The sequence below is a fragment of the Numenius arquata genome, chromosome 8 (assembly GCF_964106895.1).
Source record: "Numenius arquata chromosome 8, bNumArq3.hap1.1, whole genome shotgun sequence".
Classification (NCBI taxonomy): Eukaryota; Metazoa; Chordata; class Aves; order Charadriiformes; family Scolopacidae; genus Numenius; species Numenius arquata.
Genome location: NC_133583.1, coordinates 3,916,533 through 4,060,711, shown reverse-complemented (window position 1 = coordinate 4,060,711; position 144,179 = coordinate 3,916,533). Strand labels below are relative to the sequence as shown.

Below are 144,179 nucleotides of genomic sequence, written 5' to 3'. Positions count from 1 at the left end.
TCCCTGGAGGGTCTTTATTACAGGAGGAGACTAATTCATTAAATATCTGTGTTTCTCCATCCAGCATCACTGTCAAGTGCAACATTTAGCCTTTTCAGCCATCCACTGTGTGCTTATCAATACATTGACCTATGGCTTTGCATGGGAGCTGGGGGGGTGAGATTGTGCCCGTCGCGCTTGGCCACCCTGGATCAGTCTTCACTAGCAGCTGGTACCTGGAAAAAGTGCTGTGGACATGCCCATTCCTGTTACGTCCTTTCCTTTTGCAGTGGCTAGAGGTACTGAGCAGGTCACCCATCCGTTGGTCACGGGGCTGTGGGAGGGTGTCCACTGTGCTGGTCCTTGCAGAGTGACTCAGAAGCATCACAAAAGGTGAACTAAAGCATGAAAAAGTCAACGGAGTTGTTGGATTGTGGGAGGAAAAAAGCACCTTCAGATAGCAAGGATATTGAGCTGTTTATTTGCATGATATATAAGGCTTAATTTTATACTGGTTATTGTATAAAAAGATCTTGCCCAAAAGCCTTTTATTCTTTTTTAATTCTTTTTTTCCCCCTCTTTCTTTTTTTTTTTTTTTTCTCTTTCCTTTTTTTCCCTTCCTGCAAACACCCTGATTTTCACTTTGCTGATTAGGCCATTTTGTGCATTTTTGACTGTTCTCTCCAGCACATCTCTCCTGTGTCCAACCCCCTTTTCCTCTCTCTGTCTCCGGGTACTCCCCATTGCGAATGTGAGCGCTACAGATCAAGAGGACAATCAGCTGGAGAACAATATGACAGCAGGTGGGTATTATTCTCTCCCCTCAGCTGTGACTCAAATATGTGTCAGTCACCAAACAAAAACCTGTTTTTAGAGGCGAAAATAGATTGGTACACGGGTAAATCTGCAACAATAGATTTTATTTCTTTTTTTTTTTTTTTTCCCTCCACAAATCTGCATTTTTTTCTAATGCTGCTTTTATGGATCTGACTTCTAGCAGCTGTAACTTTCTGTTCCTCGTGAATGTACATAGATTTTTTTCAACTAGATCAAGCATTATTGTTGCAGTAATTACTGTGATGGAGCAGTTCAATACTGTACTGGGTTATGCATGCTGTTAATATTATGCCTTTCTAGTTGGGCTGTACTTGTGCAGGGTTTTTATGGGGTAAGGAGTATAAGCAGAAGATAGAAGAAGGGGATTCTGTCAGACAGGATTAGACTGAAAAAGGTTTAAAAGGTTTGCCAGGAAAGCAAGCTTGACTTCAAGCCTTATGAGAAGAGGCTGAGGGAGCTGGGGTTGTTCAGCCTGGAGAAAAGGAGGCTGAGGTGAGACCTTGCTCTCTACAACTCCCTGAAAGGAGGGTGTAGAGAGGCGGGGGTCGGTCTCTTCTCCCAAGTCACAGGCAACAGGACTAGAGGAAATGGCCTCAAGTTGCACCAGGGGAGGTTCGGATTGGATATTAGGAAAAATTTTGACACTGAAAGGGTTATCAAGCATTGGAATGGGCTGCCCAGGGAAGTGGTTGAGGCACCATCCCTGGAGGTGTTCAAAAGAGGGGTTGACATAGCGCTTTGTGACATGGTTTAGTGATGTTTTTTTTTTTTCAGAGTTAAGTTGATGGTTGGACTAGATGGTCTTAAAGGTCCCTTCCAACCTAGACAATTCTATGATTCTATGATTCTAAGCCATCAGTCTATCAGACGTGAGGACCTGGGTGAACCGGGTCAACGTAATCCCACGTACAGCCTCGCTCTTGATGTCTTAACATTGTCGTAATATTATCATAACAAAGACTGAACTCTCTCCTCTGGAGCTGTTGCTGGTCAGAAGATGCACACTGTTGTCAGGGTGCATTTTGGGTTTGATGTTGGATGAGAGAGGAGGCAATAGCATCCCACCGTCCTGCTGCGTTGCCCGGCGCTGCTGTGTCCATCAACATCGCTCCCCTTTACCTGCGCTTTGTAACTTGGCTTCTTTCCGTTTCCATGCCTTGTTTGTCCATGCGAATGGTACTGTTTCTCCGACATTCTGGTCTTTTCTTTCTGCCCATATCTGTGCAACCTGCGCTTCCCCTTATGTCTGGATGACAGTGACCCCTTCTCAGGAACACCTTCTGTGTCAACCTCCCTGTTCTGCTCAATGGAGCTGTCAAGGTGCTTTTCACTCCAGCTGATCTTATGTCCTCACCTCTACTTACTGCATTTTCCACTCCAACACACTCAGACTCCTTATTCTCCCTTTCATTTCTCTTCAAAACTCTTCTCTTTCCTATTTTAATCATAGAATTTATCCCGTCTCCTGCCTCTCCTTTCTTCCCCGTCAGTGCTTCTGCTTTTTTCCCATAGAAGGCTTTATACTTTGCACAGAAATGCTCCCCTTGCCCTTGGAATTAATATTTTGATTTCCTTCCTTCTCTCTAGTCCATGCCCTGGTGAATGTTTGTTGATTTTACCTTATCTAATGAGCATTTGATGTACTTAAATAATCACTGGAGCATGGTTTGGGACCCCATGCCTCCCCTTTCCTGGATGAGTGCTCTGAAAAGGGGCCAGACAATGATGATGAAAAAAATAATATAAAAATTCACTCTGAATGGCTCAACAAATCTTCAGTTATCCTGTACAAAGTGGAATAGCTTCAGCACAGCCTGCAGGCTGGCGGCTGGGGCTGTCTTTTGGGAAACGGAAGGTATTTTGAGTCCAGCCGCAGAGAAGAGAGCAGGGAGCCCAAATTGCTGAGCTATTAGATGAAGGCAGCTCCGCTGTCCTGTCTCGCCTCCGCTGTAACACACCGCTCATCCCTCTCCCTCTTCTCATGTTTTAAAGAAAGGTCTTTGCTCTGCAATACGAGGAGTCGGTTCAGACCTGCGTCTCCTGAATGAAGCAGTTGGCTCCGTGCGCTCCACATCCAACCTCTAAACTCCTTTCCCTGCTCAACATTTCCTCCTGGCTAAGCAGGTGGCTCCTGCGGGTCACGTTTTTGGGGTCCAAGCTGTTCCTGTACAGGGCTATGTATTCTCTTGGGTGAGTGGCTCAGAGCTGTGAAACCCTGGGGAGAACCCAGGTGGCCAAATGTGTTGTTGTGCAGTTCCTCTCCTGGGACAGCCAGGTCCTGGGTCCAGTCTGGATCCAGTTCATGTTCTGGACTAGGGGGAGGCTTAATACTCACTGGAACCTCATGGCTGTGGATCACAGAATCATAGATGGTGATGTTTCTTGCATAACAGTGATGTTAGTCAGGTTAATTGGCTGGATGGGTCTTAGCTTCTGGCTCTTGACCCTAAGGAGGCAGCACAGGGCTTGTTCGGTGTCATCTGCTCGGTAATGGCAATGCTGCCTCTCACCCAGCCTCGTGTCAGTCACTGTGTGATCTTTGCCTGGCGTCCCTCTCCCCTCCCGAGACCAAACCCTGTTAGTACTTTAAGTCTGCAGGGGGGTAAGGAAGATTTCAGCTGCAGGGTCTGGGTGTTAAGGCAGAGGCACTTGTGACTGGAGCCACACACAGTGTTTTGAAAATCCACCTTCCACTGTCCTCTATCTTCTGCTCTTATCTCTGCCTGACGTTTTCCCTTTCCTCCATTGTGATCCTCAGTCTAAAATAATTGAAAAGCAATATAAACCGTCTTATTTGTCTTAGTCCAAGAGTACCAGCTTATTCTACCCTTAAATTCTTTGAGGACTTGAGGTATGTTTTTTGCAATACTTTTTTTTTCGGGGGGGTAAGCAGTATAAAGTTTTCTAATGTATATAAAACTTCTGATTGCTTTCTGCACTCTCCAAACAGACGATCATGCAACCTTCCAATCTTTCCCTTCTTTATGGGATATCATCTTGTGCCTCTTCTATTTTAAGGATTTTTTTTTTTTTTTTTTTTTTTTAAAGCAAGTGCTCTTTCTCTGCTCTACTTTCATCTTGCCAAAAGCTCGCTGCGTCTTCTGTGTGCCCCAGGCTCAGGACTCGGCATGCCTTGTTTTTCTGCGATACCTCTTTTGGATCAAAGTAACTTTGTCTTTAAAAATGGAATAGGTACTGAAGTTGTTTTATTTTTATTAAGAGAATTAAAAAATAGAAATCCCAGCAATAATCTAGATGGAACGTTGCAGCTGAGTTACGCTGAATGTCAAGATTTTGAATTTTTGTCCCATTTCAGGTAGAAAGAATCCAAAATGGTAAATTCTCATGGAATGAGGAAAGCTTTTGGATATTTGTTTCTAAAAACCACTTTACTAATTACTTGTGTGTTTTACTTTGCTTGATCTTTTGTTTATATCAGCAATATGTTAACAAAAACCTGTGTCATTTTTTGTTTGTTCTTGAACCTTGTCTTTAGTTTTAGCAAGATACTTGAAATCATATATATATAGGCATATTTGATGCTCCGTAGCTTTATAATATTTTCCAAAGTAAATTGCCTTCTTACTAAAAATGGAACAATTTGGGGTATCATACCTCAATGTTTGTTTGATTTGTGGTTTGTTTCATCATTTGCCCCTGGCTTATATTGCACGAAAATACAAAACTCCAGGCTGATGGGGGATGAAGCTGGAGCACCGGTTACTGTCCCCACCTCTCCCTCCAGGTCTGGAAACCTCAGCAAGCCCCCAAAACCTAAAATAAACAGTAATCCCAAATAGGTACCACTCAAAAACAGCAAGGAAAATACCCCCAAACTACCCAAAAAAAGTCTTCTTGACCTTCAGCCTTCTTTTCTCCATCCAAGCCTGTGGAGAGCAGATAAATCTCACACGATTTCTAGATTTTGAGTTTGATGAAGAAGGAGCCATGAGAGCCCATGTCCTCACCATCTCCTGAAAGTGTCTGTACACTTCCAATTTCTTATAGATCGCTATTTTTTTTTCTTTTGGCTTTTTATTTAGAGATGGATAAGCAGATCTTTGCCCCATAAAGAAAATGTAAAAAAGAGAAGCTGAAAACGAGCCCGGGAGCTATGAAGTAGAATAGCAAAATGGTGAGGTTTGTTAAGCACAAATAAAAGTACTTAGGAGTGCAGGAAGAAGACAACTATGTAAAATCAATCATTCAATCAACCAAACTACCATGTGCTTTAAAGGCATTCATTCAGTCACTTAATAAAACCATAAAATTAACAACTCAAATAATAAGTAAGGCAGCTCGAACAAGTGAGTTTTCGGCAGGAACATGGGTTGCTAAAATAAGTTCAGCACAACAACGTGTGGCAGCCACGAACAACCCAGGCTAAGAGAAGCGTTGCCTCTGACCCTTGAGTTGCTGGGAACGGGCAGTTATACTGGTCTGCATGGAGCCTCACAGACCATGGATATACACGTTTTGTGGGCTCAGTAGGGGGAGCATCTGTGGGAATGGAGTGAACTGTAAGGAAGGGCCCAAGGGAAGGGCTAGAGGTCCCTGGGTACACGAAAAGCAAAGCCCAGAGGTGCAGAGCAACCTGGTCTAGTGGAAGATGTCCTTGCCCATGGCAGGGGGGTTGGAACTGGATGATCTTTAAGGTCCCTTCCAACCTGAACCATTCTATGACTCTATGTCTTTGCACGGTTCATCCATTGCGTGGTGCAGGAGTGGTCTCAGTCCCGTGTGGAAGTGGCATGCGGGGCCAGGATGGGAGAGCACTCAGTATGTTACGGGAAAAGCAATAGGCATGTAGGATCGGCCCCATCAGCAGGCTTCTCTGTGCCATGCCAGTTTAAAAAGAACTCAAAAGGGGGCTCAAATTCAAGAGAACAAAAGGTATTTTGGCTACTCTGCTTGGCATAAGCGGCTGCAAGGGGAGATGAAAAGCCTGGAGGTTCAACAGAAAGAGGTTGCAGAGATCTAAAGCAAGAGTTTACAAAAGAGAAGAGGGAAGAAGGGATGGCTTTCAGCAGAAAGTCAGTGGACTTGGTCAAAGTGGGGATACTGGTGGAAGCAAAAAGACAAGAGGTGGTGATAACCTTTGGAGACTTTCCTTCAGTGCGGGGGGGAGCCTGTGAAATCAGCCATACAGTCGCGCTGCCGACTTCCATAATGTAAGCTTGAGCCATGCAATACCTTGCGTTTTCTTAACGCCCATGTTCTCTGACTCATGCGATTGGGTGAGGAACTCGGTATTATTTTTAAGCATGTTTCTAACTCTCACAATAGGCAAAAAACCTGAACGAGGTAGTCTAAAGCCAGAAGGCAAATTTAGAGAAACTGAAAAGCATTTAGCTAAAATCCTCATAATTTGGGGGCTTTATTCATGGGGTTTTTTAATACTTTTCTCAAGTTTTTAATTTTACCACTTGGTCTTTCTGCAGCCATCCCGTTTTACCCAGGCAACATCCATTTGACTGTAATTATAGTCATGTTGTTCAGTTTTCATACACCCCCTCAGACATTCTTTTGGCAAGGGGAATTTTAAATATAAAGCGAGAGTTAATCAGCAGCCAGATTGAAGTATTGCAGAAAGATACCAAAACTGCTTGATATTCCTAAGAACTCTGGTGGCTGCTTTATGTGCGTTTTATACCACGCTGTGCTTGATGACCTTGTAATGATGAAGTCTGAAGGGAAACAGAGACTGAATCATCACTTCTGAGACTGATGGTTTCAGCGGAGGCTGATGCTCTGAGCACGGTCACGGAAAAATAGCTGTTGTTCAAAGGTCAGTATGTGGGTTTGGCACGGGGCCCAGATACCTCAGAACATCTGCAGGGCTGCTGTGATTGCTGCGGATCAGCGGGACACGGGAAGAGGTGGAGATCTGGAGCCAGATGTGATCCTGAGCGGTCCTGAGAGCTCTGCTATTCTCACCTGCCGCTCTGAGGACATCCCAGGAGGGACATTAACACGAAACCGGTGGTCATTAGCTGATCGGAGTCGAGATTACTGTGGAAACTGAAATCGGAGGCAGGGGTGTGTGTGTTGTGTTACAGTAGGAAGTTGAGGAACTGGGTCCCAAATCCCTGTTGAGGTTCAGGCACCCAACCCCAGGAGATCCCAGGTGGATCCCAGATTACAGGTGGATCCCAGCTCCTCTGCGAGAGCCAAGCGTAAGCCCTGGATGCTCTGCCTGCAATTTTCTCATGAGTACATGGCATTTAGCATTACCCCTGTGGCAGGGTGATGAGATGCTGAGATACCAAACGGGGCTTGGTCTCATAAACCAGCCCTTGATCCTGGCATCTTTGGGAGCTTTATGTTGCCGAGTGCTACAACCCCCGACATCAAGAGAAATGGCTGCTTTATCCTGGACCGCAGACGGCAGCCTCGACCTTTCCTGGCATCTAACATGTTCCTGGCATTTTTCACATCTCTCCCTTGAGCTGCCAAAATTGCCTGGTGACATGATGCCGCCTCCAAGCTCTCTGCCACGCAGATGAGTTGCCAGCTTCCCAGGTGCCTGCCTGAAGGCTGTACTGTCCTCCCTGGTGCCAACTCCTCCATCGCCTACCCCTGAAGTCCAAAACCCCCCCATTGCTTCCTAAAGCCCCGTGCAGGGAAAACTGTACATGCTGAGCCCCCTGTCTCTGAGCCCAGACCCAACACGGGCAGGGGGATGAAGTGCCGGTGCGGCAGGACGGACCTGGCAGCATCCCAGGGAGAAAGCGAGGGCAGGGAATCGGGAGGAGGGTCCCCACAGCTGCCAGCGACGTGCCTGGAGGGAGACCAGCTGCTCCGATGGGCAACCGCCTGCCAGCACCTCCAGGGAAGGAGTCCAAGTCCCGGACAGCCACCGGGAAAGGCCAAGATGCATCAGCCTGAAGGCTTGTCTGTGGCGAGGCTGGATCCTCTCTGGCCTTGAAATTAAACAGCCTGTTTTTCCTGTTTTTTGAAAGATAGCTGAGGTATTTTGGATACTTGCTTGTATGCTTAGCTTTTAGCTGCTCTGGATACTGTGGCTTAATTACTCTGGATTCCGCTGTTAAATAATGAGAGCTGTCTTGTTTACCAGCAAATTTTTTGTTTGTTGCTCCAGGGTGATTTGTTTTATATTAAACTAAATACCCAGGGCAAGTAGCATCCAAATGCCAGCAAAGGATTGGCTTTATTTTATTTGCCGCAGGGCAGTATTTAGATGTTTCCAGAATGGACATGAACTAACTTGGTTACTTGTCTTTTGGTTTAAAATCCCTCTTTCCCAAAACAACAGCTTTCTTTTTATTTTATTTTATTTTATTTTATTTTATTTTATTTTATTTTATTTTATTTTATTATTTTTTTTTAATGTTTCCTCTTTAATTCTGTGTTGGCTGAACTGTACTTGGGAGTTACTTCCAAGCTGAAGCTTCACTTAAAAACTTTGCCCCTGCACTACTTGGATACCATGCGATGAGATTTGCTTTCCGCTTGGGACATGTGTTGTTGGATCTTCTATCAATTCATCCAGTTGACTTGTTTCTTTGTGTTTTGGGTCACTATTGCAGGCACAGCTGCTCAGAAACGCTTTGATGAGATTTGTAGGGAAAAGAGGAAGGTAAAGGGAGGGCCAGGAGTCAAATCACAAGATTCAAAATTGTTTTTTATGAAGGTTGTGGGTGGAGAGCAGACTCCTTGCACCTTGCAGCCCTTGCGGGCTGGTGTCCCTCTGCGCCATTGGGGTGGTCTTGCTTTGTGTAACTGATTATGGGGAATGGATGATTTGGGTGCATAGGGAGATAACTATATGGCAGAGTAATCGTGAATCGGTGCCCTTTCAGGGGGAGCAGTTTCATGGAGCCCTGTGTGTGCCTCCTCTTTGGGCTGGAGACATCTCTCTGCTGGGAATTGGGCTCCTTCAGCCTCCTCCCATCCTCATGCAGAATTAGAGCAGTCATTAAAATATGAATATTTTTTGAAGAACACAATTTTTTGTTGCCCAGCCAGCTCTAACTATAGCTCTCTGTTTACAAAAACTGTACAAATACATTTTGTCAAGAATGCCTTTTATTTTAGATGAAGAGAAAAAACAAAACAAGAAAAGGAGTCGTCTCCAGAAAGGCTCGTGTCCCTCATTTATACAGGTCTGTGCAGAAAACAATGTGAGAATAATGTGGCCACCCTTTTCTGCTAGGGTCAGAAGCTGGGCTTTTATACCAGGTGCAATAAGTGAATCAAAGACATAATATTGACATAGTGGAATAAGAACAAAGACATTGCAATACCATGTAAGACCTCCCTTCCCTCGCAGTGGCCGGCACCAGCTGCCTTTGACAAAAACACAGAGGAATCTATAGAGGATTTTTTTTTTCTCCTCCCACATGGAAATTTTTGTCACCTATTTTTTTTTTTGAATCCTCTGAAATATCTATTTAGATGCCCGGGAAGGGGGAAGAACGCATGTCCTACTCTGGTAAGGCTTGGCAGGGAGTTGAGAGTTTTATAAGCAATGTGGTTACTCAGTTATTTGTACCCTGTTATTACCAGGCTCCTTTGGTTTATTTAATGTATAATATTGTCTCCTTCCCCATCCAGCTGTGGAGCTGCTGGTGGGGCTTTGCTGGGAGGACCTGCCTTCTCCGGGCTGCTGCCATATGGCAAGAGCATCACCAGTCTCTCTGCCTTTTGCCAAGCCCGGTATTAGGCACCAGTGACGATTCTTCCTTGGGCTCTTGAAAGAATTTTCCCACTCTTGGGTGTAGCTTTCTGGTTTCTGGATCCCGCTGAGGTAGTTGTTAGAGCTCCCGAACAAAGTCCCGGAGAGTTACTGTGGTTCCGCCGAGCCGGGAGAACTGATTGCCTGTGTCCTCTGCCCGTGACAAATACAGGCTCGTACCCCAGTGAAATACATTTATGCTAACACATTTTTCTTCATTTGCATTGGGCTAAAAGTGGTGGTACAGGCAGCTTAGTGAAATGTAGTTGCTTGTTAATCCATGGCAGCTTAATCATGTGTCTAGGCGCTAGCTGTACTGGTTGGGTAATTTACCATGGCAGATATTTGTTGCATTTATGGTTTTCAGACAACTGATGCTGTTTAGCTGGAAGACAAACATCTCAAAACCACACAATGATTTAGGAGCTGTGGGCAAAATGTACGGGAGTTGGCTATCTAAACTCCTTTAAAGATCTTGCTGCACATTCCTATTTCTAAAATGTGCCAGTGGGCCAGTTTTTATAGATATTTAAATACTGACAGATGCACTCTGAATAAAAATCCTGCTAGGTGACTGTCTGCATCCTTAGACTTCTGAATAATTTTATGTATCTAGCATTTAAAAGCTTAATGTTCCAGACCTATTTGTTTGAAACCATTTAATGAGTCCACATTCCTTTTAGAACCTTAAGATCTTAGTTCATACAGGTATTTCTCAAAAAAAGGTTAAACATCATAATCATCAAGAAAAGACCCTAAAATTGTATTTATTTGAATGGGCTTTTTGAAACCAGTTCCCCTTTCTGTAGCAGGGAAATTTTTAAAAGTACAGCTCCATACAGTGATACTGAGCTATAAAGAACGTTTCTGCCAACTGTGCGGCAAAACGAACAAGGTCTGTTTGTTCTCTAGAGGTTGCGAGCCTGGGCAGAGATGCACGAGGTTGGGTGCTCTCTTAGGGCTCTCCAGTGCCAGTGGATCCATCGCTGGAAAGTTGCCATGGACAGAACTGGGATGAGGGTGATGCTCCCCATGGGATGCTGGTGGCGGAGGAGCACCCTGGCACTGCCCAGAGCTGCCGAAATTGCCAAAGCTGGACCTGCTCGTGCAAAAAGTGTTCTTTGAGTTTGGTGCCAAGAGGAGGATTGGCCCCAGAGAGGGGGAAAAAAAGCGAAAGTTGAAGAAAACCAAGTGTTTTGGGCTGGATGGTTTTACACATCTTTTCTGATCCGTGGGGTTGGGAAAGGGCTGTCATTGACTGGCTACTATAAACTGCTGCACAGTCGTGTCTGTGAATTGCAATAGATTGTCACTAACACTAAGTAGAGAGAAATGTGACTTTTTTACTGTTGTTTATTTTTTGATCAACCCTGTGTTAAGCGTGTGCATACATCTGTCATCAGAGACCCTCTTCCTTTTGCACTTAATGACATTTCTGCTGCCACCCCAAAGATTGACTGCACAGGGCTGGCATTTTTCCAGCGTCAGTTTTTCTTCTTGTCAGCTTTTCTCTTTTTTTCTTTCTTCTCTCTCTCTCTTTTTTTTTTTTTTTTTTTTATTTTTTTATTTTTGCCTCTTTGGTGACAGTATTTCTCTGTTTAGCTTCTTTCCATGCTTGACTCTTCCACACCGAAAACCCCGTGCAGGGACTTTGCCGCGCATGCTAAGGAGAGATAGCAAAGCATGCTTGAACGCGGCTTTAAATGCTCAAACACATGGGAGACATTAGCTAGCAAAGGAAACGTTTTCCTGTAAAGTAATCTACAGTTCAGTGAATTTATGGAAATAAATTTGACTGCAAGTGAGGCTGGAAAGGTATAAAAGCTAACGGGGGGGGGGGTTGCCAGAGGAAAACTGCATAAAATGGCTACTGTGGGGAAGGAAGAGGGTGGATGGGATGGGGTGGGGGAAACGCACCCCTGTGCCCCTCTATAGTAGGGTCTATTAGATGTATCTTTAGCACCATTTTGCTTTTTGCCCATCCTCTGGGCTAGGTCATGCAAAGCTCTTCTGCTCACTGGACTGGGAGCTGTGGGAGGCGAGAGCTGGCGGGTGATTTATGTCTTGGCCAGCGAAGCCGGGTCCGTACCAGCGCTTCCCATTGGAGACGTGCTGGTAGAGAGTCAGGGGGGATGCACAAGCGAGCTCAGGTAACGACGGACACGAGGGCACGTGGCATGGATTTTGTGCTTTATTTCCTTATGGATTCATACATCAGTGCCATTTATTCATACGTCAGTGTCCAGGCAATTCTTTTCTTCTTTTATAACAGCTACAGCAACCTTTGCTGTTGGGCTGGTGGCCCATGAGGCTCAGATCTCCATGACTTCTGATGCCTGTGCCAGTAGGCTGAAGGGTGCTTGTGCGTCCTGCTGCCTGAGCTCTCACACACCATTCATGGTGTCCTCACACACACAGACACACACTCACTCTTGGGTGTACTCCCTCCTTCTTCAGGCTTGACCTTTGTTTTCCCACAGCAGAGTCTCAGGGTCAGATTTTGTAAAATAATGAATGTAATTGAAAGGTACAGCAGCAAGAACATCCCGGGCTAGGTGCCTCCAAAGAGGGTGACTCCAAACAAAGAAACCCCTGGGCAATGATGCCCTTGTGATCCACATGCTTACCCCTCACACTCTCTTCACGTGCTGTCCATGCGTCGTTTAGTCCAATGGTGATTTTTGGTCTGGGGTCTTCTAACATCCTACTGGATTCTTTTTCTGTGTCTGGGCAGCCCGGCTCTTATCGTGTTGATTTGCAGTTTCAGCCGAGGGTTGGAGCCTCTGTATCTTCTGGTTTGCATTCCTTGTGCACCTGCCCATGTTGGCAGAACATGGAGAACCAAAGGGTCCCGGACTTGGGAGAAACACTACCAAAACTTCAGTGTGATATCAAACACTTTCCCATCCCAAAAGACTAAACACAGCACTGTACCCAGCTGCTAGGAAAATTACTAAAAAGAATAACTTTCTCACAGCCAAAAGCCTTCAGCAAATCTAGCTCCTCGTGCTAAGTAAAGCGAGGCAGAGTGTCTCCTTCCCGCTGTGTTGTTTGTATGGCAAGCCTGGGACTTGGACAAGATCCGGACAGAGGATCTGGCTCCTGTGTAGATCCTGCATGTTGGGAAGCTTTTAGGGTCTGGTGAGTCCACAGGGCTGGAGCGCGTGTATCTGGCTTTTCTGCAGCCCGAGCCATGTCCTGGCACAGGGCATGAGGTTTGCAGCCTGCACGTCGTCAGCTGGAACGGAAACCTGATGTCCTCAGCAGGTGGAGACCACCGACCGCGAGGACAGCAGCTAGAAATGATAACAAGGCCTCTAGGGGAAGCGGAAAACGGGAGCACCTTTCAGGTTTTAAAGATGAAAGGTCTGAATAGCGCTTGTACCCGAGTTTTTCTACCTGCTTCAGACAAGGCGGCGAGCAGGCTGACAGCGTGAGCTCAGAAGGCACCGTGAGCTGTCAGCATGTTAATTCACTCAGCCAAAAAAAAAAAAAAAAAAAACCACCAAAAAGAAAAAAAAAACCCCAAAGAAAAAAGTCTGACTTGGACATTTACTTCAGACCTTTCTGACTTTGCTTTATTCCGCAGGGCAGCCTGTCCAGAGCCGAACGGATCCGGCACCCCCTGTGCTGGTTGAGGCTCAGCGTGAGCAGCTGCAGAACTCCTGCCTTGACAGAGTTTGTGTTTTCCCGTGATCAGATTTGGCCCCGTTTTCCCCCGGCACGGTGCCGTATGATAGCTGCAGGCGGGGGACACGCTGTTTAGATGACACTGAATTGTTTTCTAGGAAAGGCGCTGTGATAAGTGCTAGCAGCTTTATTGGATGAAATTAAATGTATATCATCCTAAATGATGACGGTTTGTAGATCTTTACTTTGACACATTATGGAATTTATGGGGTGTAAAACAATTTCAGAATCGGCAGCGCAGAGATCAGGAAACGCTGTTGTAGGTTTGGAAATGCGGAGCGTTGTGCCGGGAGAGGTGCTGCCGGCGCCTTCCCCAGCTGCGAGGCAAAGCGGAATTGTTGTGGCAAACGGTGACAGCCCCGGTGCCCTGCCAGCTCGCCCCTGGAGCAGCTTGGGCAGCGCCTGTGAATTAGCCAGTGAATGATTCAGCTTTTAATTGGGTGCAAGTGCTTAATAGCCCTATACGGTTATGTAAATAGCATGTAAACAGAAACAAACTCCAATAATGGGAGGTAGCAGCAGCTTCTATGATTAGATCGCGTTTACATCCAGACCACTAATTGCCTGAGCACTTCGTTGGTGAGTTCACGCATTTGCACATCCGATGGGTTTCGGTATTTGCAGCTGTGGTGGTTGATGGCAGCTGTGTCTGCTCCCAGGTCCTTCTTCCCCATCAAGTTCTCCTTACAAAGCCGGTGTTGGAGTTAGCGTTCCTCCATCAGACATACATGGATCTATTCTGGACCCAAATGCTGGAAAAGTGAAGTTTGCAGCCCTGGAGAGAGTCTGATTGTCTCCTTCATGCTGCTGCTCCTCATCTGGAGGACAGGGAGGGGGCTGCCCACACCTGGGAACCGAGGGGTCCTGAGGCAAGGTGTTGCTGGGGGTCTGAGGCTGGGACAGGAACATACCCTGTGTCAGGGTCAAATCCTCTCTAGTTTTAACTCCCATTCAGCAACCTCTTGCCTTTTCAGATTCCTTCTTGGCCTTGTCCCTGAAATTTAGGGGAGAAAAACAATTATAAACTGATGGAGATGGGTGGAGTTTGGCCTTCGGGGGATGAGGTCTTTGCTGCAGGTGCTCCTGACGGTGGGAGTTTCTCTCTTGCACTTGGTTTGGTTCAGTTGATAAAGCAATGATTCCCTCCAGTGCTGCATGGGTGATCCTTTTAAAACCACGGGAGCTTTCCATTATCAAAAATTGCAATAAAATATTTGAAGTGTGGCAATTTATGGATAAAGAGGAGTGTTTAATCCAGACAACGAGAACTGGCAGCGATATATTGAAATATTGGGCTGGTATTTTCCTGCAGATGAGGCTCTAGATAAGAACAAGGATAAATTGATTTTCCTTAGTCTGTAGCAGTAAAACCTCTCTTCTTTGGAAGACTTTCTTACACTCTCAGAAACTTGGAGATAAAAGAAGGCTTGCAAAATAACTCGGTGGAGTTATTTTGAACCCCAGACCCCAGCAGATGGGAGTGGGTCCTGGTGGGGCGAGGAGGAAGGGGGAAACCAGTGGAGTGTATGCGGTAGAATGGAAAAGATTAAAAAAACTACTGATTTGGGAATGTCCGTGGAGTTTTGATGTGGGCATTTTGGCATTAATAGAGAATTCAAAGACAGTTGCTGGCGGAAAGAAACTTAAAATAGCCCAAACTGGTAAAATTAGCAACAGTAGAGGAAGCAGCAGAGATTTTTAAAGCAGACACTTGGGAAGCAAGGACAATAAAACTCAGTAAACAAAATGCAAAGCTGTTTGGGAGGTGCTTAGGCTCTCGAGGTGTTTCCACTGTGGAAATGCTCATTCTACATCTGTTTTCGCATTTAAAATGGCTCAGGGCAAGATTCAGAGGAGGATTTGAGCGTTGCAGCTTAGTTGAGTGCAGCAGAATTTAAGCCTTTGTAGAAAGCACATCCTCACTTTGAGCCTGTAATTGCCAGCTGTATGTGGGTCAGTTTTCTTTAGGTTTATTACATTTAATCGTAATTAAATGAATTAACAGATCTCATGCTTTCCATGGCTGTGCTATGGACCACCTTCAGTCGTCTTCTCCCAGTAGAAGAGAATCTGGGAACACGGAACTACTGCATTTATTGTTCAGCTTTACCTCACCGACAGCAGGTGTAAGCGACAGCCAGCCCGGCTGGAGCTTCTCCTGAGTGAAATCTCAGCTCGGAGTTGTCTTTTCTCAGAATGCTCCATTACTGCCAGGTTTTACCTTGGAGAAGAAGCTGAAGAGCAGCTTCTTTCAACTTTTGGCAATAAACATGTTCCCACGTGCAGATTTTTCAGTGAGAATAAATTATTCTAGTAAAAAAATTCTACAAGAAATCAAGTTGGTGTTAAATGTGGATGAATTATTATTATTTTATATTTTTTTACCCCTGTTTATGCTACGTATGGAGGAGGCTACCACCTGAATGTGCAAATTAAAATGTTTTACATGTATATTTTTCATGGTAGGCTTTAGTTGTTGTTTCCTTTTCTAGAATGAATGCTTTCACCTCTTCTCCACCCCACTATCTGCATTTGTATTTGATTTCCCAGGGCCAGCTGCACAAGCCGTCTCTGTCCATTTTCTCTGCCCATCCAATTACCTTTGTGCAGAAAATAGCTTTTTTCTGAAGTCTTTAAAATAAATTAGTCTGATACTTTGGTCAGGTTTTGTTTTTTAAAGCTGTCAGCTTTAGGATTTATAAAGAAACCCAGAGCTTATTCTTTTCCAACAAATTGTCCCGGTGACAAACTAGCAGTTACAACCCATAATGAATTATTCTCCAAGAAATCATGGACATAGTCTCCTTGCTTGGTGGTAAATACAGAGTTTAATGGCTCAATTGTTTAAAATTATTTGCATGGATCCACAACCATATGTATAATGCAGTTGGATCAGGGGAGGTCTAACAAGGATTGCCACACATTTCTATAGGCACCTGCAGCATGAGCTGACTGGTTGGTTCATCCTCTCTTTGCCTTCACCCATCCTCACTTTAACATGTTTTCTTCTTATTGTTGCCACATTCCAGAACATTAGCTCTAAATCCACCACTTTCTCTGAATTCCTGCTGCTGCCTGGAGCCCCTTTTGAGGCTCCTTAAGCCTCACCCTGCACTTCTCCAGACACCAACGTGTTTAAAAAGAACTTTTATGAGCGTGTTGAAGGAGCCCTTGAGCATGTGGTGAAGAGGTTAAACTCGGCGTGCTCACCTTTGGTGCGAGCTGCCTTTCTGCAAGGTCACGGCCGTGGTTCTCACTGTGGCCTCCAGCCAGCACATCATGCCTCGGAGTGTTTCCTTAAGAGCATTCTTCACCTACAGGTACAAAAGTCTAAATGTATTAATTTTGAAGGCTTCACTGTCAAGAGTAAGTGACCCCACTTCACTCTCTGAGTGTCTGGCTGTAGGACCAGCTGAAGTCAAAGGGGTTTGATCCCTACGTTGAGAGTGGCTTAACCAGTCTGGGTTACAGATAGGTCCAGTGAACTTCACAGCAATTCTGCTGCGGGAAATGGTATATTACCTACACTGAAAAATCCATAGTTGCTCACATTTACAATTTAATTACTTGTTATTATGTTAAGAATTAGTTAAGTTGCTTGAGAATAATGTACTTAAATTGCATTACAAGCATGGTTTTGGCACTGATTCTGAGGTCTTTATTTATGTAGCTGAGTATTTTTTCTTGAATTTAATCAACTCTTTGCCTGAGCATGAACATGGGTTTTGCAGAATCAAACCCTATATTTTTGTTGTAGGCTTCGGAACTGTGACATTGCTGTATGTGTTGCATGACAGCTGTCATTTTTATATTAATAGCATAATGTATTGTGAGCTTTGATATAAACACCGTAATTGATGTGGTTTTGACAAAAGCATTCAGTGCTAGAGGGGTTAGCGCTGCGTCTGAGCAGCAATTCTCTAACATTCCCATTTATTTCTCCCACACTCGTGTTTACCTTGTTTACCCACATCCTGAAATGTCAAGAGCAGCACAGCTCGACGCAGGCCGCTGTGCCTAACGAGACGAGAGTTAGCTAGTATGGCTAAAAGTATATTCTTGGGCGGAGGGGAGGTCGATGCTTGATGCCACTGTTTTTCTCCTGAATCAAGTGGTTTCCACCGTGATTTTTCTGACGCTGCGGTGTCAAAGGATATTTCAACATGCCTTCGAATAAGGCGTTGGGGGCTTGTGTCTTGGCTTGGACTCTGGAGTGACTTAGTGTGGCAGAGCTGTGGAGCTGCAGTGTCCCAGTGAATTGTTGGTGTTGTAGTGGAACGTCAGGAGGGTGAGATCTGGGTGGGACACAACACATCCATCCCCTTTTAAGTGCTGTGGAGAGTGGATGCGTGGGGAAAGCGGGGTCAGGAAGGAGAACATTGCATTTGCTGTAGTTACAGCTCACGTCTGATGTGGATGTAGGCTCAGGGTTGCTCCCCAACTCCTCACTTGCCATGACCATTAAACACAGGCCCACCTCTCTAGAGCCTCCATGTCCCAGGGACGGGATGCAAGCCAGCCTGATGGGCAATGAGGACAGAATGGCAACCTTGAGATGATTCAGGAAGCTGCTTCAGATAACCCCCTAGCAGAGAGTTGCCACTTCGCAGTTGAGACAATGGTCTAACTGCTTGAGGGATGCGATGGCCAGCAGCAGCAGCCAGCGGCATTCCTGGCACAGCCCAGGAAGGCAGCCGAGGCGAAGTGCTTCTACAGTTCATCTGAATTCTTCATACGAAGTGGCAGTTCAGAAGCAATTAGCGTCCCTGCCAGAGCTTGGCTGCAGCGGTGAGGAGGGCACCAGGGAGGTGACAGGTCTGCTCTCCGTCCGTGCCCGCCAAGCGGTCACCAGGCTCCCGGGGAGGAACCGTGGCCCTCTGCCACCGTCCCCAGCTAACCAGAGCCCAATTACAGAGTGCTCCTGCCGTGCTCCATCCCAGCATCGTTGCATGGGCAGATATCAGGGATGTCCCCCTCTCCCTCGCTGGGAGTGGGAAAGTGGCCAAGAGGAGCAGAGAAATATGTAGAGATTTGACAGTACATGGCTTCCCCAATGCACCGGGCAGCGTAACCGCGCTCAGTTCTCCTCATCGTGTGTGTAGCTTCTGGCACTGCCTCCAAAGAAGTGTGTTTCCAAACAGGGGCTCACGGTCAGCGGTACCATCTGTTGAAAAGGGTATTAGCTCCATTTGCAGGCCCTCGTGCCTAATTTGCACATGCAAAATAGGGAGCCAGTCGCACATATGCTACCTGAGGCTCTGCCTTTAACTTTCTGCAAGCGAAGCCACAAACGGCCACAAGACTTGATGGTTCTCCAAATGATGCGCTCCGCGTTCGTACCGTCTCACTGGTGGGACTGGGGAGCGCCGGTGGTTGGAAGGGAGTGTTGCTGGTTCATCCAGCCTGGCGTTACGCAGCATCGCTCCCACACCTGACCCCAAACGGGGGGCTCTTGTTGAAAGCAACGTCAATCAAAATCGCTAGTTTCTGCGGTGTTGTGACACCTGCAGATCTATTTGGAAATCATCTACTGACATGCAAGTATAGGTTCCTAACTCAGAGGGGAGCAAAAGAAGGAACAGAAAATTGCCTTTGTGCCGGATTTAATATTTACATCTCAGGCGTTGCCAAATAGGTTTGTTATTTATAGCACTAGCAGCAGTAATATTCATCAGTTGCCATGGACATACTAAGCTCACCAAATACAACAGTGAACCACAATCTGCACGGGAGTCATTTTAAAATGCTTTCACACTGAGCGAATGGTTTGTATTAAATTTAAGAATAAAATGCTAGGTTTCTCTAGTGCCATTTCTGGGATTTCGGATATAAAAATGGAAATACTTTATTGGAAATTTAATGGGAAGAGGAGTGCTGTATACAAGAACCCTACAGAACTTATTGTCACGAGGCAGCGTTCAGGATTACAATTTGCTGTGCTTAAAAAGCGGAATATATAATGAGAACATCTAGAATTCCATCAATAAGGATATATTTTTGAAGAGCTGAAAAAATAGATGGAAAATAAAATTTTGTAAGTTAACTCTTAATGGAAGCATTTTTGGGGGCCAGTTCCTGCCTTCTGCCTTGTTGGCACCTTTATTTGAAGCGGTCGGTCAGTGTGTCTGATGTGGGAGAGCAATCACGCATGCAGACCGCTGCTCTGATAAAATCCTCCTGTCCCGCATTTGGGGAATAAAACCTCATTCCTGAAATGCCAGACCTCCAAAATATTGCTAGAGATGCAAATTTTCCTTTGTCAGGATAATTTGGGGAAAGAGAAGGCAGAGCAATTATCCAAGACTTTACAGACAGAGCCTGTGAGAAGGGTTAAATCTGGGCAGGGAGATCTCAGTCGATATTTACTGGTTATCCACTGAACCTGGCCTTCCCCTTCCCTGGCCCAAAGAACAAATCCAGCAGTAAAAGAACAGCTGAAAGCTGTCAGGTTTTAATACCTATAGATAAGGTCATTCCTTAGGGGAGACTTGCTCAAATGCATAATAATATAAGCAGGAACTGTAAAAGACACTGAGATATATTAGAAGATAAAATCAAGCAGACTGAAGTTCAAACACAGGAAAATCTAAGCTTTATATGGCAAAAGGTAAAATATTTCTGCAGATAAGTGGAGGCTCTCCAGTGAGGGCCAGTTAGAAAGACCCAGGAGGGTGGTTAAATCTTTGGGGATGAGAGTTTGAAGACTTACATGATATCGATAATGGAAGAGGCGGGTTGTGAGAGGGGGCCCATCGGAGGCAAAAAATCACCCTTAGGAGCAGGTCTGAAGCCAAACATCTCCTGCTCCAGGGGTCGTAGGGTCTGAGAGGGCAGGAAGGACTGAATCATCGCTTTGGCCAAGTGGAGGAGCTGCAGGTAACTGGGGAGCTCCCCAAGAGCAACCCTAAAAAAACCCCAGAAGCTTCCTATTGAAGTGGAGACTCAGTCGTGGTGTGGCACAGGCGCTGAAGGACAAGGCTGTCTCTGGCGCTCTGGGATTTTTTTCCAATGTATTTTGCAGTATTTCGTTGCTAAAATTGAGAAAGTTTGAACTGGATTGAGGATACAAATGCCTATTTTGAAGGGATTCTTCTACTGAGCCTTTTCAGATTAATGTTGTTACTTTGTTGTTGTTGCTTTTTATCTTTGAGGTTTTTTTAATGCAGGATGATACTGCAAATCCCCTCGGTGGGACTGTGTTTTGGTGTGAGCCCTGTCTGAAAGCTACGGATGAGAACAGCACATGGTTTGATAACGTGTCGATACATCAATCCCCGGTGGGAATTAGTGGGTTCTTAGTGTCTTAGTGGGTTAGTGTCTTAGTGTCTTAGTGGGTTCATCCTCTCTCCTGGCGCGGATGGGATCACGTCAACACCCACCTGGGTGTTTGTTGCAAGGCTGCGTTCTTGAAGGTACTGAACAGCCTTTTGCATTTCATCTGGTATTTGTGCAGGGGCTGAGAAAGGCCAGCCCATGGTGGTGGGAAGAGGGCTCAGCATTGCTGGCTGGGCTGGGAGCGTTTGCTTTCAGGGGGCAGGATTGCATGGGGGTGGTGGGTGGGATGCCAGCCATTTGTGGTCAGGCCATAAGAACCATTTTTGGGGAGGAATCTGCTGATTTCGGAGAGAGCCGAAGGCTGCCAGGACCTCTCAGCACTGGGATCGGAGCGGGTTGTGCTTTGGGAACGCAGTAAAAGAGGAATTCAAGGATTGGTCTTGCCAACGAAATACCTCTACTTAGTCTAATATTGTAAAATTTTAATGGTTCTATGGTTCAAGACAGAAAAGTGATTATTGAGCTGGACTTGGTGAAAACGAGCTTCTTAAATGTAATATTGCAAGCGCAACTGCAGAGTGGGGAGTGTTACAGCCTGTTAATAAAACTGTGGGTACTGGCCAAGAGATGGACTGGCATTTGCAGGTTGCAGGTTGCTCGTGTTCTTCTCCGAGCTCTTTCCTGCTGCCAGAACCACCCAGGAGCCCCTCTTTCCATAGTAGTTTTCTCTTTTCTTCTTCTTTACCTGAATGGAGGCTTGACAGCTCTCAAACAGGCTGAGATATACTGCAGATATTTTATAGTTTTAGCATGTATTGTTGTGCACGATGTGTAATTGTATTTACTTGTCGGCAATAAAGAGGTTGCAGGAAGGAAAAAACCCCACATTACTGCTGTATTCTCTTCCTTTTCATACAGGGCAGTGTGGGAGAGATTACTTTCCCGAGATAAAATTGCCACATATGAAATCCCACACTGAGCGCTTCTGTGCATTTTTCTTACATGGAAAACAAATACGAACAACACTGTGAGCAAAACTCACTTTTGCTTTTGTTCACTTTGCTTTTCCTTTGTGGGTTTTTCATTTACAAACTTTTGCCAGGCAAAAGGGACGTATGAAGTGAAAACGGAGGGAGAACTATTAAAAATAATTACTTGCATGCCCTTAAAACCTATTATGGCTTCAGTCCTTGAAAATACTGTTCCTCGTAATCGAAGTGTAGGGCAATGTGGCGAAAGAAACTCTCGGGATTATTTCTAATCATCAGAGCTATGGCGTTAGCAAAACAGGGAGGTAACACAGTGCAAATGATCCCTACTGCATCCGCTGCATCTCGTGAAAACATCCTACTGCACTTCGGGGTGTCTTTGTGCGGCTGAGGACTCCAGCAGGACAAGTTCCCCACCTTGAACTGGTCTGTAGCCTTTCTTTCCCAATACGAGTACACTTTATCTAGACAGAGCACACTTTTGACTCTGTTTTTAGAGCTCACCTAATTTCAACTATCCTGCACTATTTAGCTTAGCTTTCTGAAGGCAAGGGAACCCCAGCTATGTGGAATTGAGTAAAAATTGGTCCTGTATAAGCAGGGATGCTCTGACTCTAAAAAAAAAATGATTTATTGAAAGCTCTCTGAAAGTAGTGGAGTCGTCAGTGAGATCCGTGTGCGTGCTGCTATTTTAACCGTGTTTCGTATTCAGAAAGCTTAGCTCCAGCTATTGCAGAGAAGTTGGGGAATTATCATTTGCAGATAAATCTTGTATCTAAATTGTACTTCTTGGTTGCTAATTTTACTAATTAAAATATCTATCACCCATGCATGGCCTCGGACTGATGTAGAATAGGAAGATGACTGTCTTTAATTTAATGAGGAGTTGTTCATGAACTGCAGATTCTTATTGGAATGGCTGTGCCGTAATTTATCGCTGTGTTTAGGGACGGAACATTCCAGTGCTGGAGAGATGTGAAATGTGTGCTGAGGGCATTCGGGCAACAACGCAAATTCTTACAGAAGCATGCGGTGATGCCATCGCTGAGCCATAAGGTGCTGTTCTAGATTGGAGGAACCTCTTTTGATAGGACAAGGGGTGATGGCTTTACACAAAAAGAGGAGAGATTCAGACTAGATCTAAGGAAGGAATTTTTGACACTGAGGGTGGTGAGACACTGGACCAGGTTGCCCAGAGAGGTGGTGGATGCCCCGTCCTTGGAAACATTCCAGGTCAGGTTGGACGGGGCTCTGGGCAACCTGATCTGGTTGAAGATGTCCCTGCCCATGGCAGGGGGGTTGGACTTAGATGGACTTTAAAGTTCCCTTCCAACCCAAACCATTCTGTGATTCCAATTCATACGTTTGCTTTGGAGCTTCAGACAGTGAGACCATGAAACGTACAAAGCAGTGTTTGCCTACAGCACGGCACTTTAAGTATCATGTTTTTTCATGGAACATCTCATCGTATTTCTGTTTGCGTCTCTCCTCGGGGAGGAGGGGGCGGAGGAGAGGGGCTGTCAGGAGCTGAGCAGCAGAAGAGGTTGCAGACATCCTTGGGAGTCCTCCTGTAGGATATGTGGCGTTGTGGGAAGCACGATGCTGCTTTCCCCGTGCAGGAGTGGGGCAGAGGTGTAAGGTGTCATTCACCTTGGGAGCAGGACATTGTTGGGATGGTGGGGATGAGGCCACCCCATCTCCCGGTGGGGATTTCCACCTGGGGTGCCTGCCTTCATGCCCTCACTGGTATTAGGCACCAGGAAATCTGTTTTCTGCTCTGCCTCTGGTTTTGAATGGGAAACAGCATTCCCTGTTCACTAATGTGCATCATCAGTCTTTCAAAGATGCTTGATTTCTGTTTGATTCTTAATTATTATAATAGTTAAGGCACTTAACATGCTTTAGTGATTTACTTCACTTAATTGGATGTAGTGATTAGAATATCTTTTATATTACCCTCACTGCAGTTTTAATTTAAGATTATAATCTCATGGTTCTTTTCAGCTCCTCTAGCTTTCATTTAGGTACTGCTTTTTCTTTTCTGATTTCATTTTGTTTATTCGTTTTTCCTGCTGATTCAGTAAACAGGCTGGTAGGATAATTTCTCAGGAAACCTGAATGCGGTTATAAATTCTTTCATTCAGTGCAGACACTAATGAATTAAAAAAATATATATATAAAAATGATGCATGAGACCATCCTCAGCCTCTGGAGTTGTCTGTTGCTTTCTGCAGTCATTTATTAGAATTATTTAAAAAAAAAAAAGAAAGAAATTATTCTCTTGAGGGGGTGTCCCGGTTTGAACATATGGAACATATGGAATAAGGAGATGGAAAATGATAGTGTGATGTCCTCTTTGTGTGTGTCATGTCCTGCCTTAGTAGATGGGTGATGTACAGATTAAGATTTTAGTATTATGACCCAGTGTGTGAGATTCTGGTGTTATTTCCCAGTGTAGGAATTGCTCTGGTGAAGGGAATTGAATCCTGAGGCTGGAGGTTCACTCCCCACTGCCCTGTGCTGGGGGCACCAACACAGGTACTGGGGAAGGAGGATGGAGAGGAGAAGGTGCTGGGAGCTGGGCTGAAAAACCAAATTCTGTGTAATTTGAGAAAGGAGCAAGCACTTCTCCGGAGGGACACTGGTGCGTTCTCCAAATTAGTTTGAAATGTAGAGTAGCATGTTCTCTTTTCCTCTTGGTGATGCACAACATCACACAGATAATCCGCCTGGTTTCTCACCATAGAAATGTATAGTATCTGTATTTTGTCTCCTTTATAATGCCAAATCCTAAATGTCCTCCATCACTATCAGTGCTCCTTTCAAAGAGAAGGGGCCCACACAGCCACGGGCAGCCACGTGACGCTCAGAGGATTTACAGGTCCAGCGGGAGAGAAGCGGTTGCTTTGTAAGAAATTCCCATTTGCGATTAGGCTAAGAAAGCCCAGAGATCCATTTTACAGGCTTTTCTGTGCTAGGAGGCTTGGCCACCCGAAGTACATGGGAGTAGTAAAGCGCTTTATCTGCTTTTTCTTCTCTTTGCCCGCACAGATACTGCTATTGCAGCACCGGCAATGTGGTTGGTTTGAATTCTGAAAAAGAACTACCGTTACAAAAAAAATAAAAAAATAAAATAGTTCCTTATCATTAAAATGTAAGAATGATCCTGTTCAAGCAGAATAAAAGGTTAGGTCCCCAGTGCAGTGCTCCTGATCCTGCCCAAAAGTGATGGCTCGGAGAAGGGAAACGGGGCTCCTTGCCCCCTGTGCCCCTCCATGTCCTGTGCCGGCGGTGCCCAGGGCTGGAAACCAGCTCCAAACAAAGGGATTCTTCCTTTTTCTGTCCAAGACAACTAATTAGGTGAAAGCCATGGGTACATGCAGGGCTTCAGAAGTGGTCTTTGATGAATTAGTTATTCAGCCTGCCTCATTGCACTGGTGTCACCTTCCCAGACTGTGTGAATGCACCTTCCCACCCAGATCCCGGTGCCTTTAGTCACTGTGAATTGAGCTTTATTCCAGGAAACCTCCCAGTGAAATCAATTAGGTTTTGTGCAGAGCAAGGCACTGCTGAACACGACTATAGGTACCAGAGCCTGGCCCTGGGTGACCACGGCATCAGCTGTGACCGTACCGGAGCATCACAGCGCGCGGTGAGGATAACGGAGGCTGTCGCTGCATTAATGTGAAATATTAAAGGGGCTCCAGTGTTTGGAACTGCCAAGTATCGAGCCTATAATACATGTCTTAAAGCAGTCAAACTGTTGTTACAAGTGCAAAAATATTAACAACTCATTGGTTACTTAAACAGAATCATTTAGGGCTCATCTGGCTAATGAGGAAGAAAAACCCGAACTGAACACTTCTTTTCAGTTTTACAGAGACGTATGAGATCAGCTGTTCATAGGAAGCTACTGTGTACATACCTCGTTAGCTCCCTTGTGTAAAATTCCTTATCTGCGTTTTGTTAGTCCTTCATTAATTAAAGCTACAGAATTCAGTATTTTTTTTAGCTGTTCTCTCAGCATGAAATTTGGCTAATTCTTCTGCTATTGGAAACAAAGCTCAAAGATTGAAGTTTATTCTTATTGTGTTCTTTCAGTTATTTATTTCATATTGCTGTCATGCATGGATGAATGTATATGATGCTCTGATGACCTTTAGAAATTATTCTGATTAAATGCTGTTCTACTTCATTATGACATTTCTGTACTTGTACTACCAGATTTGATGTGTACAGCTTAATAACACAACCAGACATGAATGCTAATAACTTTACAATTCATTGCATTGCTATTTTTTAATGTAGATGAATTTTAAAACAAGTTTCTCTTGCTGCGGGCTTACATGAATCATATAAATTAGAAGGTAACAAAGGAACGTATTAGCATTTGTTAGCCTGGATGCACAAATTTTGTAGTAACCATTTTAATATGTACTACAACTTTTCCAGCCTCAAGTTTAATATGTACTACAACTTTTCACCCTTGATTTTTCAACCAACATCATAATTGAATTGGTTTTCTTCTCGCCTAAGGATAATGATTTTACACTGATGGAATCGTTATTAGATTCTAAGGATTATACTGATGTTGCCTGTTTTACATAGCACTAAAAAAAATAAAATTAAAGTTATTCAACTGTAAAATACTTTTACACAAAGGCTACTGTAAGTCTGAGATAGATGAACTAATTATGATGTTTAGAGTTGGTGTTAATATCCAGCATCCATAACAGGAGCAAACTTCTTGACATAGCTCTGTGGAGTGGAAAACCCAGCCCCGTTGCGTGTCCTTGAAGCCTGGCAGGTGGTGACTTGCTGTGGTGGAGCTGATGCTGTGAAAGCATGTGTTCAGCGAGGCAGGAGATGGCTCCCTACAGATCTTCACAGAAATTACTCTGAAACCTCCTAATCTATGGATGCATCTTCTGGTAGTGGGACAAGAAACAGAGGAAAGGTGGAAGGGGGGAAAAAAGAAAGCGTTGCCTTGGGGTTCAAGTGCCTTTACTGGCAGGGATCCGGGTATCGTTTCAGTTTGTGGTTGGAAGGTCTGCCCGGGCTACACCACACCTTCCTGAGTGTTAAAACAGTATTTTAAGTGGTCCAGAAAAGGTGAGAACCAGCTCATCTGCATCTGCCATTTTCTGTCTGCACATCCAAGCACTGCTTTTTGGATGTATGGAGGGAAAAGACAGTCCAGGTTAAGCAGAAATGATAAATTTCTGCTATCCTGAAAAACATCAACATTTCATGGGTAATTACACTTCAGGCTGCAAAAATAGCTGCTGAATTAATTGATTTTACACTTCCTTCCTATGTGCTGAGTGGGTATTGGTCAGAGTGGACGTGTCAAAATAACATCTTCAAAAGTCTCAGTGATAAAAGACATTTACCTATATCAATTGAGTAATCAACCATTAGAATACAATATAAATATCTGAAACCTTTAATGAGACAAAAGAGCAAGAAAAGCTTTATTATTGCCTTTAAACATATTAAACATTTTTGCAGTTTTTACTTGTCAGATATAGAAATGTCTGGAACTGAAATTAAGCAAGTAGACACTCTCTGACTTCCTTAAAGCTGGAAGTTAATGTAAATTAAAAAATATGTTAAAATCATATTTCTTTAAGCATCCATTTTAAATCATAGGTGAGAGACCAGTCAGCATAACTCCAATGGACTGCTCTTCCGCATGATTTTGAAAAGCCTTCATGCTTCATTACTGTGGATGGATGTCACTTCTAAGGTCAGGAAACACGATTGCTTTCCCACACTTACTCTTCAGTCAGTTTTATTCACTACAGGAAACAAGAGTGAGGAGCAGCACCGATTTTAAGCTTGCACTTACTCAACTAATTGTATACAGTGATCAATATGTGAAATCAAATGCGATGTCCATGGTGCATTAAGACATTATCAAACTATTGTGCTTCTTGGCTACTTTAATACGCCTCGAGGTAGAGCACACCAGTTATACGTGGTTGAATAGTTTCTTTAAGCTGAGATGTAAACATATCTTTAAAAAAAAAGCCCACCTAAAGCTGAGCTGCATTGAATTCATCTCGAATACATGTTAAATTTTCTTGACACCATTACCCTTTTCCTTTGGAAACTTCAGAGTGTTCTTGGCTAATAATAAAAATAGGGGGAAAAAAAACCTGTAAAAAGAAACCAAGAAAACGCAGTGGCCCATCTACTTTCAACCTTTTTGCTCTTTGTCCTGGGTATTCACAGCAAAGGAGACAAAATCCCATCAAGCTTTCTTTTCAGCATTGCACAGTGGTTTACACTATTTCCTATGCTTGAGTTTTTGCCTGCAACAACAAAACAAAGTAATTAAGGTGGTTCTAGCAAAGCTAAATCAAGATGATGGCAGGAGACAAGATCTCTGGATTCCAACCCAGGCTCTGCGACTGATTTATCGAACAACCTGTGCTAAATTGTTTAACCTATTTGCTGCTGGTCCCCTGCCTTTAAAGTGAAGATGTTAAGCCTTACCTCCCCGCAGCATCAGTCACAGCCCTTGTTGACCTGTATTTGTGGGGTGCTTTTGAAATGCGACGCTCCGTAACGTTGCGATGGAGTGTGGCTGTGCTGAGACATGAGAGAACGCAGCGGGGAATCGCTCCTGCCTGGGCTTTGCAGATGTTGCTGACGAGTTCTCTTCTTGCCCCATCATGAGACTTGGACTCCCCATCGGTTCATGCCAGAGTCGTATGACGTGGTGTGAGCTGCCGTGTTCCTCAGCAAGGAGACAGCCCCAGGTGGGCACCTTCTCTCAACTCGGCTGAAGGTGACATGCTTGAGCAACTCAAGGAAAACATGTCCTTGTGCCATGGGCAGAAACATCCCTAGCAAATCCTGGGGCTATTTCCAGCCACTTGACGGTGTTGATATGGACCTGGCTCATCCTCTACGAGGACAGGGTGACACCGTGGTGCGGAGTCACTGCTGAGGTGCCAGTGAGCTTCAGCAGGGGGTGAATTCACCCACTTTCTTTTAGTTCAAGGTCTAAGTCTGTGTCTGTGTGGATTCTGGGTGCAGAGCAGGAGAGCGTGCACGGGCCCCTAGCCCTGGTGTCTCTGCTGCTTGTATCACTTTCATGACTGGCATCAGCTTTGGGTTTTTGCTCCCCAAAGCTTGAGTTCTTCTAAAAATTGACCGCATTTCTGTAGATCTCAAGAGGAAGAGTGAAATCTGTTGTTGTTGCAGTAAAACCTCATTATAGACTTGGTGTTACATTTCATAAGGGATCGGTTTGTGAAGCATCTGTTATTGCTCTGTCAGAGAAGGTGGAGAGCAGAACTGCAGAGAAGCTTTACGTTGAGTTTGGGGGATCAGGGATAATTGGCAAGTTGCTGAGGACTTGCCATGTGCTGTAATTAAAGGGCTGCTGTCAAAGGCCAAGCAGGTATAAAAATGTACCTTTCTCAGCTGCTGTCCCCTCTGGTGAGTTCATCTTAATTTTCAACGTTTGGTGGAGAATTGAATTTTGAGATGGAAAAGGGAATGTCTTGTTTTAGAGAGCCCTCGGTATCTCTTAGGGCTCTTCTGCCGGGTATCCAGTCTGTACAGGCATGGGAGGAAAGGAGCGGGGTCCTTGATGTATGGCTCAATCTCCCAAATTATCATCAGGCCTCTCTGGGAGATGTGGTGATAACAGGAGAGGGCGGGCTGGGTAAGAGACTGTACCCCTGATTGTTCGACATCAACAGCCGAGTGTGCTGTACCACTGGGGTCACCTATAGCCATGGCTGGAATTTCCACTGGGACACAAGCTCAGCTGGGTGGGGATTATCGAGGTAAAAATAGAGGTTTCCAGGATGGATTTTCTGGGCAGATGTCAGAAGGCTTCTAGGAAAGAAGCACTTGAATTTCTTCTGCTTTGATAGCTATGAAGCCTCAGAAATTTAAAGAAACTTGGACCACAAGCTTGGAGATGACCTTGTCCTCAGCACAAGTTATCCCGGTGGGCAGAAGTATCAAGTATGTCTAATGGGCAGATGTGCTTTTAAGGACACATGTCAACATTTGGCAGACTCAATCCCTAAAAGTGTTTCTTGGTTGCTGTGACTGTAGTTTAGATGTGCGTTGGCTTTGAAGGAGCTGGCTGGGATCCCGTGAGCAGGGCTGAGCTCGGTGGAGTTGCAAAGTCCCTCTGAGCAGCTGAGAGGAACGGTAGTGTTTTAGCCATTTCTCCATCCTACAGCTGTTCGCTTGGGCAGAGAGAGTGCTATCGCCAGCCAGAACTAATTTAAAACTGCGTACAGCTGGGACAGATGCCTCTCGGGGGAGTGACTACGAGATCTGCCCTGTAGCTCTCTACCCACCAGCTCACACCATGCCTTGGGTGCGTTCTGGTGGACTTGGTGGTCTCTCTCTTCCTAAAGAACAGGAATAGGGATCAGCAATTACAAAAAGACAGTTAGGAGAAAACGTTTCTTTTTCCGTTATTTTTTTTCCAAACGTCATTTCATTTGGTGCAAGTGTTAATATTGACAAGTGTATTTTATAATTTGCAAATGCACATTAGGCTGAGATGGTGCATTGGTTTTTAATGTTTAATGCACATAGTTTAGATGGGATGCATTAATCATATTCCTATTGCCTTTGTTATGTTAATGGCAGAAATAAGCTCTTGGTTTGGTTTTTTTTTATTCAAAAAAAAAGAAAATGAGTTAGACTTTTTTTAAGATGCATTATATATCAGCAGCTAATGAAGAGGAAATAATGATGACTCTGCACTGTAATATGTATTAGAACACTAATTAGACTATAGCAGAACTGCTTACAGATGTCTTTTAAACACCTGCTTGGTAATTTTCAGCCCCATGCGTTACTCCATTTAACAATGTGTGCATGAGGAGAAGACAGAATTAAGGATGAAATATAAAAGGCAGTGCACATCAGCCTCCGCTTTTGTCTTTCCTTCGTCCAGCTTTACATGTGTTCAAGAAAAGGTTAATGCTGATGGTCACTGAATGGCCCTTTTCGTGGGTTGGGCTTTCTGTAGCCCATTGTGGGTAAAGGGAGAGGAGACAGGTTGTTTTCTAACTTCTCTGTGACCATGCCAAGGCTTTATGGTTTCAGGGCAAGAATTCCTGATTCAGGCTGTTGTCTTGCATGTATGTTAGTCCGGAATGTTGTGTATTGTATCTCCAGCATTTGCTTATCATTGGTTTAGTTTTGAGTGTGTGTTTTTGAGACCATTCAAAGCTGTGCACCTAGAAATAATGTTGGCCTTCATTTTTAAAGCTATGTTTTGAAGTCTTCTTTTACTGTAATAGGAAACGACAAATATTTCTACTCTGTATCTTATTTGGTTTTACATTTTTGTCCATTATGTAAATAATTGAATTTATAAACGTGAACAACAAATGTGGAGCCCTCAACCTAATAGCCTACAATGAGAATAATAAAAAGTACTCATTATAAAAGTAGTTCCCATAGTTCCCTGATGGGCCAAGGCTTCACTTGTGGGCTTTGCACTGAACTTGCACTTGAAAGAACCAGATATTGTCAATAACGTGTTCGTAAGAACACCAGTCCTAAGATAGCAAGTGCCTGCTTTGCGTTTTCATGCACAGAACATTTCTAAGCTGCTCCTGTATTACAGTACTCTGCAGTGAAAACTGTTGGCGTAAGAACATTTATAGTTATGCACGTTTTATACCATCTAATTTTAAACTTCAGGTACCCCGTAGGGGAGCCAGCTCAGGGATGTAGCCACAGTTTCCTTACCTGTTTTGCCCATGAAGCCCACTCCCGGGAAATGTTTGCGTGGGATAATTTTGTTTTTTCAGGCTGGAGCATGTTGGCTAAGCTTTGGGTGATCCCTGCCTTTCAAATATCAGGACAGCACATTTGCTGTTATTTTCAACCTAAGACTTAGCGGGTCCTTTGTTAAAGGCTGTCAAATTTTGGTGTTTTCATTCCAAATGATAAATGGTGATTTAAACTGATGAGACAAAATTGCCATAGAAAATCAAGGATATGCAAATATTTTAGCTGTCTCAGACTAATGTATAAGAGCAGTGGTTCAGTTTGTGATTTTTTTGTTAAGCTTCTGTAATAGATTAATGACTCCTGGTGAAGTTTTTTTTTTGCTGGTTGTACAGTGTCGAGCCTCATTGACAGTGACTCCTCAGTATTCCCCAAATACTGAGTCTCTGCGGTGCTTCAGCTTCTTTTTTCTCATTTCTCTTTCCAAAGGCAATCTTCGCTGGCTGTGCCGTTAACGTGTTGTAAGATATGGAGCTGTTTGTGCCTGAAAGCCTGAGCAGACCCCAAATGAGCATGCTAAAGGTGAGCAACTCTGATTCAAAGCTTTTTAATATTTTTTATCTTGACCATGAAAATTTTCAACTGATGCTCTAAGTCCTGAGGTAGTTACATGTTTAAATGCAGTACGACCACATCTCTCATAAAAGAACACATTTAAACGTAACACGCAATATTTCCATTTTATAGGTGTGTCAGAGAGAATTTTTCCTCTATTTCGAAATTTTTGGTACTCTCTGCAATCTTATATAACCCCATTTCAGGTGGCCATTGTAAGCTACAGATGTTTCCATCCTCTACGTAATATCACTTTTGCCTTAACACACAGGGATGCTGCTGCTCTGTACCCTACATGAAGCACTAAAGCTTGGGGAACTTAAGCAACATGCACAGAGAAGATAGAGTTGAAATGGAGAAGAGTTCTTAGGAAATTCAGAGGTTTGCATTGGTAGCATTTGAGTCCCAGAATAGTAACAGATTTATGACCTGCCCAAGGACCAGGCGAGAGATTAGAGGTGAATGCAAAGGGGGGCAAAGTAGCATAAGATGCTGTAAGCCAGCACGATGGCTGGGTGTGGATTTGTTGAAGGGAGAGAGGGAAAAGGAGAACCTCTTGGAATCTTTCAAGGTGCTTTGGGGCTGGGAGGGCTCCCTGGTGCCGGGTGACAGAGCAAACCTCCGAGACTCCGCAGTGTCAAATATTGTCATGAACGGATGCCCCAGGGACTGTGATAGTGGAAGAAGGTGCCTTTGGGTAGGAGGTTTACAGGCAGAAAGTAACAGAAAACTTGCTCCAAGTGTAAGACAAGGGACTTAGCTAGATACAGCAAGAAGCTAAAAATAACCCCAAAACCCCAAGCAATTTTGTCACGTTCATCATCAGGATAAGTACTGGTCTCAGCACACCAGGTGCCTCGGCACCGTCAGCGCTTGTGGAGGCAGCAGAGCAAAGCCTAAGTGCGTTCATGCAGGGGAAACAGGAGGCCAGAACCTGAGTCTTCCCAAGCCCCAGGTGGATGTTTTGCCTTGCTAAGCAAGTCTGCTCGCTTGGTGACACCAGCTGTATCTACCCACTGCCCCTGCCTAATGCTGGCGGTCCCCGTGAGAGAACCTGCTGTCAGACCTGAACTCAGCCTTCAGAGAAGCGCTGAACAAGTACATTGAGGGTTTCCAAGTGAGCATGCTCATCTTGAAAATAGTATTCTTCTGAGTTTAGGCTCTTTCCTTCAGATATGTGAGAATCTGCCTCTCAGTACCACAAGAGGAAAAAGAGGGGAAGGAGAGCATCTCGAAACAGGTCTTTTTAAGTCCCACTATGTGCAGTTGTGCTGGGAAGTCTCAGGGGTTTCTCCCTTCCTTGTGGCTTCAGAGTTTGTTCTCCACCTCCAGAGGAGGTGGGACCATGTGCTGCCTCACCAGCCTGGATGAGATAAATGACCAGCCCATAATAACCCTCTGGAGGGTATATACTCCTTTCTGGGGTTGAATCAGTCTCTCCCGGATCCTTCCCTACTGATTCCCAGTGCATTTCAGGTGAATCCAAAGATCTTAGCTTAGAGATGAGCTTCTGCTCATCTACATCAGCGGTATGTGTAGGCATAAGCCACATCAGTCTAATCACAAACCCAAACAAATCAACAATCATTTGAGTCCTTTATATATTGGCAGGCAAAAGCAAGCCCTTGCCTCTTACTTAGTCTGCATACATATAATTTTTCTGCAGCCTTCGTCAGCACCAGGAATTCAATAGCTGAGACCAACGTTTCTGTCAATAAATCCAGTGTGTAGGTCTGCCCCTTTCCTGACTATTCAAATACGCGGCCACATCAGTGTTTCTCATTTGGAGGACAATGACAAGGGTCATAATTTTATTTTTTATCTCCTGCTTCACCTGCTCCTGAATGCTGAAGAAGGGGAGGAAACGGCATGGTGGTGTATGCCGTATCAACGCCCAGCGCGGTGGGTGTTGATGACAACCTTGCAGTGCTCAACCATCCATCAGGGCGTCATGGGAGGATGAGGAGGAGCGAGAAGCACAGCCGAGCATCCCTGCCCTGCCGGTGACGGTGAGGTGGCGGAGGTGGCACTGCCTGTGGTGGTGGGCATGGAGGCAGGCGGTGGGCGTTAGCCCTGCTTGCACCTCCAGCCGCACGGCGTAAAGCCGGAGGGCAGAATTGCCATGTCAGGTAGGAAAGCTTCAGCCTGGTCAAAAAATAAGTTTGATTTCTGAAGATGAGAAAGGTTAAAATAGAGTTTAAATGTCTTCAACTTCCCTCAGGGCTCTGTTTTGTGAAAAGGACAGTGGGTTTTGTTCGGTTGCTTTCCGCTCGCGCTGCATTTACATGCCTGGAATGATTCAGCTGTCATAGCCCTGACAAGTGCTAAAAAGCTCTTGTTAAGGTCACCGATATCAGACAAGAGTCTCTCGTACAACATCCCGGTGTATCGGGGCCACCGTCGCTGGGAACGGGGGCCGATGTCAGACACTGTTTGCTACAGAGGGGAGTGTGACCCCCCGCGTCCCAGCCCGGCTCAGCCTGCGCTTGGCTCCCCGCTCTTCCGAGGGAGAACGCAGAGAGCTCTGAACACGCCCGACCTTTAAACTCAGGCTGGAGCTAAAAGATCTGCCGCGAACTGAAAATCGGGGGTCGCTTTCATGTGTCTTGAGCGTTGGGGGAATGGATGTAGCTTAACATGCAAATGCGGGGCTTCCTGCAGAACGGCGCTGCTTTTCAAGATCTCTCATTTCACGCTGTTACCACTCCATGCCCTGCTGTTTCCATGAAAAGAGCCTCTCGGAGGAAAAGTTTCCCACAGACAGAAATCCAACTGATGTGGAAAAAACCCCCAAAAATCCAAAAAAAAAACCCCTAACAATGTATAGTTTAGTTTCTAAAATGTGTGGTATCCATCCACAACCTGGCAATCAGCATCTTCTCTGCTGCTGGTGTTTAGAAGACAGCCAGCTGCTCCCTCAGTCTTCTGTGTACATACTTTAGATGTTGGTCCTCATCTATTTAAGTGAGTAGATCCCAAAGTCGGGAGCCAGCAGTCCTGCCCTGCCATAGCTGTGTGGAGGAAGACTTTCCCTCTGTGAACGGCGATGCTCCAGCACCTTTTGGCATTTCATTTGTGCATCTGTTTTCTCCGTGTACGAATTGCCGTGCTCACATAACTTAGGTTTTCTGCACATGTAGAGCAATAGATGTCCAAACACACTTTTTTCCTTATCCCTAATGAAAAATGCCTGTAAAGCCCGTGTACAGCAGCTCGTCTGGCAGAGCCCTTCCCTGGGGGTTCCAGGTGTGCCATGCCACCAGCAGAGTCCACTTACTGGCACTTCAAATACCTTCCTTGACCCACCTGGATGTCATCATCTTCTGTCTTTAAAGCAATGTATAATGCATTAGTGATGAGTTCAATACAGAAAGTGTTTGACATCTCTCTAATACCTTACTTTTTTATTCTCATCTAATTTCAAGTGTTTCCCATTCTGTGTCACTACCATATAATTCAACATTTTAAGCGTATTGTCTGCTTATATTTTTAAGCTTTTCTGGTTATTTTGACAACAAGAGCCATCATAAATTATGTAAGCAATTTCTCTCTTTACAAGCTGGTCCCAGCCCTGCGCTGCCCCGATAAGAGCAGCGAGACAGAAGCTGCTTTAGTAACGGCAGGACTCGTGTGACTGCACTTCAGCTGCACTGTGACCAGAGAATAGAGCACACGGCGCCTTGGAAATGAATCGAAACTGCATAGAATAGGGGAAAAAAACTACCCAAATCCAAGACTGGTTGTGGTCTGAGATTCCTCTGAGATTTGGGGAGGGTGATTTGTGGGAATTTAGCCTTGAAGCTGTGGCTGTGACCGTGCCATGGGCTGTGTGTATTGGAGCCTCGTTAGGATGTCAATCTTGGTCTAGAAATGGTGGTACCTTCATCTCTAAAAGCATCCTGGACGTGGAGCTGGGAGTTCAGGCAGCTGCGGAGAGTGGTGGGTGTAAGAGAGGGCTCTAATCCATGAGGCTTCAAGAAAATCAGAGATACTTGGTTAAAACCCCTTGGGCAAGGGAGGGACCTGAACCTGTCCCACACTTTCGAGTAGGAAAGTGGCCGCAAGCAGCGGTGTTTTGGTTCTTACTTGAACTCAAAGAAGAGCAAGAGTCCTTGTTTTCCTTGAATAAAATCCCTACCTGGGCTTTTATTAGACTCCACCATGATGTTTGTACTCAGAGGTCAGGGTCCTGACCCCTCAGTCACCTTTTCCAAATAAACAATCATTATGGACTAATTGATAATCTTGAGGCCTGGCAGCAGTTATCTGAGACAGATGGCCTCTGCTGGGAAACCTCTGCCTCTGATAGCTCCAAAACATGACATAAGTCTCATCTTTTCAAGAAAGCCTTTGCCAGATGGGCCTAATTTAAAACATGGCCTTTCTCATTTCTTCCTAGAGGATATCTAATTAACCGCAGAATGGATAGCTCTGCTCCTCAGAGGGCAGGCAGAAATGGGTGTTTGATATTGAAACATGTATGGGTTTGGTTCCAGCGCATCAGTGAGGAGAGACGATGAACTCATTAGAATAAATATCAATAAGCGTATTGAACTTCCCATTATTCCGAATTCACTAGAACTGGCCAAAAAGAGGTAAGTTCTTGAAAAATATGTTGGGAAAAATCTCTCTTTTATCTCATTTTTATTATTGCTCTGCAATGACCAATCCTAGGTCAATTTGTATTATTTCTCATCAGTCCTATTAGTAGACTGCTGCCAAAACCTGTGGATGCAGCTGGGGAGCTCAGAGAGCAGCTCAGAAGAGGAGGTTGAAATAAAGCTCTCCTCTTGCTTTCTGAGGGCTGCCTTCATCAATCTGATTGTTTCTGGCAGTTGCTTCCCAATCAATAGTCAGCTTTGTCATTTGATGTTTGAACCTTTGGCTTATTTAGCCGGGCTCCTCGCTCGCGGTCCTTGGTTTGCTGCTCGGAGGAGGCGTCAGCCCCAGCTCGCGGTGGGATTCTTTATTCTCTTTTCCTCTTGTGCGTGAAAATGGCTCCCAGAGACTCTTCTCCTTCAGGCAGGAAACCCCAAAAGCTCTGGATCTTTTCAATTAGAGGCATTACAAACTCTGCTGATTGCCGGTCTTGTCTCTCTTCTCTTACATGAGCTATAAAATATCTCTTCTCCTCCCCTCCCCAATTGAATTAAAAATGGCCTATTTTTATTCGCTTCTTACAAGCGTGTCTGCATGGTAGAAATGAGGAGTTCTAGCTTATCTTGTGTTATGTAAATATTTCTGTGCTTCTAGAATAAAGTTTTTCTCTGCCTTTGATCCAGCTTTCTTGTAGTTAGTTTAACCTTCAGAAAGAGTCAAAGAGATTCATGGAGATTGCCAATGGCATTATTCCTGAGGAAAATTGGAGAGAGAAAAGAAAACGCAGAATTACTGATATAAACAACTCATTTAGAAATGGATAGCTAACGAAAGGAAAAGGTTGTCTCTGTGTATTTTTAAGCACATTTTTTGCTTAAAATAGCTGGGACCAAATGTAAAAATAGCATTTGCCGTGTTTGCATGGTGTTAGATGATGAAAGTGGTGCTTCTCCAGCAGCCGGGGAGGTGGCTGTGGGCAGGAGTCCAGATCCCATGCCCTGGGCTGCAGTGGTGGGACAGGGTATGACCAGATGGGGGATGGCTGCAGGTCTGGGTCTGTGGCTTTCCCCCAGACCACTCCACCAAACGGTGGGGCCCGTCACCAGTGTCCCATACGGTCCCTTTCAGCTGTGGTTGTTGAACAGTGTCAACGGGGAAAAGGAACAGTTTGAGTCTGGTTAGAGATGATTTTCTCAACAAACGGATGCTCCTGGACGATTACTTTTCTTAAAATGTTAATTATGCTTCTTTAGGAGTTGCTGAGAGGCAATGCAGCTCAGGTGGGGAGGAGGCAGCCAGAGACCCGGGAGAAGTCACAGTCTCCAGTGTATTTTGCTCATTAACCTCCTAAGTGGAGGAAGCAGTTTGAGATGCTGCTGATGCATTTCGGCTGCAGGCACAGAAATAGATCCTGAACTTCATATACTTTAATGCCAATGGTCAGGGGGCAAAGTGGTTGCCCCATATAGACCCCATATAGGGACGTGGTTCAGTGGTGGACTTGGCAGTGCTCAGTTAACAGTCGGACTTGATGATCTTAAAGGTCTTTCCCAACCTGAATGATCCGATGTTAAAACCCAGCCCAAATCTGAAACCAGGTAATCAAAGTTCTTTAGCGATGATGGTCAACCTTGGGAATATGAATGAGTGAAAAATACTCTAAAATTGTGCTTGGGTTGATAGATAAAGATTAATATTCATTGTAAATGGAAGAGAAGAGACACTTTGCATAGTTCATAAACAAGAAGGATTCCTGGAGAAAATTAAGAAGATTTTACTGGAATTATTTTTATCCTTCAATACCTTTGTGGCTGGAGTTGTAGCTGATTGCTTTGGGCTGTGCTGACAGGGACAGTGAACGGTCTCTCCAAAAGAAAATTTGAGAACAAGTTCAAATTCCCACAAGAAGAAGTTGACTCTAGTCTTCACCTATTTCATAGACATTTATAATTAGGGCCACTACTAATGGGAGGAAAAGAAGCAAGCAGTCTGTAGTTAAAAAATGTTTAATTAACAGTTAAAAATGATTATACAGAAGATATAATAGTAAAGACTTTGTTATTTGGCAGTGTTTTGGGCAGAAAGAACGATAGCAGAAGGTCTGGCTGAACTCATGCGTCTGTGCCAACGACCGGGACTGTCAGCCTGGTTTCCTGGCTGGAGAAAATGGATACGTGGCATTTATGTAGGTTTTGTATAGGTGTTTGCATGGATGTTTATCAGGTCAGCTGCCAGTGCCTGGTTGAAAAAAGAGGGCATATATTTTAATAAGTAAACAGGTGACAACGTTAACAAAGTCGTGGGTGTGAAGGCAAGAAGGAACCACCACAAACCACCACTTTGAGTGTCTGCCTGTTGCCTTCTGGTGGCTCTTTGGGAAACCACGGTCAGAAGCGAAACTTGGCTGAGCTTTGCTCTGCCTCGGTCCTCTCCTCGTTTAGACGGGCAGATCGATCAGTCACAGCTTGCTGAAATCGGGGTAAGGGTTTCATTACCCTGGGATCAGGCCCTCAGCACTGGATACTCCGGTTGCTTGAAAATAGGTAATTAATGGTGCTTTATTTTTTGTGTTTCCAAGGCAACACAATACCCCATGATGTTGTTTTCCAGTACGAGCAGAAGCTTTTGTCTGCGGCAGAAGAGTTCCCTTCTCTCTCACGTGAAGCTGCTGTGAAGGTACCAAAGCCGTTTTTTCTGTTGTTATAGTCGATTTACATCCTATATCCAAAAAGTAATGACGGATCAGATGCGGCTGATGAAATGATCTGTTCTCGCTGCAGAAGAACTCATTCAATCAGCTGAGAGCTCTGCTGTTCAAATAGATAATTAGTGTTGTGACAAGTGTAACTTTAAATGCCTCAGTTTGGTGGCAATGTTAGGAAGTGTGACAAAAATTAAAGTATTTGTCTGCTTTAACCTCCTTGGATTGCTAATGAGAGAAATTCTTGTTAAGCACGTCCTTTTCGATAGGCTCCTTTTACAGGTCCTCAGTTGGGAAAATGATTTATTATTTGTATTATAAAGGGCATGAAAGAGAGGGCTTTCCCTTATTTTCTCTGCCTCGTTTCTTTTTATGCCTTTAGTGGATGGAACAGGTCGTTGCTTGTGTTCCGGCATAAAACGGAAAGATCCCCTAAAATGAAATCGCCGGGGTGAGCAATCCCGATGAACGCCTTTCCTGCCTGTCGATATTCCTTCTGAATTAATGGGCGCGGGGGGCTGGTTTGGGTGCTCAAACCTCAGGGGAGCGTTCGCAGCACCTTCCCTGGAGGTGACAAAAAAAAAAAATCAATGCACGCTTCTATTTAGGGCTGCTGAGCAAGGAGTTCAGAGCGCCTAAAAATAAGTCCCTACGTGTGCTTTGAAGTACCCGCCTCACGTGCTGCAATCCTGTGGCAGAGTGGGGAGACCACCAGGGCCCCCCCCCGAGTCCCGGAGAGGGAGGACGCTGTGTTAAGGGCTTGGGGAGAGCTTTCATTCAAAGGAAACATTTTAATGTTTGCAATTTTTTTTCAACGGCCAGCTGGTTTGGTGGCTGGTTTTAGGTCCCACCTTTGACTGAGGGCATTCAAATCCTCCCCTCGTGCTGCCGGGGGATTCCAGCCCTTCATCCTCAGCAATGGAGGGGGGGGGAAGCGTGTCCCTTCTCCTCTGGCAGCCGGGCCATTCTGCACCCTGGGGGGTGCGGGATTCGGGAGGCTGGAGAAGCTGAGCCAGCAGCAAGGAGCTGGACTCTCTCTGGGATGTCCCCCTGTCCTAGGGGTTGCTTTGAGTTTGAATTATCATGGGCTGGATTAATGAATGAACATCTTGAAGTTGCATCTTTTCCGCTGGCTCCTAACGGGATGCTTTTGATTCTTCCCTTTCCAGCATTTCCCGATGCCTTGATGTTCTCCCACCCTAGGGGATTAATCGCCAAGATGGAACGAAGAGCACAGCACAGAAAGCAGGCATGGTCCAGACCTCACGGGACTAATTATGCTCTTAAAGGGTAAGAAAATAATCTTAGGTACATTGGGAAGAAAGTATCTTAGTAATGCTACACAGGGTTACTGGTACGTCTCCTGTATTTGTGCATTTAATAAAAAAAAAAGGATACTTTCAAAGATACTTCTTGACCTCAGAAAAATCAGCAAGGAGCTCAAGAAAAGGAATCTAATACCAAATGAGTTTATCAAGTTTTCTTGACCCTTAGAGATGGGGAAAAAACAAAGGAAAGATGCACATGAAGGTCTTGTGAAATTCTAATACTGAAACACTCTCATGCACAAACTGTAAAGTCTCAAAACAGAGAGAGTTCAAAACCAAAGCAAATGAAGAGCATGGTCTGAATTACAATAGGAGCCACGGCAGACACTGCAACGTGGCAGTTAAAGCTGATGAAGAGGCCCCATGGCAGGGAAGGAGAGTGTTTCGTAGAGATATCAAACTCCTGGGAAGGGGAAGTTTTTGATGCACCTAACGAGAGGCAGGACAAGAGGGAGAGGACTGGCAATACTGTCAGCAAAACACGAAAATAGACTCAAAACTGGTGACAGGCGAGAGTTATTAGAGACTCCCAACTGTCTATTTGTGGAAAGTGAACTTACGCACAGATATACATGTGTACTGGGAGGATTTCTCTTGGGGATAGACAGGGGATGTTCCAGCCTTTGGGAGAGACGCCAAGTCCGCTGGCATCCCCTCGTCCTGCAGCCAGCGCTTTGATGGAGCGACTGGTCCCACCGACGCTAACGAGGTGCCCACATCCTGACCTGACCTGGGAAAAGGCTTCCAAGCCACAGGTGAGCCATGAAAAGCTCCTGTAGGCGCGGGGTGGGGCAGCCTCCGCTGGCTGAGCCTGTGAAATAGGTGTTGAGCTTGGAAAAAGACAAATTAGACAAAAGTCCTTTTTTTTCCAGGCTGTGCATCCCGCTTCCCGGCGAGACCCGAGCTGTTCACGCACCGGGGAGGCAGCCAGGAACCGGGAAAAATCTCTGCAGAAAAGCTCTTTCCAAAGAGGGTAAGACTGAGCTGGAGACAGAGTTAAGTGGTGTCCCATGTGCCCCCATCATGTTGCAGCCTGCACTAGGGACACACCGGATTTAAAGAAAAAAGTGCCTCTTTTTATCAAGCAGGGTTAATAAAACAACAATAACTTACATTCAGTTATATCTCTGCTAAACATATCCTTTTTTATTGCTTTTCAGGAGTTCAAAACATTAGCATAAAACAATCGAGGAGGTTGTTTTTCCTAAGAGAGCGGGTGCCTGTTTACAAACTCGTTTTATTTTCACGATATTCCATTGTTATTTATTTCAGACAGAAAGCTGTCAGATTAATGCACTCCCTCATGCAGGACAGCTTGCTTTATTGCCTGTTATTAAGACATAACATATATAACCCGACAGGCACTGCCCACGTCTGCATTCCACCACTGAAAGGCAAATTAAGTAGAAAATGGAGATCTCCAATATTTCTTAGGGCTAAAGTGATATTAGTTTTTAACTCATTTTGTATTCATAGAGGATCCTGCACGTTCGTGATGCATCCGACAGAGTAAACTGTCCAAAGAAAAAGGCTTTTTAAAAATTCTTACGCCAGCTGCCTCTGAGAAATTCAGAATTTAGAAGTACAGGCGTTATCAAGTCCCACGTTACACAGGTAAGACTCTTAAGAAACCCTTTACAAAACAACCCTTGGGGGATTAGTGGGGCAGGGTGGGAAACTTTAAACCCTTTAAACCTAAAATAACCCAACAAATGGCCTTCACCCCCCGCCCCCCCAGACGTCCAAATCCCAAACCCCAGCACTCCCATCGCCCCCAGTACCGGCTTCCAGCAAAAGCCGTCACAGCTTCCAGGGGAGGCACATGCTATTACAAACATTTTAATTTTTAAAACTGTATCAAATTCCTTTTTCTTTGGTGTGTATCCAGCTGGTGGCAGGACTGGCTTGTATCCTGGGGCTCCCCCTGCCCCACGCTCCCCCCCCCCACTCCGGCCTCTGCCCAGCTCTTTGGGGCTTTGCTCTTCGCCTTCGGTGGGACCCAGCAGCTTGGACGGACACAGCTACGGCTTTGGGTAAGGTCTTGAAAAGAATACGCTTTACAATGGTGTTTTCCTAAAAACGACGACTCGAGCCTGTTGTTCTGTCTTACTGCATTTCAAATAATAGCAACTGTAAGTGATAAAGTGCTGGCTATTTTTGGTGCACGTAAGAGCTGAAGTGGAATGGCAGAAGTACCTTCCCCAGCACTTGCCGTTCCAGTCATACAAGCCATTTTTTTTTGTCATACATACAATTTTTTATTGTCATTGATTTTTTTCTTTTTTCTTCCCCCCCCCCCTCCCCAGGAGTGAATTTGCTGAACTTGGTTAGTGACAGAAGCTGCGCTGGAAACGCTGGCAGGAGATGATGGGCTGGCGCAGGGACTGGTCGCGTTATCCCTTACTGGATCTTCACCTTTTCCTCCTCTGCTTTCCCAGTAACAGCTTATTTTTTTCCAGCCTCTCCCTGGGTAACCAAGTCCGTTTATTACTGAAATAAACATTGACTGAATTAACGTGAGATGAGGAACGAACCGCAGTCAATGTAAAGGAAGAGGAATCTGAACGCTGGGGGAATACAGAGCAAGGCAGGTGTCCACCTACAACCAGCTGAAAGGGAAAACCCCATTTACTCAAGAAAAATTACTTCAGTTTTGCCTCTTGGGTGTACACTTGTGAATAGGTTGGGATTACTGTTAACCCCTACTGCAGCAGCTGGATCAGCTCCCTATTAACGCAGGTAGAAGCCACGCTTTAAAAGCTTAAAATATATAGTTCTGTTTTGCTCGCGTTCCCAGTGAGGAGGTTTTATTGCTACAAAATCTCTGGGTTTATGGGAAGCCGCGGTACGTAAGGAAAAGGCAGTTTGCAGGGAGAACAGGCCATGCAATTTAATGCTAAATAGTGATACCGTAAACCAATTACTATAAAGAACTAACTCTTCTTCAATATAATTACTTTTTTTTTTTTTTTTTTTTTCATTTCAGAGCCCAGTTGGATGGAGGGAAAACCAAGCCAGGGAAAGGGAAGGGGCTTTTTGTCCATGGTGCTTCAAACCTGGAGCTCCAAAGCTGGAACAGAACCTGCTCCACCTGTGTCTGCCAGACTGGGACCTATTTACATCCTCACTCCTCTTCCTCACCCATTTCTCTCAGTTTCTGGGTATGTATGTCAGGATTTTAGTCTCAGGGCAGCAAAGCTTCTGCGAGGGAAACAGCTCCCTTCCTGCCATGAAGCAGAAACACTACGAAGAACGTAGACGAGGATTTTTAGATGCAGTAAATCCCCGTGTGCGCAAATATATAACACAGACAAGCAATACTACTTTGAAATATTCTAGTATCCCTCAATGTAATAAATATTTTATTAGAGTAATAGAAAAAAATGCATACAGATAACCATAGGATACACACACAACTGGAAGTTTTAAGGATAAATTTCAAACTTTTCAATATGAAACAAGGTACTCGGTACATATCTCATGGAGATATATAACTAGAAATTAAACAATACAACGTAATCGCGTGAAAATGGCAATACAGGAACATGGACTAGAATTTTGTGAAACAAGAATAGAAATATTCACCCTTTGTTGCATGAAACATAACTATATATTTACTAGTAACACCTGGTTTTCCATCTCCCCCCCTCCCCCCCCGCCATTTGCAAGTGTCTGAGAACACCACTGGTTAGCCACATTGAAAAGCAACTAGCCATTTATAACTATATATGTACAGTATATACAGATCTTGCTTACTTCAACAGTTAGCACATACTTTCATCTGGATGTGATACTAATAAGGTAATTTGCTATTTGAATGCATATCAAGGTATTTTTTTCTACAGTGCTACCATAATTTCATGAATCCTGGTTCTCTCCCTTTATATTTCTGTGTTGTAGTAATACTGTGAGATTAAAAAAAAAAAAACCTCTTTAGAAGGATATGTTTTATATCACATGAACACTTGCTCTGCCGTGTATGTGGGCAGCTCTCTAAAAGGTGTCTAAAAGGCTGATTTTGACTTAAGTCCCAACTGCAGAAGTCAAATGTACCAGATTTAATGTATCTTTAATATATTGCTATGAAGGAAAGCATAGATTTCTCTATAATAGCAAGCCTGAAGTGGTTTTGTGTAATTTGTTTATTATAACCTATAGTATTGCCATAAACTTACCAGGATCATATGACAGTAACGGGGTACATTAAGTTTTGAATTGGTTAAAGAGCAGCAGGAAGGAGAATTATGAATGTAACAGTGAATTAAGGATGAGTTTACAGAGCAGCGCGGCAGATAAAAGAGCAAGATAATTTGGGGCTGCATAACTGGAAGCACCACATCACAAGGTAGGGAGGTGGTAGGAGTCCCCTTTCATAAGGCCATGGTGCAACTGCATTTCTATAATGCTTCCCACTGGGCACTTTTGCTAGTGAAACACTGACAGGAGCTCAGAGAAGGGCAATAAAAATGATCCCGAAGGTGGGAGAACTCAATTATGAACAAAGAACCTGGTTAAGAAATGTAAGAACAGGGGATATTAGGAAATTAACTTCTAAATCTATTGATGGAGAGGAAGGGCAGGTGTTTGAAAAGGAACATAAACGTACGCTGCAATGAAACAGAGAGCTTTCTTTGAAACGCGTCTGGGAAATAATTTCCTAAGAGTGGAAGCCTCTTGGACACCCCAATGTGGACAATGCAAAACTAACATCCATACCGTGACTTCTCTCTACCTTCCAGCTTTGATTTCTTGCTAGATTTATAATAACTTCTATAAAGAGCAGTAAGAAAACGGATGCAAACCTACCAGATGATGACACTGTCTTAAGAGCGGCCGCTTGGTCGATGCATTATCATCCGGCTGAAATGCCATGTCTCTGATTTCATCTTCCTTATGTAGAATGTTATCGGAACAGCGCAGGACATACCCCAAAGAATTCAGTGTCACTGCAAAAACGGAGTTTCTCACTGAGCTAAGCTCTTCCTCGTAACTCCCATCCCGGTACCATTGCTCTCCCCCTCTTACATTGTATCTGAAGTATAGAATATGTAAACTCCTTTGGTTCAAGTATTAAGGCATTTTAGATTCCTTTCTAAAGGATTTGCTAAACTTTATATGATATTTTTACTTCAACCTACTGTGAAATATAAAGAATTTAAAAACACGTCAGGATAGAAGAAAAACATGCATTAACCACTGCAGGTTTTGTTTTTTTTTTTTTTTTTTAAAAAAAAGCACTTTTCTGTAGTAACCAATTCTTTTTTTCTTTCCCCCAGCAAATGCAAATGTATCATCACAACACTGAATTAAGAGTCAAGGAAAGTATTGTCGGTAAGAAGCTGGATACGCTGAAGATGTTCAAGACTGATGGACCAGAACCTCTTGCATCCATACCTGTGACAAATGAAAAAGGTCAGGATTAAACGAAAGCGTGAGTCAAATTATTACTCTTCCTAGATGCTAAGCAAAAATTACTGTAAATTCTTATTTCTGACAAGCAATTAAAATTTCCCGAACTACACTAAGTATTTTACAACTACAGAAATGTATTGCAAAATGCTGACACTGCAGGAGTGGTCTTTGGTAAAATAATAAATAAAAAAGGAGATAATAATAAAAAAAAAGGAGAATAAGGTAATAATAAAAAAAAAAGGAGAAAAGTAAAAAAATATAACGTTTTTAATACCAATATACATGGTAATTTACCAGTTCAATAGAATGAAGTTTGTCATGCATAAGGGCATGAAGACTGTTAATAGCTTTTCTTTTTATTACACTATTGCCCTACAACATAGAAGCATTACTTCTTTTTTTTGCTTCCCCATCAATAAGGACTCAGTCCCTGCAAAGACAAGCTGTGACAACTGCTGGGCGTCAACTGCAAACTCAGTAATGATTCGTTAAGGCAGAGACGTGTCTCTTTATGCCGTGGAGGTTCTGATATTGGTTGGGGATCCTGTATAAACACACGAGAAATTAATAAGGATTCAGCTTCAACCTACTGGCCAGTCTGGGAATCAGGATCTGGTCACTGCTGGTGCCATCTCCGCCATCAGTCGTTGCTTTTACTTCTATAATGTAATCGTCGTTGAACTGGAGCCAGAGTTCAGCCGTGGTCTTGTCCGTGTTCAGCACGTTCACGTCGGGCTGGCTGCTGGTCCTGTACAAAACCTGCCACACAAGCAAAGCCCGTCACCTCTTCCCCCGGGACCTGCCCTGCAATTTTTGTGTTCCCTAGAAACCAGGTTTTTCAGGCTTTAAAAAGACGTGATGAGAGAAAAGATCTGATTTTTTTGGTTAACGTTGTAGGGCAGAATTACATTTAAAGGAAGAAGGTAACATCAATCAAGCTCTTTTATTCCAGCTTTAATCTAAAATGGCACAATGTATAATGATAACAAATGAGTAATATATTCTATTGAGTATGTCAATAATGTATTGTTCTACAAATTATCCCACCATTTAGAATGGGTCATTATCTACATCAACTGCTTCTTACGCCAGTATGTAGTTTAGGAAGGAGAGAACTAATCAGAATTACAGACTACGTTGGAAGATGTTCTGCAAGTGCGGAGTGATAATTGTGTCATGAAACCCCACTGCGTTGGGTGGTGTCCTGTGTTTTAAAGAACGGGAGCTGAAGGTCACAGCTCCCTGCACGACATGGTCAGGCAAGAGGAGGGATTTAAGAGCAACATCAGCCTCTCTTCTGCCCGAGGGGTCCCTAGTGCCAGTGGCTGGTCTAGGAAACAGCAGAGTTTAAAAAAATACATGGATCCAGTGAAGAACCAGGCAGAGTTTCACAAACGGACAAGCGGGTAAGTTTGGGAGCTTCTCAGTGCAAAATCCGCAATCCCAACTCTTCCAAAATAACGGCAATAATGATGAAATGGAAAAAAACCCACAAGGCCACTGGAATTAGAGCCATGCTGCCACCCTGGGACACGTTCCCTAACGCCGTGCCATGTTACAGAAAGCTCCCGGGGGGACGCAGGCGCGTGGCTCACGTCCACGGCCGCGCTGCCATTTTCATGTCATTTGTTGGCTCTTTCCTTCCTGGCAAACCAGCTTTTGTTAGCCATACTGCCCTTGCCTTCTGGGATGAAAACAACCCCCTAAGTGCTTTGCTTTGGTAAAATTAACCAGCTTTATCAAAATTCAGCTTATCCTTGTTCACTTAGCAATGGTTGTTATCCACAGGGGAACCCGAAATCGTTGTGGGAGACGAGTACGCAGCTTGGAACTCTTCATGGTATGTTTTTAGGTCAAATTCCGTCTATGGAACTAGGTGGCTTATCTAAGCTGTAAACATGTATTTCTTGCCAATACAACTCAGAACAACTGCACAGTCAGATCTTCAGCATAAATCTTTTATGCAGGAATATACCGTGTGGGATCCAGCTGTACGCTGCTCATCAAGAACATCCTCGGCTATGCTCTTAAACATACTTCCAATATATGACATTTAAATACCTGTACATTTGTGTGCTGATCAGCTTTAGAGTAGCTGTAGCAATGTAGTTTCTATCCAGACAATGAGCATGTCCCACAGTAGGCAAGAAGAAAAAGGTTTAAGAACATCAGTTTGATATATGCGGTACTAATAAGTAGACCTGGCCAGCAATGGAAGCTTATTCCCATCAGCTCAGTCTTGGATTATTTGGTTTCTTTCAAAATGCTACATATTTGGCTGTTACACATTTACAGTAGGTGTTATATATGCGATGTTATATGTATTTTATAACATCCAAGTGTTATACATTTGGACAAGTGGGATCCCAAGAGCTGGCAGCGTCTGCAGCTCCCGGCTTTGCATGAAGAGGAGAAGGCTTTTAGTGAACCGTTAATGTAAGAGGACCACGGTTTGTGAGACACGGTTAGAATATGACTTAAATCTATAAAAATGAGACACAGCTGAAATGGTTTAGATGTTTTGTGCGTCCTTCCTGCCTTGCAAATAGACAAGAAAATGCCAACTGTGGATTGCTTTCAGGTATGTCACTGGTCTGCTCTCCCTTACCTTATACCCAGTCACCTCGGACTCGTTCTCCATGGCTCTTACTTCCTCCCAGCTGAGGATTACTCTGGAGTCGGTGACATTCCAAATAACGTTTCCTGGCGGTTGACTGGGTGCTTGAAATACATAATCAAAGCATGACTTTAATGTAATTGGCATTAGTGATTTATTCTACAGTAGGAAATAATAGTTCAGGTAATTGACTGTCATTACGTGTTGGATGCAAAAGCAGCTCAAAGGCAGCCTCGCCGTTTGTACACTTTATGGTTCAGAGACTAAATTGGAAAAACAGAAGGAAGGAGAAATGGAATGGCACATAAATGTTATTTCTGAAGTTGCATTATCTGTTGATGGTCCTTCATTAAATACAGCCAAATAAAAGCATACGTCTTAGGACACGGGTGATCAATTAAAATGAACTCTAATGAAACCAGTGATGGTAACAATTCCTAGTTTTAGTATATTGCCAAGAATAAGCAAATACTTCACAATAGGTTATTTATTAGACAAATTTAGTCTCTGAATATTCAAATTACACGCTATGCTGATTTACTTTTACATGTTTGTAATGTAAAAATATTTGACAGGATTTTTTTTGTTTTTCTTTTATCTCGAGGTGTGATTTTGAACCACAGTTTTTACCATTTCTGTATCTGCAGTGGAAACAATGGTGGGATTTGGCCAAGGAAATCTACTGGGGTTTTTTTGTTCATTAACAATCTGAGACTGTAATTTTCCAAAGGAGCTGTATGCTTTTGGCTGTAGACTTTAATATATCTCGAAACTGCCAAGCTTTCAGGGAAGGCGAAGGTAAGTACAAACCTCTTAAGATGCCTCAAGTTGGTTTCCCAGAAAATGGGTCATGCAGTGACACAATCAACGATTAAAATCTTTTCTAAATGTGTTAAGGAAAACAATTTACTGTTGCTGTCACCTAGTGGAGGCAACTGCTGCTTAGGTGGACTGCGCTACGCTTTGATGCTGAAGGTTCCAGTCTAAAACGCTGACAGTGGTTTTAAACACTCTTATCCATATGCTTATGGTGGGGTTTTTTCTATTTTTTTCCCCCTCTTTTATTTTTAAACTCTTTCACACAGGTAGCTCCCTACCTTCTTTCCACGAGCAGTCAGATCAAAACCCACCTGAATTATACTTCTTAACACAAACTAGAGGCAAAAATGTAAGAGTGAGACTTAAAAGAATTACTCTAAAGTCAAACAACCACTCACAGATACGTTTTTGCAGTATTTACCGTGTTCTGTATTCTAAATAGGAGCTAAACTCATGCACTAATAGCCACTTTTTGTAAATGTAAGAGATTGTTTTACTCCCGAGAATTAAGTATTACAGCGTATCTATGAACAGTTTTCACACTGAGATATTAAAGCTGAATTTCAAAAGAAATGAGTCATTCCTTTAAATCCACAACAAAGTATTAATATGACATCTGAAAAAAAACGAAGAGTAATTATATATAAAAACCAGTAAGGCTCTATCTACCGCTTGACTTATGGAAGTGATTCAGAGGCTCCGATTCACTTCAGAGACCAGAATCTCCAATAATCCGCAGTGCTCAGAACTGCAGAACTTGATCTGTAGGAGGTCAGACCCTGAACCACCACGTCACGGAAGCACCCGTCCAGTGCCAAGCGTGCAAATCAGCTACACGGATTTCTCTGAGACTCCTCAGCTACAGTAATATTTCTCTGATTTAGAATCGGTGGGCAGAACATATTGTTGTATTGTAAGACCTTCTAAATATGAAAGAATTGTGAAATCTTGCCTTATAAACGTAGTCAAGTCTTCCCCAGTTATTTGCCATTTTATACAGCAGTATTTTAGAAAATAAAGCTACACTTGTTATTTTGGGCTGGGAACATGAGTATTTATTTCAAATATAAAAGTAGAGATACTTTTAACGTCAAAGACAATCAATCTTGAAACCTACTGCCAATTGAAGTTAAGCTTTTGTATTTCTTGATATGGTTAAGAGTTAGGTCCATGTGGTGAATGTAAATGCAACGCACACGGACATCCTTTGCAGTGAAAAACACATCAATCAATCACAAATATTCAAGTTAAGGTAGAAATTGGGATTGACTGATCAAAATTCATGCATTTGAATGAAGTATCAGTTTCTACTGCAGCGGCACAGAGAATTATTTGTCTTAGTTAATTCAACCAGTAGTTAGCAGAACCCTTCAGACTGACATGACATTGCACTGCACTGGTTTTGCTCTCTTTAGTCACCAGTGAGATACATGGACATAATGCAACTTATTTTTCTTTTTAATAATTTCAAATAGCAGCGATGTTGACTAAGGGCCTGATGCAGATCCTGTTCCAGGGCTTGTCCAGTTCTCATTCATACATCCCAAAGGCACGCGGTCACTAAAAAAAGGATTGAAAAATCCCTGAGCTGACCGGGCCGGCATAACCTCTAGTGAGCAGCCAGGAGCTCCAAAGATGATTAATTAGAAAGAACTTTTTGTCACGTTAGATACAGGCTACAGACAGTGAGTTACTGCAGATCAGCCAAGTCACGGTAACTATGCATATCATGTATTTAAACTCGAGCAAATATGCTAATCTGAGTTGGTTCAGTCCTCAGTGACAGAGAGGGACACTCGTTTCTGCCTATAATATTTTCTGATAAACTAGCTTATTTCATAATATTGATGACGCGACGACTTTTGGTGGAAGGATGTTAATGACTATTGCAGGGAATTTGACCTTTCAAACAGATTTAATTGGACATTCTTGTGAGTCTGACAGAAATACTTCAAGACTGATGACCCTGATTCCGAGTTGTATTACATTGCAGGAGCAAACTAAAAATATTTCCATTTGCAGAAAAATTAGTGCAGCCTTTGACAATCTGTTCTCCAGCTTAATTTCTCCTTTTAATAGTAAAGTGGCCTCTTGTGTAATTTGTTCAAGGGGAAACAATGGACGTGAAGGATTGTTTTGCATGAATTGTATGAGGATCATTGCATTTCAAAAGCCATGCCCTAGAGAACTTATAAATATGTTATAAACCCCTGAAAAATTCAACAAGTTGCCATGTTTTTCCTTCCAAATAACAGAAATTTTTCTTTTAACATTCTCCCAGTCACTAGAAGAATAATAAAGGTTCTATTCTATGGAGAAATTATAGATCTTACTTCAGCTCTGCTGGCAGAGTTGAGTTTTACTTACTCATCCCACTAAAGTAGCAGAGGGTGGAAAAATGGAAGATCTACACTCCATTTGATTATGTAACTCCTCGAGTCTGCATGAAAATTTAGGTCATTTATACGTATTGTGTTTCCCAGTAACGTGCCTATGTTTCATTTTCCCCGCAAGCGCTACCGCACCGTTATGTCTCTCCCCACTTTAAATTCGAGATACTTACGTGTCTTTTTTGTGGTAGCGTTTACTGTGGCGCTGAAGGGACCGGCTCCCGCGCTGTTGTAAGCACGGACAGCTGTGTAATAGGCCAAGTTGCTCTTCAAACCTGTTATTCTTATTGATGTCTCATTCCCTGCAGCTTTTACTCTGTTTGAAGAGTCCTCTTTCCCACCGTTATTCCAGTACCTAACCTAGTAGATATAAAACAAAACCATTTAAAATCTTGCATGGAATGCACCGTTCGTCCACAGTGCTGCTTTTGACTCCTTTAAATGCATTTTTTTTTCTCAGCTGAGAAAGGCAGAAATACATTTAAGTTTCAAAAAATATGATTACTATGTAAAAAAAAATTCTTATCCTTCTGCCTTTCATGCCTGCTCCTGTTTTTAATGTGACTGTAGGAAAAAGGGAACTGAAATATTAGATCTTGCTTGAATTAAAAAATGACAAGACGAAAATCATTACTTCATCTAAAAAGTAAACAAGTTAAACTCAGAAAATCGTATCTTACAAAATAGCTTCTGTGGAAGTAAATGTAATTCTGAAAAATATGTCCATTTGAAAATACTGTTAGACAGACACATGACTATCAGCACAGGACGCAAAACACAATTTCATTGTGTTCTTCATTTTCAAAGATACTTAGCAGAAAGTATCCTTCTTTTTGGTGTAGGAGCGGCAGAGAGAAAGCAAGACGTGCAGTAATCTTTTGTAAATTAGGCATTTCTAGAGTCTAACACTGTAGCTGTTTGCTTTGATTTTCAAATCTTTTTATGAAAAAATCCAGTTTAACAGAATCCTGATTTCTGAACAGCTGGAAAATTTCTGGGGAGAAGGTCTGGGCTGGAGAGATTACTTGTGTCTTCAAGCCCTGAGTCCTGCAGCCCATCAGCAGAGGGTCCTGCAGAACATCCTCCCCACAGCCTGGCCTCCATTCGCAGAACACTCCACAGGGGCCCAGACCTAGTGCCAAAAGCCACAGCCATCAACTGTCCCCGGAAAAGAGCGGCGATGACAACATTCCCCATGCTCTAGGGTCCTGCAGATGTTAAAGCCGTGTTGGTTTAAAGGCTCAGTTGTGCTGCGCCCATCAGCCTGCACGACCCTTTACAATACCAAGACGGGGAGTGTATTTTAAATGCATTTACCTCGTAACCCAGTAACCTTCCACTACTCATCTTCCAGGGGATGGCTGTCCAGGAGACCTCGATGACGGAGGATGACAGACTCGTCGCAGACACCCCAGAGGGTGCAATGCTTGGCTCTGTATTTGGAAATCAATAAATTAGAGAGCAGCAGCATTGGTGACTGTGGAAATAAACATGTCCATATTCAAAGTGATCTCATTTCTATTAACTGTGGCTACGTTCTCTGATGAAACAGCTCATGTTTAATACCTGGAGTAATTCAATCATTCTGGAGATAATCACATACCTTCTTCAGCTGAAAAAACTGTGGTTACTGAACTAAATGGCCCTTCTCCTTTATTGTTGTAGACACCAACTTTGACTTCATAGGGCGAAAAGGGCAAGATGCTTTCATTCCTAAAGACGTATCTCGGTGTGTCAGGAGAGGTGACCACAGTCTGTATCCACGTTGTGGTGCCAAAGGGGCGGAAAGCGACAACGTAGCCAAAGCCTTCTCCATTCTGTAATTCTTCAGGGATGGGCTGTGAGAAAAGCAACAGACAACAGGTTCTGGTACTGAATTTGGGATCATTCCATCAGCAAATCAATTCTGGTACAGCAGAGTGAAACGTGTTCCTCTGAACCTATCTTAAGGTTTGCACTTGAAGAAGAGAACAACTTTCAGGCATATTCCTTGTTTTTCACTAAGCATAATGTTTTAAGACACTCTTCAGTAAATACATTTCTTTTGTTTTCAATTTCACAATCCATAGTTCATAAAAAATTAAAAGTTGCTCAGTCAACTATTACAGAATCCAATACTACCTTTGCACAGTGGCTCACACCTTCCTCTGATGTGATTATGACTTGGTAACCACACAGAGTAGTCAATGTTTGTATGCTAATTTTTTTTTTCACTCATTAAAAAGGGGATATATAATATAAAGTAGTATCTGATTGTTTGGATTGGCTCATACACACATCCAGAGTTAATGGTAGGAAAGCAACAACTGCAAATTTGCACTGAAAAGCATCATTCTTTGGTTCGACCTTCGAGCAACACCCCTTCCTCTTCCCCTGCCCTCCTGCCCCCTTTTTAGCATTAACATTTGTTTGAGAACAGAAGCAATTTCAGCCAAACGAACTAAATTTCCTACTGATTGCCGTTTGACACAGTAACGCCTGGAAGCAAAAGAGGGAAGAAGGCAAACGTGCCGAGCTGACGTTACAGAGTGTTACTGAGCACATATACAGCCTAGATGAGAAGCTGCTGCAGCCAGGGGAAACTCATCTTTCAAGAAGAGTTTGAATCGAAACTCTCATTCTCTGAATCAAAATTGCTTGCCCAAAAACTTACATCCCATGTTATGACCAGTTCAGACCTGCTGCCTCCTCCCCCGCTGACCTCGGATGGGGGAATTTCAGGAGCTGTGAAGAGGAAACGTATAGCATGGATATAAACACACAGCATAAATACAGAGGAAGACATCATACATTAACCTCACACTCCGATGCTAACCCGGTTGCATTCTTATTGCTTTTGCAAATCAAAGCACTTTTTTTTTTGAGGCAGGGTTGGCCTGGAAAGCCCCAGCCCCTTCCTGCAGTCACCCTCCTGTTTTCCATCCCTGGGGGAGGCTGATGTTTTTCTCAGCAGCCGAAGAACCCCCCAGACTGAACCTTCCATCCTCATGTTCATGAACTTCTAAAAATCAGAGGCAAGCTTCAATTTTTTTCTTTAATAGGGCTAACTTATGCAGAAGGATTGGGCAAGGGCCTTATTCCAAGTAAACTCCTGGCGTTTTAATTGATGTGCTCTTCTGAGCCACATGCCTGTTACACGGAAGGTGTACGCTCATCAAACGCTAGGCATGAAAAAACACCCTGTCAAAATTAACCTCTTTCCATCCATTAAGACCTTCAGACTCTGCAGCTCTGCCTCAACCGACAGCCTTTGGCACAGTAAATACAGTTCAAATGTATTTAGACGTTATGCTTCTGTGCTGTTCAGTAACGCAACACAAACTGTCCCACAGAGAAATGGAAAAAAAACCAGGAACAAACTAGTTATAGGCTTTTATATTTGATGGCAATTCCAAGCTTGTTTGCAAAGAGCCAAGGATATGAATGCTCCTTTTTTTTTTTTTGTTAACATTCAAGAGTCTTGAATTAAAAACAAATAGAAGAACCCACTAACCTGCCTCTTCAGTTCTTACTTTTTCTGAGGGCAAACTAGGTTCTCCACCTCCTATTTTGTTACTGGCAACTACACGAAATTCATATTCAACCCAAGGATTTAAATCCACCACCGTGGTTGTGAATGTTTTTCCATCGATCACATCTGGAACTGTTACAAAGAAAAAAAAAAAAAAAAAAGAAACAAAACTAAGAACACGGTGTCCCTGGTTAAAAAACATTTCAACAGAGCCTGTAACAAGAACTGTGTTTTACCTGTTGTAACTCGCTGCCAGCCAACCGAAAAGGGTGTCCTTGCTTGTACGGTGTAAGCGGTTACTGGGCTGTGATTATCTGTGCCTTCTTGCCAGGAGATCTGAGCCGTGGTATCAGTTATTTCATCCACCTTCACGTGTTCGGGGGGCCCGGGCGAGCCTGGAATCAGATTGAAAAACACGCGGGGGTTTTGTAAAGACAGTAGCCTGGAAATCACTGACAAATCACCTTATCAGCGCTGCAGGAGGAAGAAAACAATTCAGCTTGGAATAAGAACACTTGTAATTATTGTTTTACGTTCGCTAAACTTAACTCTGATAATCTAATTTTGACATACTCTGAAGCACAGATGACTGGGTTTTGTGTTTTGCTTTTTTTTCCCAAGAACCTTTGTTCAGCATGAGCCCTCTATCTTTCCAATGTCTTTTACTTTAGTCCTCAATGTCCTCATTTAATCTACGAATACATCTCTGTAGTCTGCCAATTTGTTATCTACAGCTGTTTCACTGTACAATGCACTGTAGCAATTTTTCAGCACAACATCTGATCAGCAATTCAGCCAGGCGAGCTTCCTACTGCCTTCTGGAAAATCCTGATTCTGGTCATCCTGGCAAAAATGCTCATTTTTGTCTCATCTGCACCAGCAAAAGGGGTTGAGATGATAACTCTCGTTTCCTCTCTCAGTGACTTGAAGGACTGTCAGTGAAAAAAAGACGTGAAGTCAAGATTTATGATATCCTTCAGCTCTTAATTTCTCTGGGGAAAATTAAGCCTTATCCAAAAATTGAGCTAAAATTCTTCCTAACTGCAAGGTAGAATCATGTAATTCTGGTCACAGATGAATTGGGTTTTGTAATCCACAAGATCAGCTGTTCCTGAAATCTACAACACACCAAAGTTAGAAAATATGATTCATGGTAACTGAAGCTGAACTCTACCTCGTACGATAAGGTCCGCTGCAGATGCCACACTATCCACTTCTGTCTTCACCATACAAACATATTTTCCACTGTGTTTCAGCTGGATGTTTCTAATCATTAAATCTCCCGCTGCGCTCTGTTGAAATACAAAGGCTTTATTAACGTAAATGTACTACCTTGTAATTTAAGCTTGTATTTGTAAATGGAAACAAAATCAACCAAAAATGTTGAAGATAAAGTTGCTCAAAAATTGCCACTGGCAGACGGCCTGCAAGTTACTACCCATCAGCTGCTCCGTGGTAATTGTCTGCAAGCATTTTCCTAATAAACATGAGACTCTGTCCCTCTTTTACAGAAGAAAGCTACAACATGGTTAGATTCTACCGGGAACGTGCCTCCTGACTGCTATTAGGAACCAAGAAGAAATCAGTGCCCTGTGACCAACCCTTTGTCTCAAAGCCCTAAGAGAAAAATGTGGTTTCTACAGCCATTAACCAATTTGTCTTCTAGACAGAATTTTTAAGTCTAGTTATCACAGATTTTTGAGGAGTTCAAATGTCTAAACGACAAAGCTGGATTTGGTCCATTCTACAGGTTATTGAGAGCACTCTTTCAGTTCAAGGTTGTACATTTCGGGCTAAATTCCCCATTTTACAAGTCTAAGTTCTATTCATTGTTCTTCATTGAATATTTCACCTTTGGTCATTTTTTTTCCCCATTGGTCTCTCTCACGTCATATCATGTGGACGATCTCCTGAATCAAGGAAGACAATTAAAACTTGAGTGATAACTGTAACTTCATCTCACGTTAGGGCTCCTTGCATACCATTTGTTTTCCACATCACTGAGTAGAGAACTTGATCCTAAACCTTTGGTAGCCGGTGTCACTTCAAAAAATCTCTCTGTGTCAGCTGAATTACAGCTTTAACCCAGTTCACATCTTATTTTCCAGGTGAAAAATCTCTCAGTCAGGCTGCAATTTTAAAAAGTTATTTTTTTTTTTTAAATTTTCTGGAGAAGCAGCACTTCATCTGAGGACAGAACCCTATTTTGTGGCTATTTTCAGCTACTTTGGCCATACAATTGATTCTTAGGCACACAGTAATTTAAGAGGAAGAGGAAGACATGATTCTGGAGTTTATTTTAGTCTTTGGAAAAAAAAAAACCCAAAGGATCAACCTTTCCAAACTGTCAGGCCAGCATTATGTCTCACTTCTTTATTCAACACAAGCTGAACACAATTCTGCCTGTTTCTCTTCCGTGTATGACACTGCAGATTGCCTGGTCTTCTATGAAAACACAAATGTAAGCATTTGCAGGACAATACAGCACTGATTGCCTACAATACATCAGAAGTTGAGTCGAAGGCAATCTAAAATCGATCTATTTGATTGGCAGTGGATATTCAGGGAATGACCAACGCATACTCACAAGCAAATCATGTTCTACATCAACTTATTTTAGCAAACTCCATTTAAAACATCTCAACACAGGGGGCTGTCAAATAAGAGTGATTTTACTTGAAATAAAAACCACTGAAAAGTTAATACTAATAACTACATTTAAATTACTTGTGGATATTTTGGGGAAGAATCTCAAGGTACTGGGGAAAACACAGAAAGCTGCAGGAGCAAAAAGCCGCAGTGTAGAAGACACCTTCACCTCCCATGGCTCTGCAGACCATCAGCAGTAGCCACATTCTTGCCTGCCCAGATTAAATCTTTGTCAGCGTGGACAATTCCAGGTGACAGTGAGGTCACCTTCTGCTACACAGAATGCAAATAAAGAGTGGTCCATACAGTACGAACAGCTGCTGAAACTGCTTTTGCTTCTCCTGACTGTGTAAGGACCTCACCCGTTGCTGGGCTCTATGAGCAGGTGATGCCCGGAACAGTTTAGAGGCAATCTGTTCAAAATTTTGGAATCTGCTTTGTTTGCCATACTCTTTGTATAAATCATCTGTCTACCACAAAAAAAAAAAAAAAAAAAAAAAAAAAAAAAAAGAGCAGTAAGACAATGTTACATCCTATATTTTTCTAACCATCTGGAAGACCAGGTGGTGGTCCCAAAACGTTCCCACCAACTACTACATGTTGGAGACCTCAGGCGTGTGTGACAGGGACTTCCAAGGCATCGTTACACAGAAATCTAGCCATTCAAAAATTATTTTCCCTTTGCCATGTTTATGACCATCTGAAGTTATTTTTGCACAGTTACTTTCATTTAATAAATACACACTGAAGCTATTGGAAGGCTCAGACCACATTTATGCTGCCTTATTTACTTACCACGGCCCACGTGTAACTCCAGATGCAATTATTCCACTGACCTTAATGGGATACAAAGCCCATAAAACATTTTCGTGGATCTCTTGGTAACCTGTGAAGTTTTCTACGAACAAGCTTCAATCCTCTTGACACAAATAAGAGTTTTTAAAAAAAAACCCCAAATCTCTAAATGCCCCTATTCCATCAAAACCCCTAATTCTGTCTCTTATGACAAATTTCCAAGTAAAATGCTCTAGATTCCCAGTTCTGAGTTAGCCAACACTCATCCTGGAGTTTTCTTCCGCACTAAATTCATTTTTTGTGGTAGAACTACTTTTTGATGCTTTTTTTCCTCAGAGGGTAAAAAAAAAAAGAAGACATCTAAACAAGGCTTTGATTTGGAATTATGCCTCTGTTTGTTTTAGGAAAAAGATGGAGGTTTAGTAAGAAAAAATGTTGCATTTTCCAGTCAGGTTAGGAAGCCTTAATTGAGCCAGTAAAACTGTCAGATTTGGGTTTTGGTATGTTTTAACCTTTCCTTTTTAATATTGCTATTGTATATACAACCAAAGTACAGCTGGGGGGAAATATTACTAAATAAATAAAGTCCACATAGCAATACTGGAAGGTAACAGGCTATGAAATGGGAGTGTTCCCATTACAGCATGACAGATGGTCAGTTCGTAATTATCAAAACATTTCTGTGCAAATGTACATGATATATGAATATCTCATGGCTCCTACAAGGAAACCTCATCATCTCCACACGCACTTGTGTTTAATCAATTGCAAACTGCAGAACAATCTGTGTGTTTGGTGCCTACTGATTAAATGCTAAATCTTCCGAGGTTTTCCAGGCAAAAAGGAAAAAGTTAGGTGCTGAAACGTCATAGTTTCACAGGCAGCGGTGTTGAATCCACAGCTATTCCTCTGCAGCGGGAGATCTGGCAAGAATGTGTGAAAGGAAACTTTATGAAGGTTTATAATGGCCAGTTTCATGCTGATGCTCAGCTGCTTGTTTTGTTATCGCTTGGCCTTGGCTTGCACTGTAACAAGGCCTTTGCTGTAATTGATTTCATTCTCTGGCTACATCCTTCATCTGTCTTAATGTTTTACTTTTTATGCTTTGATTAGAAGGCTAAATTCCAAAACCCATTAATGTCACCATCCCCGCTCCCCCTCCCCAGCAGCATCTCTGCATCCTGCATAGGAAATATTTAATGAGATACCCAGCTTCTCACCCAGGGAGGATGTTGAGGGATATACTAGGGATAAAAGTGCAGGAAAAATTAAGAAAAGATGGGGTATTTTGTTTGGCTTCAGGCCAAACAAAAGTTGGGAAGTCTGAAGCAAGTTCCTCAATCTATTATTCCTGTGTTTCATGCGATCCTGGGAAAATCACGTATGATCAGGTGCAGAAACAGGGGTAGGCAGGTCTGAAATATAGATGATGTGCAGCAAACTAGCTCTATGAATGATCTCCCTCCAACACAGAAGAAAAATCTACACGCTCAAAAGAGAAGAAACATCCGAATTTTACCACGTTGAAAAAAGAAAACAAGTAAGCCTGTCTGTGCTGCATAAGGTAAGTGAAGAAAAGGTGTTTGGAACTTACCCCTCCAACCTTCTCGAAGTGAGAAGCGTCTTTCTTGAAGTCGGTGAGCGTCCCGTTGAAATACCAGGTGAAGCTGATGTCCAGTATAGGGTCGTGCTGAACCTGACAAGGCAAAACCACGCTTTCTCCCACAGTCACATCCATGTTGGAAGGTGCCAAAGTAATCCTGGTTGGCTCTGTTGAGAGCAGAAATACCAGTTATTGGATTCCTGCATTGCTGGGCTTTGCCTGCTACTAATATTCTACCATGTTCTTCAAATCTCATTAATGGCAGTCACTTCAAATTATGCAGCTGGACTATAAATGCTGCTGCCCGACCCGTCTTGTTGGAGCATTGTGTCCTTGCACATTTACCAGTGGGAGCTTCTCGACACTGAAAAGGTAAATTTTAACCTGCTGTGTACAGGCCAATATAATTTACAAAGCTAAAATGCACCGCAACCCACAGCAATGAAACCTCCATTCAAGAGCGTGTGTGGTTCTCAGCAATAACACTCATGATTTGGAGCAGGAAGCTGTAGTAGCAGCCACTGGGAAGATTAAGAGGTGGGAGTGAGAGAAGGAGCTAATAAAATCTGGAAACTAGAGGAAATCCACATAGAGTAGAATGCAGTGGATTTTTGGGTCCGTATAGCATATAGAACATAAATAAGAACTTAATAAGAACAGCTGCTTGTTATTCCAGAATCACAGTAATGGAGAAAAATTTCAAGTACCATAAACACTACAAAAATAAAACTTGATTCTGGAAATCCTTTGTATATAGTTCTATTGTTTGTATATAAAGGGACATGAATCATTCAGGAGCACAGACTGAAAATGTGAAGCTGCTAATTCACTGAGCAAAATAATTCTGTTTGGATCTATAAGATATATAGGATATGTAATGATGTAGGATATTAGGTAATTCTTAGTTTGGAAAAATCTTTCAGATATTCCAATCTTTAAAAAAGCATGTCGTGAGAAAAGACATTCTTCAGCTAAACTTCACAGACTACTGGCCCTTTACTGGTCCTAATCCAGTGTCTCAGACAGCAGCTAGTAATGGGTAACTTAGAGGAAGGGGCAAGAACCCTTTTAACACCAATTATGTATATAATTCACTTCTGAAAGACTTCGTATTTTACTGCTCTTGGGGTCCCTGAACACTCCTGCAGCTGGAGCTTGAGTTTCTACTACATCTTTTTCCATACAGCATATAATTCCTTAGGGCTAAAACAGATTTTGGACTGGAATATAAAATTACCCACACATTTTTTTTGATTGCCATTTTTTTTTCTCAACAAATTAAAAATCCCCCAAACTTAAAGGCATAATTGCACGAATTTAGTTTTTAGATGAGTGAGAGAAGGGAGGTAAGTGTTCAGAACCCCCTCACATCTGAGAAATATCTTTGTCAAAGACAGAAAATCCCAGTCTCTTTCCTCTCAACTAAAAAAAAAAAGATGTATAACAAATATCCTTTTATTTTTATATACTGTTAAATATGTAACTTCTCACACTCTTTCCTTTCCGCCACATTAGTATTTTTTAAGAAGCAAACTCAGTCTCCACAGTGTTGCGGACTTCTATCACAGAACTCGTAATTTAATTTACATCACCTCACAGCTGACCCTCTGTTCCACCTCACCTACCTGTAACTATTAAGGTTGTTGAGCCACTGGCTGTTCCAAACTGGTTTGTGGCCAGGCACATGTAGCTTCCAGCATCAGCTTTGGTCACATTGGCTATTCTTAGTCCGCCGTCCTTTAATAACACGATTCTAAAAATTAGGAAGAGATTCTAAAAGTTGCAGCGTGTTTTGTAGACAAAATGCTATAATACTCACGCTGTTACCTCAGATGTATCAAACTGCATCAATTGCCAACCTGATGTTTGAAAATTTTGTGGCCATACGCTGACAATATACAACAAATTTGAACCCATTCTGTGTATTACTCATCATTTTGGACACCAGTGTTTAAGACATATATGTGTGCATATGTATGTTTGTGTGTGAGAGAGAGAAATCCCACATTAACTCCCATCTTTTTCAGCTGTACCAACTGAAACTAGAATAATTTTCAATTGTATTATGTTGTTTACCCCATGCAGTCTTGCAGGGTAACCCTGAAATAACTGTCTATCACTACCGTGATGGATGGAATAGGATTTTTCATAAGCAGTATGCATTTTGCACTTCTCGGGATTCACAGATACAAGACTAACACACACCGCACTGAAGCCAACAGCTCATTTGAACAACTGACTCTCTAGGGTAGGATTCAGCCCAAGCAAGTATAAACTCAGCATTTGTTTAAAAAACAAACCGAGACTTCATGCTCTTGCAGATTCTGTCTCAGTTTATCACCTACACCGAGCAGCAGTGACCTGCAGACGTGGTAAGGATACGCCTTCTGGTAGGACTTGAAGAAAAAGAAAATTCCCTCCACCCCACACAAATTCCACCAGTGAGAATTATGCCTAATGGACAGATAGCGTGGAACAAAACAGAAAGATGCTTATAAAAGATGTGAACGAAAGCCAACTAGCATTACTGACATTGACAGCAGAGCACCAGCAACCCAAGAGCAGAGATGACACCCTGGACGCCAGCACTGAAGGGATGTAAAGGTAAGGTTAATTCAACTCCCTCTTTCCCTATTTCTAGTCCTCCCATCTGTCATATCCTCAGATGCAGGACCTTCTTACCAGGTCTTCCCAAGGATAACCTGGAGGAGATAAATAACTAACTGTACATAAAATGTCCAGAATAATAAAAAAGCAAACAACATTTTCCTGATATACCTAATTCTAGCTCCGATCACATCAAACCGTTTCAAAGGTACCAAACGAATCATGGCGAGCCCATTCTGTCAGCTCCCTGAGCACCTTACCTCGAAGAGATCTTGGAATTGCCCCAAACACCCACATCTTCACTACACAGAACCAAGAGAACAGCAAACAACATCAACACTCCAGGGGAACCTCTAACCGCATTAGTTGGAGTCTTACACACTTGTCAGAGTACGTAGCAGGTGAGGAGGCAGCAAATGTCCTGAAAACTTAACATTGCGATCTTCCCTTTCTCAGAACAGCTATGAGGATTTTTCCTTCTCGCTTGCACGTACTTCATTATTGACCTGCTTCTTTATTCAGTACAAAATTAATTACATACAAACACACCTCCCTGCTGCTCTTTTTATTTTTAACATACTTGAGGCAAATTAGCATCAACTGATCTCCAGCGTTTGTCCCAACTTGGATTTAGTTCTCTAAAGTTAAATACATATTAGTAGAAGTAGATGGAGAAGCCCACCGTGTTAGGTGGGAACTGGGATCACTTGGGATCTTAGAATCATAGAATGGTTAGAGTTGGAAGGGATCTTAAAGATCATCGAGTTCCAACCCCCTGCCCTGGGCAGGGACACCTCCCACCAGACCACGTTGCTCAAAGCCCCGTCCAGCTTGAACTTGAACCCCTCCAGGGATAGAAGTGTTCTCAGAATCTTCTCAAAACTTGTCCCAAGCATGGGATCAGCAGGATGCTCACTTGAAAAACAACAGTCAGGTTCCTTGCTCTTCTGGCATTCACGCACTAACAGCTCAGTGTGAGCAATTCTCCGTGTGAAACCCTGCATGTGCCACAGTGGCTGAGGAACAATAATTCAAGCTCACAGGGGAAGCCTGTGAAGACCTCCAGGACTGAAGGCAGGCACCCAGAGAACACATCACCTTGCATTCAGTTGCGTTGCCACAAGAAAAGATGGTCCTTAAAAGGTATACGCTTCAGTAAGCCAAACTGCCATTAATTATTTATATTGATTTATATTATAAATATTACAGTGGGTTGGGTGTTTTTTTAAAGCAATTTGTCTGAAAGCATATTTTGGAGAATAATTAAGTTGGTAAACAAGGGCAGCAGAATGCAGCTCTGGAGTTTGATGGGTTCAGTGAGCTTATCCCTCAGCCTTAACTTCTCTGACCCTCCAAACCCACGCTCAGGAACCGCAGACCACGGCATGGGAGTCTCTCGTGGCTCTGTGGTTCTGCTGCTCCTCCCCGAGTGGCAAGTTCACCCAATCCTCAAGGCCCCATGGAAAATGCATTTAAATGCCTGAAAGCAGGACTCTGGATTCCTTCTGCAGCTGCATTGATAGCAAACAGCTCTTTACAACGAAACATACTCTAGAAATAAGCACAACTTTTAATTGTTTTTTCGTAATTATTCTGAATAGCATTTTACCTTTTCTTAAAAAAGGTGTCGCGACACTCGTTGCTGCAGCTGAAATCCATTTCCTTTGGGCAAAGGTGATACAATAACGAAATTAACAGATGCGAATTACAAATGATAACAAGTCACCTTGTTAAAATGACAGACAAAAGCATCTTATGTCGGGGAGAAGAGAGTTATAAATAGACAGACAGTTAAATCAGTTTACATTTGGAGGTAACCCTCTTCCAACCTTCCCACTGGGGTACCTAAGCCAACGTGGTGGTGTCTGAGGTGTATTTGTAAGGAGAGTGTTGCTTCATCAGCATCAGCACCGCCTGAGCTTCCCCGAGGCTTATTACCTTGTTTTGGAAAATTCCTAAGTAATATTTGGCTGCACTTCATATTAGATGGAACACTTATAATTATTTACATCTTACAATATGATTTATACGTATTTTAAATGTGTTAAAGATGTGATTAATACATTTTATAGGTATATATAATGACATCAATAAAAGGTGTTAAAATACATCAATTATGGTTGCAAGCAAGCTGTTGAAATGCTGGACTTGCTACCTGCATGTTTTGCTAAGGCCTGTATTGCACCATCTACTTTGAAACAGTTTCCAGTAGAAAAAATGCAAAATCGAATAAAAAAAAAAAAACCAGTGTTGAGAAAGCCTGAGATCAAACAAAGGAAAAAAATAGGATCGGGGTATAAATCAGAAACTGTCTATTGTTTAATTAAAATGAATCATATTTAGAGTGCTCTGAGCTATCTGCAAGTCTAGCTTGCCTCAAATAATTAAGCAATAGGCTTATTAAAACCAAGATATAATTAAGAAACAAGTTGGGTTTTTTTTTTTCCAGAATTAAAAAAAAAAAACAACAACCAACCAACAAATCAATTCTAGAAAAAAATTACTGTAAAACCAAAATCTTTACTGGTAAATTAAAAAGAGAAATGCTTTAGTTTTTCAACTGCAAAACAGTAAATGCAGCCAGAAATAGCTCTACCCCTTCTCGCTGAAACATTAGCCCAACTAGAACTTTCAGCATACTTTAAATTATTAGATATTCAGACACTGTGATAAAACAAATGTAGTGTGGCTGGCCCTCTGCCAGGAAGCGATCTGGATCTCTAACACAGAAAAATAACACGTCCTTTGGCATTCTCTGTATCTACAAGAGTTTTTCCAATACGTTTTACCCAAGGCCAGCAATTTTAAAAGTGAATTCCATTTTCAACAACCTGCACACTTTTGATGCGCTGGCAAATCGCAGAAACTTTTAGCCCTGTAAAATAGAGATAACTGGTGGAATAATGCTTTGCCACATACCCATTTGCACAACTGGAGACTGATTTAGGACCCGTTTGGTCATCAGATCAAAACATCATTGACAAAATCATCATCTCTTGCTAACTCTTGAGCAAAACTGTGAGAAATCAATCTTTGAGAAAATCTTTTTTTCCACTAGTCAAAGGGATGATATAAAAAACCCCAACTAAACAAACCTACAACAGCCAAACGTCTTAACTCACGCCCGTGTTCTTTGGCTGAGGTCAAGAGAATGGAGAGAGGGATTAACCGACTTCAGGACTTCAGGGTTCCTGACTAGAGGGGGCCCATATTGGCAAAAGTATGAGAGTCTTCCTGTGCCACCCAAGCCAAGAGCACGCTTGGCGTTACAGATCCTCCAGACAACTGAGGGACATCAGTGGGGCTACAGTCTCCATCAATTCTGCCCAGTATGTCAGCTTTTATTCATGAGATCGTATTTGTTCTTAGTTATCTTAGTCATAACCAACCATGGAGAAATCCAAGTGTGACATGAGCACGTGTTCTTCTCATACTGATATTTTACTATTGTTACAGACTGCATCAAATTTTCTTATTTTCAGATATTGACATACAAATCATCTGGCACTAGAGGGCAAGTCGTGCTTCAGGATGCCAATCCAAGACCAGTCCACCCCAGTATCTGTAATGTAAGAGTATTCAAGCTGTTCTGCATTCACTGTCCCCATACCTACTGCCTTAGGGAACTGGGGCTGTATTATCCATAGGTTTATAGAGTATTACCTTACTCACTGAAATCCCGTTAAATCGAACTATTGGTGCAGTGCAACCACACACACAACTAAGGGCCAGAATATGCCTCAGGATCCAAGACCATAAGGCCGCCCCCTGAAATGCAGTGTCATTAATGAAACTGCTAATGAATGCAAATTTGTTCATCCTCCCGTGACAATGCTTTATTACTAAAATAGCAAACATAATCAAACTAAGCAATCACTGCTTTTCTATTTGTCAGATGATTCAGCAGAAAAGCCAACTATTTTAGATCCTTATTGATATGATAATACACATAAACATATTGCTTTCCAGTTCATAACACTTCAGTACAAAGGAACAGTGGAAAAGTGGGTCAAAACTGCCTTTTTATGTATCAATCAAATTCCAACTAAATTAAACCAGATTAATTAACAAGAAAGTCGGGGGGAAAAAAAAAGCTCCTATTGAAGTACTGGTAAATGCATTACTTTCCACATCATAACATTTCAAACTTTAATGCAAAATGAAATAAAAATACATAATTCAAACTGTAAGGAAGATAAAACCAGTAACTGATACTTCTAAGAATCATGCAGCATTTTATCAGGAATTACTTCTCCTCTTTTCTTTCCCCTATAATTTGACATCACTTGGCCACAGTTAAAGATGCGAACGCTGGAGTTTTTAAAGAGAATTGCACCGAAATGTCTTTTAGTGAAGTTAAAATTTGCAGCATCTTTTCATCTTTTTCTAGGCTTGGTAAATCTAGAAATATCTAGAAATAAAGGTGAATTTGTTTACAGATGAAACACTGTTCCACATGATCTCAAAATCCCTCGTATTAATCTGTTTCCAGTCAGTTATTTGTGCCAGGAGCACAGGACCCACTACAACTGTCTAGCACTATAGATCAATTAAAAATCATACACATACATAAAAAAATTAAAGAAATCTTTAAAGCAGTTAGTTGTTTGCAGTGTATTTTGGTATGTCTTCTGTTCTTAGTAAGTTAAACTAGCATCAAGTGCATTTAACCTTGGTTAAACATCTGCTCCTCCTCTTTTTTGGAGGATAAAAGGAAAATAAAAGCACCTCTGGAGACAGAGGGGTCTCAGGTCAGCTTTTCAACACAGAAGGTGGTACGTGAAGGCAGCTGGAGACCTCGGGAACTATGGTCTGCTGATCCAGATTCGTTTGGAATCAACAAAACCTAGCTGTGGCTTAATGACTGCAGATAATACATACTTTAGAGAAAATTTTTAAAGGTCTTATAATATGAGATGGTTGGCAAAGAACAGCCTGAGTAAGTACAAGCTGCTCCCTGTGTGGTGGTACACACTGTCACCATAATATGGGGTGAAAACTGACCCATGCCAGGTAACCAGGCAACCTCAGTACCTGATCTGGCAGTCATTAAAGACAAGAGAATTCTTGCTAACCCTTCACTGTTTTGCTCATTACATCACCCCAAAATTATTTATTTCAAAGGTCCAAAACTGCATTCTAGTAGGAAGCATTTCTTCCTTCAGTACCCAATTAATTTAATTCCCATTTTCTGTCTTTCCTTCTGCATGTTCTCTATGTTCTGCATGTTCTTCTACATGACCTCTACGCCTTCAACTCTCTGCATTCCACCGCTCTTCACTGTCTAGCTCTCTTCATTCAAGAAATTCTAAAAAAAAAATCACATACTTTGCAAAACTAACAAGCAGCAAGATTGTATTCTTCAATGTTGAGCGATTTCTCAGTTCAGAGCCCATGAATCCATTTTGAATTATATTTTCTTCCCTCCACAAGACATATCATATTCAGCTCATTTAATTAGAATTTACTGAGTCATTATCCAAATCTTCTACACAGTGAAAACGCAGCACCATTTAAAAATAAATTAAGACTACAAGCACAAGTGTCATCAAAATGAGTATCTTTCAGGCTTTACTAAAGTAATGGACTCAGTACCTCCAGCGAAACGTAAGTTCTCTTATGACAAAATACTAAGAAAACATTGAATAGAGCATTTTTGCTTTATTTTTATTATTCAAATTGGAGTTTTTGTAAAACATATCGATGTTATCCATGTTGCTGCATCTTATGTGACATGTACACTTTTACAGCTGACATTAAGGACAAGTTCTAACCTCATGCTAAGCCATGTTTGGACTCTAACCCTTCCAGAAAGCCTTCCTAAGCCCTCTAAGACTTCCAGAAAGTTTGGGTACAGCCCAAACTAGCACAGTCTAACCCCAGTATCTATACCAGAGCGCTGGTGGAATGTGTTGGCACACTCTCAGAAGAGGACACGCTCCAACATTTATGGACGTTTACATGAAAAGCAAAACATGACACTGTCCCCGCTCACTAACAACGCTGAGTAACTCCACTACACCCCGAGCAGACCTACCAAAACCAACAAGAGCATGGTTTTAACTAACTACTCAAGGGCAAATAGGTTTGGGAAACAATATGTATTTATCCATGTGGGACATAGCACAAGGGCTGTTCCCTTGCAGGAACTGACTTATGGAGTTGCAATAACTTGCTGCACTCTCTGAGGACCCTGCTTGATCTTTACAAGAAATTGGGAATTGTAAGGGAGGGGAGTCTCAGTGTCCGTCTCCATCTTACACTCAATCTCAATCTCTCTCTCCCAAGGATCACTCTGTGAGCCTGAACCCTGCTGCAGGTCTGAACTCCAAACGTCATTAAGCTCATTCTGCCACCGCTACATCTCCTAGGTAACGAGATGCCGGACCTCTGTGGCCAGCATTACCCCTTTTGGGAACTCATTCCTCCCTTTTTCTGCAATTAAAATAGACACCCTCCCCAACAGATTTCTCAATTAGAAATGCAGTTAATGGTTGAAAAATGTACTGCTAATTGGAAACCCTTTCCCGAATTGCAACAATTGTAGAACTGCAAGAAATTCATGAATTGCAATTATTCATAGCAGACAGTAATGAACTCCAGTGCCTTCTGCAAAGAATCATGTTTCTGCTTTTCTCGGAAGGCGAGTGTACTTCATTTAGATTAATTCAGGATTATTGGCTTGTTATTATGTTTTCTCTGCAAGCCATTTACAGCATGCTGTCAAAAACATGGCAGGAGACACTTTGGGCCATATTTTGGAAATACCTGCACTTTTCAGAACTAAAGGCCGTAATTTATATCCATAAATCTAAGCAGGCAGCTCATTTTCAGAAACTGAACATTACTTTCTTTAGCCTGGTACCATCACCACAAATGAAACTGGTTGGTAATGCTTTTGAAGGCCAACCTAAAGCAACCATTAAGACCAGTTGTGATGCCTATTCAGACAGAAAGCTCACAAAGCAATGCAGAAGTGGTGGCTGGAACGCTCTTCTCCCAGACACGTGTGGTCCAGGTGTGCCCAGCAGCTTTGAATATCATGAGTTGAACCTACGCAGGTTAGCTGAAGGCTGATGACAAGAGGTAGGGAGGAACGGGGAGGATGCCATTCTTCCTGCCTGCCTTTTTATAGAACTGGCATGGGGACAAAACCCAAGAATTTTCCTAAACGGAGAATACAAGGTGCTAGGCATTTACGGACATGCTCGGCAAACGTGACCATATAAATAAAAACAATTGAGAATCATCAAAAAGCAACAGGTTTCACATGAGTTTTAGAGATTGTGGTGGCCCTGTGTTACACTTATTTATCAATACGATATGTCATTACATATGGGAAGTCTCGTGTAGAAAGAAAAACCAACTAGGCTTATTTTGAATGAGTTTTTGCTCACTTGCTTGCAGACAGCTAGCAAGTCTGTGGTACCGTGTGAAGCTCTTTAATGACAGATGCCTAATCTTCATTGCCTAATGCCTAATCATTCATGCCAAATTGCCATATTTGACAACACTTAACACTGGAACACATGAAAACTATTGTGGTCCCTGCGAAGAAAGAGCCAGAGCTGCACAGATCGAGATGACAGCAAGTGTCCAAACCTTTTGGGTGCAAGGAGAGAGCTCTGGCCTTACGACGGAGCAAGTAATGGTCTCAATCACAGCCTCTGAAAGGTTTGACTTATCTGGTAACATCTTCTGCGTTTAGAAATTTTAAATGAAACCACGATGTGGTGTTTTACAGGAATAGGACTAGGAAGAATTTCACCTGGTTCAGAAATGGCTTCCCAACAATAGGCTAAGCTTTGTACAACCTAACACAAAGACCTAGACAAGCAGAGGTACGCTCATAAAATCACAACACACTGCCACAGCAATCCTCCTTCAAAAACAAAACGTTCATTTTTCCTCTGTTTCGCGTCTGAACTTTTGGAGACTTCAGCGGCACCACTGTCCCCAAATTAGTCCCCTGCTAAGTACAGGGTGACACCAGAGTGCAGCGAGAGGAACACTCGCAGTCATTCTGTCCTCGCTGCTCCCGGGCAAGTCCTGTGATTTTGTGCGGCTGTTTCTGTGACTACAGTCTGTCGCTAACTCGGTGCTCCAGCAACCAGCTGCAGAAAGGCTGGCCTTGAGGCAAACCGAACTCCCAGTTATTCTGCTCCTAAGAGTTTTTACAGCCTGTCCTGAGCGCTGCAGTGCTGCAGCTGGAATGTCTGAACCATCGAACTGCCTGGCTTCATGCTAAATCAGATACGTAACTATCTTAATTACACCTATCATCCAAAGATTTTTTTTTTTTCCTGTCCCAGTTCACAACCTGGAACTCCCAGTCTATGCAAATATTGAAATGTAAAACAGAAAGCTTGAAAAGGCAGCAATCCCTAACGCTGGAGAGCTGCAAAGCGAATGGCTGCTCCAGAGTGCACAGATGTAGGCTTCTATGTAGTTTGATTACACAATTTTATCAGTAGACTTGGGCACTTTTAGTTTATGACTAATTCAGTAAGACTTCGAATGCTTATTGCTGGAAAAAAATGTTTACATGTTGTTGGAAGTCAGTAGCTGAGGGTATAGGTGAATCACAGACTCGCACTGAGAATTACTAAGACCAAAACCCGTTCACTACCACGTGAACACTAACGCAACAGCGACATACGTTGTCATTGGTAGATAAAAGTTTATGGTTCCTTGAACAGAAGCTGGAAGTATATTTTTGTTTTCTTTTCCTGTTTTCATCTGCTATTCTGGACCTTTCCATTATTATTATTAACTTCCCATTATTAACTATCACCATGGCCGTGATATGTCTCATCTGTCTCCTTGCTGGCATTTTAAGAGTATTTTGTTGAAGGTTTTTAGTACCGTTTTATAGCCTTTGCCTTTCCCGTTTTCTATCAGTACCTGGTTCTCTCTAAATCAGGCCAAATTCTACATCAAACTGAAAACAAAATCTGGCCCTTGACCTTAAAGAGAGCAATATGCATGTACTCTCAGTGCTCAGATACAACGATAACTAAAAAACAACCAAACAACGCCCTCAGCTCGACAGACTTCAGAAAGACTTTACAACTGTTTGGATCTACAGATGACACTATTGCACAAAAAGACATAAACAAGCTTTTTGTCAGATTAAAACAAATAAACCAATGTAACTTGATACCTTTCATTCTCCCGTAGCTGCTCACCTCCCTTCTTCCAGGAGCATTTGGCCTTAGGGGAAGCTTTGGGTTTGCATTCAAAATCAACTGTGCTGCCTATTTGAACCTGGAGCAGTTTCTTCATCGGATTCTTGGAAAAATCTGGAGCAGAAGCTAAAACAGAAGGGATAGGAAGAGTGAAATAAAGCACCTTTATTTATATTAATGATACTACTATTTAGCACTTAGGTGACACTTCTCAGATTCTGAACATAATTAAAAACATGAATGAATTAGTTCAAATGGATCTTTTATTGGACAATTATGCATTTCTCCTCCTTACACAAAAGTAAAGGTCTCTGTCATGCAGAGCAGGTCACCTAATGAAGCCTGCCCAGAAGATCACACTGACTTCATCTGAGCTGAAGCTCATGGAACCCAATGAGCGTTAAGCACATGCCCAACTTTACGCTTTGCTGAATGTGAGCGTACATGACTCGTCTAAGCCCAAGGAGGGCCGTCAACACCAGCAGCCTCATTAAAACTCAAGGAACCGGTTGGCTTCTGGTTCTGTGAGAGAATGCACATCACATCAGATATGTCAGATGGCACAAAATTACAGCGCAGCTCATTCCGAAAGGCTACAGTTTGCATTAACCAACAGTTAAGAAAAGGCACGTGGCTTCTACCTGTACTAGCAGTGACCTTCTAAAGGGAATTCAGTATTTTAGGAAACCAAGGCTGAGGGAGCAGCTTGCTGATTGCCTGCAATCTTAACAAAAGAAAGGAAAAAACTCATGTCCCCAAAACATGCTGCTCTTACAGGCTTGGTTTTGAGATCGGTCCACACCGGAGGTAGAAATGGCACAAGCGTATGAGTGCGTAAGGCAGCCCCAGGTTCAGCATTTGTCGCTATTTTAGACTCAAGCACATGCCGTTGGAATGACAATCCCTTGTCCCCTCGATGGAGAGAGGCTGCACGCAGGAGCAGACTATTGCTTTTAAACGACAAGGCTCCCCTGGGAGCCGGAGGTCGGCGCGGAGCCAGTGCTGCCTCTGGACCACAGGAGCCGTTTTCATCTTCGGCCCCTTGTCCGAGCCCCCATCTCTGCTCTTCCCCTAATTAATAATTTAGCTGTGTTCTGTTTTAACGCAATGAAATGATTGGGCTGCAAATCCTCTGGAAGCATATGAGTCAACTCCTTGGCACTGCAGATAAAGATATCAGCGCGACAAAAATGTTTATTTCAGTGATAGCATCTGAGGGAGCTAAATTGGAGATCCCGGTGAGGTGGAACACGAGGCAGGTGGAGGCGGGGAGGGAGAATGAGGTTTGTGTTTTAGTGCAAAAGGAAAATCTTACCTACAACCCTGAGCTCTGCACTTGAGTAGATGACACCGTGTTTATTTTCAGCTATGCACTGGTATCTGCCAGAATCTGTCAGATTTAGATTTGATATTGTAAGTGCACCATTTTCAATTTGGATCCTTCCCTGAATATTAAGAAAAATACCTTTATTGATGATATATTTCCTGTGGAAAATTTAAAATAAGTAAGAAATATAAATAAGACAGCATAAATACAATAAATGGGGTAAATGTAACAGCGTAATCATGAGAACAGTTTTAAAATAAGTGACACAACCGCATCAGGGTATGGCAACAGTGATCAAGTACAGAGCCTTGGCAACACAGCGTAAGAAATCGATCCTTCAAACTTGCTGAGTTTCACAGAGGTTTTGCAATCTCAAATACCCTCGTATTTCCCTAGAAATATGGACAAAATCATCCTAGGCTCCTCACGACAGACCAGAGCATCCAAACTATACAGATGGCACTGGCATTTCGTACTATTTAGAGATTTCACACATGCCATTTGCTAATGAGCTCTCTGCAATATCATGCAGAAAAAATTCCAACAGTCATTAAACAGAAGATATGCATTTAAGTGCCTTAGAGACGACAAAGCTACTGAAGTATAGGGATCTTCTCACCTTGCTTATTCTTGGAAAGCTATATGAATTACAATAAGTAGTGACTAATTTGAGGGATGGAGTGGCAGGAACTGGTGAGAAAATGAACCAGTGAGAAAGACAAAACCAAAGGAGCTTGTCCTTTTGGGAAAACCAGAGAAACAATAATGAACAAAAGAACAAACTATACACTCAAAAACATTTCCTGATTTATTTTTATTTTTTTTTTAATTGGGATGTGGCTCACCAGGCCTAAGGCAATGGTAGTCACTCTCGGCCTTTTCTTAAGGGCACGTACTTCCAGTTGGCCCCGACTCTGGCTACCTTTGGGCACCCAGGGTGGCTCAGCTCAGCTCCTTCCTTGACAGGTCCTCTCCTGGTTTATTGCAGGGTGCTCAGGGATTTACACAAGGGACAAAAGCAGTCCCAAAGAGGAACAGGCCTGAGTCTCCATGTCTTGATCCTCTCCCTAGCATCCCAAACTGCTCTTCTTACAAAAGATTGGTTTATGGAGAAGGGGAGCTAAACGGAACAACCCCAGCAGGAGATTTTTGTGAAGGAGGCCCAGCATGAAGAAGGATTATTGCTGTAAAAGGAGCTGTAGACAACTCATCACGATACACAGAGAACTCCTGATGTCTACTCAGCACCGGCTTTCAAAGAGTTAATCCTATAGTTTACAGCCCTTAAATATTTCCAGTCATGTTTATGCCCTTACACCATGCCAAAAGGTGGGACACCAATACCCATAAGTGGAGAAACTGGAGGACTGAATGAGAGCTTGTACTTTTGTACTTACTGAGGTAAAAACGCCCATTACCTTAGTTACGTTGTGTGATATGGCTACAATGCCCTTAAATCACTGAGATGAGATTTTTGTACTCCCTCACTTAACCTGTCCACAAAACACTGCCATTCCTTTTAGTGAGCGGGTAACTATAGCACTCTGAATGGTAAGAAAGGTTTTTCAGTGCTTAGATCATTTTTCATAGCCATCCAGTAAATTCACTTGAGCAGTCACTCTTTCCTCTTCTACTGTGAGTGCCAACATGAACACAATGCACTGGCCAAGGGCAAAATACCTTCCTGCAGGGGGGCACTACCTATAGTTTATATTCCTGATTACCCAACGAAGAGTGAGAATTAAAATCAATATGCATATCAGATCCTTTTACATGTTTCTGATCTGGGAGACCGCGTATCTCATCTTCTAAGTACAAAGTCTTTTTCTTGTCACCAAATGCATTACTTACCATTAATTTACTTGTAACAATTGTATTACAGCAAATACCTACGTTACTGTTTATATTTCATTCTTTGCATCAAGTAATGGTGACCTATGAATTTTTAAGATTTTTGTCTTTTCTCATCAAGAAGCTTAAATATGTTTTCTTGTAACCTTTAGTGAAATGCCAATAGCAAGTATAACAAAATCATTTAAGTTCTCTATCCCTCATTTATGGTTCTTAATGTATAACTTTAATTAAACTTCCTTCTCCAGCCTTTTCTTACATACTGATTTTCTATGATTCTAGCATGGCTTTTATATCTCCTTTTAGCTGGGATATTTCTGTACAACATAATTTGTCTTTGTGTTTCTGGCATTGCAGCTTTTGAAGTTTCCATCTGGATGCTCTTGACAAACATATGAAAACAAGTATCAAATATTTCTCTTGACTAATTACATAGACTTTTGCAAATTCTCTATTTATGTTACCTCTGTTGACAGTTGGTCTCCGTTCTTCAGCCACCTATATGATGGTTTGGGCTTCCCACTTGCTCTGCAATCCCAGTATAACGTGTCCTCTACAGCAACTTCAGTATCTTTTATCGTCTGGACCCAGTGAGGTTTCGCTGCAGATGAAATACAGATCAACAACAAAGACCCTAACAAGTTATTGTTCACTATGACAATCAAAGGGTTAATTTCCACGGCCCTCATCAGTTTTCTGCATGGACTGGTTTGTACCACAGGAGAGTCTCCCTGGTTCTGCTTCAAGTCACCTAATGAAAGAAATTACTCACTCTTCCTTTTATACATTTTTATTACCAGCAGTAAACCAAAAGAAAATTGAGATTACAGATCACTAAAGCCAAACTAGTGAAACCAATATTAAAATCACTGATGATTACACAACACAACTTTGAAATTGAGGTAAATGTAAGATAAAGAAATTAGTGGCGATACTGGAATTAAATAATTGACGTAGCTCAATCATCAAATTAATACTGAAGAGAATCCTTTAAGCCCTAAAAAAACAGTAATGCTATATCAGCCTTTGTTCTAAATACCATTTGAATTGTTTTCTAATGCTAGTCAGTACTTAACTGGATGAATACATTGATATATGAGACTGTTTTTGAAAGCATTAGCATTAGCACAACATTTGGGTGATGCAAACCAAAATATGGCCTCACGAAAGTCCATAAAAATCACTCATTTTTTAAAAAAAATTGATGTATTAATACCATGCGTCCTTCACAATTACCTAAAATACAATTCAAACTGTAAAGATAAGAGTTTAAAACATCTGTTACAGCTTTCATAGAGTGGAAAAAAAAAGCCCACTTGGTAAATAAACATCACTGCATGAAAGACAACAGTTTATTCCTCTAGTGCTATTTCACACAAGAGCACAACACTGTTTTATAGCTAATTTGTGTGAATTTTCTTTGAATGTGTTCAATGTAACAGAAAGTTTATAATCTCAATATACCCTATTTTTCCAAGAAAAGATAAATTCTGGACATTACATATGGAGAAAACAGATAAAAAGCAGGATGAAACTTGGTTGCAAATACATAGCTAAGGGCAAAAGAATCTTCCAGAGTGAATTTGATTACCTTAAAGATTTTCCTAAATTGATAATTTGGGAAACTCCCATAGCACACCCTTATCAAAACAACTAGGAAAACAAAAGTCCCTGGGGATACAGCAAAATATTACTATTTAATAGATGAATTTTGGAAGCACAGAAGGTCAGATTAATTCCTGTTGAACTTCCCACTACAATGGAGTTACACGAGCAATTAATTCAGACCAGGGAAATTAATGACTTGCCTATGGCCACAAGGGAAGTCTGCAGCAGGGCTGAGAGCAGAACCTGTTCCATTGCCATAGGCACCAGACCAGCAGACCAACGTTGGAATGAGGGTTGGTATTCATTTCATTAAAAAAGCTTCATTCTTTTCTAGCATATGAATTTTCTCTTCATTATATATTCTGCAATGCAGCAATAAGATCTCCACATGATCAGGTACAGCACCACCCTTTTATGATAATAAGGATGAAAACTATTTATGATTTATGTATACATACTCAGGATTAACTTCTCTCAGAAGAACTTACTACAATGCACTCATTGAGATATTATCTGAGGAGGGTTTAGAATTCAACCAGTATTTACTGATAGTGAAACCTTCTGTTACTTCTCTTGTTTTGTACGTCCCTTACACCTCATAAGGATTAATGCCTTTCACTGATTTGGGGGTGATACGATTTTTTACGCTCTCTTTATCAAGGTCAGCTCTAGAAGGAAGGATAACATGATTTTCCTGTCAGGCAAATGTACTACGTTACTGATATTAATTTTGGTTAAATGTTGAAAGTTAATGTTACAACACCAGAGTTCAAGAAAGAGCCATTGCTTTATCTCACACTGTCATTTGGCGTATTTGCCCCACGTGTCAGGGGGATGAAAGCTCAGGACTCCACGTGGGCGTGCTTCCTGCACTTCGCATACCTAAAAATTTATGCAACACGCAACAATGCTTGAATTATTTATGGATCCATACAAGTGCAACATTTCACATCTGCTGCCTGTTTCCTCTTGAAAGTAGGTTAAATATTGTCTATTTTCAAGTTCAAGATCTTGGATTCAATTCCATTAATAAGAAAAACATTGCCCACCTCATAAATCTTCATCTTAGGACTCTTCATGTAAGGCAGTCTCCGTACAAGGGTTTCCCAAGTCTCCACGGTGTCTATGATAAACTGAGTCTTTTTGGAAAGCACGGGAGCAAGAACCACTCAAACCAGAAATGAACAGAACTGAGCTTCCTAAGTCTCAACGTGAGAAATTGATGGTGCTTGTTCATTTGCAAGAGAGAGTGATTTTTATTGAGGAAGGCTCTTTTTCTCTTCAAGTTACTGATGAAGGAATTCAGCAGAAAGAAAAATACCCTTTTCAATCAGCCACATCTCAAAGTCTTTAAAAAAGGCTGTAAAAGTATTAGAAACTCTTTGGAAAAGAACAATTCAGCTAACCAGTTCAAACTTGAAAAGGGAGCTAAACAGGGGCAATTCCAGCTGGGAATATTCCACTGAATGCTCTGCATCTTGGCCAAGGTAAAGATGGTCCACACTGCAGCAGTTGAGAGAAGCGCAGACAGAAGGTCAGGTATCAGTAGATCTACACAACCTCTCAAAACAGAAACCTGACTTTCCAAGCCCAACACTGCCCTTTTTATTGAGCTCTGCCTGACTGTACCTAAATGATTCTGAATATACAGCTTTATTCCTCTTGAGGTCTTGTCACTGTTTGGCAAGTGTCACCTGCTGAGAACATTTGGTTCCACCACCACTATCACCTCTGTGCTCCTGAAAGAAGATCAATGACTTGGTAACAAAGCCTCACTCTCCCATGGAGCTACTGCATTGGCTTGGTGTGCAACCTAGATCTTCCCGAGGAGACACAACTCATTCTTCCTTAAGCAAGGAACAGCCAAGCAGTATTTTAATTGAGATGAAAAAAAGAGACGATGTGCTGTAAGTTGAGAGGTTGGAAGTTAATTTTAATGGCGTTTGTAGTGCAGGGTTTATGACTGTGACAGGAATCCATATTGTGCCGTAATATTAAGAATTCTTAGGAACTTGCTGTGCAATCTTCATGAAAGATTCATATAAAGTTCCCTCGGGACGAAATACTTGTAAGTAGTTGATTTTCTAAAGAAGGTTAGCTGTCAGCCTCATGGTCAGTCACTTGGAAAGGCACCAGCCTGTATTTTGCTTCACTTGCTTTTGCCTAAAATATTCCTTGCAATAGTCATGGCCCCACAGGCAAGAAGTGATACCAGTGTGTAACTTCATAAAATTTATCCCAGTGAGAAGATTCAGTCATCCTGGTTTTTTGGTGGCTATGATCACCCTTTTCTTCCAGCTAATTAGGCCAGGCAGGTCTTCCTGAAGAAAACAACTGTTGCTTCATTACACTCTAGGGCATCCCCGTAGGCCATAAGGAAAGGAAGAACCATTTTTTTAGACTTTTAAGAAACCCTTTGCGATGACTGTTCTGGGGGTTGATGTGAATGAAGATCAGCTTCAATGAGTGACTGTGATGAAGCTCTTGGAAGCAACGGTTGAAGAAGTTGACACTTTTCAGAAGCTGTCCTGAGACCTAATTTGTAAACAGTTTGTGATGCATGTCAACACCTATTTTTATATAGGATTTCTTCCAGAGTAGGAGACTCCAGTGAAAATGTCCTTTTAATTCTGTAAACCATTGGAATAGCATAAAGGAAAGGCAGAGTTTCAGGTCCGTGACGTTTGTCTCAGCACTGCGCTCTCCCAGTGAGTACTGAGGTCTGCCATGCCTCTGCTCGGAGGAGACGACTATGGGTAGCTCTTCTGGACCAGTCCCTAATTGGGGCTCACACACAAGATGCAGTCTGCTTATACACTTATCTTTACTCTGAAATTTACAGTTATGAAAGCCAGGCTGGAAATCTCCTTTGAAAATACCTTTGGATAGCTCAGCAGTTGGGCAATAAATCAGAGTCAAAAGGAACCTTCCCTAGTTCAAGAGAAAGCAGCTATGAAGCATACTGGGAAAAAAACTAACCAGAAAATATAACCTTCATTTTTCTAAGTAGTATTCCTGAAAGTCAGGCTATGACATTCATACCGATGCCTACAGCAGTGATGAACCTTATTTTATCTCAAAACTCGAAGTGACTTTAAGCACGAATAACTTCTTCCTGATAAACCAACTGGGTCCAGAGAAGCATCTAACACGTCCCTGAAGATGTCCATTATTTGACTTCTATTCAAAAATAAAAATACTCTCAAGCAACAGGTAATTGCTACATCACCAGGGAAAGTCTTTGTATGTAAAAAAGACGAACAATTTGTCTCTGTGAGCAAGGCAATTAAACTATTAGACAGCACCGACAATTAGACTCCAGGTTGATCAAACTCCTCAACTCCTTGATATTATTTAGTCATTTATAGTTTTGCAGTTAGTGTTTGGAAGACATCTCCATGAACAAGATAGAATGAGACTATCGGACAAAAGGTTTAAACAGTGAGGCTCCTCCACATACATGAATAATGTAGTTTCAGTATAATTCTGGTGGTACAACATTACCAAAATAATTAGCAAAATATACAAGTATTTTTTGATATATGAAAATATTATGTATAGTCTATGTATACGAAGGGGTTCACCTTTGCTATCACAGACCACCACTGCAGAGCAAAAAAAAGAACAGCAGAATTTTTTCTCCCTGTTAAACATTTTACCTTGATACTGTCAAACACGAGTTCCGTTAAATCAGCATGTGCTAATTAAGAATATCTTTTCTTCAATTATACTTCAAATTAATTGCTTTAGGTATCTCTACCATATTGCATGTTTAATTGCACCTTAAAATACAAAAATGTAACTGTTTCATCTCTTCTTATTTTTCCATGCCATGAAACGTCTGTCATCTTCTATTACCTCTTTATGGAAAGGGCTAATAGTGATGATAAATGAATATAGTAATAAAGTGAAAGCAAATTATTTATATATTCAAAGTTAGATAATCTTGTCCTATTTTTAGCACATTCTGAACTCCCCTGAGGTGAAACCTGGCATTAATCAAATGTTGGAACTGTACAAATGACAACAAACTGAACATTTGATGATGGGCTTTTCTTGATAAAATCCTTCATGAGAAAAAAGGAAGATTAATACTCTGTTAGTAATGTTATGGAAGAACCCAGAATATCTGTTTTTGAGTATCTATTTTAATTATCAACTACAACTATGGGTTGAGAGTTATACTTAAAACCCACAACAAACTAAAAAAAACAGATACATTTTATTTTTCATGAAGAGAGTTAGAGATGTGCACAGAATTTCTAAAGCAAACAATTTACAAGCATTCTTGAGAAAATGACTATGGACATGATTAAAGTTGAGTTGATGTTCGAGCGCTTTGTGGTTTCAAGACTGTAATTCATTATTGGAAGAAGAGGCAGGATAGCATAGAAAATAGAAGTGATTTTTTTTAATCAAACAATTTATGCACTGAAAAACCCAATTTTCAGATTTCAAATTTTACAGTTTCAGCTCATAAAACAAATAAGGAGAAAAAGAGTGTTTTGCTTCATAGCAGAGCAATGAAATGTTTCAAGCTTTTGTTTAGGAGTAGCTTTATGTTTCATTTACAAAGAATCGTTAAAATCTGCAAAGAAAGGAAAACCTATTTTTCAGTCACATGGAAAATTTTTGTCTATATTTTTTCCCTAGAGATTTATTTTTCACATTACTTCACTATGACAACTTTGAAAATGTTAACCCCAATTCTTCTCGTACTCTTTTTTGGGTAAGCCAGAAACCTGCTTTGTTCTGCTGAGGAGAGGAAAATAAATGTTGTAACTGCTGAAATAAAAAGGCATTTTGTCTGCTTGTAATGCTTATATTTTTCTATATATGAGTAGCAGACACGTCTTACACTTCTACCAATAAAGTGTTTTAACAGCAGCCAACATCCACTAACATTACCACACAGATTTGTGCCATCTTTGCCAGCATTGGTACTTTCTGGCAGATGGATATTTTTTGCTCTGTCTTCAGTATATTGCATTGGTTTTCCCCAAATCCTCATCTGCTTTTAGAACAATTTCCTTAAATATTGATCTTTTATTGGAAGATTAAATGGCATATGGTTAGATTCTTTACCAGACAGATCCCTGAGCTTTGCTATCAGGCACAGCAGCCAACCATCAGAAGATACTATCTTCAGTTATAGAACATTATTAATCTACAAACCGAATTAAAATCCTGCAAATTATCAAAAAGTGTTAAAATAATCCTACCCTGAACACAGACTTGTCGGCATTCTGTCTGCAACAACAAAGCAAGTAACAAAATAAGAAAGATTACTTAAACCTACTTAATTCTGCAGAATGGATTTCATTAAGCAGAACGAATGAAATGAAACAGTTGGAGTGCCATTAATGCCATTACAGGTCTCATTATTCCTTTTAGGCTAAACATCCATATTAGGGATGAATCTAATATGGGCAGACATTTCTATTGGAATATGAACCCTATATGAGGGTTCAAATCCCCTTCTGGATTTGTAATGAAACTGTTCACACTGATTTACTTATCACAAAACTGCAACTTGTTTGCTTTTATTGATTAGCAACATCCTTTATTTCAGCTCTGTGTCCTTTAATGAGCAAAACAAAACTGGGGAAGCAGGTCAGATATCTCAAGATTGCCACTATCGCAATTACATTACAAGGACTAATGAACAAATCCACTCAATTTTGTATGTAGTTTACACTGATATGTCTTACAACTGCCCTGATCTAAAACTGGAGTGGGAATACTGAGCCAAACTGATGTACAAACCACGACTCGTTTGAAACTATCAAGTAGTGAATAAAAGTCAAATGCATAGTGTCAAGTTTGGAATGACAGGTGGCACTGGCAGATGAAGCTTGTTAGATATTGTGCTCCTGTTATTCATAAGATTTCTCAAAAAGTCGTAATTAAAATGAGTATATGGAAAATTCAGGTTGTTCAAAATCCCCCGTCCAACCTAACCTTGAACATTTCCAGTGACGGGGCATTAATTCAGTGTGACTATTAATTGGGAAGTTGGTGGGGGGGAGAAGTCTTTTCCTTCCTCCTTATAATATCCACTGTGCCTTAAATTAAAATTTTCATTGACTAAAATATACACTGCAGCACTCTCTGTTCCAGTCAAAAGCAGCTTCCCATACAGAAGCAGTAATCAGAAAGAGCATTTGCTCGAAGTTGCAGAAAAGCCACGTTCCATGCTTTTATATACAACTTTAAAAAAATAGCTTTGCTTAAATATTCCTACATGAGGAATAGCATTCCAAAGCACAGTCTGAAATGCTCTTTAAATTGCCATTTACCTAAAGAAAATTATATTTGCTGAGATCTGGCTTTAACAAAAATTGTCAATTACCACTTTGTTGCAAATCACTTCAGCTTTGAAACAGCACCAATGTGCTCTGCTGATACTCATTTCACTCTATAGTCTTAAATGCACAAGAGACTCTCTCTGTTTCCAGCTATTAAATTTTGTATTATTTCATTTCCTATGCTGGATTATATTCTCTCATTTATTTACTCATTTTAAAATAAAATTGGCCGTTTTGAAAGCAAAGGATTGACAATATCCATCAGTAATCTTTTCCTAAAGCAAGATAAAATTTGCATTTCCTGTAAATGTGAGGCCTAAATGATCCCCCAAATAAATCCAATTGACTGAAAACCTAAGGTTTCACCAATGGACCACTAAGAAGTGTTTAAAAAAAAAAGGCCTTCCATCATAGAAAAATAAGTTCAAGCACTTTCTACACTACTCTTAGCAACCCTTTTGAGCCTGGACATTTATTACAAGTGTTACGCAAAATCTAGTGATACCATGGATTTTTAAGCACAAAAAGCATGCTGGTATTGCAGAAGCTGTAAACCCAAAAGTACCTTAAGAGTGGTTTATATTTCTTGTGTAAAGAAAGGTGGGAGAGAAAGAGAAAAGAAGTTTCCTACCATAGTAAGTGAGACGTCCTCTTGCAATGTTTTTTCCTCTTGAGTTTTCAGTAATACATTCGTACAGCCCCGCGTCCTCTTGCTGGAAATTAGGTATTTCAATCATGCCATTGGATTTCCTCAGCTTTATTTTACTTGGAAACGGCAGACCATCAGTTCTTCTCCAGTTAATCTGAGGCACAGGGCTAAAAAGAAAATAATGGGATTTTAAGCAGCTTTGCTTAAAGTACTTGATTGTCAAAATTAGACACTTAAACTAATATACAATAAAGTCAGAAGTGACTAAAAGCTCGTGTTAAAAGTGGTATTCATACTGTAGGTGACAGATGGTCAGACACTATAGCGACTGATTTGCATGTACCTGTTTTATACGCTATTATTTGTGGTACCAATTTTTTCATTAATATCTGTGTGAATGTCCAATGATTGTAAAATTTCTTGTAAATCAGCACTGGCCTCCCCTGAAGACGGGGGAGATTTACCAGTGACTGCCATGGGAGGAGAATCAAGGCAAGTCTTTTGAAATTCTCATCCTAGAACAGCCATTCATTCTCCGACTTTAAAACTTTCACTCACCTACCCGGGGAACCGGAGCAATAACATGTGATTAAGTTATCAATCTCATACTTCAAAGTATCAACATCTGACAAAGCTGTCTGCAAATAAACTGCAAAGTGGTAAATAAATACATTTACAGAAACATAAATGCTTTCTCAGATCATTTGTGCAAGAGAAAAGATATAAATGGTGTGTGAAGTATCATTCAGAAGAGGGATGCTTTTAATCTTTATTTTGGCTATGAAGAAAGAACAACATTATGAAAGCGTCAAGTACATTTAACAGTAAAATTCAGACAAAATTCTCACTGACTTCAACAACATTTTCTTCTACACAGAGAAAGCAGAGCAAGGTCAAAGGATATATGCAAAACTGCACTGATCTTATTCAAGATAATTTGAAATGAAATGTAAGTTACTGTGTTGCCAGCACAGACGTTTTAATTCTAAACGAAATCAAAACTTACTCCAAGACTCTTTGCCCTCTTATTCCAAGGCAATAATTGCGATGACCAAAATAGGGTCTTTAGAAAACACTACCGAAAAGGCTGCCAGAACTCCCCATCTGTTGTGCAGATGAACCCTAATGGGCTTCAACTCACAGCACGGGTGAAGTCGAAAACTTACTTTCCAAGTGCAAAGCATTCTAGCTTCACAGTGGAGCCTTTAGCCGCAGGAAGAGTCTCAGGAAACTGAACTTCTATTTTGGGTTCATATTCTCCCATCACACCTATATGAGACAATTGAAAAAGGCAATTTTTAATTTTTAAAGCCTTTTTTTTCCTCTCTCTAGTGTTCCATCACATTAAATTCCAAATCAAGTTTATTTCTCTTGCGCTCCATTTAGTTATTTATTGACGGTGTAGAAGGGAAGTCATACCATCTGTGCGCAGCACGAGAGGCGTTGGTGACCCAAGAACTTGGCTGTTGGTCACAGCACTGGTCACAACACAGGTGTAATTCCCAACATCTGAGGGCTCAACTTTGGCGATGTAGAGGTGACCGGTCTCTTGGGACACAAATCGCCGACTGTCCTCTTGTACAAAGGATGGATATTCATTGAAGATCCAAGCAAATGACAATTCTAGTTGGTAATAAAAAAGAAGTAAAGGTGTTTGGTAGGGCTTTTACTTTTCTTTTTCTTTCAAAGAGCAGTTTATTTTATTATAGTGTTATATTATTAATGCTATATATATTACAAACAATACTTTATTATGTAACAAACAGGATCAGAGAGCCAATGATGGCGAGAAATAAATTTAAAATGGTCCCAGAAACAAGCAAAACAAAAAAAAGTGCAAAACTAACCATTTTTTCACCAAAGCCATATCTCTTCCAGCAGAAGAAAAAGGTGAAAGGAATTCAAAGTGCCTTATGCGAGGATCATGTTTTTGATGTACTCTTTTTTTTTTTTCCCCTTTGCAGACAGCAAAAATGAGACCAAACTTTGCTAAAATAGAAACATTATTTATTCAGTAGCTACTTAACATCTCAGGTACTTGGCAGACAGAAACAGCACAGGTGTATGCAAGTGAAAGGAATGTCAAAAGAAGCATAAATTCCTATTAGAACTTGACACAAAGCAAAACTATTTTTTTTCATAGGAAAATCCATAAAAATTCCATAAAGAAATTTCTATATGAAATGGCAAAGTAGTTCTCGCTACCATTAATTATGGTCACTCGAAAGGAAAACCACACTTTCAAAGACAAACTAAGAGATTTGGCAAAAAAATGCATTATAATTTGCTTTTTCTGAACACTGCTCTGAGCTCCATGTGTCCAATTTTAATTGGCAAAAGCCCCTTCCTGTGCAAGGCCATGTGCTTGTCTCATTCATATCCTACGGAATCAAAGGAAATTAATTTTTAATGGTTTTCCAAGCAAGAAATAATTTTTCACCCAAGTGCTGCTCAGCTGAAAGTTTATAAAAAGATTACAGCTTCTGCAAGTGCTAATTAGAGACGATTATAGCTTGATTGACCTGCCTTCATGGTAAAATATCTTGTAGCATTTGCTACAAGATATTTGATGGAGATCATCCCTTTTTGCACAGGTTTAATATGAAAGTGAGTAAATTTGGATGCAGTCAGGAAATGGAGAGTAGGCATTTCCATAACCCTCATTGTTGAGTACGAATACGCACCCAGGAAAGTGCTAAGCCAACAGGACAATTTAACACAAGGTAAGATTGTGCAGATGAAAAAACATTCAATAAATGAAATTATTAAAATATTTATGGACTGGCTAATGCAAAAAGGGCATCAAATGAAATGGCTTATCATAATTGCATTTCATTTTCTTCTATCAATATTTAAACTCCTTCCATTAACATAATTTTGCAGAAGCGGTGTGTACGAACAATTAACGGTCTCAGGACTTTTCTCAAGAGTGAAACTTTTGTCGTATTTGGAAATATTTATTGTTGAAAACAGCCATCTACCCTTCTGGACCTGCAGCGTGTCTCCTCAGGTGAAACAATGGTTATCTCTAAAAGTTCCTTCTTACATAATATGAGAGGTGTAATTAATTTATGATAAGGAAGGCCAACAAGGATTTGCCAAGAAAAGACAGGGTAGTTAGTCATCTGTGATCTACCTTGACTTCAACAAGACTTTTTAGATGTCCCACGTGAGTTCTTCTACACAAGCCAAAGAATATTCATATAATCAAGAAAAAAATATTCTGTGCAGCTACTCTTCCGTCTTACAACACAAATACCAAGATGTAGGTATCAAGGAATGGCTGTTGAGTTGAGAGAGCTCATTGAGTGAGCACCGCACAGCAGGGAGGTGGCATCCGTGCACAATTCTGACTGTTTTCTGGCATTATTCAACATCTATCAGCCACTTAAAATAGAAAAAATAAAAGAAAAAATAATTTTAAAAAAGGAAAAAAAAATACACCTGAAGAGCTTGAAGGGGACTACAAGCTCTTTAAAAGCAAAGATTATATGGTCTTGCTAAATGGGAAAGACCAAAAAATAAAGCATAATTCCATTTCTACACAGGAGCTGGATAAAGAGAGTGACCACAAGGCTGAGAGAAAGGCTGTAGACTACATTAGGTATCAATTCAGGAACTGTAAGGAAAAAAATCCCTGCATCAAACTTGGAAATCCACAAGACACAAAGTGTGGGAAGCCAGGCTTTATTGGTTCTGGTATTTATTGAACTACTTATTTTCCTTAGTTCAAAATATTATTTTATTCTAAAAATAGAAAATAAAAAGAAAATAAAAAGAAAAAAAGGCATTATTCAAAACATTCAAAGGGGACGGACAGATCTGGATACGCAGCAGGAAAATAAGCAGCTTGATTTCATTCTTATTATATTGGGTTAAGTCAAGAGTAAACTCATTGAAATCAGTCATTATGATTATGAAAGCCACGCAAAGTGTATTCCAGTTTAATTGGATCCTTCAACAGCCTATGAATAAGCACTCCTAGAAACCTAATTTCCCATTCAACCTATATTTTCATCGACTCTCTTAAAAAAGGAGGAGTGTGTTTCCTTACCAGTGCCCCACAGCCAATATCTCATTTTATATTTATAGTGCTTTACAAAATTGTATTCTTACTTTCCAAAAAAATTCATATTAAACAACTTGTTCTGTGATTTATTATGTTTACACCATTTGCCTGTTGCTGATCCTAGGGCACCTCAAGGGACATAAACTCACTCCTTTTCTGTCAATTACAAGTTTTCAGTTGATTTTCTGTTATAAATGGAAGTAATATGTCTCTCCTGGGCTTCCTCGGAGATCTAAGCCTTTGCTTTCCAATGCATTTTTTCCTTATTTGGCAACTGTACATGGATAAGGTATTGGAAATTACAGTTATTACTCAATTTTTATTTGTTTACTACATCTTGGTTGGCTTCCTCTCTTTATTTTGCATTATTTGATTATTATTTACTGTGCAGGCTACAAGCCACAACATGCTCAGCATGCTCATACTGTTCTAGGTGCTTTGTGCACCTAAGTGTTCAATTAAAAACAGCTCACAAAATTGCCGGTCATTTTTAAACTTAGATTTTTAGTACACATCAATGGAAGACCCTGGGACGAAACCAGGGCAATTTTATTTCTTGTAAACAGATGACAGTAGCGGTGGGAATCCAAAATTATAAATTAATTCAGGAAGCCACTAAAGCAAAAGTTTAGAAAAAAATAATAATAAAAAAAGGGCACATAGACCTATGACAAAAAGGAGAAGGGTAATTCATAAAGTTTATTTTACACTCTAAAAGCACAAATTCTGAAGATCTTCTCTGCTTATCATTCCCCACCATCTCTTGCTCGTTTTGCTCGGGATCACTGCTCCCATACATCTCCACTAGCCCTATAATTCACACCTAACTGAGATTTCTAAAATAGCCAAAAGTAAATTATATGAACAATATTTCTTAAACTGACTTAAACTTCTGTTCAAAACTGACTGAATTTCAATTAGTGAAGCAGATGTTTACATAGATAATCCTGAAAAGAAATGAAAATACTTGATTTTGAGTACATCAAGCTGACTGAACAAGTTAGAGGTTTTATATTGGTTTTGTTGGGTTTTTTTTAGTTTTGTTTTTTTAAAAAAAATGAAGTTTCATGTCAATCATTGATACCCAAAATCTACATTACTTCACACAGTTCTCCAATTCGAGTTTTACAATATTCTGTAATAGAAATACAATGGGAAGCTGAAATATCCTGGTATTTCCCTCTTCAACTGGCACTCTGCCTAACCCGCAGGATGGTATATGGCTTTTAAAAAACTGTTTGCAAGAAAGTAATCAGGCTAAATTTAGCAATGACAGAAACTGTAATTAGAGACAGGGAAATTTGTAGCACCCAGCTATTTTGAATTATCTACCTTAGAGTTAAGAGTAGAAGTAATGGAAAAGTAACACTGATTTTGAGAGGATAATGACAGATTCCATAATTAAGAAAGAAACCAATTAGTTCATCTTTTGGCCCAGTTTCAGCTCAAACTGTGGAGAAATGACAGAAAGTGAAGAAAAGCCTCTCGCTTGGTGGATGAGCATCACACTCAGGAGGGAGAAGGCTCCCAGGGCACAGCCCTGAAGCCATCGGGGACAGAAACGTGCCTTTGTCAACAGTTTTGAGGACAGCTCTGTACTGCCGTCTGCACGGGAACCTCTGGGAAAGTGCAAACAAATTATTTAAAAGTAGGAAATTAATCTGCATGAGTTAAAGTGGATTAACCTAGACATAAACTGTCCTTAGTTCACTGCAGCCTAATCCCTAGCAGATTGCGCTGCTCTGGGTTTAGGTCACTGACTGTACGTGGGGACGCGAGTGCCCCCGGGGGAAAAAATGCATTTTATCTTACATACACTACGTTCAAACTTCTCATAAACTATTCTTCTGTTCTTACTTGGGCAAACCCCGGCTACTTTATTCTACTTAGTTCACTACCTTGAGTAGTCCCTCCTTCCTTTGGCCAGCCAGCACAGCCAGCTGCAAGGCTCTTCCTGGTGCCTGGAATCCAGCCAAAATAAAGAGGTAATGCTTTATCTCTGCCATGAAATAAATCATATATTTTTCTCTTTTTTTGGCAAACGTTAAAGGTTGTTTTACTAGTAAAAATCTTATGCACTGTAGGCGTAAGACAAGGTGTTTATGTACTCCAATATGGGATTCCCCAACTCTACGTAAACTGGATATTATAAGGTCTTCAGGTGCCACTGGCAAAAATGATATCGTTAACTCTTTAGAATTTTATTGGAAATAAGTTGTACATCATTTCAGGGTTTTAGGGCATATTCTTGAGCACATTAAATGCCAAGAAACTAAAAAACTGTCCTAAGTGTGTTCAGCTGGGAAAAACAAACCAAAACTCAGACTGCGTATTTCTGACAGGCATCCTCCTGAATTGTTTCCAAGCAAGCAGTTGTATCACTAACAATGCAAAAGTCTTTAGCTGTTTACAAAAGCTGCAGTCACACTTCAGAGTACAGTCTACCCATGCACTCTAGGTTGGTAGTTTACTTTTTATGTTTTCTATGTAAAAATAATGAAAATTACCAAACAAACCTCTATAATAGAGCTTGAATTGTGGTCACTAGCAGTGAAGTGAGACAGTAAGTATTTGGTTAAGATAGTTATAATGTTTTCCCAACTTGGGGAAAGAAGTTTGGAGATTGATAAATGGTTGTGAAATCCCCTCCGAACTCTTCAAAGTTCCTCCCTTCTCTTGGCTGAAGATGTTTTTGTTCATACAAAATGTAAATTGCACGATGGGAATCTGAGTCCAGCTACAAAAAGTGAAGAACGAATCCTGAGAAACTTCATTTTATTCCAGAGTATAATGGAAACACCCTTATTTGAAGCTAATATATACCATTAATCTTTTTGGCATAAAAGGTGAATTATTTTGTAGATAAAATATAAAAGATCAATTTTCAGCATGCTGTGCAGGTAATTAGGCATGGAACTCCTGCGTATGGAATAACCCAAAACAATGAGAGCCGTGCGAGAGACCTATGTAATATCTTGCAATTTCAATCTACACATTTAATGAGAATATTGAAATGTTTTAGCTGAAATTGCAAGGTTCGTACTTCAGGCTGACACCTAATTTTCTCCTTTGAACAGAATACGGTAAGAGTCCACCCGTATTTTGATTTTGAAATGAGCTTAAAAAAAAAGATGCAATTCCTTAAACATAGTCGCAGCATGAATTATATTTTTCTCTATTGCCCTCCCACCTACACCACCACCACGGACTGGCCGAGTAGAAATTACACACACTTGTGTCACCTTTGCACAGCTGCCACAGGTGACAAAGCCCACTGTAGTCTTTTGCTGTACTCAACAACTGGTAGAATTTTTCTAAGTCTTTCAAAGCAGCGTCAAAAGCAAAGCACACCACTGTAATTAAAATGTAGACATTTCTAAGCTCATCCTTGGGAAACACAGATGTTCGAGACTGGCAGCGTTAATTCTTTATTAATACCACAAAGAACTCGTTAAGTGTATTTCTGAACAGCACACAGAATCATAGAATCATAGAATTGTCTAAGTTGGAAGGGACCTTTCAGATCATCTAGTCCAACCATCAACCTAACTCTGATAAAAACCATCACCAAACCATGTCTCTAAGCACTATGTCAACCTGGCTTCCGAATCCCTCCAGGGATGGGGCCTCAACCACTTCCCTGAGCAGCCCATTCCACCGCTTAATAACCCTTTCCGTGTCAAAATTTTTCCTAAATCTGAATCTCCCCTAGCACAACTGGAGGCCATTTCCTCCTGTCCCATCGCCTGTGACTTGGGAGAAGAGACCGACCCCCGCAGCACAGCCTTGCCTGCTGTCTGTCTGTCTGTCTGTCTGTCTTCCCCTCCCCTCTCCTGTCACACTGGGGTTTGACCATTGGTGTTATTTTTTGAAACCAAATGTGACCTTGTAATAGAAAAGTGCTCCTTAACTGGCAGGTTAAATGTTCCCTGGTGCTCCAAAGCAAATCCGGATGCTAATGGGAGACTTGTAACAAAATGGCTTTTCTACATTTGGGTTCCTCTGCTGAATAAAAACCCAATTTGGCTTCCCCTGCAGCCGGGCAGGATGATGGATTAGTTTCTCTTTATCACGGTTCTGAACTAATTGTTTCAGACTAGCTGTGTCATTCAAACTGTACTGGCTCCGATCAAATCGTTCGTACTCTGGAATATGCAGAAAAGTAAGAAACTGCTTTAGGAAGCAATATTTAAATACATACCCATTAGCCATATCCATTTCAAATGACAAATTGTTCTTTTAATCACCTCCCCAGAACTTTACATTTAATTGCTCAGAGCATTTCTAACAACTCTGTTGTGCTTTTTCAATAGTTGAAAGTATTTTAAATTGCTTCCTGCCTATAATAATTTTGAGGATAAAAAGATGATAGTTTAGCTTATTGCTCAACTAAAATACATCTGATTTCTTCTGAATGTTAAATATTAGGGAGATAAACTATGGGAAACTAATGGAAATACCCAAGAGTAAATTTTCAAAGGAACATACTAATGTTTATAGGTTGAAGTAGTAATTACTGACAAACTTCATTTAGTAGTCTTGCACTCATTTAGGAGAAGGTACTTGGTAAACCTCTGTGAAAAACAAAAATTAATTTCAGTACTCTTGTTAAATAGCGTAATGATCAGCTATGACTGTGTGCTGGGACTGCAGCCATCTCCCTCCTGCCTCTGCCTAATCAATTATCTTATTTACAATGAAAACCTCAAGTATTTTAGTAGAGAAGATAATAACGAGCTGGAAGAGAAAAACCCCACAGTAACAGTTTAGGGATAAAAATAATCTTGGTAGAGGGCCGAACCCAGTTATTTTCTCCAATTTCCTCCTTTTCCCAGGGCATACCCCAGATACCTGGGACTAAGTGAAAAGCCTCAACCTGAACTTTTTTCTTGCCATTTGGTTTTTCCTACCACCACTCCCTCTTTCTTTCCGTCCTCCCCTTCCTCCAGCAAATACCCCACCACCAAGAGGCAGATTCTCCCATTAAAACACTCTTGTCCCATATTGCTGCCTCTTCCAGTTTACTCCAGTTCGGGAGAGAGGTCTAACGAGAGCAGGTATCAGCCATAAAGTGCACATCCCGTAGTCTTTCAAGGTCTCCTGGAGTGCCCACATACATTTTGCTGATGAAACTTAGGCAGTATTAGTCCCACCAAAGTCTGCTCTGCTCTTTGCTCTCTCCCACGACAGACCACATTATACACGCTACTAATTTATGAACTAAAATCTTAACGAATCTTTAGTGGAAACCAAACGTACTCCAGCCAGCAGGAGCTGATCCAATCTTAAGCAAAACTCCTCCTTGGTTTATCGAAGAAATTGTAATCCTCCCTGCACAGACTTTAGGTTCTGACATGCTCTATCACCCCACTAATGAGAAGAATAATCTAGTTTTAAAATACTGAGATTTAAAAATACTCTTTTGTTTTCCAATTTGTATACTTGGGAATGCTACTTTTAAAAAATATAAATACATATATATGAATGACTGAAGGCTAGAATCTTTCCTTAAAAACAAAAAACGCTTAAAAGCTGCAGTATCTCCATAATCATTTTGCAAAGGGTATTCAAGATGCAGAGCAAAATTTACAAGAGCTAATTACTTATCATAGATGTTTCCAGGCTTTATGCTCTACTACCTGCCTGTGAACTATCCTTCACCATCTAGATACATCTCTTAAACTAAGACTTACAAAAGGGATGGAAGACCGAATATTTAAGCAATAAAAGCACTAACATATTAATATGTTCAGTGCTATGGATGTGCATAATGAAACACGGAGTTAACAAAGGGTTCTGTAAGAATTTGGAGTGATGCCATGCTTGTCCAGTTTGCCCCTTCCCAAACTGGAATCATGAATCATTTGCTAAAAGTTTCTTAGGCCAGTTAAAACCTCCACAGTAGCTTAAAAAAATGTCCTGTAAAGTAGCTGCAGATGTTGCAAAGAAATATAAATAAGGATATACTACTTTTAGTCTGGTTTCTTCCAGCCTGGAACACAGGTTTATCAACAGAGAAAGTGCTTTAGAAAGCCTGCATTTGATAAAGTGCAGAACAGAGAGTCTCTCCATAGCATTGCTACGGTTTGTTCCTGGTGGTGAAAATAATGCTCTGACAGGCAGAAATCATTGTAAAATCCAGCTGTGAACGTGTATTATTGTCTCTCATATGGACAAATATAAGTGTCTCTCGGGTACCATTTGATTTCAAACTGTCAGCTGAAATTTGTGCAGATGATGATGATGACACCAGCAGGACTATTGCAAAATATATTTTTAAATAAAAATACCATTTCTCCTTGGCAGATTGAGAACAGCTCAAGAACACCATGGAACCATTTTTAAGGCCATTGCCTTTATAATATTCAACATACTATTCTCCTTAGAATGCATTTTTGTGCAAAAACCTCATAATGTGCCTATTGCAAGTGTGATTTATTGCTCACGCCCAAATGAGCGTTGTCCATGATTTGCAACAAAAGCAAAAAGTAGAGGTGGAAAAACCAGGATGCTTTGCACCTCCTGCAAACACAGTGATGGGCAGCAGGAAAGAAACCATATTCTGGACTTTTACCAGTTTGGTATTGCTTTGTTTTAAGGGTATGAAATGTTCCAAAGCCAAATGAGTAAAATTTATTCAGCTTACAGTTCCCTGAAAAATAGCATGTTGATATTCAAGTGTCGCTGAAAAGAAATACTCAAAGCATCAAAATATTTCTGGCACATGAGATGCTTTCTGTGCCACGTTATCCGCGAAGCACAGCCTTGCTGGAACCTGCAGGTCTCCAAATGGCAATACAAAGAGACATGGGCAAAAATTTGCAAGTCTAAGCACTAATTTGCAACCAACATGACGTTATTCACTGAATGATTTGTCATACCAAGCAGTGAGTAATAAAATCGGGATCTATTTTTCCATGTTCTAATATCATTTCAAACTAGCAGATCACAACTTTAAAATAATATGCTATGAGTGAGATTGATCCCTGTCCTTCAAATACGGTCTCATCTATTGATTAAGTCTACATTTATCAGGGCATGAGAATAACATGGAGGACATATTCTTACTGCTTTTTTTTTTATGTAGAAATAACCTTGCTGCATTGCATGAAATAGGAACACATATTACAGGAGGATAATCATGAATATAAGATAAATAGAATTTCCTTGCAATTTCTGAGCGACAATTTGTCGGCTCCACAACATTCTTGCCATTTACTTAAGTTCTCATGGGTTATGGTCACATCCCACATACTAACAAGGTAACAGGGAGTATATCCACCAACATAAAACTAATGTCTTGTTCTTCCAGGCAAGCCTGAGTTCCCTGAAAAGTCCGAATAACCATCAAGCAAATCTTTACTTTCACCATTAAAAAAAAAAAAAAAAACACCATCTTTTTCTGTCCGTATAAAGCAGCCCTGAAACCACCACAGAGATAAAAGGACTACGCCTCATTGCTCTCTCCTCTCCCAAACAACAGGATACACCTCATAAATTAGTAACATTTCTGAAATCCAAAACCAATGTCAGATTAGAGAAAATGGCTGTAATAAACAAATATAAATCACAATATCTATCAAATAGAAATATTAGCTGAAGACAAGCTACATCATAATCAAGATAGACACACAGCAGTAACAGCAGGTAAAGCCCTAAAAGAACTTGTGGATTTGCTCTACTCGGGGCTTTGTCGCTCCTTAGATACTGATTTTGGAACAAAATCAATAGCAGAGAAAAAATAATTTTTAGATCTCCATATGTCTAGTCTTTTCCATTCTTGGCAGCATGGAAAAAAATTAGCATCGCATGAATGTTTTTTAACTGGCTGCGCATTAAGTGTGTCCAATATTAAGTTTTGTATGTTGAGATGGTTGCTTTATTGACATTCCTTTAAAACCATCAAAGACATAGCAGTAACACAGTGAAAAGTCAAAACAGCTGTGGAGTTCAGTAGAACGTAAAGGTTATAACAACTGAAAAAGACAGCAGGAGATCTACATAAATCAATTTTAGATGTCATTTTATCTTTTGATTATGTGGGGGAGACAATTTACTGATTTGTGGAAAAAACAGGGTATTTTAACAGATTCCCTGTAACAGAATTAAAATTATATACAGAAGTATGGTCATGCAGAACGATGACAGATGACCGGCTCAATTACCCCAAAATCACTGCTCAATTAGAATACAACTTACATTAGCTAACATAAATTAGTAAAATATTTGGGGGGAAGTCTTCACATACAGTCATTTATTGAATCTCAAACAAGACTGCTAAAAAAGGGAATGCCAAAAAGGGAAAATGCGCTAACTCTAAAGAAAATATTGGAGTGGTTTGTGATACGGCTCGTGTTTAATGACAGAAATATACAACTGATCTTGAGCACCGTCTTCTTCCCCCCGTACGCCAACAGCCATCACAGAAACAAAGCTAAAATACAAGCTCAGCATATGGGCCGATGTGTGTGAAATTAAATGGAGTTTCATTGTTGGTTTAAATGGTAGATGTCCGTACCCTGATGGAATGGGAACCGCAGACTTCAAAAGGACAAAAGTACCATTAAATGCAGGAACTGTGTGCTCTCCACTGAAAGGGAATTTTCGTATTACTTATGTAAATATTTGTGGCTAAGATAAGCAAAGAAAAAAATAAGCCAAATTGTAGAAGGGATGACCTGGTGTTTCTTTTGGGATGAACACTGGTTTCTATTATAAACGCTGGATATGGAGGAATAATCACAATTTAATCAAGTCTCTTCTTGAAGGCTCCTTACAAAGAATGCAAGAAATAACTGCAAATCCCTATCAAACCAGTGAGAACTTAGAAATTACAGGACATGGCAGAACACAAAAGAACAGGATTTCGGGGGCTAAGGGGAAGAGAAAACAAGGTATTTGAGAAGGTTTTTAGAATTAGTGTTGTCCAAAATTATTTGATAGCTCAGTGCAACAAATACAGAACCAAAGGGAAACAAAAAAAGAAGGTAATAAATCAGATCACCAATCTGGAAAGGGCTGAACAGCCCTCAGAGCCCTCAGGCCAGGTCAGCTGTTCGGAAACAACCCTGCTATTCCTAACAAACCGCTTCTGCTTAATGGATGGATATTTTATCTAAGACTTACTGACCCGCATCCTACCGTGCCAGATCTAGAGGCACTATATGCTCGATGTCACTGTGCTATAGGTTTATTTTAGCGTAGAAAGAAGAAGAAGGACTTATTCCACCTTGCTTCGTGACTCCTGAAAACTTTAATGGTTAATCCTCCAACTCTCGGACAAATCCAAGGATTTAAAATAATTCTGGTACCAATTCTCAATTCCATTTGATAATTCAGGGAGCCCTCAGATCTCCTTTTTTTGCATGAATAACACAATTAGTGTGGGGGGTGTCAATCATATCCCATCTGCTGACTGCAAAAGAAATTCTCACCTTTTCCACGTGTTGATTTGACCCACTGTTCTTAGCAATATGAGCACGTCTGGTATCAACTCCTGTTTAACACCTTTAACTTAAACATTGCAAGACCCAGCGCAGAGTTGCCGTCATTTTGGCGAACACCTCTGGCTGTACACCCATGCATAAGACGCGACTACACAAATAGCTGGGTAATTCAGACTTTGGACTGCATACAGAAGCAAAATTTAATCATTTTAATTCTTATAGATAGCTGGGAGAATGACCCTTTTTCTCAGCAGCTGAAAAGACAAAGCTGTTGCAAGGCTATAAAGATGATTTAAGAGTATGTATCAGTTTAGAGAGAAAAATTCTGCAAGCTCAGACAGTTGTAAAATTGCCACTTTATGGCTGCGTCTGCTTGGACTCTGCCAAATTTAAGAGGCCACAATACCTATATTATTGTATTCAGTGTTTAGCTTATATTACCTTGTCTTTGCAATCAAATCTAATGCTTAACATCACAGCCCTTCAATAATGAAGCTCCATATCAATTAAAAACAAATAAATCCAGTTACTTTCTGATATTACTTGAGGCTCAATACCAATTAGTCAGAGGCTGAAGATGCAGAATGAACAATAAAACATATTTGCAACTTTTGGTCTACCAAGAATCCATATATCCAGTTTTTTCACCCCCCTCCAGACAGCAGTGTTTTAAATTACACCAGCATCGTTACATTACACTATCAAATGTCTTGATTGCAAGAAAACAGGCAGATATGAGCATAACAAATCTGTTCTTTGCAATTGTCTAGTCATTGAGAAAACCAGATTCATTGAGGCCTGGCAATTGGGAAATTGGGCAGAATTTAACTCCAGAAGATACTCAATTAATTACTGGAAATATCATAAAAATCAGACATTTTAAGTGCACAGAAATTACTAGCAGCTAGAAAGGCATTTCAAGATAAAAGTAAATCCTCTTAAGTACTTCCCTCCACCCCCCTTTTGGTTTTGTTTTCTTTCTCTCTGTATCTACTTCAGAAACCAGGTTTCATTCCTGGTCCCTGGGAAGGATCTCTCCGTGCCTTTCCAGGGAGATGTTTCATTCTACGGTCAGTCAGCCCCAGTGGAAGCACAAACCCCAGAAGATCCCTTACCTCCTGCCCGTGGGGGTGGTCCACAGAGCAGCACGACTCCCTGCCCCTCACGAACCGACACCGCGCTTCTCATCTTCGTCCGGGAGTTTTCAAGATCTGTTTTTGAAAGACAAGCTGGGTATTAGGAAAAGATTAAATATACAGGATTTTCAAGTTCTCAAGCCCCGATATCAAACCTCTTAGCATGCAACCAAGTTAAGTGATTTCAGTGAATCAGTTGCAAAAGAAATGGCTGTTCAACACGAGGGAGGATGAAAGATTTAGGACTGAAGTGAACTAATTTACAACACCACCACTTAACAGATCCTATGGCTAATTTTCTTCTTATGCTAGACTTAAACTACTCTAATTTTGACAACCAAAAAGGAGTCATAAGCATAACTTAAAAATAGGGCTTTAATCCGCTGTTTCCTTCCCAAATGAAGGCTCTGGTGAAAACAGCACCAAGATTCTACTGAGCTCTTCTAACCAACCGAATAACCTCCAACCAAATAACGCTAGTAATGTAGATATTCAGAAAACAGGTATTTAACTTTTCAAATAGAAAAGAAACCCCTCAACCATGTCCCTGCGGCAGAATCCCTGGTAACATCGCTAAGCCCTGGTGAAGGCAACCACTTTGCACCTCGGCGTGGTGACCCAGGGCTCTGCTCTACCTGGCTTCAGGTCTTCTGAGATCTTTTAAAGCTATTTAAGAGGGGAAACAAATGCTACCGAGTGAAAGTAAATGCAAAATTGCAGAGCAGCAATACTTCATCATGAATTTATATTAACTTTCCCTCTAACTGGTGACTCAAGATCCAAGAAAGTATGGCCTCATTATATCCTGGAATTAAGCTAGATAGAACATTCAATACAAACTAAGGTTAAGGTTGTGCACTAATAAAGATTTTTCCATGAATAAACCGTATGTTTTTCCATCATAAAACCAAACAATAACAATTTTTAAAAAAAAGTTTGTTTATAACCTTGTAAAGGATACTAACACAGTCTGTAAAATAAGGCTGTCTTTATTACCAAGCATAATAGAAGCAGTAAATTGACCAATAGTAGCTATTTCCCAAAATATAGTATTTTTTAATATTGAAAAGCAACAGCTGTTACAGTCAGAACACTGAGCAAGAGTGATTAGAATTTTCAATGCTTCATTTAAAAAAAAATACATTTATTGCCACACTAAGATATTGTTCTATTATTCTTTGTTACTGCACATAAATCTCATAGAAGGGTTTCTTACAAGGACTATTTTTTGCTTTCCAACTGAATTTCCATGCAGATACGTGTCAAGGTCTACGTTTTCACTCACACAGTAAGTTTGGGTCTTTCAGCTGGTACTTCAGAGAAGAGACACGCTATTCCACACTAGAATGAAAATAGCTGTGCAATTTGGATTTTAAAATTTACAGCAAAAGAAAGAAAATCTATTTATATAAAACATTAATTTTGGCCAAATTTTGCCCTCTTACATCACAATCACCAAGAGCCATAAATCTTATGCAATACCCATCATTTCTGTAATTAAGATGAACTGCTTTATCACTGCTTTCGAAGCACGTACATTCATTTATTGCAAACACAGACATTCAGAAACTCCATTGCCTTTGAGCTGCCCGACACAGTGCACGAGGGGGATGGGACTGGGCTGGGAGCACCCAGGGGAGGGAGGTGACCCATGGGGACACGCCAGAGCACATCCCCGTTATCCTGTGGTGACCCAGCAGGGACCCGCTGTGGAATAACATTTGAGCTGTTGCAATGTTGTACTGCAGAAGTTATTAATCACTGATTGCAGATGAAGACTGCTGTCACAGGGGAGTAAGCTTTTTTTTTGGGAAACAAGAAGCAACGCAGAATCCATCAGAAAAATGAAGAACATGAGCCATACTACAACGAAAGAATAATTTTTCACTAATTAGCAGGAAGCTCTCCATCCTACCTTCTGGAGTGGTTTAAGTACCAGACTAATCACACAGCTGCAGAAATATCATCACTTAATTCATTTATATACCTGTACATTCTCTTTACACATTGTCTGGCACCACTTTGAAAATAATTAAAAATCACTATGAAAAATAGTAATAGAGTTCTTTATTAACACAATGCAATGAAGCCCAAACATCTGACCTTGGAAAGTACCCGCTGCTTATAAACGAGCTTCTGCTCTGATTTTACGAGCTTCTAGTCTCATTATCAGGCACCTCTATAGCATATTCAGAGTGCTGAAGGTCAAAGCCAGTCCTGTTTGGTGGAATATCAGGGCAGGGTGGTCGGGGGGGGATTTTTTTGTTTGTTTTGATAGTTCATTTTTTGTTGGTTTTGTTGGGGTTTTTTTGTTGTTTTTTTTGTTTGTTTGTTTGTTTTTAATAAAGCCAGTATTCTAAGAGGAACGACACTAGGGAGTGGTGCTGCATCTTCCAAGAAAACTTGCTATTACATGAAATCATTGGGAAGGAACATTAAGTCCTCAGAAAACTGACAGGGTAAATAAAATACTGTAAAGAGGTGGGCAAATAATGGAAAAGAGTGTTTACTTTTACAGATCGATTTGGATCTCTGAAATCAGAGGTTCTTCTCCTGCTGAAATGTCTTAATAGATAAAATATAACTGGAAACGAAGAATGAGGATAAGAACAGGACAGAAGATGGTTTTGAGAAACGATGAGTCAGAGAAGGGCTCGCTTTTCAGCGCCCCGTGGGATGACAATAACCCGTTGTTTTGTTTGAAAGAAAAGGGCAGAAACAGATATAAAGTATTTCTGTGTTCTAGCTGTTGATCTATGGATTGTCTTACTCATCATTAGATTTTTAAAACTTTATCTACTTTCTCAAGCTGGTCACCAAAACAAAGTGTTTTAATTGGTATCTCGTCTACAGCTTTTTAATTCTTACTTGAATTTATTATGATTCATTATGCCCCACTTTTATTTCATCTGAAATGCTACTACTCCAGTAGGAAATGACCAACTTTATTACTTAATTCTAGTAGGCAAAGTCTCTAAATCATAACACTGAAAATATTTTGGTAAAAATGGTACAAAAACCTGACTATACAAGGAAAAGAAAAAATCCAAGTTAAAACCAATCTAGAACTGCGTAATTTACAAATTAAATGTTTTTATTGCCTGTTTATAGTTTGCTATATAGAAGAAAGTTCTATAGCAACTGAGGCCTTTCTGACTCCTGAAACAGCATTTTCTTCCCCCTTCCCATGCTAATACATACATTGGCCTCATTGCTTTAGTGCCAAGTACATAAAGTTACATCAACTGAAATACACATGCCACTGCAATAAAATGGAGCAAGAAAATGTAATTCAGCTTTATTGAAAAGTCTTTTATTCTGCCCAAAAAGGAGAACAACGAAACGTGTTCTTGCACATACAAACAGCAGGGATATGAAAACCGCATATTCCATTGGGTTCTCTCCTTCCATTTAATAAGCCAAATTTTAAGTCTCAAGAATGTTGCAATGAAAGATTACAAAATATGGAGTTAAAGTAACAAGAGCATAATTTGCACAGCCTCTGCTCTGGAATAACAGTATTACTCGTTTAGAATACAAGCATATAAAAGTTCGTGTGATACCCAGTTATTGAAAGACAGATTTGTAATTTCATGGGGGAGGTGGGAGAGAATATGCTCCCTGAAGCATCTGGAGAAGGCAAAACAGACCTTGTTCTCACCTGGTGTCAACACATGAGAAAGAATAAAAAAAAAATAGATCGATCTTCATCTGCAGAAGGCACGCCTGTTGGCCACAGTCATTGCGGTTCACTGTGAGTACCTTCTAAAATGTTTCCCGTTTCTGTAATCTTGTGTAATCAGCGAAGGTAAGCAAACAGATCAAAGATCAATATCAGATCAAATATTACACCTATGCTTTTAGAAAAGACATAGGAGAACACGTTATGCAAGATCCAGAGAATTTCTGATGACAAAGCTGCCCCAGACACACAGCTCCCAGCTTGTGGCAGCACTGAGTTATATCACATTGTGTCAAGAAACCTGTGGGATTTTTCACGCCTGTTCACACGGATCTGTACACAGGATCTTCGTAAGACTAGCAGAGGCTCCCAGAAACTATACCATCTTCTAGTTTTTATTTATTTTTTGCAGTAATGCACAGGACACATTCACTCCCTGGAGAGGAGCAGGATGCAGTAGGTTTCCAGCTCCAAGTCCCGTGACACCCAAACATCTTATTACACTTACATCAATTGATATTTATTGTCAACACATGTTTATTAGCAATTCTACCGTGTTTTGATAACCGCAGAACAAGGGTTCATGCTCTACAAACATAATCGTCCCTCAAGAGCCACAAAAATATTTATTCCATTACTTCATTAGACTCATTATTATGCAAAGCAGCAGAACTTGTTAAACATACTTTATGTGTAATTCTATACTAGTAGGATGTTCAAGGACCTAAATGAGTCAGACAACCAAATCTTAACGGTTTTCTTGAATAGGTAATTCTGAAGTGGGGACTTTGTTTGATGTCAGCACATAATGAAGTACTAATTCACAACCAGCTCGCCCTGGTAAAAGTCACATTATTTAAAAACATGAAATACCAGTCTCTCGGCTCTTAGGAAAAAAAATAACAGCCTCAGCGTGTCGTAATAGCTATGTTGGTAATGACAACTTCTGGAGAAAACAGAGTAAGACAAATTCGTTTCTTTAAAAAGAACAAACTTCACCACCACATATATCGCCTACGTGCATAAGCAAACCTTCTTCCCCACCACTCTATACCCCAAACTTGGCTAAACCAAGGCATTTCTGTAACCTTGTATTTTATACTATAGGCAGATCTCAGACACCGAATAACGTGACAGAGCTGCACATGGAGCAAGTGAGATTTTCTGCTGCCTTCCCTGGGCTCTGGATCAAGCCTGGGAGAATCATGCTGGGGTGGGAGGGAGGGATGAGACCCCAAATTATCTCCATAATCATAGATCATTGTTGGAGGTAGAAAGGAGAGAGAAGAAAAATGTTAACAGTGCAAAAGTGAACAGGATCAGGGTTATTTGTCACTCCAGAAGAGAAAAACCGGCTGTTGGGGAACCATCTCCAGAGTTTCATTTCTGTCGGGCTGGTGTTACAGGGAAATCATATAATTTCACAGCAACCTCTACAAAAGTTGTTAATGCTGTGACACACTGCTGAACTTTCATTTTATAGTATGACATTTATGTGGTAGCAGTACAGCAGGTTACACACACACACCATAGAGTATTTTTAACAGCCCATTTTGCCAGGAGAGGAGCAGCTCCGGTGCCGGTGATGTGTTCCTGCAGCCCAGGACATCGGCACTGCTCCTCCAGGCTGAGACCCAGCCCTGATGCCTGGCAGGTACCAGCCCCATCGCCTAAAACCAGTGATGCCCTGGGCATTTCATGCCCTGGAGGCTCCAGGACGGGCCAAGCAGAAACAACCTCCCACCCTCAAGGCACCTGTTATTCACAACCCAAAGCACTACTTAAGAAAACTTTGAGTGTTCACTTTGAACCACTGCTCCAGTCTCTGCTCATGTTACAGTCTGAATGAGGCTAATGTATCTCACATCCATAAAAATACTGCTAATAAAATGCACGTTTGAGACCCTGCAGGTTGTTTCCATTGCATGAAATGTAGAACATCTACCGAGCGAGTCGTGCAGGGGCTAAGGGTTGCTGGGGCCAGCCGCGGTGAGCCAAACAGCATCAAAAACTTATTTACGAAACACTCAAACTCTTCACCTCCCCGTAAATCACTCGGGGTGCAGTAAAAAGGTACACAGGAAAGAATTAAACACTTTGATACCAATTAAATGACAATCATTTAAAAGTCATACAGCAAAGTCTGCATTATAGCGACACAAATAGGAAAAGCTAAAAAGAAACTGGCAGGGATATAGCGAGTGCGGTGAACGTGAAATGCCAGCGCGGAAAGAGGGAGAAGAGTCTGCAATAACGAGGGAGAAGGAGGGATAGAGAGAGATGAGATGCTTTTGTGGGCTGCGTGGAACAGAAGGGAGAGACCAGAGACAGCAGAATCGAAAAGCAGTAGAGGAACATTAATAGCATAAAAGTTGAGTCAACATCTGATGAGCGGGGATATTTTTCTTTTTTTAACATGCTTTACATTAGCAAAAATGCACTGATAGAACTGGAAAAATAGCGTTGTAAGGGAAATGCATGTTTTGACGGAAAGATATTCTCCAATAAATATTTCAAATAACACTCCCTTCCATAAATTTGTATTATCTGAGAATGATCGCTGAACTCAAGGCAAACACAGCGCTGAACAAAGCAATTCAAGTAATTTAAGAATTATCTCAGGAGGGAAGGATGTTTGCTCAAGGAAATTATCCTACAGCTGAGTTCTCAGATGCAACACAAATTCTGCCCCCCTCAAACTTTCCTAAACCAAACCCTAAGAACATCCTGACAGTCCATAAAGCACCTCCATCACTAACAGCTTGTGACCGCAAAGCGGGTTTAGTGGTGAACATCAGGCTACTCACATTTTAATAAACAGATGGATAAACACTTTGCCAGATCTAGGCCTTGTTACCTGAAGTTTATTTAATAAGTAGCAAGGTTTCAAGACTTTCTTCAATAAAAAAAATAAATAATGAAAATCATCCTACAACAGTTAATTTTTGAAGCACTGAGAACATGACAATAGGATTACTATTTTTCTGCCCCGACTTAAGTCCTTTATCTTTCCAAAGACAGCCACCTTCCTTCAGGAAATGGACTGATTCTCCCACAAATATTACAGGATATATAGCTGGGTTGTCACCAGAAAGTATTGCTAGGATACGGGTAACCAAAATCTATCCTCTTTCCCATCTCACTTGCTATGGAGCACCTGGCAAAAAGCCCCACTGCTTCGATTAGGGCCATGCGGGCTATAACAGATGTAATGATGACAAATAACAGATACAGCAGATGAGTAAGTGTCCTATCAACAGATGTCTTGCCACAGGTGCTGCTTCACGCTTAAAAATACACTAACTTGTTAGTCAGCATAAAAATCCAATATTCACAGACCTTCAAAATATTTATAGTTCTCATCAAAATATGTATCCTACCTGGGTTAAGCAAAATAACATGAAATGTGCAATTTCATAGAGCTGCAAACATAATAAGGAATGCCGTTAACTCCAACAGAGCTAATTAAAAACACGGCCCCTGGAGGAAACTGTACTGTCTTTATGGAGCTGCTCCAGCTCTCCAAAGCGAGCTTCCAGTTTTCTCAGCCTGTGGACCACCTCTTTGAGGATCAGGCCCTCCAAAGCTCTGCAACTGTGTGACTGCCTTTCTCACTCTGATTAAAACTCTGAAAAGCTTTATCTGTTTCTATCTGTCCCTCTACCATCAGCTTCACGGCACGTGGAATGCAACAAGCCATCTCCCCATCCAGGACCAACAACACTGGAGTAATTTGCCAGGAAGAAAAGAGCAGACCTGAACCCACGACCAATCCTGCCAACATTACTTGCGCCATTTTCTTCACCAGAATTGGTTGGGTTCTATCTCTGTCTCCAGCTGCTGCTTGGTATTTTTAACTTGACGCGTTGGGGACCCTAAAGAGCTTACACTAACACATTTTTACGTTTTGGTTTTATTTTAATAATTCTCCGGAATACTATTTCTCAATCTAAAACCAGATGGGTTTGTGAAGTCCATTATGTCTCAACTCTTTAATCTAATAAAACAAGTACAAGGGAACTTAAAGACGATGACTATTTCTACCTAAGTGATTTCAGTAACCTACTTGAAGCCAGCCATACAGGGGACAAAATGCGAGAAACTAATGTTGTATCAAGAACAATATTTACAGAGGAATTCAGAGGAAATTAGAACTTTTAATTTCATTATCAGAGTTACTGGCAGATGAAAAACGCAGAAGTAGAAATAAAAGTAATGCATTTTCCTGGTAGCACATTTTCCTGGTTCATGTAGAGGAAGAAAGGTTATTTTACTGTATTAACTAGTCACACAGCAATTTTAAGAAAGAGGTATGTGAATTTTCTCATCTGACAAGTAATATTACTCAGGCTTACTATCCTGCATATAGCGTATGATTCTGACATTAATTGCCTCTGTGATGTTCCAATCTAACATCTCTGAAACAGGGATATAATACACTCTTCCTTGGGTGCTCCACTACAACCGCAGCAGTATCTGGCTGAGTACAAAGATGTTGCCACCACGTAAAACAGATTCTGGAAAATTGCTGCAAACATTTATGACTATAAATCTCTTAGGTTAGTAGCTGGGATTAGACTACATTAACAGGCTCAGAAGGACAAGATAGATAAGAAAAAATATCTATTTCTATCCAGACACCATACAGCAACACTAACGTTGTACCTTAATGGATGTTCAGGAGCACATCAAAGCAAACCAGAATATATTTTGTTCATTTCCTTTACAGTAGCTAAATGTGACTAAAGCAGATGGTCTGCAGTTACTTTCTTACAGACTTTGGGGAACAGGGATGCAGCAAAATGTATTTCTTGCCATGATGTCATTTGCAGCCGACAAGCAAACCTGGTATTTTTTACTGCAGATAAGGCAGAAAAAATAAAAGAAACAACACATCATTTTGATGCTGACAGTGGAGATGCTTAAAACAATAAAAAATTGCCATGTTCACATAAAAATGCAAAAAAGAAAAAATCTAACATAATCTATAGGAGACATGACATCGTGCCATGCAAATGGCAGAATCATTTCCCGAATGGTACGATTATTTCCTGAGTACTGAAGATGAAAGCCAAATGATGAAAAGTTGCCCATGAAGCCGTATCTCCAACCTGTGCACAAGTTCTTAAAAAAAAAAATAAATTATTCAATCAAAGGCTAAAAAACACTGCATAATCTAATTCAGTTTTCTTGTGCAAGTATATTACTCTGTAGTCCCTAATAAAATTAAAAAACATACTGAGGTTGCAAACTCTATTTGGAGCTAGAAAATGCCAGAATTAAGGTTGCCCAAGATCACAAACACTGGCCTAGAGAAAAAACCCAAAACAGTAAGATTTCAGCTCTAAGGGCTTGGGATGGGAGCGTGCATTGGGCCTTGTTGACTGGGGACACGCTGCAGCTAGTAGAGGCACTGGGGGACATTGGCCATCAGAAGAGAAGCCACCAGGAAGGTTCCAAACACAGGTCCCCTGAAGCAGCCACCCAGACTGAAACCTCCAGCTCCAGAGAGTCCCACTCCCAATGCCAAGGTCCTCTCATGGGGTCCGGGATCCTTTGGCTTGAGAGGCAGTTCCTACACGTTTCTGTCATTCCTCACACACCTTTGTGCTTGTCCTCCCTTCTCCTCAATGGCTTCTCCTTCAGTCTTTGCTTCCCCACCAGTTCCAGCCTCCTCAGCTCTTACCAGCACTCAGGTGAAGCATGTTTCTCAACTTTTCTTAGAATACCTGTATCTGCAGTCTCATAAAACTCATTCTGCCAATCCCTTACCCCTTAATTGATTGTAATGACTATCATGATCATAATTAAATTCCTCTCTCTCCTCCCTTTTCTTTTAATCCAGAGGGAATTCCTAGTTTTTGCTGCCAGGGTCTGAACTCAAGACATACCGTCTCATCTCAAGACCAATGCCAGGCTCCATTAGGTGAGCGTTACAGAGAAATAGCAAGAATGGGGAGCAACCAAGAGTTTGGGCATACTCTTGGGAAATTTTCACGTGTAGGGGAAGACCTAGAAAGGGATTTTCTTGCCTATACCTAAGGTACAGGGAGGATATGCTGCTGGGAAGCTTCAGGGCACAGAGTTTGATGGAGGCGTTTCTTAAACAGCAAAGACAAAGACAAAGAGTGAATTCAACCAAATCAGCCTAAAGGCCATCTCAAGGCCATCAGGTCTCATTTTGGAGCTGCTCAGTATGGGGAGCTGCTGATTCGTGCTGGAGTTTCCTGCTATTAGAGCAGCCAGTTTCTTGTCTTATCTGGAAACCTCTCCTATCCTCAAGTGCCGCTGAGTATATTTAATTAGTTTTCGAGAGTCTGAGTGTGGAAGATGTCAAATTATTTTGCAACCATGGTGAGAGGCAGCAGGCATCGAGAGCATGGCAGCTCTCGCTGAGCACGGACTTCACGCTCCCGGTGGCTCGTTTAAGGAAACCTGATGAGCCGAGATCCCTCCAGTTGCCCCAACACGCACAGCGCGACTCGCCGCAGCAGTTCTACTTATCTACACTGAAATACGTTCTCACTGTAAGCAACCTTCTTACACTCATACCTTCCTATCAAAAGGCTCACAGTGGTCAATAAAAGAAATAATTTGGAGGGGAGCGAAGGCACACTGGAGGAGTAACCACCACCAGTACTGGCTTTTCAGCAGCTCTCAGCAGCCTGCTGCCCGTTCGTCTTCCTATCACCTTCTCACAGGAGTTTCTCCTGGTATCATTTTCTTTGGTAGGACAAACCCAAAGGCTGGAGCCAGATAAATTCAAGTTAGAATTAAAACCGCAGACAGTTCAGAAGCAGCAATAAGTTACTGCATACTGGATATGGGTTTAATACCAGGGTTACTGAGTAAAACTCTATTGTGATATCCAAGAGATTAAAATAGAACACCTAACAGTTCCTTCCGATCTTTCATCTTAGAAATACATCAATAACCTATGGCATAGCTTATTTTCTCACATCTAAAGTACTGTAAGCACTACCTTTCATTCTACCAAAGAACTGTTCTGTTCCTGCTCTACCAAAGAGCCAGCTACACAAACACAGGCTAATCAGCCTGACTGGAACCGTGGACAAAGTCTACCCACCACAAAATTAAGCCAAAATTCCAGTTGCTCCGTCCACACCTACTTCTGCCCCTCATCTCCTCTAGAAAACCAGAATGGCCTTTTCAGTACACATGCCAGAGCTTCAGTCCGGTTACAAAACCTCTCCTCCAATACTAATCATTGCTCTGACCCAGATATAACAGACATTTAAAAAAAACAAGCAGTATAATCCCCATGCAGATAACAAAAGTCCCATGTTTCGGTTTATAAAAGTGGGAAGAATAATCGTTACGCAATTAAACAGAGGGATAAATAGATAATAAAACTGCATTTGGTCTTGCTCAGAATGAATTGGTATCTGATACTGCATCATCTGGAGGAAGAACAGGAGACCTCTGCAAGCATGACTTGGAATAAATTAAATTCATTACACAAAGCAATGATTTGTGATAAGAACTCACTCTAACTTGATCTGCTTGGACACCTTATATAGTGAAAAATCAATGCAGTTCAGGGTGTGTGGCAGACAAGTACCAAGGTGTTCTTAAGTGTCTTACTTTCAGCTGAAAACAGCTGCAACGCACAGCAGCCCTTTTCCAGCCTCTAGACCAGCATCATCTTCTCACGGACACTGGGATGCGAGGAATCGATTTTACTCTTGCCACGGAGTCAGTAAATACTGGAGTCTGGAGGTACGTTTAGGTCCCACAGTTTAGCCATAAAGATCAGATTCTCTAGACTATGTTTTTTTCAGTAAAGAATTATAGTGAGGCAAAAAGGCTTCTAAAAGAAACAAGATAGTAAATTCCCCATCAGAAAAGCTGAGAGAAAAAAAAAAAATACAGGATGGATAAGACAGAACTGGCTCAAAGAGAGGCTAGAGTTACTTTTGAATGGAAATGAACAACAGTGTTATACACAAAGATGAAAGAGTAAATAAGAGTAGCATATATTAAGAACTAACAGTGATGAAATACTATGGAGAAAAATGCTAGATTTTGTTAACCAAAGAAGCTGAACTTTCAAAGAAGTTCTGAAAAGGTGAAACAAAACCAGAAAGAGACATGTATTAAGAAATCAGAGGTTCAAAAATAGGTGAATGCAAAGGACTGTGAACAATCAATAAGGAAATGCAAGACACAACTGCAAATATCAGATTGTTAATAATCAAAAGCGTCCTTTCATACAACTCTTTGGTACTCAGGGAGTGAGTGATGGAGCTACTGGCAAATCGCAAACAGGAGTTCAGAGAGCAGATGAGAAGCTGTGGCAGTGCAGAACCAGTCTCGAAACCAAGAAACCCAATAAATCACTGTTCATTTGATTGTTTAACTTCATTACTGGGTAAAATACTATGACATACAGTAGAAGTAGTCCATATAAAAGCACTAGGAAAATACAAGTCATTAGGCATTATAATGACAGCAAGTTCATAAAGAGAAACTGCACTCGACAACATGACAGCTGCCACCTTACACACCAGGGTTTGAATAGATGTCCCCAGGCACCAGATTCAGCCCATCATCTACCAGCTTTCCTTCCCTCCATCAGCTCTGCAAGATCACAAGGCTACCTACGCCGTCTGCAAGGTGCTAATATAATGCAAACATTAATACGAAGTCAAGGGGGGGGAGGTTGGTTGTTTTTTGAAATGGTACCGCTTGTGTATGGCAAACATCTACGGACAAAATGCTGATTAAACTTAAGTAATCCCCATACATCATTATTATTTAAAGATGGTTTAGCTGGTTTTGGATAAAGAGGTTTTGACTTGCTTATTTCTATACCAAGTGGTATCAGAAAAAACACACATCTGTATAAGCTTTTATTAAAAAGCAACAGTAATAGAAGTGCTAAGGAAATAAATGAAGGCATTTGAAATTCAGTTGGTAAAAAGGCCTTCCAGCTAACTGGGGAGTTCATCTTTCCAGTTTGCTCCATCCTCCAAAAGCTAGTGCAAATAGATTATCCAGAGCACTTTCTTCTTTGCTCTTCTTGCAGCAAGAGAGTGGAAAAAGAAAATGCAGGGATCATTTGAGCACATTAACCTCCTCGGAAGAGAAGGGAACGAAACAAGATCTTTAGAGAATTGCATTCTGTCTGCCTGCGCAGTAATGGCATTACACTTGAATGAAAGCAAAATTATGTGGAAGACTGTTAGTTTACTGAAGGGTCAAAGAGATGACAGCTGTGGCAGTCGGCAGTAAACCTTTAATATGCTATGATGTACCAATGTGCACATCCTTCAGTGGGTGAATAAATGTGGCTGAACAAGGGATTACACCTGAGCAAGCAACTGCATAGATTAATAAATTCAGCATCAGACCATTCAACAACAGAAGCTACGGGAGTGGAGAAAAAACAACTGCCCAGAAATAGCTACCTCTTCTTCTGCTACTCCATTTATAAAAACAAATGCAATTCCAGTGCTACTGAGGAGAGTTTTATAGATGAAGACTTATACATAAGGAGAAAACCCCCAAAACACAGTGGGGCCTCAAATCTTTTTGTTGGTATCTAAGCAGAATTGTTAAGTGACAGATGCTCTATGTGCAGATTGATCTCCAGCCGAAGCCAAATTGCTCCGCGTAGGGTGATGTAATCCTCAAAAGCATATCGTTAACTACAATTTAATAAAAAGCCATGGGCTGAAAAAATACAGTTTCATAAAAAAGAAAGAAGATCTCTCACCGCACAGGGCTGAGAGCAGTAATAACAGGAGAATAAAAAACAGGTACTGCATCTCTTCTCGTAAGTAGGGAGAATTTCCGTGGTTATTAAATGAGACTCCCCACAATTCACAGCCTGTGCTCTCTGTCACTGCTCGCTACCACATTCTACTAGAAACACTTACATAAATACATTATTGACACCAAAATAAAGACGGAAGCAGTGCAGTGTAATAGGAGTAGTTCTGCAAGTTCCATCACTTTAGTATTAAGATACCCTCTTTGCTTAGCAAGTAGCTGTACTGACAATAAACATCAGGAAGCAAAGCAAGCAGGTTGGCAGCAAATCGGAGCCCCGAAAAAGTACATTTAAAGTAACAAGATACACAGTGAAGACATTTAAAACAGCTATTCTCAATCCTGCCTATATCTGACATTTACTGTGTTGCAGCCACAGTTAAAACTTACAGTTTTAACTTACTTTACAGTTAAAACTTACTATATATTTCTATATTCATTGTGTTAGTAAAATTCAGTACAGCACAAGACAACGACACTTGTTAGACACCCTTTAGCAACACAATTTTTTCCTGTTTCAGAACCTGTTGCTGTAAAAAGCGTTCAGAATTAGTATTTTAACTATTTGCTTCAGATTGAGGAGGCTCCAAATCCAATAGGTTTATTAGCCATGAAGGGTGAAGTATGACGCAGGTAACACAGCTGTTTTGATGTTGACTGAAAAGTTTGGGGGTTTTTTTGTAGATTGTAAAACTACAGTTGAAAGATAAAAGGATAAAATTCTTACTGAACATTCCTATCAACTTCAATGGGCTTTAGATCAGGCCCTTAATGTGGTATAAATGTAATTTGAATGTTTTTAAGTATCATCTTAATATTATCTGTAGTATGCTAAATGGGCTAGCAAGAGCCCATTAGGGTAGTTCTGACAAACAAAACAAGGGCTGAAATTCTTTCCTTAGCAATGACTTGCTTTGATTTTTTTCAGTGAATGTAAGTTCTGTTTTCCTAAATAAGCCATATACTAGATGTTTAAGAACAGTCCTGAAGTGCAAGGAAAGCCACCACTCTTCTCAGAAAAAAAAAAAATCTGCAAGAATTAAAATGAAAATATTTTTTGCTTAGAGCTTTACTGGGCAGGGGAGGTGCAGAAAATACCAGAATTGTTAGTTATTTATAAAAATTCTTATAACTACAGAAGTGAAGCTAGTTCTTCAAAAGGCTCTTGCTAAAAGATTTCAGAACTTAAGCATAAAGTCTAAATATCTAAAAATGTAACGGATCTTACTGGTTTAATCTTTTTAAGATTTAATGTTTTTAGAACTTTTACGATTTAAAAGCCTTAAAGAACACCACAACCAACCTCCCAAACCCAAAAAACCTTCCCCCCAAACACCATCACCAAACCCATGGGAAAAAAACCAAGACCTACAGTGTACAAACTAGATACTACATGTGCTAAATAATTACAGCAAACAAGTTATTGCCCTCCAAAGAACACCTAAGTTAATAAAACTAATGTTTAAGTCAAAAATAGTTATTGCTAAAAAGTAGATAGCTATTAGAGAAATAAAGAAGGTGGATTATGAAGATGAAACATGAATGGGCTAATAAATAAACAGCCTATTCCTCACCCACCGACCATAAATATGCTTTGAGCACATGCAGAAAGTTTGGGAGCAAAGCTGCTCCCAGCAGGACTCTGGTAGGAACTAATAAAAGGTGCTGGACAACCAAAACCAGGTGGACAAGGTGCATGCAAAACTGCAGTTCCAGAAGACCCTTATTTCTTCGTGTCTGTACTAACACCGCCGCCACCGGGTTGCATCCCCAGTTCTCAGCAAGATACAGTCATCAGGACCGAGGTAGCAGACAGTTAAATTATCCCCATTACAGCTATGGAAGAAAAATTTTGATTCCGATCAATTTACACAACTATCTTCCCTTGCACTTCAGTTCTCTGAAAAGCAGACTCTTATTTAGCAAGTCCAACCAAGTGAAACATTTAATAGGAGAAAAAGATGTACACAGATGAAGCAACAGTTGCTTTCTTCAACCTCATTTAATGCCTTAAAATGGCAACCAGATGCAACTAGGAGAGAGGATGGGAACCCTTTTGTAAAAAAAGGTTTTACACTCTGACCTGGGGCCTCATCCCGGTGATACAGAGGACTCAGAGACTCTCCCCAGGTCAGGATGTTCCCAGCCGTGGAGCTGTGGGCCACCGGATGTGGACCAACAGGCAGAAGGGCTGGACACGAAGCACCAAGCTAAACCTCTGCTTGCACCCAACTTCCTCTTAAAGAGATCCCAAGTTACATGAGGAGCAAAACAAAGGACACATTTATTTTAAGACTCTTCTTAAGTTATATGAGCCATAACGTTGCAGGTCATTAAGTCTGTATTTCTGGATGGATGTGCAGGTTGGCTTTCAAACTTTTTCAAAACTTTTTCAAAAAGTTTTGCCCAGACAACCTACTAAAACAGCATGAAAATTTTAGTCCTCCTGAAAAACCTACACTGAAAAATGATGCAATAAATAGCTTTGAGTAAGAAAAAAAAAATACGGTGGTTTTTTAATATATCCAAAATATTCTTTCCCTTATTTCCTATGCCAGAAAGCCTCTGCTCTCTCTCCTTACCATACTCCTCTCCTTCATAAGCTATTCATGTGAAAGCTTTGAAAGATAACTTTGAGAGATAGTAAGAGACAAACAGATTTACATAAAGAAAAGATAAGGTTGCTATAGGAATAAGACGACAAAAATTGTTACTTAATCCAACATAAAAAGGATGACAACTGGAGAGAACTCAAATGGAACTGAAACTGTCACCCCAACCGATAAGGTTATGTTCTGCAACAACTGCTTTTTCTCCCTCATTTACTCTATGCTTTTACGTAATTTCATTTTCCCTCCAGATACTATTTACAGAATACAATAATTCAAGTTAAGATCCAAAACACTTTAAAAACAGAATTAGAAGTAATATTTTCCAGTATGTTGCTCACTGCTGTCACTCACTTGTAAATTCTTGCAAAAGCTGAAATATGCCCACTCTGCATCAATGCTATGGATGTAGATCCAGAACTTGACATGAATCTTTAGATTCATATAAAATATATAATAAAAAAATGATTTCAGCCATGTAATTTTCTTTCTTTAAACTACAGAATGTGGTCTGCAATCAAGTTTTGCATAGGCTTATAGTAAGTAAATGCAGATATAGTTTTTTTTCTGCAGCTGCAATCAAAGGCAAATCCTATAAATTTTGAGGGCAGAAGGAACTGCCACACCGCTCCCTCTCCCCAGAAAGTCAAGGCACCTTTAATGTCAGTAGTTTATCTTAAAAACCACTGGCTCTTAGCAGAGCTTGCTGGAATCACTTCCCAACTAGCACAAAACGTCACGGGAAGGAATGAATCCATCCCATTTTCAAGTTGTTGATACAGGATAGGTGTTTCTTAAATTCTGAAAAATGTAGGGAAAAATGCATTTCCTTCCATTACATCTCCCCCGAGCTGACTCATTAAATAACACGCCATACGATCTCCCTACACTCTGAACCTTAAAATTGAGAAGTGTGATGAAACCTTAAAAGATCCAATTCATAAAGTCTCTTCCAATGGATGATCTCCAGCAACATAAAGGCCAGAAAGTAACCTGTAATGAACTAGCTCAAGAATTTCGTGACCATATGGCAAAGCTTTTAAAGACTGGTTCTTATTTGCACATTAGCTCTTCCAAGCTATGCGATGACCTCCCAGACACGACCAAGGAGCAGATTTGAAGCTCCTTGAAGGTGCCATTGCAAGGTTCATGTTAAGGCACATTCACACCAATGTGAATCAAATCCTGTGTCTGGTACTAAGGCTGTTGGTGTCACAATACCCCTGTTATCTTCAATTTAATAAAATTTGCCATTCATTTGTTTACCAATAGCAATACCTTTATCTACCACCTCTGAAGTACAGGAGAATCCTTAACTAAATCCAGCATTGAACTATTTTGGGACTTTCTATAGTCTTTTTAGAGTTATGAATAGTTATATGAGGAACCAGGATAAAATACACACTAATCACCCTTGACTATGCGAATTAAGCTGTTATTAATTCAGGTTTAAAACATTTTGAAGTTCTCATTGCACAATAACCGCCAAAGGCAAGTGAACGCTACATTTTCCTTTGCGGTCATTTGGCTCTCGCTGCAGAGCACCCGAAGATGCACTGGATTATTTTGCAATGTGTGTGCCTTGAGTGCACAGCGTGACTAGGAGCTCACTGGGGACAAGGTAGCACTTGGAGCCTCTCCAGTCTGCAAAGGTGGAGGAGTGGCACAGAAGCTGTGAAATTTTCTGCTGATTTGAAATTTTCTGCTTATTTAAAATAAACTCCTGACATAATCTGTTGCCTCTGCTAAACAAAAGTGATGTTAATCCACCGATTCCTCACACTTGGTACTTCTTAACAAGGTGACACGAGACAGGACCAAACACCGGTGTGTATTTAGAACAATGCAGAAAGTCTCCAGTTTGTGCCTCTTTTCACATAGACCCTTGCATGGGTCATTATGCTTTTTCTTAGCAATATAAATGGAAACTAACTCACCTGCACAAGGTGACAGCCATCACAATTCAAACCCAGGTCTCCTCAAAACTCACAGCCCCTTCCCCTTTGTACAAGGCTATTCCAGGTTTCTCATTTTACACCACTGGAGACACCCAGTTGGCTTCAGTATTTGGCATTCCTTACTGCATATCATTGCGTAAAATTACTCCCCTTCTTCACTAAGGCTTTCTCTTCTCCTCTTTCATATTAAAATACTACAAATACTTCTAGTGGCTGGTTCAAATAAAGTGGTTTCTGCTTTCAAATGTTTCTCCACTGAGTTTGCAGTCCCTGAATATCTGACCTTCGACTATGGACCTAACAGAGAGAAGAGGACAACCAAGCACAAACGCACTCACCTATGTGCCATCTTCTCCTTTCTCTTCCAAGGAAGCAAGCAGCACTGGTCTAGAAAAAGGTCTGCTTTCCTATTAAGGGGGCCGTGTCTGAAATGTTTTTGACTTTGTTGCAAGACTCCTAAAAAGTCGAGAAGTCGTAACTATTTTTTCCATCCAAGAAGGAAAAAACATCATGCGACATTAAACAGCTATATTTTAATATTCTGTTTATAGTTATGGAAATTTGGTTCATTTTAGCATCAATAAGTTCTGATTGTGCTAATCAGACAAGAATATAAATGAGCTTTTATTTGCTTAGATTTTCAAACGTGTATAGCAATATGGCTGAGGTTAAGATTTTGCTTTCCAACTTTGTGTTATTTTTTTACTGAAAACCAAGTGTGAAAATTGTGATAAATACTGATCCTTGAAATCTCAACACTGATATGTACATCCTGTACTGGAAAAGCTAAAGGCTAGTATTATCTCATCTGTTATTAAACAAGAAACCAAAAGGTTAATTATGGCAAAAATCAAGCTTTTGTTCAAGAGGCTAGGAGCAGCACATTCAGTATTACCAAAAATCAAAAATCTAAAGCATTAATTTTGAACATGATCATTAAGATCAACAAAAAAGAAAAATCAAAACATCTTCTTCTGAAAGGGTTTTTTAAATACAAAATATTTATTTTCAGTTCTATTGTTTTCCTGAACATCTGCCAAATTATTCAGCTTTAGATTTCATCCACAGTGTAACTTCCCTGTTTCTCAACTGTCGTTCACAGCCACTTTAAAATGTTTTTTTACCTCACAGTGTCCTGAGCTGCCCGAGTAAGGGGCTGATGGAGCTTATGTGCTGCACAGTAAACTTCTCCCAAGGCCCTTTTCCCTTGTGTTCCCTCCTCAGTTTTACCTTTCTGCTTGCGGACCAAAGGATTTCCCCTAGTCCACCTTGGTACTTCTATAGCATGACTCAACTGCAGATCTCCAGCCTTCATAAAGCAATGAGTTCATAAAGCAACAAGCACCACTAATCTCTTTGGTAGGTAAGAAACAGAAGATAAAAGGTAGTACCCAAAACCGTGGGAATTATCACATTAGATGAGATTACTCATCCATCTTGGTCATCATTTATTCTTCAGCAATACCCAATGACAGATGCTTCAGAAGTTAGTTTAATCAATGAAGACAGCAGAACAGCAAGCCTGGGATGCTTCTGTCCAGTTTGCTATCAAAAGGCAGAAGAAACAATAGGGTGGCTACTCAGGTAACGAGCAAAAGCTTTATCTTCATTTCGTTACACAGCAGAAGAAAAGCAAAACAGCTGAACTCTAATCATTTATCTCTTCAGTAGGGACAGCCTGGTAAGTAAAGAAGAATGACTTTAATAGCTGCTGCTGGGGTACAGGGAAGAAAATATAAGCTGATGATTTAAGAGAGAAGAAAGAGGGGTCCCAGCTTGCCAAGAGCAGATGACAGCCTCTCCTAGCCTCTCTCTAGATACTAGAGGCACCTCCTAGTATCCCCCATACCACATCGGGACAGGAGGGGAGGGCTGCCTGGTGTTGGGGTGGAAGCCAGCTGTCCTGCATCAACTTCCAAGACCTCACTGCTTCTGAAACTCAGAATTGCCAATGGTGGACCATGCTAGCCCAAAAAGCAGCTGTGGAGAAGCTCCTGTCCTACCCTCATCACATGGCAGGCATGCTATGTGCTGAGGAATGGCTATGTACCTGCAAAAGGCACTTTCTCCAAGGTGTCTGAGACAGGAGACTGAAACCATACAACAATTAAGTAGCCATACTAAAATACCAGGCAATGATCTATCTCCCAAGAAAAATCAGCAAATAGAGTCCTAAGGCACTGGGAGTTACCACCATTCTTACTGAATAAATATTTAGTCTGTGGATTTGAATAAACGTTCTATTAGGGATTACTATTCAATGCACCCAAGCTTCACAGCCTTTCACAAAATAAAAAAACCCCAACGTTGGAATTACTTGCTATATTGTACCATATTTTTAACTGCACTAGGCAGGAGTGTATAAATACAGATGCTCAGTAATATTTGCAATAAAAAATTTTAGTGCAGGATAAAACACTTGAAAATTTCTTCCCAGCAATTCAGATGAAAATTAGAATTGCCACCAGCCAAAATTTCTCCATTCAAATATCGTAAAATCTGCTCTAAGTTTAATTAATGAAGATAAAGACAGCATTTGTCTTGTTTAAATGAAGCATTAATTGTTTGGAGGTGAGGATTCAGCTTTAAGGTTAGACAGTATCTGCCGCACAAAGTAGCTGAGGTGGTTTTCTTCAGCTTGGAAGATGATGTAGAAACAGATGAGACTCTTCAGAGGTATTTAAGGATTCTCTTCAAAAAGAGTTTCAGTATCACAGCACTTTCTACGCTTAAGGAATTAAATGTTGTAACTGATAGAGCATGCCCGCCATCAAAATGCAGACTCTGTAAATCCACTGAACTTGAAGAAACTCCATTAAGTCAACAACAGTCTTTTCATTGTCTTGGACCGCCTCGGGTTTATATACAGCTAACAAGAAAAAACAGGGTATCCGGATGAAGACTATATTTATTCCCTGAATTCCAAGTGAACCGATCAGCATCATTCTTTCTTGCTGCTCATCTTCTTATGGCAATACTGAGGAAAAGTGAACACAAGCCCTAAAAATCCTCTCTCAAAATGAGTGTGCTCCAGTGGTAGGCTGAAAACAGAAACACTCACAACGCCAAGCACAAGTGTACAAGACGACTGTAGCTGTATTAGGAGCAAGAGCAGCAGCAGCAGGAAGGCAGAGGCAAGACGTACACTGTTTCACAGCGAGAGGTGAAACTGGGTCTCCAGTAAGCTACCACCATCTGTCAGCTTACAGGCAGAAGATGCCAGCAGCAGGGCAAGTTCCTTGCCTCCCGGAGCTTACCTACCAGGTTCTTTGCTGTGTCCTTTGTTCACCATAACAGAGGAGCAGTTCGGCTTGAGAATATATTGGCCTTTTCAGACTTAGAGCAGCAATTCCGATTTCTAGTAACAGATCTGTACGAAGCGCCCGTGGCATCAAACAATTCACGGAACAGCAGAACTCTAAGATTGGTTCCTCATTTTGTAACTAATTCAATAAGCAAACAAAATTTTCTATCAGTGTAATGAATCTTGTTAGCTACCTACAAGCAATCCAAGCTAAACAATTCTGACAGTCACTATTGGCATAGATTCATTTTAACATTACAACTATACATGTATAATGTACAAAAAGGATATTACTATTAATATGCAAAACCATTATGCATTAAAATACAGACTGGCTCCGTCTGAATGCTGTAACTCTTAGCGAAAACTGAATTTTAACAAGAGCGGTGTCACAGCGGTAAGTGATGAGAGCTGTTTATTTTTTTTTTTTTACAGAAACTCCTCACCAAAGACTAAATCAAAATTATTGCAAGTTTCTAAAAGCTATATCTGTTTTGCACGGAGGAAGGTATTGTTGGAATTCTGCCAGCGTCCAAGAAGCCTACGCAAAGAATTACACATTTATGACTGCAAATATACTCCTACGTGGGATTAGTTTCAATGCAAGAATTCACCAGAAATATGAGTGAGTTCCTCATCTAATTAAATCAACAATATGTTGATGTTTGGTACACCCCTTCTTTTGAAGAAATAATGAAGCCAAAAAAAAAATAAAAGCACTTCAAAAGATGTTCAGTCAACAAGGAAACAGCATTTCTCTATATTAGCGCATACCAAGAGGTAGATCCCAGATGCATCCTTGGATGCATCATGGATGGTGGGAGACTGAGCTTTTAAACAGACCAGCTGCACATGTAAATGCAAGGCAGGACAGACTGGGACTTAAATCACTGCTGTGGTCAGATCCTACAGCAGTACTCCAAAAAAAAAAAAAAAAGAAAAAGAAAAAACAAAAAAACACTGGCTTTCCAGATCAGCTGGCTAGTAAGGATTTGACAAAAATTCAAGCCTATCTCCAATTACAGTGCAATGATACTAAGAAGTGGACCCATATCACACTGTTTTCAGTAGGATCCTCTCTGTGCCCCTCCAAATCAATATGGGACAGAAGATGTGGGGTCAAAGCAGGAGCCCGACTGAGATCCAAGCAAGCCAGTCACCCGCCACCCCATAAAATGGTATTCCAGGTGTGGAGAGCCAAGCTTTTCATCTGAAGATGATATTTCTACTTTCCTTGTGGCATGATTTAATAGCAACAATAAATCAGTAAGAACACCGAAGGTTTGTTTTCATGCTCTTTGGGAAATAAAGAATCATGCCTCCCAATTTCATAAGTCTCCTAAACTTAATACTAATAAAGAGGAGAGCTATGGATCCAATACATGACATTGTTGAGCCTGAGGGTTTAACAGAGTTTTTTCTGTATTAGACTTAGGAAAAAAAAACAAAATCAAAAAATGAAAATGAAAACAATGAAAACATCTGAATTGACATAAAGAAATACATCTAACAATCTAGTTTTAAAATCAAATGGACTACTAAATAAGGAATTAGAAGGAAAATCTCCCTGTTGGCAATTTTCAGTGCAAAGGCAGAGAATAAGAACCAGGCTTCAATGCCCAAATAGTTTCTGTAGTTTCAGTAGATATATTTATATTTTTTTTTTTGGCCAAGACTTTTAATGGCTGGAGGAAAACGTAAGTTTAAGGGTAATTTTTTGTTTTGCACTATTTAAAGTGCAGTCAAGATAGAGTTAGGAGACACTGTTTGTGGTGGCAACAAGTTCGAAGCTTAGCAGAGAGAGCTAGTCCAAGCAGATTCTACAGGTCTCGCCCTGGACATGCTGTTTGAAATGTGCCCTTTCATCTCCCGAAGAACAAAAATTTAATGCATTTACACACACAGTTCTCCTTGTTTCATTTCTTTGAACTTTCTCTTTATTCACAGCTTTCCTCCCCCTTCAAACATCCTTCAAAAGTTGTTTTTCCTCTTAATTCTCAGGAGAAACTTTAATAAGATACCTTTCCAGGAAGAACAGAGCAGTGTTTTAGCAGTATAAAAAAAAGCTGAAAACAGTAGAAAACGAGGAGAAAGCAGAAGAAACTAATGCCTGTGTTCACCCCGGTGCTGCTGTGAAAGGCTGGGTGAGCAAAGGCACAGGCTTGTGCCAGCTGGGGCTGATGGAGGCATCACCCCCCACCGAGCTCACTCCTCTCTCCAGCTGAGCAGCGCCATGAAGGGCAGCAGGAAAATGAAGCCAAAATTAGCAAGAGTTTTAAGAAAAGCCAGCTGTCATGGAAACTGCAGAGGAGCAGTTTGCACACTTAAGTGATAGGTGTTTACCTTAATTATCTTAGCTGTTCGCCATATTCAGCAGTCATTGCGATAGCAACGCAGTCTGCGTTCTGGAAGCCAGGAACGCTGATCCTCCCGTGCTCTGGAAACCCAGGAACTGCCACCCAGCTGACAGAAAGAGTAACTGAACTCAGGTGGGTCACTCGGGAGGGGTGGGAGTCAATACGAGAGTCAGGAGAAGTTGTAACACAGCTGGAATCAATTCCTGACTTCACCACAGATCACAGCTTAGCTTTGCACTTTTAACTGGTCATGTTGTTTTGCTTATTTTATTCATTTCGATCTTTGAAGTTGTTCTTCAGACTAATTTAAACACAGTAATACTAAAATATGTGTTTTGAAATTTCTTTCCTAACAAGGTAGGTGTTTTGAAACTCCATGTATGTATATTTAATGCTAAATAATCATCTTTTTGCTCCCTTAGGTAAATGGACAAAAAGACTGCAGGATCATTAGTCATACAGATATCAGCATACATCAATACACAAAAACCCAAGGGCCTTTTATTTTTTTTCATTAGATACTCTTACATCCCCGCTTTGATGAACTGTGAAGATTCACACAGGATAAACAAAAAGCAATTCAATATAGGACACTGCACTAAGGGAACTAGCTTCTAGCTTGAAATACATTATCTGTAAGGACAGAGAGTGTCAAGGTTTATAAGCCAAGATCAGCAGCATCTCCATTTCTGTAGCTGTGATGTTATTTCATAACACTGAACTGCAGACAGGTCTTGAAAGAACTGTCTTTTTGCTTATAAGCAGAGCACAAGAAAAATTGTTTTCTATAGAGTCAGAAAACCTGCTGATCTATCTTAATGATAGGTTAAAAGTAATATTCTCAGAACTGTTTAACAACTTGTTTTACATTCACAGTGTGCTCTTACTAAAATCTGTCTTGAAATAAACTCACCTACAGGATTCCCAAGCGGATTTTAGAAGCGCATGGTTCCAGAGGTCTACTAATAACATTCAATCAATTGAAGCAAACAGGTAACATTAGCATTAAATGCATGCTCAGCATCCAGACAGCAGAAATGTATGTCAGGATCAAGACCTTCTGCGGAGTTGAGTGAGAAGGGTTAGGGCAGCTGGAAATGCTCAATTCGGGCTGTTCAGCAAGTTACATCTGGCTCAAACTTCTGTCTCTGCAAGTGCTGACTAACTCCAAGCAACATTATCAACGACAACAATATAATACCCTTCAGTCAGGGATATATATGAATTATGGGTGCTCAAGGCTTCCGAGCAGTCCTGCTCCATCATTGCCTTTTGGCATTGTGAAAAAGAGCTTATTGCTCGAATTCTTGCTGGTTCTCCATTCTACCAGCTCCCCACGGCTACTCAACTGACATTTGGGACGTACCTTAATTGAAGGGAGATGAACTGAAACACGTCAAGAAGGGCTAGAAGGATGAACATGGGAAGAGGACAGTATTACACAATACCAGAATAATTTGCACTTCAAAATACTAGCAGCATTTTCCTTGTTACCGCAATGGTCACTAGAAATCACGTATTTTACTAGTAATTAGCCAAATAAAGATCTCTCTATCAGCAAACTCAATGATAATCAATGCCAACTTCACTACTGAAAATACTAAACTTCAAGATGTGAATTGATGAAATCTGCAGCGAACATCACCCCTTTCATATTGTGTCTCTTTCTGTGCTTACATTTGCACAGAAACACACATTTATTGCAAGATTTACTTTTTTTCCAACAAGTTATTTGGTAGACCTGGTGTTAATACGGTTTAACATAAGAAACCTTCCCATTCATCCTGAATCCTTAAGGCTACCCTTCTTCATAGGCAGTAAAAACAAAACCTGCTTTCATCTAAGTTGCTTTTAAATACAACCCAAAAGAACTGAGATGACATGAAATAAAAATGCAAGAAAGATTAAAGGATAAAAAAAAGTCCTTCAACGGATGGGTGAGAAACCTTTCATCCTTGTAGAAGGTTACGTACTTCTCCACACGAACCACTGCCAAGGTCAAACCGATCTGAGAGAAGCTTTGAGGGTGTCACACCAATAGTTTTACAGATGTTGCAGCTCATACTCAAAGTATTTGTTTGCAAGGCTCCAACTAGTGATGTTTAGAGCTTTCTCCACGTTACCACTCATAACACATCAGCGGTGCCTGGGAGACCAGGAGAACCCTCTGCTACTTAAAGAGTCAGCGACCCTCCTGGGTCTGAATGGTACTTCATATATTACCTCAAAGGATTTTTTTCTGCTTAAAAAAGAGCATATTTAAATTCAACACATCAATCCAGAAGATTTGCATGCTTTGCAATTTAAAAAGATCCAACTTCAATACGGGTAAAATGACTGTTTTTCAAAAGAACATTTTACTGCATGTTATCTATGAATGAAGTATTGGGATGTTTTAGCTTTCTGCTCTTATACTAGACATATCTCAGATATTTATTGTGATTCAAAGGATAACTATTAAATTGTATAAATATAACCAAAAACTACAGCAAGATAAAGTTATTAGTCCTTATCTTTCTTAGCTTATATCAACTGAAAAACCTTATACGAAGAAATTATTTTTAACAGACTAAAACCCAGGCTTTTTTTTTTAGCTTCAATATTCATCGAACTCTAACATAACTCTGAACATAATAAAATCAATTCATTCTACTATGAATAACATGCATGATGCCAGTCACCAATACAAGTGATTTACTGCATGAAAATTATTCATACACTTTAGTTAAGTATTGCAATGTAAACAGAACAAAAATAATATCCAAGAGATCAAAACCAGTGAGACTACACAAGACATTTAGGTAGCTAAGGATCCTTAATGGTTGGATTTTACCACTTATTTTCCCACCACAGTATCCTCCATCACACCAACTAAACACCTTTAAAAAATTGTTTGGCTTAGTTTATATTTTAATTAACAAATAATATATCCTCTTCGAATAACAACCCTTTTGCAGGGTGCTCACAGCTTCACCCTCCCTCACCCTCACACTTTTGCTGCCGAAATAGAAGAGCTGGAAATGCAAGAGCAGCATCGAGCAATGCCACAAAACACTATGCCGTAATCCTCCTGCAGGGAAGCAGCTCCTGCCACTTTTTCCCTCGCCATTTGGGGATTTCCACGGGCTCAAAGGCAGTCACACTTATCTGCATGGCTTATGCCACACCACTGGGATGGGCCAGACTGACACTGACACTGGGAAAGCAGGGACCCAGCAGCAAGACAGTATCTACTCAAGGATATTACTAAAAAGGTAGCTTTGCTCCCAGCAGTTTAAAGGGGAGGAAAGCAAAGCCCCTCTATTTCAACCAATAATTCTATCTAAGTCTTGTATGATTGTTTCAGTGTCAGAAATGCCCAAGACCTCTTTCAGAAAGCAATCTGGAAAGTAGTCCCGCAGGAAAAATAATTTATATTTTTAAATCTCTTGGGATTTTCTTTTTCTGTGGAAAACCATTTGGATTTGATAGAGACAATATTAGTACCTTTCACTTTACAGACCGGTTTAACAACATGGCTTCCCTTTCTTCAAAGTTTTTGACTAAGCCAAAAGCAAATCCTGGCTTTCTGAGTGCCCATATGAAGCTAAATCCATATACCTCACTCACAGCTATTTTTCTGTGCACCTCATGCAGGAATTCAATCCTCCTGAGGGCAGGCAGAGCATAAGCACCGGTTACAGGAGGAAGAGGCTGGCACAGCACAGGCTGCAGCATCAGAGTAAGCAATCGCAGCTGGGTGACTGCCCAGGCAAGCCACAGCATCAAGGTCTCCCTATCTATCCCTGTGTTAGAGCTGTCGCAAAGAAAACACATCTATTCACAACAGACCCGGGCTGTAAACCATTTGATGTACATGTTTCAATTAAAGCACGTGCATACACACTATTCTCCTTCCCAAAGTAGTGCTGACCATTCTGTAGGACACACACATTGGTAATTTGGGCACTATCAGCTGTTCCTGCTCTTTCCAGCCCTGGTGATGCCAACATGTACCAAAATCACCAAGAGTCAACCCCTGATGACAGAACAAGGACCGCTGCTCCCCCTCACACCTCACCCTGGCATTACTAGGAATGCTCAAGCTGAATGCATGCTGAACAAAGAGATCCCCAAGAAAAGCGAGGGACTTCAGCTGCTATGAGCATTGATCTTGATAAAGAAAAATGACTCAGAAGAGCTAACGTGGCAGGAGAGAGAAGACCTGAAAAGCAGCCCGAGTTCCAAACACCGAGAATTAGCTGGGATGTTGTATGGCGGCATAGGAAAAGCAAACCTCTGAGCTGGTGCAGTGATAACATAGTGCTACCCCTCATGAATAAACACATTTTAAAGCAAACAAAGTTTCGACAAAACCTGCAGCGTTCATCCCTAGTAAGAGCAAGAATTTAAAGTTTCCAGTTCAAGAAAATCACATATTGCAGCTATGAAATCAGCACACCTATGACACATGCATTACTAGCAACATCCTCCATACATTCAAGTAACTTCTGCCGGCTTTGAAAGCATAGCCCTAAGTAGTGACTTTGAAGGAAAAAGGTTACTTTCATTCTTTCTCTGTTAATATTTTGCATTAGTTAAGATACTTATCGCATGCTTGGTTCCTAAACTTTGTGACATTTGCATTTCAGAGCCTCTGTGGATCTATTCCTCAAGTGCGTTCAAATCTGGAATATGGAGATTTAGCATAGCTCTAAACTGGAAGTTAAGAGATCATTGTATATTGTTACCTGCAAGACAGCCAACAAATGACACCAGGAACAGCTGTTTCCACAGCAGCAGCATCTTCAGTTGCCTAAATTCAGTAATTCTGGTTCAGTCTCAGGAGAACCGTATGTTTAGTCTTCCAGGTGGCAAGGTTTAACCTGTTAAAAGAACAAACATAAAATTGAATCCTGTGATGATCCCTAAAAACTTGGCGTCCTTCTTGATGCACTTTTCAATAAAGTTGACAGGTCCTCTATTGTTCCTCTTCTTTCCTATGACTTACCCCTCAAAAGAAGGGTACATACATATATCACATTTAGGTACGTCTATGAGGTGTTGCAGCAAGAGCAGAGCTGACGGGTAAGTTGATTTCATAGTTCCTACTTTTCCCCAACCTCCGGCATTTGTTTATTTGTAAGAAACTAGTTTTAGAAGAAGCGAGATTACATGAGGTGCAATCATACTCAAAACAGTTTAATGCATTTTTTTATAAAAACAGCTTGCACTGTTGCTAGCGCAGTGTATACAAGGCAAGTGCAATCTCAACATGTGCAAGAACCGATTTAATTAAAGCCATGTCTAACCAATTCCTTTTTTTTTTATTTTCTGTACTAGACCTGTACTTGATATGTACAACAGTGTTGTAGAAGTCTTAAGACAAAGATCTAGAACTGAAAAAAACCATTAGCGAGCAAAAACACTCAAGTGCATCAGGTGTAATGACATGCCACGAACTAATTTGCCAGCTCCCATTTCTTCCTTTGTTACTGGCCGGATGATAAACAGTTTGCCAAGGTCTACTAGCCTGGGTATGACATTGTCATTTTACTTCTATTTTTTCCCCTAAGAAAAAGCTTTACAGTAAGTTTTCTGACATTGTATGACATCTGTGGCCTTTATATTTTGTCTGTGTCACTTCCACAGCATCCTCTCTGCAGAGGAAGGGTTGCTGGGCAAATTTGGAGGTTCTGCAGTACAGAGACCAGACCGAATGGGTCCTTCTGGAATTAGTCTACAGATCAATACCCAGAAATATTAAGGTCAAGAAAGCAACCATTAATTCTGAGGAGCCAAATCTGAGACGTCTGAACTTGTTTTTTTTCCATGTGGACTCTTTTACATTACAGTTGAAGATTTCTAATACTTCTGTAGATCAGGTGTCTGAATTTCAAGCTAAGCACCCCAGAAAAAGAGATCATACAGACGGCCCCCTCTTATAAATCCCCACCCTGTGATTTGCTTGGAGAATTTAATCTCCAAAAAAAACACCCATGGCATGGCCCTTTGCCACAAGGCCCATATCTTTTTGCATCCCGCAACCCTGGCTCAGGCAGGGCATCAGCTACCAGCTGACAGCAGCATCCTCTCCTCCATACCGTCAGAGGCATTGCTTTCTCATTTTTTTCTCATGTTTCTACAACAGAAAATAAGCAAAACCAAAACCTCACATTTTTTATCAATTAGTAGGTATTGGTCATTCCCTGCTCTGTGTTTCCAAAGGCCATCTGCAAAACCCTCCCCTAAGGAAGGTTATCCGTGAGCAGCCACAGACCAGAGGAAGGACAACCAAACCCCCAATCCAGGACAGGCTGCTCGAGGACCAGCTGTGCCTACAGCCATCGGAAGCCACGGCTGGACCAGCATCACCCCCAGCCTGGCACAGCAGCATCTCAGGACACCCCCAGTTTTGGGCTGCAACGCTAAACCCTGCCTAAGCAACACCATCCGAGCCCAGGGAACCCAGCGATGTTATAGTTGTAACATCTGCCCCGAGAAGTGAGGATGGCTGGAAGGGGAGGAGGCAGAGTAGGAATACTAAAGTAGGTCACTCTTATATGTCAGCTTTCTTGCAGTCTTACAAGAAAGAGGGGGGGCGGAACTGATGGAAAAGCTAAATTAATTTGATTTTGTTCTTTAAGTGCTCTGGGCAAAGCAGAACATGATAGATCCGTTTCAGGCCAGAAAAAAAGTGCTTTGGTACAAACTAGAAAAATTGAAAAGTTTTATAAGTGGTAAAAAATGATAAAGACACATCCCAACCTCTGCCTGCATTATATTTTAATAAATTTGAATATCTAAGAAAGAATGGTGGTTACCAGCCAGCTAACCTTGTATGATTTAAATTACTTTAAAAGCTTTATTTTCGCTCTGTTCTGACAGATTTTGCTAATGCAGGATTTATTCCTGAAAAGTCCAAATTTCATTTTTACAACATGACACTTAGTAGTGTTCAAGTTTATAGCCTGAAGCCAGGTAAACATATCCTTATCACGGAATCACAGAATCACCTAGGTTGGAAGAGACCTTTAAGACCATCTAGTCCAACCTTAAAAAAACAAAAACGAACACCAAAAAAACCCCCACCAACACTAAACCATATTCCCGAGCACCATGTTAGTGGTCTTTTGACTATCTCCAGGGATGGTGTCTCAACCACTTCACTGAGCAGCCCATTCCAATGCTTGATAACCTTTTCAGTGAAGAAGTTTTTCCCAATATCCAACCTGAATCTCCCCCGGTGCAACTCGAGGCCGTTTCCTCTTGTCCTGTCGTCTGTGACTTGGGAGAAGAGACCGACCCCCACCTCTCTACACCCTCCTTTCAGGGAGTTGTAGAGAGTGATAAGGTCTCCCCTCAGCCTCCTCTTCTCTAGACTGAACACCCCCAGCTCCCTCAGCCTCTCCTCATAAGACTTATTCTCCAGACCCCTCACCAGCTCCTTCTCTGGACCCACCCCAGGACCTCAATGTCTTTTTTGTGGTCAGGGGCCCAAAACTGGACACAGCCCTCGAGGTGGGGCCTCACCAGTGCCCAGTACAGGGGGACGATCACCTCTCGGGTCCTACTCACCACGCTGTTCCTGATACAGGCCAGGATGCTGGTGGCCGCCTTGGCCACCTGGGCACACTGCTGGCTCATGTTCAGCCGGCTGTCCACCAACACCCCCAGGTCCTTTTCTGCCAGGCAGCTCTCCAGCCACTCTGCCCCAAGCCTGTAGCGCTGCCTGGGGTTGCCGTGACCCAAGTGCAAGACCCGGTACTTGGCCTTATTGCAACTCATCCCGTTGTTCTCAGCCTATCGATCCAGCCTGTCCAGATCCCTCTGCAAGACCTTTCTACCCTCCAGCAGGTCGATAACAGGTCAGTCTTTTACAAAGGAAGATGCAAAGTCATACGCACACCGATTTAACACCAAGCAGACACCAATGTACAAAATTCTTGACGTTTTTCCCCAGCTCATTGTTGAGCAACAGCCTTCCCATTAAAGAAAATAATCTAAAAGGAGGTTTTTCCCTCCTGATCCCATCCCACCATGGGCTCCCTGCTGTCCCCATCGGCACCGGGGTCACCTCTGCCAAGTCAGATGGTTTTAGGCTGTTTACAAACCCTTGGTGAATATTTGTCACTGGAGTAAGGTTGTTGCTTTGAAAATGCTCCAGAAATCAAGTACTGAGTACCACTGGAGCTCAGCTTTACTGAAATATTTATTAAAAAAAAATAAAAGCCATTGTATTAACCTGAAAATTAGATCCCCATCACAGGTAACAGACAAAAATCCATTATATTAGACAGTTGTAGTGATTTACTTACTATAATACACATATTCCTATTATTTAGCACATGGAAATAATCTGCAGAGCTACTCACTGCCAATGCAAGGATTCAAAACCAGGTGACAGTGGTCATAGCATCTCTGTCACCTTCAAATCTTCTAGCTAACCCTGGTCACTTCTCAGATCATCCACATTCAGAAAGAAGAGAGGAAGAGTATAAAAAAAAAAATTCCCAGCTCCTTGCCATTTGATTGTTACATTTCAAAAATGTCACATCTTACAAGTGGAGAGTAATGTAATATAAACAGCAAAGAATAAATTTTACCTCCCCCTCCTTTTGCAGAAGCAAAGGGGCAGATCCACAACATCATTTTGGTGCTTTTGGAAACAAATGGACTTAAAATACCCCCGCAGAAATTCAGCACTTTATATGTAAAGGCCAGAAAGAATAAAGATAAGCAGCACCTGCTGTGACTGGAAGAGACAGTAAAGAAACAAAGCGAGCAATACTCGCAGAATACGTAAAAGGAAATATATTTATATTTTCAAAATTAGAAAGCTTCCTAGTATTAGACAGCGCTCTCGTTTCAGAAGAAGCTGAAGATATTTCAAAACAGTAAGGAAGCAAACCTGTGAAGTGGTGAAAACACACTAGGAAAAAACCAAGAGATTTAATTTCTTTGTCATACATTTCTTTGACTTTCAGAGATAAGTAAACTCTCATGAGTTCCTCTGAGAAGTCTGTTGAAGACAACCACAGGATAAGTGAGAAAAAAAAACACCAGCCAAACAAATTATTTAGGATGAAAGCACACACATACAAAAAAAATAATCAACTTGATTTTTCTTCCTTCAAAATTAGCTTTCCAAAACCTATGAACTTTCAGATCATACAATACAGCAAGTGATGGACAAGAAAGTCTGAAAGAAATAGAAAGTTTGGGAAAGGTTCAAGAGTCAGTAATTTTATTCAGTGACCTTAATTTTTACTACTCAGAATCAAGTGGAAAAAAAAAAAAAGCAGTAGTTCCCCAAAGGTGGAATTTTTATTTCTATATATAGAAATGGAACTTGTCAGATCTGGCTGACAAGTTCAAGTTAAACCTTGAGTTTGAGCTGGAGGAATTTGTAGTGTCACCGAGCCTAAATTAATCCGGGATTCCTGGAACTCAGGAGACTGAGAACTTATTTTTCTGTATTGATCACAAACCACAAAACAGAAAATAAACTGATGTACTGACACTAGAGGTCACCATATCTTTTCCAAGGGAAAGAATTATTACAGTCTCATCTTAATGAATTATGAGATTAACACTCTAGTTAATGATAAAGTCATCTCCCTGGGGCATCATAAAAACGAGATGCACTGATTAGTGTGGAATATGCCCCAACAACTTCAAGAAGCCCATTTCTAATGTGGGGGGAAAAAAAAAGATTGAAAATATCCATTTCTCATTTCCCTCAAAATGAAATTACTTGCTGTGAAAAATTACCTAGTAGATTTTATTTCAGTGAGGAATACCTACATGGTGGACTGTTACCTTCCACATCACTGAACCAAGACCCTGTCTCTTATAGTTCATACTCTAAGACTGACGGGAACCAGTGCCATGATGAAAATTTTCTAGCTTTGGAAAAGTGCGTGGTTACCATACACACTCAAGAAAAAAAAAAACAAAACAAACCCTACAACACAAAAAAACCACCCCAACTTCAAAAATGCTTTGGAAATACAAAATATAACAAAAATCTATCAAAGTATTGCATTTGCACATAATTTATAAGCTGGTCTTCCTGCCATACTAGCTAGTCTCTAGACTTTGCTTTGATACCAAGATATCCCAGTTCTCTGGGATCCGTCTCTCTTGAGATGAATCCAAGTCTAAAGTGCTAAAGGTCTATGAAATACCAAGTCAAAGGCAGATCTACCCAATGCCAGTTGACCATGTATTTTTTTTTTATTTCTATTTTAAAAATCAAATTTATACCTGTTATTTGTTCCGTTTGTACAGACATGGTACCAGCTCAAGATGAGAGCTTCGAAGAGATTTCTGTCACTTGAAGTAAATAGTTAATTCAACTCCACCATCATCCAACAGGAAAATCTACAGATTAAGATATCCGACCAATTTAATGTTAAGAGATTGGAAAGGCTTTGAAAAAACAAAACGCAGAGGAACTACTGAGTATTACAGAGCCAGTACTGGCAGCATTCTTCTGAAAGAAACGCAAATGCATCTAATACATCCGAAAGGCTGTAAATAAATAAGAATTGACCAGTTAAAAAGCTAAAGCAGCATGAAAACGAATAGAGTTAAAAGCCAGCTAAGCAATACCGGTAGCTTTTTCCAATGAAAAGTTTAAAATGGTGCTCCAAGGAAAATCGTGGTTGCTCTGACTCCTTTGGGGTCTCATTAGATCTTTGTTCCACAGCTGGATGGTAGCACCACTCATTAGGAAGCAGCCTTTGCAGGTAGCAGTTGTGAGGCTGCCTGTGGCTCTTCCTCAGCCTTCCCCTCCCTACAGGGACACCAACAATAGACAAATCATCCTGATGAAGCTGGACTGTGAGTACAAAAAGGAGGAAGAAAGTTTAGAGAAACTCCACCATTACCAAGCACTAAGTAGGATTGAAGTAATCTCCAGTGTGTCATTAGCAGATACTTAGTTAAAAGCATCATTTTAACCAAAATTAATTTACAAAAGTTTAATAGAAGAACCAGCAACTCTTCTGTGGAGAGTTTTAGTACAACTTCTCTTGTCTCACTGCATTTATTGAACTCTTTCAGCCACAGTCCCCTGTTTTGCCTGCCCATCCATCCTTTGCACTTAATATAAATCTCTCCGGTCATGGACTACACAGGTGGTTCTGGTTTCCAGAGCATCTTCCCCAGCCCTACACCAGTCCCTCCTTTTCCCATCGGAACAAAGAACGTTTATAGTAACTGAATGCCCGCTCTCCCTGTACACTACTCTTTCTACAGTGTCACAGACCATCTCTACTTTATACCTTTTATTCATCACGACTAATATTAAGATCCTCTTTGAACATACCATCAGGTTTACTGACCTCTGTATCTGCAGTTCTTCCATTTAAGAGCTATAACCACTAAGGAAAACCAAGACTCAGCAAAGCCTGTTGCCACAGGGAGTTACTCCATATCAACAAAAGCAGCAAAGTTGCAAAAAAAAAAGATAATTAAGGAATAACATTTATCTTAAAGTCCTCAGGAATCCTACTTTATTTTAAGACCACCTTCCACAACTCTGTATCAACAAACTAAGAGCCTCTTTAAACGTAGCCAGAGGCCTTCGTTTTGCACCACCCGTGGAGACAGCCCACCTCCATCAGTTTTGGGACACCCATGGGAACACTTCACAAAAGAACCAGCTTTGCATTTTGCCCTAAGTTTACAGGGGAATGTTTACCAGAATCTCTTTTAAGTCTTTAATTTAATCCATTATGCGAGACAATTTAAAATTATTAAGTATTGTTAAGTAACTCCAGACCCAACGTACATGGAAGACTTACTCTGAACACAGTCAATCAAGTCTGATGATGTTTAGTTTCTGTCAATAAAAACTAAATTATGTCTATTTTTGGTATTGGTATAGTCAAGAGTTTCACTGATAAAGTACATTAAGTTTTCAAATTCAAAATACAGGTACTAAATTCAAAGAGAATTATATTGCTTTTCTCTACGTTACTTAGGAACCATCCACACATTGGTAAATATGAAAGTTCATGAGACAAAGCAGATTCAGACAAAAGTTCACTCTTGAGACCTTAAAAACTTATCTCCAAATTGTTTGCTTTCTCTGTCCAGCCAGTCATGGCTTGTGATTAACCAGTTTTTGAGAAACAAACAAACAAAAATAGTTTGTTTTCCTTCCATAATATTTTGAAGTTTTAGTTACAGAAGCTGCTAGTATTAAAAACAAACAAGACCTCTACTCACAGAATAAATAGAATTAAGATACCTATTAGACAAAACACCTGCTATGACAATATTAACCACAGAGGCATCGGCCAAGACACTTGATTTCAAGTGGAAAGAGGTTGGTCCTGATAGGGATGTGGGCTTGTAGGTCTGCTGCAGTGTTCATCTGCAAACAGACTGTGTGTGCCCCAGTTACCATCGAGTGCGCTTCCAGCTTCCAAGTAAGATCTTATCTTCAGTGCCTAAATTATATTTCCAAATCACATGGGAAGAAAAGGTGTTTTTTTACAGTGTACCAAAACTTTCAGGCTGCAACTTCTTGGTAAAACTTTTTTACCTATGGTAATATTGAATCTTGTCTATTTAGTGCAAGGAAAAGTTTGAAATTCCCTACAAGTGTTACTAAAGTTTAAATATATACATATTCATATTCACCAGTGATCACCAAAAGCTAACTTCTGCTGCTACTTTAAATAACTCCATTTATTACCATTATACAGATCATATCTGTACTTCAGTAGATTATTAAATGCATTCCTAACCCATGCTAAAGAACAGCAGTGCAACAGCCTCTTGCATTTCAAACCCTATGATTAACGTACTGTAATGTTAAAATTGCCATGCACCCTTGATGACACAGCCCACGCTCTGTCCATTAATTCTTCCTTTCTTGGAATAACAATATTTCAAACCAATAACTAACTTCAAAAAGCCTTATTTTTTTTTTTTCCAGAAGAGTGACCTGTCACAAATAAAGTATTTCCTCTGTTATTTTCAGGCCCCTATTCCTATAATTTGTATGCCTGAGGCTTCTCCCCTGTAACTCACCAGTTTCAGACACCCTTTTGATAACGCATATGGGTCATCACCTTCAACCAGGCGTTCCAAGACAGGTACTTCCAGGGGTCAGAAATTCTTTGAACCCTGATGACAAGATGTCAGAAATCACTTCAAAATAATCTAAGGCTCTAGGATTATGAAAAATAAATCAAAGCTACTGGAAAAATCAAATCTGGAGTTGGATGAACTACATCTTGTGTCACTGCAGTCGGGGGGGGGAGAGAGCACCCGATTTTTATTTCCATAGCTCAGATACCTACGATGTCTGCATTTGCATTACCAGCTCTCCAGGGCTGCCAAGGTACTTGCTGACCATTAGTACGGGGAGCCTTGGGGTGGCAAGAGATGTTCTTGATGAGCCAATATTTAATCTCTGAAAATAAGACCGACTTTTGGTAGTTAGGGTTACTTTTATTAGCCATTCCTCATTCCCACATAAGGGGCCTTTGTATTAACATATGGAGAGCAGTCTCTGGTGAGGTACAAATGACACAGTGTTTCTTTCAAAACACCTTTAGTTCCGCCTCCTGAAAATCATAACTTCCAAAGCTTCTTTTATCCTACACGGTTGTCCAAATATAACTCATCCCTATCCATTGCATACATAATCTCGCTTTGATATTCTCTGGCCAGAACAAAGTTGATCCGTCCATCCTGCCTTGTCCCAGCCAGCATTAATTTCCACCCCCCGCCACAGGGCATCCCTTCACTTGCCCAGGGACCCCCACGAATGCTGATCAGGGTTTGCTACCCTGGGTCCAAGGGTTTCCTACAGCTATTTGTCAGTAGCTCCCCCTTCATCAAAATTTTAAAGACCGCTGAATTTCCAATAATCCTGCAGCCCACAGTAATACCATCTAGTTCAAATATCATTTTATAAGCAGAACGTGTCGTTATCCCCCACGTTTCTCCCAGATAGAAGCGCAGTATCTACATAAAATCAGGGTATAGGACAAGCGACACTCACTCATTCTGCCTCTGAATAGGCTTCAAAACCCAGAAACTGGAATTTAGGCAGTTCCATTTACCTGAACTGAGGCACCCAGGGAACAAAGAAGGAAAGGCCACAGAGTGACAACAGGCCATCTTCAAGCAAAAACAAAGCAAAAGACCCAACACAAACCTAAAGCCCTCCCCCAACACAGAAAGATTAAAAAAATTAAACAGAACAAAAACCCTAACCACAGACAGACCATTAAACACCACCAGACAAAACAACAATGTCATCACTCCACTTAGAAGCGTTGACAGCACATTACTCTTGTTAAGGTGTAGCAACCCAAAACCACACAAAACTCAACACAGAAAGACTCTCAACACCAGACAGCACCAAACTTTACACCAACAGGTCCCTGTGTTTAACCACCTGGAACAGATTTTCAACCTTTTCCTGATAAAGAAGTTACTCTGATTTACAAAGCTTCTTATAACAAATACTGCTGCTCTTAGTCCCAAAAATATTCATTAAAATGTACATTCTAGTCTTTCTAGTCTCTCTCACTACAGGAGATCGTGCAGAAACTCATCATTTCAATCCCATTACACCGAGAATTTAAACTGCAACACACGAGAAAAATCATGGAATCACTTAGGTTGGAAAATAGCATAAAGCATTTTACGTCTAATAACCTTACAGCTGACAAATTAAACAGTCAGTACACTTTGGGTTTGAAAAACTCAATTATAGATTTTATAGGTTAAACAGTAAAATACTTTGCTAGCTGTGTACATATACACATGTATACATACACACATTTACAGCTAGCTATAGATATACAGATCTAAAAGATAGATATAGGTAACAATCTAATAACACGTATTAAACAGACAATTGTAGAAAAATCCCTTCCCTCTCACCCTCTCCTCCCTCCCTCCCGAAGTCTCATATTAGCACTCAAGTACCTACAGGAAGCAATGTTCAATTTTAATGGCATTTTTGTTAGATGCATAATTCAAATAATGCAGGCAAGAAACCCTCAATGCACAACCACATCTTCTTTAGTCACCTAAAACACCCAACCAAAACTTAGAACACACCCTGTGTATTGCATTAATCAAGCATTTTCCAGAAAGAGCAATACAGTTTCTTTTAATGCACAAGGAAAAATAATTCCCAAGAGATGTGAGGAGAAGAGCCTCCAAGTGCCTGGGCTCCACCTGAACCTCTCCTGTCCAAAGGCCGCTGCGGGCTTGTGGCTTCCCGCAACCGCTTGGGCTCAATTTTGCTTTTAAATGGAAAAGGCCTCCAAGACTTTGTATTTTAAAGGCTTTAATAATACATTTTAATGCAGGCTTTCCTAGCGAGAAAGGGCAGCCTTTCCCACAGTACGCTTCGAAGGTCTGACGGCCAGGTTTTCTGAGTGAGTTTGTTTGCTTTTTAACCACTAATTCAGCTTTTTACATAACTTAGCAGGGAGTCATTACAAAAGATAATACATCAAAAATCCAAACAATTGTATGACACGACTCTAAGGCAGCTGATAGCACCTACATGGGTCCTCAGGCACATTCCTACACTTGCACATAGGTATGAATTTAATATTTTACTCTTACACTATACATTTGTTTCTTCTTGACTGATATCAGCAAGAGAAACTCCCTAGACCAAAACTGACATAAAATTGATGCAAACTGGGTTGAGACACATTGCTCCACATGAGCAGTGATGAAAAATTCCTCTTTTCTCCATAAGCCTCACACATAGGTTTCTTTCTTCCTCCCCTCAGGCAGAAGCAAACCAAGGGGAAGAGGTGACCCATAGGCAAACTGACCCGAGACAGACACCCCCCCCCCGGCTTGTTTTCTGCCTCACGGCCAGATAAAGCAGAGGAAGAAGCCTTTAGGTGAACACAGAGGATCCTTTGTTGTTTCTCCTTTAGCTATCAGACATCTACAGTTTCTGCCATGGTAGGCAAGGGTGAGGTGTCATATGTATCACTGAACCAGCAGCAAACCCTTGGTTTTAAGGTCAGCAACACATCTCCGAGTACAACAGGCATTAAACCAATATGCATGAGGTAGATAGCATTGAGCTGCGTTTTCAATAAGATCCAAGACATAGAGGAGCTTGGGTGGGGAAGCCAACAGCAAGAGGCTTCTCTGGAGGGTCTTCTGCTCCAAAGCTCAGTGCATCCTTCAAACTGCCCCCAGTGATGGAGCAGCTCCGCGTAACGCTGGGCCACGCACGGCGCTCCACGTCGAGGTTCACAGGGAATAACTCACATCAAACCATCTTACATGATTGAAGATAAAGGACAAAAACAGCACTGGGGGAACGTGCCATTGCAGTCCCACCCTGAGACCTCACCCTGTGAGCTGAAGGACCAGCCCCATTTCCCCACATGCTCCAGCCCCAGCTGGGGATGTATTGCCTCTGTTTAATTGGTAAAGAAAAATTAATTCCCAACAAATAAGACACCAAGAAGGCAAAATGGCATAAAGGCTTTGAGTATATAGGTAAACAAGGAGAGAAAAAAACCCAGTACCAAGTGTGAAATTTACATTTTATATACAGTCTTAGCAGCCTTTTCTCATTCTTTTGAAATATCTATAGCCTGGGAATGGCGGGGCTAGATAGAAGAATTCACCAATTTTAGCAAGGAACTGAGCTTCGGGTGATACGGCCACAGGTACCCTTAATCTGTCCTGTCTCTGATTATCTCACTCGAAGTCACACGCAAGAAAATAATCCCCTGCAGCACAGAGCACTGATGTGAAAGGAAAAGAAAAGCTCAAAGTCACAGCTGAATGGTTATAGCTGAACCCATTTCAGTACTTTTTTTTTCCCCTCCTATTTCTTACTTGAGACCAAGGCAGCTTAATCTGCACTGATGTCTATGAAGTTTCACTTTAAAAGTTATTCAGCCTGAGAGACTTTCCTCTCTTGTGAATAGAAATAAAATGCTCAAATATTTTTATGCAAAGTTTTTCTTTTTTTTTTTTTAAAGACACTATGAGATATTGCCTGAAAACTTGAATACTGCATTTCAGCCAAATTTTAAACTGGTAGCAGAGACATTAATCCCAAAGTGAGATCATAACAGAAAAAACACTTAAACTGAACTAGCAAGCAGAAAAACACCCGTTAGAGAATATGACAAAGCCATTACATATGTTCAGTTGATTAGTTTGGCTGATTAACTTGCACATGACAGTGCACTGTTTAATAGAATCGAACCATTTTATAGTTACTATTAAGATCACTTTTTTTTAATTATTATTTTTATTTTATTATAACATTCCCCCACCTCTTCCCACTCCTCATTTTCTCTGTTTCACCCCACACACCCTTGCTCCACTTCATTACTGCAAAATTAATTCCAGCATTGGTTTAGATACACACTTGCTTCGTTAACTCGCCACTGGAACAAGACAGTACCCAGATCCCTATGATGGACAGTAAAGGGGGAGAAGGAGAAAACATGATGAACAATGAAATGACAGCAGGTAATCTCAGTTTTGTATAATTTAGAGATTATAAATATTATTTGGGTATCCTGTCTCCAGGCAGGAAACTGAAGTCTCAGCATAAAACCATGATTTGTAAAAAGCAGATTACTAAAGGTTAAATTTCAACTGATACGTCCATCGATGCTAAAAGAAGAATATTAGGGTCTATCCCCAGATTAATGCATGCAACCACAGTTGATCTATAGCCTCAAAAAACAGTAAGGAAAGTACTAGACTTATTAACCAAACAACTGTGAAACACCTTTTATCCTTCCCACATAATGAGGCCTCATTTTCAGGCTAAAGGGAAAAAAAAAAAAAAAAAAAGGGCTTGACAAAAAGCAGTGTTTAAATTACTTAGCAAGATCTCTTTAAGTATCAGTAGAAGGTTAGATGTGATAAAGACTACATTGGCTTTGCTGGATAAGTTTGATAGCTTTGGTTAAAAAAAACAACAAAACGGAACTGGAAGGAACAGAGAGCTACACTGAGATAACATTCAGTGGCAATGAACCCAAGAATATCTAAAGTACTGAAAAGTCAATTTCTTGACTTAGGAACTAAATTCCAATTAGGAAATCTCTGCCTGACAAAGGTTCAAAAACCATGGAAGGAAAAGAAGATGGGGAGGGAGGTTAATTAGTTCGTAAAGTATTAAGACTACCTTGATACAAAATGCCCTGGCAGGAAAACAAACCTGCAGAAGAGTCATGCAGAGAGAGCACATGGAGCCTGTGGCAGGAGGGGGGATGCAGAAACAAACCCACATTTAATTTTTGATGTTCAGGAGTTTTATTTCATCCTAATAGTAATCTTGTTCTGAAATCATTCATGACACTGAAGCAAGTTTGAAATACAGATTCAGAAAACCTACACTTGGAGCTCTGCTAACTAAAAACCTCCACTTCCCACATACCACTTTATCTCTTCTTCAGAGAAGAATAGTTCTTTTCCGCTGTGTCTAACAGGAAAGTAGCAACAAGTCCCAAACCCCAGAAGACGCTGTTTTTCTTTTGGATCTCCAAGGTTCACTTCATGTCTTAATGCACTTGGTGTTGCTCTCACAATTAATCATGTACTGCAGACCAAGAGAAAGCACTTCTCCAGAAATGACCTCAAACTAAATAAATTCATAATTCTTTAAGAACCAATAAACCCACCGAACCAGAAAGCTCAGCCCTTCTCCAGTGGGCTACAAGCAGCCAAGCTGCTTTGCTGCCTTTAGCAAGATTCACAGCCACCTTTTCTTTAAAGCACTGAGCGGAAACTGTTTCTACAGCTTAACAACATACCTGTGTTTTGAGGCAGGAAAGGAAGGAAGAGGCCAGAAGACAACAGAAACCCTTTTTGAACAGCTACAGCAGAGACACACCACACAACTTCCATCTGTCACTGGGTCTGTATTTTCCTGTGGTACAGCCAAAGGCTCCTGGACAGTCCTACCTAATACTTTTTCCTAATCCTTTAAGAGCTTGGGGAGCATCCCTTAGCACTTTCTGAATGTTCCGACAGAAATCGAGACCTTCTGCACTACATTTTTCTGGAGTTACCCTCATCAAGAGGGAAGACCCTCTACGAAGAATGGGCACATGCGTCTCAACACATATATTAGATGGGTTCTTACTCGTCCTCACAGAGAGAGGTTGTTCTAAGTTGAATATGGAATTTGAATAGTCAGATTAACGACATATGGCATGAAAGATGCTGCAACTACTAAAATATCTGTGACACTTCTGCATCCTTCATTGCACAGGAGAGGGGAGGTGAAAATGGGAACTTACGCTGAACCACAGCATTAAAGAATATCGTATGTCTGGCTTTAAGTGGTATTAGAGCAAAACCACAAAGCATAAACTCATCTAGAAAGAACCTTGTACAGGAATACTTGAAGCTGTGCCTACAATGCATATGTCTAAGTCATAAAAAGTAATTTTAATTCTACAAAGGCTTTTGAAGCTTTTTTATTTTTTTTACTAACAAGACCATTAAATTCACTTGACCACACACAAAGACGCCAGGAAGCAGGATTTTTCAAAGCCTAATGTTAAAGGGGGCTTTCAAGACTTCTTTCACATGCCTGTAATATTAATTGGATCTACATATATTTAACTTAGTGGAAAGGAAAAATACCATAATAGAACTTCGTCAATTGATGAGAAAGCCCTGCTGGGATTTTGTTTCTAGAAATACCAGCCTCTTTTAGTTAGAAAAGTCTAAGGTATGTAAAATATATCCCAGTGAAACAAAGAAGGATTGTATTTTTCAGAAGTTCTCCACACAATGCAGAGAAAACTTATGGAATGTATCAGAATAATACATCACTGAGGACTCAGGGGGTTTCACAAAGGAACTGGATAAATAACACAAATAACAAGCACACCCAGAATTACAGCTGCCTGCATTTGTAAAATAAACAGGGGCTGGAGCCAGCGCTGCAGGACGTGGTTTGTAGCTGCTGGAGGCAGGGGGAGGAACCGGCTCCACCGAGACATGGACCACGCTGAGTTTTTCACAGCCTCCTCCGGGTAACTGGGGTTGACTGTTTCCTCCAAACATCCACCCAAATATCAGGTGTGACTTTGCACAGTAACCCTGAGAATCCAATAGTGAGTGATGGCAAAAGGTGGTTCTAAGATGACTGGGAAGAAATTCACAGTAATTTCTGCTGCCAAAGCAAAACATGACCTAATTAGGGACAAAAAGATAAGAAAAAAATATACAATACACACTAGCACTTTTTCCTACCCCTCATTTCAGAGTAACATGTCATATTTCCATTAGTTCATTATGGAATTCATTAAATTTAACATATATAAAGTGTGAATGTGTGTTACATCATTGCAATATTAAAATTCGTTTTGTGCAAATAAAAAAGAAATAATCAGCTCTCCACTTGCAATACATGTTGTACCTCAGACAACTGCCTTTCACATTTAGCTAGTTCAAATCACTCTGTAATGCTGCTTCCCAGGAAGTACAGGGATAAATTAACCTGAGAATGGTATGTTCATTACCACCTTAATCAGGCTTATTGGACAAATTGCTGAGTCTTTCAGAAAGGAAAAATGTGAATCCTTACAAACTTAGAATTTGAGGAAATTTAAGTTAGAATTGCAGACAGTTAACTGTCTGCAGTGCTTATTCCCCAGACTGATGCACTTCAAATTTTTTTGAAAATATGGTGGAAATGCTGATTCTTCCCTCACTGCTGCAGGGAAACGAAGTCTGGGAGAAGATTCCCTTTCTTACAGTTTTGTAAAGGGTCACAAGGATAACAGAGATTATTTTCTTCTGCTTATTTTGCTAAGGTACCTGCAGAGAAAAATGTGATTTTCCCCTTCCAGACGATGTTGTATGCATCAACTACAAATTCCAAGCCTGGTTCTCTTAAAAATGTCACTGTAGACTGTTATCTGCTGGAAAGAGAGCATTCTTGGACACAAAAGTACGTCTATGTTATTAGCGATGTATATGGTTGAGGTTTACATGCAATTCTTTACACAGTATAGTGTAGAAAGCTTCAGGGAGCAGCTGGAAACGTCTACCATGACAGTATCCAAAGTTCCCAGAAAGGCACAGATACCTAATGAGGAGTTTAAGGGGATCAAATGGCTCAGACCAGAACTCATGCCAACTCTGCATTAAGCGATCGAGAGACCGTCTCAGAACCAAAGCAGACTGAAGAAAACTTCAGGTTTAATCTCACCAAACCTTATTACTGTTTTCTATCAGTTTCACACGTTTTACTGATTTTTTTTTTTTTTTTTTAATTTTTTTTCATCACAACTATGTGAAAGGCTTGGGAGCTTTTTGTTCTCTCAGGATAACACACAGGCATGAGCAGTTAACTATGCAAGTTATCGAAATCTCTAACATTAGGATGTTCAGATGCTGGGGAAGAGAAGATTGTATGTTAAAATAGCTTAACAGCAGGAAGCACGAGGTGGTGGAGCTTTGCAACTTCTTTAAGCTGCTTAACTTCAGATAAGGAGCTTATGCAACTTCTGTAATTCTGGAGTACATTCAGCAAGTGATATCAAACCCGTTCTCAAGTTAAGTTACGCTTGGGACAGATGCCTCTCAAGTACTGTCATTCTGCCCTCTTACCAATGCAAGAAGCCAAAAAAAACCCCAACCTCCCTCAAAAAAACCCCACCCACCCCCTAAAAGCTGGGCACGCTTTAGTGGAAGAGGGAAGTGCCACACTTGTTTTCCTTGATGTTTCCCTTGCATGACATGGGACATCTGCACAGTAAGCCCAGCTTCTGCGCTTTGGCAGCATGAGCAGGAGACTGTTTCTAAGTGGAGCCTGACTACGAAGAAGCTGCTTCGCAATCACCTGGAAATACTTGTGGAAAAAAGTACTGCAGTTATTCCAGTCAGAAAACAGACTTGGGATAAATTGTTAGGATTTTTCATCTGAAAATAAACCAATCGACCCACAATGGATCTAGTCAAGAATCTTCTTGGGACATGATGCAGACAAGGTCAGAACCTTAAAGTCTTACAACCAGTCTCGATTAAGTTGCATCAAAGCAGAGACTCAAAGGAATAATGAACAT

General features: G+C 41.0%; 1 protein-coding gene across 1 annotated transcript; it reads right to left on the bottom strand.

The window, feature by feature from the left end:
- Positions 1-45,730: 45,730 nt before the first annotated feature.
- Positions 45,731-105,296, bottom strand: CNTN3 (contactin 3). Its single transcript, XM_074151659.1, has 20 exons — positions 105,248-105,296; positions 98,402-98,515; positions 85,191-85,394; positions 84,938-85,040; positions 83,754-83,938; positions 75,671-75,807; positions 73,344-73,473; positions 72,004-72,154; positions 61,859-61,986; positions 60,225-60,400; positions 56,361-56,478; positions 55,423-55,581; positions 55,169-55,318; positions 54,329-54,399; positions 53,279-53,513; positions 52,993-53,108; positions 51,849-52,035; positions 48,458-48,570; positions 46,440-46,608; positions 45,731-45,831 (listed from the first exon to the last, which is right to left on the bottom strand). The coding sequence occupies exons 1-20, from the start codon at positions 105,294-105,296 to the stop codon at positions 45,731-45,733; spliced, it is 2,796 nt and encodes a 931-aa protein (XP_074007760.1).
- Between the last annotated feature and the right edge of the window lie 38,883 nt (positions 105,297-144,179).

Excerpts from the sequence above, each read along its gene's own strand:
- CNTN3 (XM_074151659.1), bottom strand. The coding sequence starts at position 105,296 with ATGGCCCTAATCGAAGCAGTGGGGCTTTTTGCCAGGTGCTCCATAGCA. Across the intron at positions 75,808-83,753 it reads AGGACGTCTCACTTACTATG|CGAAACCTCACTGGGTCCAG; the intron begins GTAGGAAACTTC and ends TTTCATCTGCAG. Across the intron at positions 60,401-61,858 it reads AACAACCTTAATAGTTACAG|AGCCAACCAGGATTACTTTG; the intron begins GTAGGTGAGGTG and ends TGCTCTCAACAG.